This window comes from Thalia democratica, chromosome 6 (genome assembly GCF_965202585.1).
Source record: "Thalia democratica chromosome 6, ktThaDemo2.hap1.1, whole genome shotgun sequence".
NCBI classification, from domain to species: Eukaryota; Metazoa; Chordata; class Thaliacea; order Salpida; family Salpidae; genus Thalia; species Thalia democratica.
The window spans coordinates 11,639,685-11,783,863 of record NC_139170.1 but is presented as its reverse complement, the minus strand read 5'-3'; the positions used below and the strand labels follow the sequence as shown (position 1 = coordinate 11,783,863).

The 144,179-nt window shown below is 25.5% G+C and overlaps 6 protein-coding genes across 9 annotated transcripts in view; 2 read left to right on the top strand and 4 right to left on the bottom strand.

Annotated features, from left to right (window-relative positions):
- LOC145838730 (uncharacterized) overlaps positions 1-5,028 on the bottom strand; it is a 22,034-nt gene extending 17,006 nt beyond the window's left edge. Inside the window, exons 1-10 of the mRNA XM_082946353.1 lie at positions 4,845-5,028; positions 3,841-3,963; positions 3,532-3,648; positions 2,947-3,060; positions 2,158-2,299; positions 2,017-2,086; positions 1,585-1,675; positions 824-941; positions 555-630; positions 103-196 (exon numbers count right to left, since the gene is read on the bottom strand). Coding sequence (XP_082802479.1) covers positions 103-196; positions 555-630; positions 824-941; positions 1,585-1,675; positions 2,017-2,086; positions 2,158-2,299; positions 2,947-3,060; positions 3,532-3,648; positions 3,841-3,963; positions 4,845-5,028 — 1,129 coding nt within the window. The remainder of the gene's footprint in view (positions 1-102; positions 197-554; positions 631-823; positions 942-1,584; positions 1,676-2,016; positions 2,087-2,157; positions 2,300-2,946; positions 3,061-3,531; positions 3,649-3,840; positions 3,964-4,844) is intronic.
- A 9,698-nt stretch (positions 5,029-14,726) lies between these two features.
- Positions 14,727-21,898, top strand: LOC145838729 (haloacid dehalogenase-like hydrolase domain-containing protein 3). Its single transcript, XM_082946352.1, has 6 exons — positions 14,727-14,747; positions 16,174-16,288; positions 18,096-18,156; positions 20,032-20,237; positions 20,801-20,924; positions 21,294-21,898. The coding sequence occupies exons 1-6, from the start codon at positions 14,727-14,729 to the stop codon at positions 21,463-21,465; spliced, it is 699 nt and encodes a 232-aa protein (XP_082802478.1). The 3' UTR covers positions 21,466-21,898.
- A 19,736-nt stretch (positions 21,899-41,634) lies between these two features.
- LOC145837840 (diacylglycerol kinase theta-like) lies at positions 41,635-82,751 on the top strand. Of its 4 annotated transcripts, none has more exons than XM_082945293.1 (15): positions 41,635-41,805; positions 59,340-59,565; positions 72,202-72,240; positions 72,582-72,593; positions 74,649-74,774; positions 75,445-75,480; positions 76,002-76,120; positions 76,408-76,580; positions 78,453-78,675; positions 78,886-79,469; positions 79,873-80,064; positions 80,796-80,945; positions 81,156-81,267; positions 81,369-81,521; positions 82,008-82,751. In XM_082945293.1, the coding sequence occupies exons 1-15, from the start codon at positions 41,662-41,664 to the stop codon at positions 82,071-82,073; spliced, it is 2,355 nt and encodes a 784-aa protein (XP_082801419.1). In that variant the 5' UTR covers positions 41,635-41,661; the 3' UTR covers positions 82,074-82,751. The 4 variants fall into 4 exon arrangements, with proteins under 4 accessions (XP_082801419.1, XP_082801420.1, XP_082801421.1 ...); XM_082945295.1 differs by lacking the exon at positions 41,635-41,805 and adding an exon at positions 56,947-57,013; XM_082945294.1 differs by lacking the exon at positions 72,582-72,593.
- A 10,949-nt stretch (positions 82,752-93,700) lies between these two features.
- On the bottom strand, positions 93,701-95,852 carry LOC145837749 (alpha-crystallin B chain-like). Its single transcript, XM_082945187.1, has 4 exons — positions 95,705-95,852; positions 94,986-95,144; positions 94,631-94,808; positions 93,701-94,000 (listed from the first exon to the last, which is right to left on the bottom strand). The coding sequence occupies exons 1-4, from the start codon at positions 95,801-95,803 to the stop codon at positions 93,867-93,869; spliced, it is 570 nt and encodes a 189-aa protein (XP_082801313.1). The 5' UTR covers positions 95,804-95,852; the 3' UTR covers positions 93,701-93,866.
- Positions 95,853-122,532: 26,680 nt separating this feature from the next.
- LOC145837825 (ADP-ribosylation factor-related protein 1-like) lies at positions 122,533-129,479 on the bottom strand. The gene is made up of 5 exons (XM_082945276.1): positions 129,360-129,479; positions 128,567-128,654; positions 127,585-127,749; positions 124,389-124,560; positions 122,533-123,477 (listed from the first exon to the last, which is right to left on the bottom strand). Exons 1-5 carry the CDS (start codon positions 129,450-129,452, stop codon positions 123,390-123,392), a joined length of 606 nt encoding a protein of 201 aa, XP_082801402.1. The 5' UTR covers positions 129,453-129,479; the 3' UTR covers positions 122,533-123,389.
- Positions 129,480-129,877: 398 nt separating this feature from the next.
- Positions 129,878-142,435, bottom strand: LOC145838292 (nuclear transcription factor Y subunit gamma-like). The gene is made up of 5 exons (XM_082945862.1): positions 142,305-142,435; positions 140,515-140,706; positions 136,858-137,094; positions 133,627-133,770; positions 129,878-130,862 (listed from the first exon to the last, which is right to left on the bottom strand). The coding sequence occupies exons 1-5, from the start codon at positions 142,410-142,412 to the stop codon at positions 130,653-130,655; spliced, it is 891 nt and encodes a 296-aa protein (XP_082801988.1). The 5' UTR covers positions 142,413-142,435; the 3' UTR covers positions 129,878-130,652.
- Positions 142,436-144,179: the final 1,744 nt, after the last annotated feature.

Here is a 144,179-nt window from a genome sequence, read left to right as displayed (position 1 = left end):
TCTAAATTAGCCTATCAAAGTTTCTACAAATGATTTAGACTAATTTACTTAAAAAAGATAACTACAAGAGATTGATAAAATTTAAATGAAACAAACAAGCACCTTCAGTATCGCACCAATTAACAATCAAGTTGTTGAAACTATATGAATCCGAATTGGAAATAATTGATTTTTTCATTAAATTTACTGCATCTTGCTGAAAAACCAAATTTAGGAGTCAATTAATTACTTTTTTATACTCTGAATGTTTAAGAAATAAGAAGATTTTAAATTAAATTTGTGCAAAACTGTGTTCGTAAACTAAAAGTTAAAATGAGGTTTTCACAATATTTTATACATTAGTATGTATATAATATTTCTATCAAATAAGGCTGATTTCTTTTTTATTAAAGTGTGATTATTTGCTGCAAGAAAGTATGTAAATTTACTTTTTTATTTAAGGTTTCGTATAAAAATTTTAGGCTAGCGTTGTTGCGAATAGATTTAAATTTGTGTTAGATTTAAAAATCTATCAGACTTAACTTAAAAGTGTTTATAAACTTATGTAGACTTACATTTGAAACGAAATCTACTAAAGCAAAAGGTTTTTCACCCAAAGTTTTCAAAACTACTCTATCGACTTTTCCTTCTCTGAAAAGTTTTTGTATAATATAACCTTTGTGTTTTACTATAATCTAGGTTTTGTAAAAGATAAACCTGTTTAAATAGTTAAATAATAAGTAATATGTTCTTATTTTTTATAAAGTTTTTAATTAAAAAAACTGATAAAAAATCAAACTTCATAAATACTTCAAAATTTAGCAAACAATTAGTAAAAACAAACTTTTCAAAAATACTTTCAATGAAAACTTTATTAAAGTTTTCATTAGGAATTCCGGTACAAAACAAACTCTTTTGTTGATTGCGTATCGACGATTCAAAGTCCAAATATTCTTCAAAATCTGTTAATTAGTAACATAGTTAGGATTGTTCCACATGACAAATACTTTTAAAAACTTGATTGTACCAAGTTCACATAAGACCAGTTGCGACGCGTAATGTCGCAAATACTATTTCTATTTATCAATCAAAGTATGTTTTGAAGAACGTTTGTAACAAGACATTTAAGTTTACAATTTAGCTATTCTTAAGGTAAATTAAATCATATAGAATCGTTCAAAATTTCTTATATTAAACACAACAGAAATTATTCAGCTTTTGAAAGTAAATTTAATAATAAATTTACAAATTTTGTTTAGCTTATACTCAAGTCAGCTCCTTAACTTATACACATTTAAGATATTTTATAACTTTTTGAGTTGAAAATTAATGACACTGAAACTTTAACCTTTTTGGGTCATTTTGTGTTATACTATTTGCTACTTAAAAACTCGTTAATAAAGTATATTCCAAGCACAATTATTGCTGGAAGTGGGTTTATTAAAGATATACTTATTGAAATAGGTTGCTTGCAAAGTTTTTAAAAGTTGTAATAAATTAATTCAAAATAATAAATAATCAGTAATCAATAAACAAAAAAATTAAAAATATACTTTTACACAAAATAGACATAGTTTACTCAGAATTTGTATCTTTTTTACAAACCTGCGTTTATTGTGTAAGAAACAAGCAATACTCGCTTAAACCTTTCAAATTCAATGACTATATTTGTTTTTGTAGTCTTTTCAGCATCTCTCTAAACAAATATTGTTTTATTTACATCAGTTAGACTTTATTTGATGCGTTAAAAAATGTTCTTGATTTTCAAAGTTGGCAAAGTTCACTTTTAAATTTTTAAACAACAAACGGAACAAATAACTTAAGTGAATTATTGTTTGGACACATAATAAAGATAAAAATATGTTTGCAAAAACATTTACTTATTAAATTTTGAATTTCATTGCTAACAATCGTTTTTACAAGTATGTATTAAGTATGTATGCTTTTTATGTATACTTGTAAAAACTTTAATAAAAAATTATGCTTTTAATACGTACAAATTTTTTAAATAGAACTAACAGCTTAAAAATTACTTACCTCATTTACAAAAGTAACAGAAGCACTTTTTAATGTTTTAAAAACACACACATTTTGTATTGGACCAAACCTATTATAAAAATTATACATTTACTTATTAAAACAAAATGTTAATACACTTTATAAAAGCATAAAACTCACTCTGAAAATATTTCCTTAACTTTTTCTTCATACATATATTCTCTTGGAATCCTTGAGCAAAAAATACTTCTTAGTTTTTTATCAAACACTTTTACTGGTTTTGAGACTTCAACACTTTCTCTTTTATTGGTTGTGGTTTCGACTAGTTAAAATTTAAAGTACAAATTAAAAAAAAAATCAGTTATAAGCTTAACCAAAGCATTGATTTTGTGTATGCATAAAATGTTGTTTTAACTATAAATAACTAAACAATCTAGTGAAGTAATGTAGCTTGTTTTTTAGATAGGTACATCAATTTATTAAACGCAAAGCGGGTGGTTTTGCTAATCTCTACATAATCACACGCTCTACTGAACACAAAATGGAAATTTTTAGCTGGATTTTACCTTATTTGTTTCGAAACTATTAATTGTTTTTATTTAAATAAAATAACTTGTAAGCTTTTCAAGTTAATATGATTTAGAGAAATAAGCTAATAACATTGAAATGATATACATATAAATTGTTATTACATTTCAACAAAAAATGTTAGGGCTTAATAATATCTGAAACAAAAAAGCTTTTAATGTATTAAAAAAAGGTGAATATGGAAGTTAAATTTTTAAGAAAACTTTAAAATTTCTTAAAATCAAAGTTAAAAAAGCAACTCAAACAAGTTGTTCCTTCGAATTTAGTACAGAGTGTAATTATGCAGAAATGAACCAAATCACTTCTTGGAACTAAATTTCGGCCACTCAATTTTACTTTCAATTGTTCTGCAAACTTTTTGTAATAACTATTGAAACTTACTTTTAGGTTTATCTTTTTGATTGTCGTCGGTTTCTTTGGTTTTAGTTTCAGTTCTTTCTTTGTTAACAGATGTTGTTTTAATTTCAATTATTTCAGCGCAGTTTCCTTCTGAAACTTACGTAAAAAAGGTTATTAATAAAACTTTAGGTAGCCTAAAAACTTAAACTGCTTTATCTGTTAATTAATGCTTAACCAAATGGTTTTATACCTTTTCTAAATCTCACTTAAGAAAAAAATAAAATACTAGTTCTTTACCCAGCTAAGCAAAATTTTTACATATCTATTCTAACTGTCCAGTCAATGTTAATTTTATTGGTGAAGAGGGGTAGAAACAAAAGACTTTCATGTTAAAATTATACTTAAAGTTGTTTTACTACTAAAAATATTTAGAATAATTTACTTGTTTTATATAGCAATTTCTGAGTGTATGTTTATAAAAAAACGATATTTTTTATAAAACAAATAGAAGTTACAACTTTAATTTTCTTAATATTTTATAGCATTTTGAATTAAAATTAATTACAAGCATAAGCTTATTCAATCTTAAAAATTTTTTTTATATTCACAATTTTTACCAAAACGTACTTTTAGGGTTATCAGCTTTCTTACTTCCAATTTCGTTAAACTCTTCAACTTTACACTTGCTGCTTTGATTTTTGTCATTTTGTTTTTTGATTTCAAATTCTTCTTTACCGTTCTCTTCTATATTTATTTTTAACTTAGATGAGTATTAAGTTTACTAGCTTAATATGTTTGATAATTCAAAGCATCATAGTTTGAAATACTTTAGTGGTTATTTCTTTTTTAAACGTTTAAAATGAGAAATTGTTTTAGTATTAAATAAAAAAACTTATACAAAAGTGTTTATATTGTTTACATACTATATTCACTAACTACTTTCAGTACTTTGATTATTTTCTTCTGGATGCATACTTCTAGGTTTGAAAAATACCATATCAATAATTGTATCGCCAATACTGACTGATATGCCTTTTAAATTCAGTAGAAGCTCAGCGTCTAAAATTTATTCTTACTTTATTTAAAATGTATTTTAAAATTTGTTATACGCACTTTGCGTTTAAAAATCTAAATAAACAGCTTAACTTACAAACGAGAGTTCATACAATCTACGAGCTTTAAAAATTGAAGAACTTTAAACGAAAGGCAAGAATTTTAGGTTTCTATTTAGTCAAAAAGCAAAATTTTAGTAAAAATTTTGTATTTCAAGTGTTCATACTATTTTAACTAAAATATACAATTTGTTAGTTATAAATTTTCTTTAAATATACCTATCAATATTTTGTATATTTTTATCAATCGGGTGTTTGTATACATATCAGAAATCGATAAGACTAACAGAATTGTTTAAAAATATATAGTACATAAACGTTTTAACAGTTCTAAAATAAGGAACAAGATTATATGATCAGCATAACTTTTAATGCTGAAACTTGAATACGTGTTTAAAAGACAAAAATAAATTAAGATAAACTTTTATTTAATTATTAAAACCACTTTAAAAGCTTTATTAATTTGTTTGGTTACTACGATATACTAAATATTATTACTAATTTTTTAAAGTTCAAAAAGTATAAAGTAGAAAATGTACAATGACATATTAAAACATTAAATGAGTATACTTATATTATTATAAAAAAGGAAAACAAATCTATAAGTGGACTAAATAAACTTTGTAACGTTAGTACAAAATATAGAATTTTAATAAAAACCTTTATTTACAAAAAAAAAAACTTAAACTTAATGTTTCATGTATTTAATAAAATTTTAATTTAAAAAATTTAAAGCAACAACTAATGCTACTTTACGTTTTTTCATACTTGAAAAGTTATTAACTTAAATGTTTTAAACAAAATACTAATACCAAAATTGCAACAAACCTGAATTTGAACTCAGTTTTGTTTCGATTGTTTTCTGATGATCGTTTTTGTTTTCAGCTAGATTGTCACTTTTAACAAACTTAACACTTTTAACTCCTTTCACATATTTCAGTAACACACTTTTCACTTTTACTAAACTTGTTCCTTTTGGAACACCTCTAATCCAAATATTTTTTTCTGTCATGCTTGTCGTTACACAAAGCCAAGTTGGTAATTTGATTGAACTTGTTTGTCTTATTATTAATAATAAAAGTACACTGTCAATAAAAACTCAGAATTAAGTATAATTAGTACTTTATTTAAGTATACCTTTTCAAATCTTTAAGTCAAAAACTTATATATAAAATATCATTCCTGTAAAGTAACGTAGTTTGTAAAAAAATTAGTTTAATAAAAAACTATAACAAATGTATATATGAGTTCTCTACAAACTTTGTGATAAGCTGTTGACCTTTTATTTTCTAGTACGTTTGTTTTATAACAAATTAAACATTTTATATATACAAAGTTTAAAGTATATTGTATGCCAAAGATTTTTTGTTGAAAACTTAAAGAATTTTTTATGAACTCATTAATACTTACAAACGTATATTCAAAAGTAGACAAAAGTCATTTTTCTGTTTAATAAAAACCCAAAAAATGTTTAAAAACAAATCACAACTGTTGCTTGTACTCTGTAGTTATAAATGGTAATTAAATTTTACTATGCACTAAGCATAAAAAATATAAAACAAATCAGCTTTATTTATATATTCAATGCTGTACAACTTTTTTTATAATTAGCTTTTAAGTTCAGTTCTCCAAAAGTAAATTGCTGAAATGTTGCACAAATAGTTTTGTTACACGATTACCTAGCCAAGCGTTGACGTAACGAAAACGTAGTTTTTAGTGAGCTCGTGAACTAATATTTGTTCAAGTATTTATCACGGATTTTTTTTTATTTGTTCAGGATTTTTTGTTACGCAATTAAAACAATTTAAGGCATCTAAAAAAATATTTTAGTTGGATAAAAGTTTTTTAAAATAGAATACAAAACCTTATTAAGTCATGTATTTTAAAGTTAGGTGTATAAAATTCGAAAAATTGATAATGTATTTAACTTCTAACTTGTAGAGATAAGTAAAATAAAACAACTTATAAAACACATTCTTATCATACAGAAGAAATGTTTGCAATAGTTTTAAAGAATCGTTAAAGTTATTTAATGACAAAAATAAAAAATAGTAAAATCTTAAAATTTATTAAGTTTTATCATTTAAACTTAAACTAAAATATATGCTATAATTATTTCCTTGGCTGAAAATTAATAAATATAATTTTGTTAAATTTTTTTTTTTAAATAATTTATTTAAAGTTTTCTTAGCTCTCCATAAATTACACTGTAAGCGCTCGTAAAATAATTTGCTGTATATAATTTCTATAAAATTTATTTAACATTAAAACTTAGTGTTGCTTCAAGCATAATCTTTGAAGTTAGAATTTTTTTAATTACTTACTTTTTCTACGTGCGATTACTAATTACTGCCGATACCTGCATAAAACGATTAAACTTAATTGAACAAAACAACAAATTTTTAAAACCACTAAATATTACTCATTTACTTAAACTTAAATTATTCTACGTATTCTATTTTATAATTCTACGGAAAAATGTTTAAACTATAGGATAAACTAAAATTATTTTGATAAAATAGTTTTAAAAGAACAGCTTTTTATAAGCATACATTTTTAAATGTTTAAGATAATTTTGCACTGTATTGAACAAAAAATCACTTTAATTTTTTTTTATCAACTGTAATGAATGTTAATTTTTTGATTTTGTATAAAACTGGATGCAAAAAACTAATAAAACAAGTTTTACTCAAGGTTTCTTTCTTATTGATATAGATAGTATACGTTTTTAATTTGATTATTTTTAAATTTCAATTATTTAGCATGTTATTTTGTAAAAGAAAATTTTCATATGTGATTTTTTAAATTTTGTACAAAAAGTATAGTAATCATAACAAAGGTAGCTTGTGTTATTAATCATTATTAAGTTTTTTTTTTGTTGCGCGACAGTCTAATAAGTTTTTGTTCAAAAATTATATATAAATATAAAGTAATTTTTTATTGATTTTATGATAATTAACCATCTTTGTCGCTGCATGGATTATCTCAATAATTATTCTGCTAAATGTTTATATAAAAGTAATTAAAATTGTTTGCATTTGTTAAATTTAAAGTTTAAGATATTTTCTACCAACGAAACTTAAACTTCATGTAATACATCTTATTTATTGACCGTTAAGTAAGTAAACTATTTAAAAAAATGTCTTAAAAGGATTAACCAATCAACTTTGTCTGTTTGTTTTTCAAAGAAAAAAAACAGTCAATTAATTGTTTAACAATAGCTTCATAGTTTTATAAGAAAAAATATTTCATTAAAGTTTTTAAACAGTTTGTTTATAAAAAACGTAAGAAAAGCCTTGGTGTAAAAAAGGTTACACTAAATGTTACTCAAACTAACTTTTTAAGTAAATTGTTGTAGATTTTTAGGTTGTAGTAAATATTAAATTGTTTTAACTTCAGAAATATCTAGTAAAGTACGTAGAAATATTTTATTAACTGATTTTAAGTAAACAGTTTCGACTCATTGTTTTTAATTTGATGCTCGTAAACTATTTTTACTGACAATATTTGAACAGTTTACGTACTATAAGCTAATAAAGCTAATAATTTTTTTTGATACAAACCTCTTTTTTTTTGTTATATCTACTGAAAAAAAGCCATAATGTACCACTTTTTCTATGGGCTACAGCACTAATCATACTGATTAATTAAAAAAAATTATGGTTCAAAACTAAACAAAATAAATAAGAAATTGTTCGTCGTGGACAAGACACTAAAAGGTGTCATTTTTGTGCGACTCGATTATCGAAAGGTTCTTCGATACCGGTTCCTATCACAAAATATTTTGACCTTCATTTTTTTGTCGTTCAAAAAACTAGAACATAAAGCTAAAAAAAAAGGCTATTGCTATTTGAAACTAACGAGTTTGAATTAAACGGAAGTTGTAGTTCTCGTACAAAGTTAATCTATCACTAAACTATTTCAATTTTCCGTATAAATTTAGTAACTAATAAGTCGATTTTGTAAAATTTATATATTATTTTTGTGCACACTAGATAAATAAAAACAGCTTTTTATAATATTAGCGACTTTACTATTCTTTAAACTTTTATTAAGATTTATCTGTTTATTTTAAAAGTTGAATTCAGCGTTAATTACTTTTCAAACTTTAATTTTAGTAGTTTTTTATTTCTATGTGTACTAACATTGAACATGTAGTTATAATGTGAACATTTAAAGTAAAAACTAACCACAGGTGATAAAAAAATGTTAAAAACAGAACACATAAAATTTCAACCATTTAAACTTTTATCTTTATCCATTGGTTACCTCTTAATTTCTCATGTCGTCGTTAAATATTGCTGCAATCAGTTGCAGAGATCGTGCAAAGACTTAAATTTCAAACTGTTTTAAAGTTAAGTAAAAAGATAAGTTGTGGTAAAAATTTGTTGATTTTTTTGCTGTCTCACAAATCTTGTGTTTTAAACTTGTAATTAAATTATGCAATGACAGTACTATAGTTTAATTTTATCACATTTTTACTTCCTAAATATATATATTTTTTATATTTTCGTAACCGTTACATTTTAACAAACGTAATTATAAGCATTTATCTACAAAAAGCAATATGTAAAGTGAGAGCCGATATTTTTTTACTCCAAATATTTCCTACTTGATCTTTTTAAAATTTTACTTTTCTAATCTGATCATATTAAACTGGGTTATATTAAACTCGATCATACTAAACTCGGTCTTTTCTAAATAAATTATTTTATTTTATTTTTATGAATAAAAGTTTTATATACTAAAAAGTTGGCTACTACTTTTTTACTGACTATTTAAATTTTGAATGTTTAAATTAGAAGATGTAAACTAGTAACACTGTTTGTTTTTAATTTAAAGATTTTACTTAAACTTAAATGGTGAGTAAATGGCGATTATAAAAATGAGTTTGAGAAACCTGGTCTGAAACAAGAATATGCGACAGTAAACATGACCTTGTTAATAGAAAACACTTTTCTGGGAAAATTTAAAAAAATTAAACTTAAATTAAATTTAAAAAGAATAATTTTGAAAACACAAAGCAAGTATAAAAACTGGCAAATGGTATGGTAATATCACTATACGCTTTAAACTAAGTAATTTTTTATTATTATTATCGAGTTATTTAGAAGTTTTAAACTTTTTTTTATTTTCCAACAATATACTTTCACCCAGTTTAAGTTGTTATGTTTTTAATATTTCTTATTTTCTTGATATCTTAAACTTAACCGAAAACAGTAGAAACCCACGTAAAAGCCAGAATTTGTCTTAATTTAGACATAGACAGACGTGAATATCACAAGTACGGGCCAAGTTTAAAATAAACGAACCTTTTTGAGTTTCTCAATTAAAACTTTTACTATTCACTATTTAATTAGTAACTAGTTTCTATGAAAAAAACAATAATACCAGGTAATATATAAAAAAAATCTTATATTTTTGCTATAAAAAAAAAATTAAGATGATGAAAAATAAAATAAGTTAAAACAACTAACGAACGATTTATTTTACATTACGCAAGCTTTATACGCATGCCATGCACAGAGCTACGTCATACGTGATTTAATTGATGTTTTTAAGTAAAGTTGTTTAAAGAATATTGTTGGACATAGCTTTCTATGTAATTTTTTTAATTGGCCAAACTTTAAGACCAATTAATTTCAAATTCTTTAATGCTAACTTTGAACTTTGTTTTTTATTCTTAAGATCGTTCTTTTAATGGATGTTTTTAAGTAAATTTTATTAAAGAATATTTTTAAATACAAAGCATTGAGTTGTGCCGATTGTCTAAAAGCTTAGAAAAACCGTACTGGACTACATCTCCTTTTATATTTTTATAAACTTTCACAGGTTTTATAACCAACTTAGGATCTTGTTTAAACTATTTTAAACAAGTGAAAAACTGTTTTGATACAAAAATAAATAAATTTGAAGTTATTTTATTTACCCTAATTTAAGATCGCCAACAATTTTTGTAACTTCAAAAGTAAAAAGTACACAATGCAAAAGGGTTGGCTGCATTTCTAAGGTTGCTTCTGAATAGCTTATATAATACTTTTTTTAATTCTAGTTTTAAGTAATGACTTTTTTTTTGTTTAATTTCTTTATTGAGAGAAAAGATGGAAAAAAATTGAGCAAAAAAGCCGTCCGAATTCGCCCTTTGGTAAGTTGGGTTAGGGATGAGGGTATAAAAAATCTTAATATTCTGCTAATTCAATAATTTACCTCTTTTCCATAAATTTGCACAATGTTTCGGATGAAAACATTTACAAAAACTTACAACTGCAGCCGTCGCATAAAAATACACAAAAGTGTAGAATAATTAGACTATAGCTCATTTGAGTGTTTATGTCTATACTTGTTTTCATTTCAGATTTCACATTGTTAAAAAATTATTAAACTAAATTGACAAGGAGTTATTCTTCATGTAATATCTTATCAACAATCTGAGAAAGTAAAATGGTTGTAGTAAAGTGCCCAATCCGTGGATGCGAGTTCAAGACGCCAGATCTATCCAGTGATGTAGTGAGTAGCCTTCTCAACTTCCACAAAGTGGAGCACCAGCAAGATTCTGGGTTATTCAATAATGGAGTAATGCCAAATTCACCTCAATTGATTCGACTAAGGGTTGACCGCGGGATCAGCCAAGAGACATGGCTTGCTTTCAATTGGAGGTGGGAGGGATTCAAGATTGGTTCGAATATAAGCAACCAAAATGCAAGCATACAGCTTTTTCAGTGTGTGCAGGACAAGCTTAGCGAATTTATGTTAGCAAGTGATCCTCGACTGATGACCAAATCAGAAAGTTACGTTGCTAAACTGATAAAATCGATTGCAGTCATAAAAGTTGCTATTGGTGTAAAGAGAGCAGAACTTATGAACCTACATCAGGACCATGAAGAACCATTTAGGACGTTTGCCACACGTGTACGAAGCAAAGCAGAAACCTGCAATTTCACTACAGTCAGTGAGTGTGACTGTGGGAAAAGCAATGTGACGAGTTACACAGAAGAAGCAATAAAAGACGTGATGCTCGCTGGCGTTGGGGACGATGAAATAAGAAGAAAAGTTCTCAGTACTGAAGATATTTTATCCAGGTCATCATTTGATATAATTTCCTTTATTGAAAGTAAAGAAATGGGACGGAAATGAAAGGATTCAGCGTGGAATTACATGAATTTGAATTGTTTTTGATTTATTAAGTGCGTTTTATTGCAGTTTTTATTTATATATTTTTTTCCTCAAATAAATCCCTTGTTTAAGTTAATTGAGCTTTGTTAATGCATAAAATTTAGTTTCATCTTAGTAAAATACTTTTGTTACTTATTTAAATCCCCTCTTGACGAGCTATGTCATTGCCTTAAACTTGTTATCATCTTAAGTGAGCTGGAGGGGATGTAGAATAATTAGACTATAGCTCATTTGAGTGTTTATGTTTATACTTGTTTTTATTTCAGATTTTACATTGTTAATAAATTATTAAACTATATTGACAAGGAGTTATTCTTAAAAAAGTTCATTTTGGTTATTTCCTTAAACAAAAGTATGTGTAAATAGTTTTGAAAAAATACACTTTTTTTTACAATATTTTTTTTTTTAGTTGTTTATATTTATTTTAGTTTACCTTATATTTGATCTTTAACATCCCTAATACTTATCAGTATTTAGTTTGTTTTGAACACTAAGTTTATTTTATTTGCTTGGTCAAGCGTTAAAAAAAGTTTATTTTTTAAGAAGAACAAAGAAACATAAATGTGAATGCTCACAACTATGGCAAATGGATTTGTGTGTAGAAAGACCTTTTGGTCATGAGCCTTACACAATATATCTTGTAAATTATTTTGATAAGTTTTTATTAGAAATTTAATAGACTTTAACTTTGAGATCAATATAAATAAGTTTTGTTTTTTTACTTAAATAAAAAAAAAAGTTCTAAAAGAAAAAAATGGTATGTACTCTTTTTAAAACTGTTATTGCCCATATTAACTATGAAAACCAAAGTCTACCATGGGCACCACACCGTCTCCTCCCAAAGATTTTGATTTTTATGATCATGTACGTTCACATTTTTCTTGTTGCCCTCTATACAAGAGTAACCCTAAAAAATGCAATAAAAAGGTCAATAATAAAACAAAAATGGAGAATTTTATCATTTTTTGACTTTATTGTTGATATATATGTATATATTATTTTCAATACAAATAGTATTTTTTTTTTCTACTTACAGTAATTCTTTATTCTAGTTAGTTTTTTATGTTTTTAGAACTAAATACTTTTAATTAGATATTTGTTTATTTGAGTTTGCAACAGCTGATTTTGAGTTCACACTGGTGGCAGTGATCACATAATTGTATTGTTGGTGTGTTTTTTGTTGTAGTGTCACAAATACTTACTTGGGGATTTGAGCTTCATGATTTTCCCACACTTTGTGGTTTTTAGTGTTGAGATTTTAACCTTGTGAGTGTTTGCTAAATGACGTGTCACCAAAGGTTTTTTTCAATAAAGGGTTAGGATTAGTTTTTATTTCAGTTAGTTAATTTTTTTTTTATTACATAGACATTTTTAGTTTTATTTTTAGTTTAAAGGTAACTTTTTTTCTTAGTAAATTTAAAGATAGGGCAGGTGGAATAACATGTTATGAGCTCAAACTCACTTGCTTGACCTTTAGAAAACGTTTATCGTTGCAGTGGGGAGAGTGAGTATTTTCTGATGTTTTTCTACAATAAAAAAAAAATAAATAAAAAGTGGTAAAAATGCTATAACTAACGTACCTTTCCTTTTATATATGTGAAAACAAACATGAGTATAAGCATTAACTGTAGATCTTAACTTATTCTAATAAGATCTTTGTTAGAATTTAAGATTATAATTAAATAAAAAATATTTCAATAAAACTTTAAAATAGAAAGAGATCACTCTTTTAAAATCTCTGAAGAGGAATTCTGTTAAGTTTCAGGATTCCAAATGAGCTAGAAGTTACCTTTTCAATTCTGCAAAGTTATATAACACAGTTTTTACTAGTTTAGCTAGCATTAATATTGTGTTCAGGTATGTAGATTTAAATTATAATTAAATAAAAAAGTTCTATGAAATTTTAAAATAAAAAAGAGATCACTCTTCTAAAACCTCTGAAGAGGAATTCTGTTAAGTTGCAGGATTCCAAATGAACTAGAAGTTACCTTTTCAACTCTGCAAAGTAATTTAAGACAGTTTTTACTAGGCTAGCTAGCATTAATATTGCGTTCAAGTATGTAGATTTAAATTATAATTAAACAAAAAAAAATTACAATAAAATTTCAAAATAAAAAGAGATCACTCTTCTAAAACCTCTGAAGAGGAATCCTGTTAAGTTGCAGGATTCCAAATGAACTAGAAGTTACCTTTTCAATTCTGCAAAGTTTATAACATTTCTTTGTATATCCCAATATCGTAATATTAAATATAACCTAAATTTCCTATCCATGTAAAAACTTTATTAACCAAGAATTTGTTGTATGTGATATTATATAAAACAGAAATTTAAGTTTGATTTTTGTCTGATTTTTGAGTAATTCATTTTCTAATCCACATTGGAATGCTATAATATATTTTTGTTCTTTTAAACTTTTTGGAATTTTATTCCCTACATTACATCCAAGATATGATATGGATTTAGAACCATAAAGACTATTTACTCTAGGTAATAGTAATTTGTCACTGAAAATCTCATGGCATAATTGTGAATTGTGTTTATACTTGTAAGTAAGACTTGAAACTAACTGACAATATACCTTTTTTGAATTTGTACATAAAGACTCCTAATTCATACCGAAACATGTTTTCAATATCTAAATTTTTTTGATATTTTTATACTGCTTACTTATCCATTTCAACTTTTAAAATGTATGCACCTTATTGCTCAACTTATAAGTTTATTGATCTCAGTAATTTTAGTTATACTTGCCCTACCCCAACAAAGTAATCCATATCTAGCATGACTCATCAGAAGTTAATTAAAAATGTAATACAAAGAATTTTGATTTAAATAGTACCGTGACATAGTAAACCAAACTATTTAAAAATTAATTTAACAGGTAAAACTTTGAAAATGTATATGCATTAATGAATGCTACTGCACTCATTTACACTTTCTGTTAAGCAATAGTGTTTACATAAAAATTTAATTAAACCTGTATTTTTATGTTTGTTTTTCATAAGGGGGCAACACAAAAATGTGGACAATTTTTTTATTGTAGAAAAAAATCAGACTTACTCTTCCCTCTACAATAATAAACATTGTAGATTTTGATTGTAAAAAAGGCCAAAAGAGACTTGTTAGTAAAAATTTAAACTTGAAGTATTGAAAAATTTATTATGCATTGGTATCTTTACGGAGACTTTTGTTTAAGACTTAATAAGGAATATTTAAGTTTTTATAAGTTCCTGATAACGTTACAAAGGCTTCAAAATTATGTTTTGATAGAATTGTGTAGCATTAGATGTTTTTTGTTGAAAACAATTTTTTAGTTAAAAATCAACAAAATTAATTGTAAAAGCTTATAAATAGTTTTCAAGTTCTCAATGACAAAATTTATTCTAGATGATTAGTTGTAATGTTTAAACTATTAACATTTGATGTGTCCCACACACTACTGTCTCCAGTAAAATCTGCAAGTGAACAATATGCAAAAGTTCTTGCAAAACATGCTAATATAAGCAAAATATGTTTGGATACAGTGCAAAAGTCATATGAAAATTCGCATGAAGTTGGTTTGTAAATACTTTTTTTAATTTAGGTGTTTTATAAAATTTATGTATGAATAAAAATTTTATAAGTATTATACTATTTAATGTTTTTAAATAAGTGTAAAAAGATATTATGATATATAACATTCTTAGAAAAGTCAGATTATTTATTGAAGATAAATATTAGTATTTCTAGTTAGTATTTTATCAAAATTAATTTTGTTATTTTGATCGCTAATTATTTTAAGTCCAGTACAAATAGTGCTAAACAAATTATCCAACTGTTTTTTTTTGACCTAAGTCTTGTTTTCTACTAACGTTTTTAGTCAAAACAATTACAAAAAACATTGTTATTTTGAAAACAGAAATTTAACTATACTTGAGCTGTTAAGAAACGCATTTAAACTTTTAGTAATAAATTTCCTATACATAAAAACCTTTTGCTACCAAGCTAAAATATTTTGTGCCCTACAAATTTTGTTTTGAAACAAAGTCTTGTCAGAAATATTGAGGTATTAAAAAAAAATCTGGCGATTTGTGTTTACTACAAGTTTTTTAATATATTTAGTATATATTAAAACAAATTAATAATTAATACTAGTTTTTTTAGATATACGGTGTTATTGTATTAGGATTTCTGCAAAAATAATTTTAAAAGCTATTTTTCTTTGCAGCTTTTACATTTACTTAAAAGCAGGGTCGCCTTTAAGTCATGAAACAAACAAAAAAGAAAGACAAAAGTCAAAAAAAAAATGGGGGTTTTCAAAAAAAAATCATGATATTTAAATACACATGCTCTTAAAAATAAAGTTTTCATCACTAAAAACTGCATTTTGCTATGCAACTCATCTTTTTTTCAGGGTCTAGTTGAGTTATTGTAAAAAATTAAAATGTTTCAGGTCTTTAGTTATGTACTTATGAATTGGTTTTGATAAAGAATTTGATTTATAAAAGTCAGGAAATGTTTTTCAGCTTGATCTGTAGCAAGCCTGTAAAAATAAGATAAAGATCTTTTTTTTTAATTTCATGCTATTAGTTTAACTAGCTGTACTTAAAACAGTTAAAAAGTGTTTTATTTATTTTATCATAAACATAGTACTGTCAAAAATTCTAAACATACAATGTTTTAAAAAAGATGTGTTAAGAAAATTACACTAAAAAGTTATATAAAAGATTTTAAGAAACAAGTTCTCTAAATACTATCTAATGATACATTTTTATGAAATGGTGCACTTTGCCTTTTTATTTTGCCTCTTCCTTTAAAAACAATTGAATCTGCTCTAAAAATATATTTAAATCTAATGTATAAGCTTGAATCTTATTAAGGCTTTAAACTAGTTATAGTATTGGTCAATTTAAGCCATAGATAATGAGAATACTTATTAATACAACAAGGTATGTCTATATACATTTGCTGTAATGAGCTGTAATCTAAAAATTAATCATTAAGATCCATTCTTCTGAACTTCCAATGTATGGATTGAATGCAAAGCTGGAAACGAAACAATGGTGGCAATCAGTATTTCTAACTACCCTTACAAACTCAAATGTTATTAACACTGAAGGTTTGTTTAAAAAGTATTTTGTTTACTTTAAAGTGGTAATTTAAGTTGATATTACTGTTTGTTCTAACAAAATTTTTTCTTGGTTATGTAACATAATCAATAAGTATCCTATTTAAAAAATACTTGTTTTTGTTTTTTATTGCATCTGTTAAAAAGTTATATTGTACCTAGCATTAACATTTCCTACAAATATCTAAAGAAAGTAATGACCAAAAATATTTTTCTAGTATAACTAATTGTTCAAAAAAATCTATTATACATTCTTTTCTTCATAAATAAGTACATGGTTCACAACTTATTCTTTAAGAATCTTTAACTTGAAAATGGTTACTAAGCTTTTGTGGTTTTTTTTTTGTTTGGGGTGCACAGAATTGTTCTATTCTAGTTTAATGTGTACAAATTTCAGTTACCGTATTGACCACTGTTTTAAAACTTTGTTATAATTGTAAATAAATTATAATTGTATACTTGATCTTAAAGAACTTGCTAATTTTCAATTATTTTGTTTGTTACTTTCAAATCTCTTATACCGTTTATGTTAGTCTACTAAAAATGGGTAGGTGTCAAATTTGCACAAGCAGACAAAATTGCACAAGGGAACTAAATTTCACAAGAGGACTAAATTGCACAAAGATACTTTTGCACAAAGACACTTTTGCACGAGCAGACAATTTTGCACAGAGACATTTTTGCACTAGTTGAATTTTTTATTTATATTTGTTTTTAATTTTATTTTTAATTAATTAAGTTTTTTATTTTATTTTACCATCACTTGTATCCCTTACCCTTGTTCAGTAGCTTTTTTTCTTTATAAGTAAGTTATTTTTGTATATTAATTTTTCTTTTTTTTTTGTTATAATAATTTTTATATTATTTTTGTTTGAAATTTTAACAATCACTGTTACCCCTAACCTTTACCCTCAATCGGTAACTTTTTTTTAATTTTTTCTTTTTATTAATTTATCTTTAAGTTTTTATTTTTAGTTTTTTTACTGTTGTGCAAAAATGACCCTCTGTGCAAAATTGTTTTTGTGCAATTTAGTCCCCTTGTGCAAATTTGTCTTTGTGCAAAATTGACTGTTTGTGCAATTTTGTCTTTGTGCAATTTTGATCCGTTCCCACTAAAAATATATAGCTTTACTTCTTTTAAACTGCTGACTTTAACCTTTAATAAAAACTTGAAAATAAAAGCTCAATTGCTTCCTATTTCTGAAATAAATATGTAAGTTTTTTTAATTAATTATCTATTTTATATAAGTATGTAGATGTTTAGAAATGTATGAAAAAAGTGGTTAAGTCTTTTTATTCAAGAAATTTTATTTGGTTTACTAAAAACCAAACATAAAAATATAGAAAAATAAAATAATGTCTTTTAAACCCTGCTTTCACTGGCGATGGCCCTTTAAGTTTGGAAACTACTTTGGTCTATACTTATCATTAATTATTTGATAGTAAACTTTGAGAGTAAAATCATCTCTAAGTTGCATTGAAACTGTTAAAAAGGACGACAACAACCATGCTTACATGATCAAAATATTTATTTAAAATATTTAATAGCCTAAAAACTAACACTAAACGACAAATAAAAATCAACCAACACAACATGACAGTTTAAAATACTTGTACAATGCATTTGGTTTTTTTTTGTCATTATTACAATTGTAGATTAAAGTTTTACAAAATTTTCGTTTGACCAGTGAAGTGTTGTAAAAAAATATTAAAACATTTAACTTGTCTATATTTGATCAGTTTATATAAACATTTCTGATTTTTTCGTATTTATGTTATATATTTTTTTTATTTTTAGGTATAGAATTTGTTGGAGACCATTCAAACCCAGAACTAATTGCAAAAGTTCCTTTGCTCAGGTTATTTTGAAGCTTGTTTGTTGTTACTTATGTATATAACAATTATTGCTTTTTGTAACAATTAAATTAGTTAATATTTTAAAGTTACATTTTAGTCTTAAAATCAAAAAACCAAAAAAAAAATAAAATGATTTTTTTATAAAATTTATAAATGAATATTTATTAGTAAAAGAAAAAAAAAATCAAGTGATAATTAGCTCTTTATGAATCTAAAACTAATCCAATAGAAATCGTAAACGCTGCTAAAAGATCCTCAATAGCTGAACATTTAATAAATAATGAAAATAATGCAAAAGTTATCAATTATCCAGATACTTTTTGAAGTTTTACCTTGTTAACTTAGAAGCTATTTCAATAAAAGAAAAACTGCAAAAAAATGTTATTGTTTAAAAATTGTTTTTCATTGAAAAAAGAATCAGTTCGTTTTGTAGAACAATGAACTAATTTTTTCTAGTTAAAAATAATTGTGTATTATACATCTGTGTTTGATGATGTACAAAAATTTTGTAATAAATGGTATATAAACATTATTAAAAACAATCATTTATACTTTTTTATGTTGAAGTTTTAAAAGTTCGAGATTGTATATTCAGTTATTTAATAACAGTTTTTGGCTCATATAGTAAGTATTTAAAAATCTTCTTATTGTATAGATATAGAAATATTTAATTGTAGAATTTTTCATTTTGAATAAACTGTTGTTTTTTAAAACTATTTAATACAATTTTTTTTTTATTCAAATACTAGTTTAAAGAGCTTTGTAAAACTGCCTTATGTTTATAACAATAAATTTTATTACTAAGTTTTACATCTTCAGATATAAAATTTAAGTTTATTCTTAACATATTTTCTAAGATAGTGATTAAAGTTTTAATAGTAAAATAAAAACTCTGTAAAAAAGTAACTTCTTCATGCAATTAATTAGACACATACATGCGCTGTATTGCATAGTGAACTTTTATTCATATTAATTTAACCAAGTTGTTAAATTGACCTTAGTTAATAAATAAGCACTAATTTACTTGAAGTCATTTACACTTTATTTGTAAGCCATTGTAAAGGTTTCAATAGTTGAGATAGTTATGCTTAGTAATATTTTTTTAGAAATGATATACATGTAAATATAAAAGTTTTAAAAACGAATTGCAATAATTTTTAAGTGGTAATGCATCATCAATAAAAGGTGAAAATGTAGATAAATTACAAATTTTAGCATATTTAGTTTTAACTTAAGTAAAAAAATAGTACTGCAATATTTGTAATATTTAGATAGATTAAATGTTTACATTTTACTAATCTGTGATACATTTTTTTTCATAAAGTAAATTATTTTCATTATACTTAGTTTTTTTACTTGAACATTTGTATCATTGATTCCATGCATTTTTTTAGATGATTGATAATTTAACTCCTTAACTTCCAAAAACTTCTCAAGCAATATATTTTACAAATAAATTAATGCGTTATTTGCTAAATAATACATATACAAGATAATAAGCATCAAAAAAGTTTTCAATTAGTTTAGTGTCGCAAGTCTTAAATGATTTTTCACACCAAGCAATTTAAGTATTAATAGTAAAAAGATTAAACTAAAAAAAAAATTGTATTAAATGTTATAAGTAGTAGTTTCTTCAGTAGTCTTATACAAGGGTAAAAAAAAATGCAGCGTAAACAAACTAGCACATTTAAGTTAAAATTTAAAATAACAATTCATTGCTTGAAATTTAGTTTTTATTTTTCTATCAAGTGATGTTGTATACCTCTCTCAGTGCCTCTTTTTTTTTTTACTGCAGTTTTCCAACTCCAGTTGGCGGTTTATTCTTTTACTTATTTTTCACGTTTCACACAAGGCAACAGCGTTCAAATGTCGCGCAGGTTCAACCCGAAGACGGCGGACGGCGGCCTCGTGAGCGCGTTCGAAGACGTGTACGAGAACTTCGAATGGAAGCAGCTGCCCCACACATCGCACGTGCTCAAGCAGCTCAACCTGATGAAGCGGGGCAAGAACGACGAGCTCAAGTTCGTGGTGGGCGTCATCACCAACAACGACGAGCGGGTTTACAAGCTGCTCGAAAAAGAAGGTTTTTCGTACAAGCTTTTTAAGCGTGATTGCTGCCGATAACGTGTAATGTTGTACAATAAAACGTTTAGATTTGATCATATAAACACAAAGCTGGCACTAACAATTGTTGCTTAGAAATAAAGTTTTTAGGAAACCATGTAATTAACAAGTCATCACTAACAATTTTCTTTTATAAAATCTTACCATTTTTATTTTAAAGTTGCTCACTGAATTACTCTTAATAATTTACAGACACATACGAGTAATTGTTTTATTACAGTTGGAAATAACTTACACCTATTTGTTAAGGCGTAATTTAATATATATTTTTTTTTTTAGTTTAGGAATATATTCTAACTTGAATTTGTTTGAATACTAGTATTGGAATTAAAGCTTTTAAAATTAAATATACTTTTGTTACAAATATTTATTTAGATTATTCTACCCATATATATATTGCTAACAAGTTTCGATTTCATACTAGCAATTTTGTGGCATGAACTTTTTTAAGACATCAAATTTTATGCAAAAAAAAAATTAAAAATTTTTAAGCAGGACTAAATAAAAACAAACAAATCGCAGGGTTGTCAGCATACTTCGATTTCATACTAACATCCAAAGAGGCGGGTTATAAGAAGCCAGACAGAAGGTTGTTTGATCTCGCCATGAAGATTGCTTCTGAGCAGCTAGATACCCATGTCAATGGGTTGGTTATTAGTATTTTATTAGATGTATTTAACACAAGTTTAAAGCGTATCTGTATATAAAATTTATACAACCTAGCACAACATATTATGTGTGTTATTAAAATAACAGTTTAAAACAATCGTATAGCTTATTCTTAATGCATTCAATTATAGCTGGCTCTAGTTTTTACAAAAAAGACGCCTTATGGCCAATTATACCTTCAGTTTTTAATCTGTGCTGGGTCTGAGAAAAAGTTTAAGCGTATACCTATTGATTTTCACTGCAATTATAGTCATTATATGTATTATGACATTTGCAATTTAAACAACATAATTTACTATTTAAAAAAATACATGTTGAGTTACACATTAAATTTTCTCACCAACAGCAAGCACGTGCTACACGTCGGAGATTCGATGCACAAAGACTACTTGGCTGCGGTCAAGTGCGGCTGCAACGCTCTCCTGCTAGACAGTAGTTTCAAGTATCGGGATTCCCCTAATGTAAAACAAAAACACTGCATTGACAACCTGAACAAGGTCCTCAAGTTTGTGCATTAGCGAGGTTGGACCTTTTAAAAACACTTAGTTTTGTTTTAGTTTTTTTATGCAAATATTTTGTTGATTTTGATTTTTTTCAGCATAGGAAAATTAACAAAAAGTTTTTAATGAGAAAGGATGTCAATCAAGTATTTGCAAGATAGTTTTTTTATGAGTTAAAACCTCTTAAAAATTAACTTAAAATGTATTTGCTGTTTAATTTCGTTTCCGGGCACCGTTTTACTGTAAATTTTATATGTTAGATTTTCAAAATAAATATTTTTTAACTGGCCGCTGTTTACTTTCAACGTGTTGATCGTTTTAATATGCATTTTTTATACTTGTGTAGATTTTTTTGCTGAAAAAATTAAAAAAAGTATCTACACTCAAGTGATTTAAGTTTACATTGTAATTATTAATGTTGTGTATTATTTTTTGCATGATAAAGAAAAGATTATGCATAAAATATTTCAAAAATTTTTTTTTTTAATATTTTAATTATATTGCATAAAGTTTATAAAAGTTTTTAATGTTTATGTTATTATTTATTGTGATGCACTTTTATAAATATATTTAAATGAATATCTCAACTAAGTTGGTTATAATTTTAGTCGGTTATTTTTTAAAATTAATTTGCAGATATATTACTTTTTTTTATAAAGAATGTACTCAAACGAAATCTTTAAATCATAACTTAGTTATTTATTTGATAATAGTTTTGCTTTTCCTTTAATTCATTGTCTAGTTTACATTTTATTAACATTTTTCTATTTTCAAGTGTAGATAATATTCATAATTTAACTTGTAATTTAAAAAGATTATTAGATAAATTTGATTATTACCTAAAAGTTATTACTATTTATAAATTAATCTTTTTCTTTGAACAGTTTACCTATTCAGTTTTAAAGATATAAGAGCTGATGTTCCTAAATATTTTGTTTTATTATGCGGATTTATAAAAATTAGTTTTACGATTTGTGTAGCAAGGTTTAATTAAAGTTTTTAGAAATTTAATTTTACATAAGTAATAAAAGAAACGTTATCCTTTGTTTCTAAACCTGATGTACTACCTACTTCTTTATATTTTTGACACTACTTACTAGACAAATTTGTATATTTTGAATCACTTATTTTAATTTAAAAAGTGTGGCCTTAAATCTGCACTTAATGAAATAGAAAAAAAAATTTGTATTTAATTTTTTGTTTATGTAAGATATTGTAAGATATTAAAAATAATACTATAACCAGTTAATTATATCAGTTTTAACCCAGATCCTGAAAAGAAATATTTTTTACTCATTTCTAAAATACTCTTATTTTTAACTATGTTTTGAAACTTGTTATACTTCTGTTCATACTGAAGTAGGTTAGTAAAAAAATATAAGTTAGTACTTGTTTTTGATATACAAGTATATAAATTTTTATACTGTAAAGTGTTCCTTACCTTTTATATGAAAAAATAGCTATATGTGTATTAAGTTAAGCACATTTAACATTGTGAATTTATACGCTACATAAAATTATTTCCGTCGTATAAAATTCGATAATATTTATATTTTCTTAATTTATAAGCACAACCATTTTGATATATAAAAACTGTGTTTATGGTTGATGAATTTAACTGTCATCTCTTTAACTTCCATCCTTGAAATTTTCTTGAGTTTGATTTTGAAATTAAGCCTTTAGTATGCTTATACTATTTTATAATAAAACTTTTCATACCAAAATTGTTCAACTATCTCGGAAACTTAAGTTTTTAAGTTAAATTTGGTTTTTTACTTTGATAATATGAACATTTAGAATTAATAAAAAACTGTAATACCCGGTTTATTAATCTAAAACAAGTAATTACGCATTTAAAAAAAGTCTTAGTTTAAGAAAGTCAAATAACAATTAAGCTTAGTTTTTAAACATTCAGTCTTACTTATACTTATGTAAAAACAGTTAATGTTGATTAGCAGTATTTTTGACGAGACTACTAAATGTAACTTTTTAAATAGTAATTCTTTTTTATGCACCTTATGATTAAACTAAGATAAATATATTTAGAGAAGAATAAGTTTTATAGTAAGTTAAAATAAAACTTATACATAAAATACTTTTTAAACTAACTTATTAAAGTTTTACTTACTCATTTTTTTCAATTGGCATTAAAATAAAGTTTATCCTCTTTTAACGGATATACCAAAAATTTTACAACTAACTCTAAAAAATATTTTTGAAAATTATTAATATAGTATGATATAAGTAAGAAAAAAATGTTTTCTGGAACAAACGATCTAAAATAAAAATGAAAACCATGTACATACCAGCAATATGGTCATAAACTTTAATTCGTTTTTATGAATGTAACCTTTGTAAACCTACTCCTTAAAAAAAATTGTGTAACCTGTATTTTTATATTTTGTTCAGAATAGCATGTTTTTTAATTGCTTTCATTTTGTATGCAAGAGATTAAAAATCAGTTGTTTTTTCCTACCACCTGTAGCCAGACTTTCCTAATAAGGTCACACGTCTTTAATTACCTGAAGTTATGTGTATCTTAATTGCATCATTTGTCTTTTAAATGATTAAAACTAAAATAATGTAACTAATTTTTCAAGTTTAATCTTTAAGAAACTTACAGTTCTTTAAATACATATATTTACTTTTTTTTTATTATGTAGTTAGTTAGTTCACATAGAAGTTTGGTTCTACTGTTCCAAAGGAGATACACAGCTTTCTTATTCATTTATTTTATTACTAACAGCTATGTTAAGGACTTGATATCATTACAAAATTTTATTACATTGTTTTATTGTTAACAAATAAATATATTTCAAGTAGAAAAATGTTTCACTTAAAATCAATAGATTTTTTTACTGTTCTATAACGACATAAGTCAATTTTATATTGAATTCAACATTTTTTTTTAATTGGTCACTTAATAGCTCAGTTTGAACATTACAAAAGAATAATCAAGTTTTAAAGCACACCATATAGTTATATAGTATTTTTTAAAAACAGTCTTATGAAGTTTTTCTTAAATTAGTTGTGATCAAAATATATTTATTAGTTGTTACAGAGCTGTACGCTTAAGAAAGTAAAAGACATAATCTAAACGATAAACATGATTTTATCATACCACTTTGTTTTACATATATATACACAATATGAGCTAGCTTTCAAAATATAACTTAAATTCGTATTTAGAAAAATTATATACTTACAAAATAATTAAAAAAAAGCATAAATCATTGTAAAACTAAATAAGCAATTAAAATTATAGAAGTTATGAATACAAAAAGTAATTATATTTAATGAATTACTCAAATAAATAAAAGCAATTAGTACAAATTTAATTATTCAACAATATTAATAGTTACAATGATTCTTTGTCAGGACCAAGATGATTATTTGGTTGATTAACGCTTCCACAGATTATACAATGTTGTAAGATTCACACGAGTTAAGTACAGTGCTTCCTTGCTAACCCGGCTGTCATGGGCAAGCCTTTTTGTAATTTTGGCTGAATAAGAACAAAGCATTGTTTATCTTTAAAAAAATATTTACCTCTTTTATACAATGCAAAACATATAGAAAACGGACACTTAATTTTCTGTTAATGTTATTTTTTTCAACGAACTAAACAACTAAAACATACAAAACTTGTTATTAATAGAAACTGTGTCTCTACTATCGTTAAACTCAACTCAAATTCCTCTACCTCATTTAAATAAAAAAAAGTTTTGCCGCAAACAATTCTTCATAAAAAGTACTTTTCTTTCAATCATGTTTGTAATAGCTCGTATATTTTTTTCAAATTAACTGTTTATTGTTGTTTTAATATTTTTCTACTTAATTTTCTACCAAGTTTGTCGCAGACAGCAGTTTTACTTGATGATTATGTTTGTAAACGTTAATTTTCCGTGCACCGTAATATAAATATGTCCATTCTAAAATGTGTACCAAGGTAAGTTAGTTTATCTTTGTGACAAGTTAAAATTGTAATTTTCATACACCTAGCATCTTGTTGAGCTATTCACAAAGTTGTTGTTTTTATCTTTATTGTCAAAAAAACACAAATGGGAAGAAAAAATACTTGAAATTGAGAAATGACTGATCGTTTTCATAAAATTGTTTAAAATGTGTTCTATATAGTAGTAGAACAATAAAACATATTATCAGTACTAACTTTTTTGTGTTAAAGTTAAGATCTGGGTACTAATGCAAGTTGTGATACTGATATGATTTCTAACTATTAGTTTTAATTCCTAAAATGTATTCAAACTTATAAAGATTCTATATAGTTAAAGCGAGTATATTTTCGATAACTAGCAATTTGAAAGCTGTAAGTTTTTGCACTAATAAATTCATCACATCACACGAGTGTTTTAAAAATCGAACTTAAACAATATATTGTATAAATAATTGAAACTTTCTGTTTATAATAAATCGTTAAACAAGTTTTTATTTTCTCTACTTGCTGTTATCTGGTTGAGCTCAACTTTTGATATGTAATATAATTTTAATTATCCAGATTTTTTAGAGTAATATAATATATATAGTTATTTATATAGTTTAGTATATGATATTTCGTCGTTGTAAGTAAAAATTTCATAAAACCTACTTTTCTGGTTATATTGTAAAATTAGCAATGTTTAAAAAGCTTATAAATTTTCGTTTAAAATAAAAATGCTGATCTACTAATTGAAAGACTTAAGTATTATACAAATAATACTTAATCTGAGTTTATAATATTTGATTGAAACTACAGAACTCATTGATCTCAAATTGAAAAATTGCTGCTCTAGTCAGGTCCATGAAAATCTCTCAGAAATTACTCGATTGTGATGGTTTCTATAATTTCCTCCTCGAACACAAAACTAAGTTTTAAGTCTTCAAGGAAACACTCCCCTTTTGGGTCCAGCATCTGTAAGAATCGTGTCAATGAAATTTTTCCGTCATCCAACAGCTTGCTTGCTTTCTCCAGCCTCTTGTCAGCATCCTCAACTTCTCTTCTTTTCATGATCATTCTCTTTCAATCTGCATCTACACTGCTTTGTTCTTTTTCGTTGCTTTTTTCACGAAACTAGGTTACTGACGCTAAGCAGCAAGACAAGCCAACACTGCTGCTAGTACAGAAGGATTTACTTTCAGCAACAACTTCCGGCCATTCGACCTTATGCTTACTCAGAGTTTTTTTAAGACTTTCGAACTCTGATAAACGATCATTCTCAGAGTGGTAATCTGAGTCAGAACTTTCTTCAGTCATTTGACTCTTTTCCAAGGCAATAACGTCATTGTTAAGAATTTTTGTTTGTTATAATGTAAAATCAAGCATATTTTTTTATATATTGCAACAAACATTTTTCTGAAATAATTAAATAGTTCTTACAAGTAGTCTAATACAAGTATTCGCACGGTTAAGGTTTAAAAATTTGAAGTAATTATGTTTTAAACTAATCAACTTAAAAGATTTTAAAAAATGAATTCACAGAATATACTTTCTTTACAAACTTTTTTTAAGGGATATGTTAAATGAATAAGGCTTTCTACAAGATGCTTTTTTATTTTATACCTAGTTGTTCTGTAAAAACTTTATTTTTTGTAAATTTTTAGCCCTGGATCATTTACGATCTTTGTATACATTCAAAAGGTATAAATATTTAACATCTACAAAATTCTAATTTTTATATGTATTAAGTGTTAACTTTTTTGACAAAAATGTGTAAATGCAATTCACTTACTCGTACCAGCTGTAACACTTATTAAATACTTCTTCGTATGACTTCATATTGATTTATAATTTGAACTTTTGTAATCCAAAAGAAAGAAAAGTAATTGTGTATTTAATTAATTCACATAAACTAGTTTTGTATTTGTACAAAATGACATATTAACAGTTGTTATGTTTGCAAAATCAAAATATTCGAAAAATTCTATAAAACATTAACACAAAATATGCAGATAGAATCGTAACTGTCAAAAAAAATCATAAACCAGCTCTTAAATTATTATTCAATAATATATATATATGTTTGCAATAGATATTTAGTATAGATTTAAGTAATTTCTGTGCGCAATATTTTCCACGGGTATACAACTTTGAAAGCAATGCATTTAACACTAAGATCTTAAATGTTTACATGTTTATAGAGCATTTAAATTGTTTAAAAATTTACAAAGTTTCCTTTGAAAACCTGTAAAATTTCAAAATAACCTCTAAACAAACTTAGTTATAAATACAAAAAGATGATACAAGTTTGATGAAAGAAATAAAAATATAGTTTCGGAAGGAATGCAAATCAACGAACGATTAAGAACAAAAGAACTTTTAAATTGATATTGTTTTGCAACAAAGTTAAATCATAACCAAATACAATAGATAATTAACATTAAGTTGAGATTAAACGATAATAGAGACACCACACAGAGCAAACACTTTTAAACCATACCTTATGTAAACAAATTGTGTATATAATCTAGAAAAAATAAAACTAAAACAGCTGAGGGTATAAAACTAAAGATACATATGGCTTTAAAAAAAAACAAGCAATTTCTTGTAAAAGAATTCTGTACATCAGATCTAAGAAAATTTGCTTCATCTACAAATTAACATGCCCAGAAGATGATCTGGATAACTACTACGTTGGTGAGAATGAACGACAGTTATTTTTGAGAATACGAGAGCAAATCACTCTACAGCAATGGTTTTTAATTTTGTTTATCAAGTCTTTTATCCTTGCAAAGAGCTGAGTGACTAATATTTTTTACTATAAGGAATCAATTAAATCTGAGAATTGTGGATTTTTTCAACAATGTAATAAAATCTATAAATGTTTTGAAGTAATTAAACTACGTGATTCTTACAATAGTATAAATGAAATAAAAAGATATAACAAAATAATAGTTGTTAGTTGCGATGTGATGTACATATATTAAAACGTTTAAATGCCTATAATATGTGGTTTAAACAATAAGTCAAATTAAATGGATTTTAAATACAATAATGATAAGTTAAAAAGCATGAACTAGTGTATAAATTATAAACAGTATCTACTTCATGGTATAATAATGATTTTTCGGTGATTAGTTTTATGTAAAAGCTTTTGATTTTAATAAAACCATTTTGCTAGGAAAAAAAAATATTATTAAACTCTACAAGAACTTTAGATAAAGAAATATTTGTCCATTGAACTATTGTTTTTAAATTAAGAATGTGTAAATATTTAGCTATTTTTTCACAGATTGGTTAAGTTGTGAAGATTAAAATGTCAAGTTAGTGTTTAAAACATAAAAAATACATTTTTGTCTTCGTCTGCTCTTTTTTTACTTCATTTAAATCTTATATTCCGTGTTTTGCAGAAAAAAGTCAAAGTAATATAATTTTAAAGATTTTTTAATTTCATTTAATCGTTGTTTACTGTTTATTGAACGACAAAAAAAGCGCTCAAAAAGTTCAGTTTAAGGACTTTGTGTACAAAATAAGTGTTCGGTTATCGAGTCATACTCTACAGATACAGCTCAATATTTTTGATTATCTTTTATTTTAAACCCTTACTATAAAGCTAAGTAAACCGATTTATATACAAATGTTTCATTTATTAATGTTTCTTATACTTAAAATGTACGTAAAGAGAGCATATATTATTGTAGGTTACCAGGTAGCCAACCTAGTGTATGACAGAGTGTGTTTAAACAATGGTTAATGAAATATTATAAATTTTTAAAATATTTTTTTTTTCTTATTTACAATTAACTATTGGTCTTAGAACCTTCCACATTAGGTTTACAAAGACATTTAATTTTTTTTTTTTTAATTTTTTATCTTATTGCTATAATTTAATTTTTTGGGATTTAAAAATTCAAGACTTTATTTTTGCGGCAACTAAATATTAACTTACGTCTGACATTGATTGGCAATTTTTTTGGAGAAAATACTTGTTAAACTTTGTTTTATATAATTTAAATGGGTACTTGCCGTATTTGCATGGAGCGTTACTTTTGCACGAGTGATATTTTTACATTATTGTATTTGTTTTAACATTTCTGTTGAACGTTATTTTAATATTTGGTTAATTGGTGGGTAGTGATTTTTTTGAAGAAAAAAGTTGAGAATTTCATTATAAAAACATTTAACTATTACTATGTGAAAAAGTACAATAAACCTAGTTGTTATACTTTTAAAAGTGAAAAAACAACTTAAGACTTTAAAAAATTTAACGAAAAGCTTTAAGTATTGAAAATTTTTTTTACCTTTCTATAAGTTTTAGGATACTGCTTAGATTGTTTGTTGTTTGTTTTTTTTTAACTAACAATAAGTTTTATATGTTTTATCAAAACAAAAACAATAAAAAATTAAACTTTTCCATTTAGCCAAAAAAACTACCTTTTCCTATTTGTTCGTCTCATATTTTAAATATAAAGTCCTTTTTTAATTTTTGACTTTTGAATGTATTAAAGGCTAATTAATATGTATTTCAATACACTATGTTTTATTTTAAGTTGGTTTAATTTTCACAAAACAACTTTGTATAAAATATTATTTCACTTCATAACCTAAATTGTTTGTTTTATTTATTTAAATTATAATGCTTTAACTAGGACAGTTACTTGTGAAAATTGTTACCAGTTACTTTTAAAATACTTAGATGTGCTTTTTTAAGCGATCATATTTACTCTGTTTAACGACTTACTCTATATTTATATTGGTGATGATTTTGTGTCTCTTTTTGTAAAGGGTTATTTCCACATAAATAAATACTTTTTCTTATAAGAAAAGAAAACATTAAAATTAAACTTTCACAGTTCTTAAAACAAAAACATTTATAAGTCGAATAGAACCTTGTCAAAATTGTTCTACTACAAGGGATCAAGGTTTTGTCTTAGATTCTTTACGTTGGATAGTTCATACAGAATATAAAGGTTTATTTTATACACTAGGTTTTGGACTACAATTTTTGTCGTTCATCGCATTCTATTTGTTCAATAGTAGAGTATTTTCTATAGTTGCTTCTAAAAAAAGCCTAAAAAATTAAGGTAAGTACTGTATCATAGCGTTTGTTTATTACAGTATAAACAAAAAAAAAATGGTTTAAACAATGTATTTGAAAAATTAGTATAAAGTTATTATCAATATTTAATCTGATATATTTAATCATATACATTAAAAAATATTTTTATTAGCTATCAACCGGCTCTTCAAAACAGCTGTTGTAGAATATTTTTGCGTAATTTTATTTAAAATATTTGTTCTAGGAAAATTTATTAAATAAATTTTAACAAGGTTTAACTAAAAAATCCTCTGTAAAAATTGATACTATAAAAATAAACTAAATAAATTTACAGAATTTACAGAATGTACTTACAAAATCTTTACAAAAATAAACTTTAAAGGAGCAGGTTAAATCAATAAAATAAGGTTTTATCTAAAGTTCTAACGGAAAAAAAAAGTTTAGTTCTATAATCATTTAGTTTTAATAAAATTTACGAGCAATTAAACTCTAAAGCTGCTGCTTTAAAATATAAAAATAAAAACAAATTATTCAGTAATCTTCCTTTATTCTACCAACATATGTTTCTGTGTGTCGACGAATCAACACACTTCAACTGGGTTCTGTAAAAAAGATAATTATTGTAGTGAGAGAATAGAAGCATAAAATAAAGTAGGTGTATACATGTTTTCATTAAAATAAGATATTTTCTTCAGATAATAGTTATTAATAGGTGAAATACTTAATATAAAATCCGACTGTTATAAAACTATATAATATTTGTGATTATTAAGTCTAAAATAAGTAAAGTAAGCTAAATTACACAACAAAATATAATACAAACAAACAACTCACGTTAATGGGAAAGATAACTAATTCAAATTTCATTGTTGTTAACTAATGAAAAATACATTTGGTACAACTAATAATTACGTCACAATGTAAATGAGGTTATTTAAACTATTTAATTTGTATTGCAAAGAACATTAACTTAGTTTTTATGTAATCTATTTTGAACAAAAATAAAATATCAACCATTAGTTAGTGAATTAATAAAATTTGATAAAACTTAACGACGCTGAAGGCAATAAAAGTTACAGAAACTCAATGTAACACGTATATTATATATTGAATGTTTGTAATGATTGAATCAAAGTTATATAGAATTAGGAAGCAGATTTAGTTCAAATGTAAAAATCAAAAATGAAAAAATTAAACTTTAAGAAAAACCAAAACACAAAAAAAAAAATTGTTATTGGGCTTACAATGTACTGACCGATAATTAATTTACAGCGATATACATAAAATCATAATGACCTAAATTAAATATATATTGTATTTTATAATTAATAAAATAATTAATTTGTAAAGTAAGAGTCGGCTGTTTAATTTAAATATCCCATACAGATATTTTAAATATTTAATAAGTAAATTGTGTTATATATGAAAGTTAAAATGTAAAACAACAAGGTAGTCATATGCTAAGTATAAACCTGCAGTAAAAAACCTACTAGGTCTCTTTAAAATATATTTATATAAAGATAAGTTTATTGAAAATCTTTGGTGAAATAAACAATTTCTAATCTTATTTAAAAAAGTTTGTATCACAAAAATACTTCAAATAGCATAACATGATTTGAGAGTTAGTAAGCTCCTTAAGCTGTGTAACAAAGGCACTAAATTAGGGAGTTACCCATTTAAAGCTACAGTCTGCATCATGGAAACTCTAGAGGGGCTTTTCTCATTGACAATTTTTTAAGTTTTACTATTTAAGTAGATTTTGATGATTAAAATAATATTAAAAAATGTACAATACAATTTAATGTTTAATGTTTTTTTGATTTACATAATTATATCATTACACATAATTGTTACACAATTATTTTTGAAATATTTAGCTAATTTAAGATAAGTTGTATCAATCTGTAATGTTAAAAGTTTTATTGCTCTAAGTTTTATTTTGAAACCAAACAAGTTATTTTAGCATAACAAAATGTACAAGCTCTATAACATTACTATATTTAAGGAAAATTTTCAATTTGAATAAAGTCATTTTAAAGATAGATTTAGTATACTTTTAAAAATATTATTATTAATTTTTCTTTCATTTCAAATATATACTTTAGAGCAAGTTATTTTTTTGATCACATGCAACTACATATTTTTTTATTGAGCTTCAAAAAAGTGCTTTAATAATTAGTCCTAGCACATGGTGTACAACAAACTGGTTTGGTTATTAAGTTATACACCATTTAGATCCAGTTCAACATCATGTTCATGTACATAAACACATGTCAAACATAGTGTTTATGTAGGTAGTAACTATAAATGAACTTTATGGTTTAAAAACAAAGTTTGGGATAAAAACATAAACACTATACATAATTATACATGCTTTTTCCGCTTTTTTTCTAATGTGTGTTAATATTTTATTGACTCCGTAGATCTGTTCTTAAATTTATTTGAGAGCAGTGAAACGCCGTTAGTTGAAATAAAGTTTTAGCACAAGAACATCTGTGATATTTATTCCGATAAGCTTAGCTTATCAGGATCTCCAGGATTTAACGCCTTTTAACGTTACATCTTATATATATATATATATATCAGCTAAATATCTATAATCAACTTTTTTCTATAACTATGTTTGCTTTTCAAAATTCAAATTTTTACTTAGTATTAATTTTAAGTTTTTTTTTGACTTATATACTTATAGTTTTTTTCTAATATAAGGTTGTCTCAAGCTAATTTACACTAAAGCATTCTAGCTTTTTGTTTTTTAGGTTAGCTTTTTTGCTTCAAAGAGTAGCAACTTGATAATAGAGGTAGTAAAATAAAATTTAACTTTAACTTTTAACCTTGTGTGTGTAAAGTTAATATCCAGTAGATTAAAAAAAATCAATTTTCAAACCCAGTTTACTAAAAATAGAAAAGAAAATATTAGTCAAAAAAAGTTTATTCTAAAAAAAATGTTTTATTACACAATTTAAATTTTAGTATAGACTTACTGTAACAGTTTAGAGGAAATTGGTTAAAATTTGGAGGAGTAAACTAATTTTAGGATATTTTTTTAACTTTATGTTGTGGTCTTATAAGGCGTCTTTTTAACTGACCAATTTAGATTTTTTATAAATTAAAGGTTACTTTAATACTTTTATAAGGTTAAAAGTTTGTAAAAGCTAAGTTTAAACCAAGGTTTCTCAACCTTTTTTTTCTAAAGGGCCCCTTTGAATAAAAAAAAAAAGAAATGGCCCCCTCCAATAAGACTTCTCAAAAAACTACCCTAATAACATTTTCTTTTTGCTCTTCATCACAAACTCCAGAATATCTAGTGTAAGTTTCAAATATTAGTCTTATACCCTCCCATTTTACACCTTATGGCGCACTAACTTTCTAAAATGACCCACTTTGAGAAGCCCTGGTCTATTGTAAGTTCCAAGTCTACCCTTAAATATGCCTAAGACCTTTTTTTGCTCTTTATCAGGAACTCCAGAATATGTAGTGTAAACTTCAAATTATGGCCTTATGGCTCTCTTAACCCCCTTTACTAATAACACACCACCACCCTCTTTAGCCTCCTAAATTTATTTGAGAAACCCTGGTTTAAACTGTACATCAACTTGTAAAAAAAGGTTGACCCCCTTTTGTATATATTTTTTGAAACATTTTAATTTTTATATATATTTAGAAATTATGTTTGTATTGTCTGATAGAATTAAAGAAAAAATACTACATAATTTAAAGGAAATTGATGACTGCTAGTATCAAAACAAATTTAAGCATTTATGTTAAATTAATATAAATTAGTACATATATTAAACATTTTAAGAATTGTAATGTGTAATTTTTATTATATTAAAAAAGTGGTGGATTACATTATAAAATATATAAATACTCTTCGAATGAATGAAAAAAACTATTTTTTCATGAACAACTCTTTTTATTTAATCTTATTGAATCTACTTTCAAGCATTCTTTTGTGCATAAGAATTTTATTTTCTTGTTAAGGTTTTTACTATCCTTAACAAAGTTCCTCTATTTTTATTAAGATATATTTCAGATTTGAAAGTAATCAAAACTTAAAAAAAAATTAAAGGAAAACTTAGCTTTATATAGTTTGGTTCGAAATCTTTTTTCTGCTATTATTGCTGTAATTTGAACAATCAATTTTTTTTTTAAGTGAACTAACAATTTTGATATTTAATGCTCAAAATTTAAAAACTACTATTGATTTTTTTTGTATTTTCTATTGTATCAAAACTATTAATTACAGCAAATTATAATTGAGTCTTATACAAAAATTAAGTAAAAACTGAAAGTTTCTCTCTATAAAATTAATTTATAAGATATAGTCAGCATTTAAAAAAGTTTTTGATAAAAACCAATTAACCATTTTTAAATTAAATTTAACTTAAATCTTTTTAGTTTTTGCTTTTTAAGGGCATAGGTGGTCAAAACAATTTTTTAACAATTTGATCTTATTTATATAGTTTTTACTAAGCTACAAAATACTTTTTGCAGATTAAAAAAATCAAAATAATTTTTGAGATAAAGCCGGTCAAAGTTGGAGGCAACAATAGGTTCCTTATTAGAGGTGCAAACTAAAACGGCAAAAATAGACTATTTAAATAAAAATCTATCTTCCCCTACATTTTTTGAGATAACAACTTCGTCAAACTTTTAGGAAATGTTCCTTGCAACATTTAAATAATTCTGTTCCAAGGAATTTAAAAAAAACAAAAATAAAGATTTTATGTAAAATATAAACAAAAAATATTTTTTCTTGTCTTATTGTTATTAAGTTTTATCCTTTTTTTTAAATTTGTTCCCCCCCCCCTATGCCATTAAGGTATAAAGCTTTGAATTACAAGAATTATTGCTTAATTAATTTTAAAGCTTTTACAAGTTGAAGATAAAATGTTGTTAAAGAATTAAATAAACAATTTATTAATCAGGTAGTATTCAATAAATTTTTAAATTTAAACTTCTTAAGTAATTGAAGTTTATAGTAATTAATTGAAACAGTTTAAAGAAGATATATCAAAACTTATCAAAACTTGAAACTGAAGACATATTTTTAGTGAAGTAGTTTTATTTTATTGTTTTTACTTTGCACCTTTTAAAAGGAATGCTAAACTCATCAATTCAGATTTCTTTTGTCTCAAAAATTAATTTTATTTTTTAAACACTGAAATGTGTCTGATACCCATTTTCAAAATTGATTAAGGTGATACCATATGGCTAGAAAGGATACAGTGTTTATATTATTTTATAAAGTTGGGAGTTAATTTAAATATCAGAATCAATAAAAAGTATGTAAAACTTAACAGAAGTTTTAAAATATATTTAGATTATGTTTTTATAACAGTATATTAAAAGATTAAGGTTAAATTTTGCCATACTAATTTTAAGTTTAATAAAATATTAACAACCAACAGTTTATGTTTTGTTGTTTTGCTGTCTTGTTAAACTTAAGTGTATGCATATTGTTAGTTACCTAACAAGGCTTAATACAAATTTAATTTTAAAAAAGGGTAAAACTTATTTGTTTTGTAAATCATAAAGTGCTAAAAATATATTAAAATAAGGATATTCAGTATAAAAGATCATGTAAATTTTATTAGATTAATATATATTTAAGTTAAATAATATTTTGTACACCCTTTTATTATTAGTAACAGGTATGCCACACTTTCAGGCTACTCAGGATAACTCAAGTTAGTTTAAAATTTTCTGAAAAACGCTGGCTCAGGTTTGTTTGAGTTTTTGTTTTTCAAAATATCAGGCTAGTTAGATGTATTTCCTAAATTTCAGGCGTTTTTTATGATTAAAATATATTTTTTTAAAAATAGGATTTCTGTTAAGATATTTAATATTAATTTAGGTATTTTCAGATATGAAAGCTTGATTAAAACTATTTTCTACCATTTTTTTGTTCAACTTATTTCATTTAAAATTTTTATATACTCAGGCTATCTTTATGCAACTCAGGCTGGATTTTTTGACTCAAAAAGTTGCAACCTTGTTAGTAAGTAACAGTTTTTATAGCCATGACTATTTTTTTAATGTAATGTATTTTAATTTTTTTATTAAATGTTTGGAAATAAATAAAACACATATTTCACATATCTCTACTGTTTATTAAACGAGTAGATTCCAACATATATAAGGTTTAAAATTGCTTACAAAAACCAGGGTAGACTTTTGTTTGAAAGCTTAAAGTGTATAATATAAGATACTTTTTATAGAACAAAAAAATCATATATTAACTAATAAGAAATAACCAATTTTGTATAAAGTTTTTGATACAAAGCTTTTATGGGTAATTTTTCTGGAATTATAAAAACTATTAATAATCTATCCTTCTACTTTTATAAGCAATTTAAGTTACTTATCTGGACATGTTCCTTGTAATGTTTTTAACAAAATATAATAACAGTTTATATATAAAATGAAAAATTTGTAACCTTCAATAAAAAATATCTACTAAGAAAAGTAATAGTATAATTTATTTTAAAAGTTTAAAAGTATGTTCCTATAGAATTTTAAACTTTCATAAAGATAAGACTGAAAATAAAAAAGAATTTGAAAGTTTTAGGTTATGAACTAAAATGCTTTGTCAAAAATATAAACAAAAACAGCTTGATATCTAGTAGTATTTCTTTCATAACTTAAAGCTACAAAAGTTTTATTCAGAAACACATACTTTATTCATATAAATACTTGTTTTTATTTTTTTTTAAATGGAATTTTCAAGTTGTGCTTTCTAATTTTATGCGTAACTCAGTGTCTTGGGATTAGCTAATTTTGCAAACAGTTTTTAGAAAAATCAATAGTGTTCTATTTTAAAAAATGATTTTTATTTGTTCAAGAAAATACAATTTTTTTTAACTTAAATAAAGTTTTAGACAACTTTTTAATCAAGTATAGAAAATTTCAAACTTTTTAAAGTAAACGGGTTTCTCATTGTATACTTTTAGAAATCTTTGTATAATGAAAATCATTTGAAACAAGAACAATAAGGGTAATACTAGTCTAGATACAATAATAGATGTACAAAGCTCTTTATAGTCTCCGTAAATACAACAAACATAGCTATACTCAAAATTGTATGAGTTTACAACCATTTTTAAAACCTAAATACCTTGAACTTGTAAGCTAAAAATTCAAGTTGAAATATTAGTCTTTATAAAGTATTATGTAGCATCAGCTAAGTAATGTGACATTTAAAACTTCACACCTCAAATGCCACTTTTTACCAATAACTTTTTCATCCTTCTTCTACCACAAAAGTGTAACAGTTTGATTGATTTTTTTATGTTGTTTTTATTGTATATATGTTATGTTTGTATTTAAGAATTAGAAATTCATTAAAAATGTTGTTAAAATATTTTATAATTAATATTTTATTACTTGAAATTAAATATTGTTTAAGCAAATTTATTTAAATATTAATACTTAAATTAACTATATTGTTATATAGTTATATTGTTATAGTGAGTTTTCAATAATTAGAGCAATGTACAACAATTATTTTTCCAGTCGAAATTTTTGTATCCTCTGAGTTTCATAACTCGAAGTTTGAGAATAAACATTTTAATATATTTCTTAGATTCAAATTAACAATATTTTATTTATTAAACAGAGTTTTAATTAAACAATTGTACGTTTTTGGTAGTTGAAAATCAGTTTAATATTTAGTAATATTTCTTATTGCTTAAAATGAAATAACTTTGCAGAAAACTTAATATAAGTAATGAATGCACACATAAGTGGTTGTGATCAATAAATCAATATGGATAATGCAAGATGCTTGCAAAAATTTGGCACTATCTTAACAGAGCCCCATTTTTACTAAATTAAAATTTAAACGGATGCTTCTGTGACATAAAAACTGGTTATTACTGCTGCGTATGAAAATAGTGTTTAGTCTGTCTATCAAGTTTCTTAGACATATATTTGTAGTTTTCAAAATTCAAGTCTTAACTTCTAAAAGTTAGTGTTTAAAAAACTAATTCTGTATTCTAAAATAGCATAATTTAAGAAAAATTTGTTTTAAATATAAAAGTTGTTTTAAATGTAAAAAAATGTTTGTTTGTGAAGTTTTCTAATAAAAGATCTGAACAAAACAAGCTTGTTGAAGTATTATAGCCACAATTTATAAAGTATCAAGTAGAATGTATTATATATATTTATAAATAACTTTTTAATATATGTTCTTCTCTCTGAAGAATAATATTTTTAGACTCTTTTGAATTTTGTTTCAACTTAATACAGAGAAGTGTCGTTACTTTAAACTATTTGTCTGTATTTAATTTTTTCTACTAAAAAGAACAATTAAGAATATTTTTATAAATTACTCTAGTAATTAATTGTGTGAATTTCTTTAATTTTTGACCACTTTGCTAGCTTAACTTTTGAAAAAAGATCATCATAGTATATAGTTAATATTTCTACTTAATCAAACAGAAAAATTGTCTAAATTGTATACATATGAAACTACTGTCTATTTAAAACTAAGTTGGACCATTTCATAAGGATTTTTATCACATAAAAAGCAAGCATAATTATAATATACATTATATAAGTATATAATGTAATTCAGTTTGCATTTGACAGCAGTATCTTGGTAATTACACTTTTGTTTTTGCGTTTCATTCCAGCTGCACTCTTTGACGCACATTATGTGCAGTCATTTGTGCGCGGAAATTCGCCCTTTTTGTGGTGCACTTTTCAAACTTTAAATGTCTCACCGCCGCAAACTTGCTTTCTTTTTTTGCTTGCTCTAATTTCCACAGCTTCCATGCGATTAGCGCAATTCTTTGATGTTGATCAACTTGTGTTTTGTTGGCAATTTGTATTGTTTTTTTGTAGCTTGTTTGTGAGTGATAAAAAGTACATTGATTTTCTCTGAATTTAAAATATTTAGTTTTTATGCAGTGTTTTATATAGGAATAATATAGCTGTTGAAATTATTATGATGCATACTTGTACAATTGTCTTAAGTTTTTGAAATTAAGTTGTTTAATTACACTATTAAGTAGTTTTATTCGTTTGAATCTCTTACAGTTTAAATGTTCATATTTTGAAATACTGTAGTTAAATAGCTGTATAAAACATTTTGAGTCTAATTTAATAAAATATATTTTTATTTTTAATAATACATTAATTTTTAGTTAAGTGAAGATTTAACGTGATAAAAAAAGTTATAGTTAGTTTTACAAATTTTGGAATTGATTATACAGCTAACCTTCAAGCTCTCACTTTTTAATTGATAATATAATTAGTTGCTTAATGTATTTATAACCTTTGGCTGTGTTATTTGTTTGTTAAGTTGTAAACATCTTAGAGTTTTTTTCTTTTTTACATGATCTTTAGTAAAACTTATGTTCAATTTCTTGCAAAAAAATAAATTTTTATTGAGGTTCCCATTGCTTTCAAAAAGTTGTATAGTACAATATAAGTTCACATTTTTTTCTTATTTAGTCAAGGTTTCTTATTTTTAAGTTTAACAAATCTTGTGTTACTTCTACAGAAATACTTGAACTTGAATTGATGCATTTTAGTTTTAATTTGACTACTTATTTTAGTTTGATTGACATTTTAATGTTAAACAAATGTTGTTCAAAATATAGCAATATTTAGATAGTCGGTATAACTTTGAATTTTAATTTTGAACTCATCACAAATAACTTTGATAAAACGTAAATTGTACTATATTGCTGTTTTAAGTATGAGTTTACTTTCAATTTTAAATATTTTAAAAATTTCAATCAAATCTTAACTTTGAATTTTGATTTATTTCAATTCCTCAAATGAGCTCATCACAAGTAACTTTAATAGAACATGTCTTGTATTATTTTGCAGTTTTTGATATAATCTTACTTTAATTTTAAATATTTTTTAAGTTCTGCACTGATCGAAGTATTTTGTTTGTGAACATAATGAAAAAAAATTAAATATTAGTCAATTAAACTCAAAGCAACATAGTTTTCAAAAAAAATAAATTAACTTATATACCAAAGTTGATATTTTATTCTGTGAAAATATTAAGTATTTATTAGATTAGGCTAAAAAACAATTTTTTTTAGATTAGCTTCAAGTTAAATGCTTTTTAAATTATTCCAAGACTGAAAAAAGAAGGACTTTCGTATTACTCTTATTTTTCTTCTATTTAACATATATTTTTTTCAATAGTTTGTACAAAATAACATACATAAGATGCTCGAAACTCTCACAAGCAACTACTGAGCTTTGTGCCCGAGGAATTCCAAGATACGCCGCGCAGTACAAAAAGGGAAATTTAAAATAAATCCTATTGTGTATAGAATTACGTTTATTTATAGATTGCCTCACCTAAACTTAATTATTCCCCAGTCATGCTCGAGTGCTTCTACTTATTGGAGCTTCAGGCATATTTTATTGTACGCAGTTTTGAAGTTGGTATTATTTAGGCTCAAAGTTTTTTGTCAGTCCCTAAGACTGTTTGATTTTTGCTACACAGTTTTTTTTCTAGATCTAATAAAGTTAGCGGAGGTTTGAAAAAAATTGTTTGCATGGCTGTTTGTTATATTTATATGAAAGTCGTTTGTTAGCAGCAAAACTCATGTGACTTTGAAGAAAACAAGTTTTTGTTAATTTTAATTTTTTAAATAGTTCCTTTTGAAAACTTGTGTAACTTTATACAAAGTGATGTTTAAACTGTTAACTAAATTTAATTCTTATACCTAAAACAATAATTAATACTTGCAGCATAGAGTTAGCTATAAAACATTAATTGTTGTTGTAGTATGTTAAAAAAAATATTGTTAAAGTTCGTGTTTATTGCAAATTGCGTTTTGTGTAGCAATGATTTATTAGTTAACAAAAGCATACACAAAATAACTACAACTGTAAAGCAATATAATGATAATTTTTAATCAAAACTTTTTCTTTTTTTTCAAACACTGTTATTTTAGTTTGATATACTTTAAAGCAAATATTAAGCACCTTTAAAAAACCGTTGAAGATAATTTAAAAGTATATAACTCTTTCACAATTTTAAAAGTAATATTTTTGTAATGTTTTTCTACAGGTTTATATAACGTTTATTGGTAATATGTATTTAAAAGTAAATAATGATTATAAAAATAAATGTTTATCAAAAAAACTATTAGTAACAGTATTTAACAAAATTTAAAGGACTTGTTTTTTATAACTTAGATTATTTCACAGAGTTAAATAAATAGTACATTGTTGCGTCATAATGCTCGCTCAGAACGGCCACCCTCCCCTCCGCAGACTCACACAACAGAGAATTCCCCCTCATCAGAAAGGAATCGCCCCAAATGAAAAAATAATCACCACTAGCAAGGACGAGTTTGCTCAACAACCAAATGTCGAAAAAAAGGTTTGTGGGTTTTGTCTAAGACAAAAAACTTGTGTATGTAATAAAAGTAAAGTACACTTGTCTGTGGTTTAAGTACGCATGTTGAAAACCCAGGTGAAAGTGTGTAGCCGTAGACAAACATTTGCTTTAAAGTCATGTTAAACAGGCCTAGTTATCACTAAATGTGTTTAATCAACAGTTTACAACATAAAAAAAATTATTAAAAGTTGTTAACAAAGGTTATTATTTTAGCAAGTGATGGGTATAATTGTTTTGCAAACTGTTTACAAAAAGAGTAGATGGACATTAAACTAAAACTATAAAAAATCTAATTAATTTTTATGAACATTTATTGAAATTGAGTTACTACTTCTACCACAATAATTTAACAATAAAATTATTACTTAATATATATTTTCTTATATTTGTAAAAAAGCAGTTTTTTATATATTAATATCAGCATTGGTTAGTCAAGTATCAAAATAAATATTCGAAATAAAATGTGTTCAAAAATTGTGTAGTGTGATTGTAGTAACAAGTATTAAACTATTTAGTTAAACTACATTGACAGAAGGATCAATAATATAATATATACTATTTCTATATAAAAGTTAGTTTTTTAAACTTTACTTGAATTTAAGAGTGTGTAACACTTTGCATCTAAATGTAAACTTTAACCAATTAAATATTTTTCAACAATATTTGATTATTCGTACATGTAAGAACAATTGTACAGTTAATTTATGTTCATTTTAATGTTTATTATATAAGTCTTGTAAATATATGTTTCTGAACTTTAATCACTTTAGTTGTTTCATAAACTGTTAAGTTTTTTTCTTCTAGATAGTTGGTTTTGATTATAAACAGTCGGTAAACTAACTAGTATAAAAAGTATATAAAATAGTTCAAAAAGTTAATTAAATCCTTTTCACTATAAAACTAGTTTGTTACAAAATCTATCACATTAAAAAATATTCAGTAACTTTTGTTAAAATTATCTTTAAGTGTTTTGCTTCATACTATACTTTGCTCATAAAATTTTGAATTATAGTTGATTATTATTCAAAACTTGACTTTATCTATATTATGCTCTGCTTTAGCTGTTGATATTTTAAAATTATTCAAATGCTTTTGGTATGTAAAATAATTAGTTTTATAACAAAAGTTTAAACTTATAATTGACTAAAAAGCTTTCCTTTTTAATTTTTTTTTTCAAATTTAATTAATTAAGTTTCTTATTTTTTTTGTAGATTCATAAAAACATTTAAAAATCAAGTTCTTTAATTAGTTCTCAATTTTTTTACACAATCATGTTCAAGTTCATTTTAAGCTTAGGAAATGATTACTATGTAGTTAGAAATTACTAATACTACTACTACTACTACGATTTCGTGTAAATAAATTCATATTTTAACTTCCATAATAAATAGTTTTAAAGCTAAATACAAAATTATTAGTCTTTCAAGCACAGTTCACTATTGTTTTATAAACTAATGAATTTTATCATTTTAGATTATTTTAAAACCATTATTCAACTTAAAAGTTATTTAATTTAATTAAAGTATACTATACGTCAATATCTGAAATTTATACTACTTATTTTTTGTGCAAAAAGTATATAACCCTAGCAATATATTTTGTAAACTCTTACTCTAAACTAAATACTTAAATTCACAAGTTTAAGTTCCTGATATTATCAGTTAAATTTAAACATAAGTTTTTTGTATTATATCAGAAAACTGCTTTTATTATAGAAGCTAAGTTGTGTATCAAAGGATGCAGCTAAAATACATAATTGTTCTTTTGTGCAAAACACTGAACATTTGTGTTATTTACCAACAACAGGACATATTTGTGTGCTGTTATTGCGTCATAACGCCTGCTCTTTTTTTACAGTAGATAACTATACACACATTTGTATATAGTTTTACATTTTTATTTGTGTAACAGTTAATGATTATTTTGCTTTAACCTATGTAATTATGACATTTTCGCTAGTTTTTATTACGTATGTTAACCGACTTATTCTTTAAACTAGCAACGTATTAATAAACTACCCTATTAATTTTATACAGCCATATACCAGTTTTGAGTAAGTTGAAACATGGGGTTTGAAAAACATCCGTTTGAGCTTGGCATTGGTTTTTGTATACATGCTAACTAAACATCTGATCAAAAGAATATAAATTTTATAGACTTTGTGTAAACTATAGCCGTTATGTTTTTAAAAATCAGCCAACTTAAATCTTTCAGCTACAAATGTTTTTACTTCTCCAAGTAAGTATTGATTTTAGCTTATAGGCTTATAATTTTGCACTGGGTGTACACGGACTTTAAACGTGTTTTATTCCACAAAAACTTGTTTAATACTTTTATATTATGGAGCTTGTTGGAAGCCAGCCAATTTAAATAACGTTTGCTAAACATGTTGCACTTTAGCCATAATGAATTATTGATTATCGAGGAAGGCAAACACTTAATAGGCGGCTTTCACCAATAATCCCTAATGGTGCTTGGAAATTACACGTAAGTCTCAAGTGATCAATTATTGAGGTTTTTTTCTACTGCATATTGCATCTTATCTGAGCAGTTTTTGGTATTAGAAATATGATATTTTATTTTTTCACTTAAGTAAGAGACTCAATCTCTGTAATATAAGTTTCATAATTTACTATTTTCTGAGTGCTATATTAGACATTAAATAATAAACTACAGTGCAATTTTAAATTGATTACTTCTATAAATCTATATTTCCATCTGATCACCCAGAATCATAAGCTTAAGAATTTACATTTAAAAACTTTTATACATTAAAAAAGTACAATTTTATCAAATACTTATAAAATGAAGCATTGATCATACTCACATTTTGTACCTATTATTTATAAATAAATTATAGAACTGAAATTTATTTTTTTGATCATATAATACCTATCAACTGTTAAAACGTTTTTTTAAATTTCGATCATTTCTGTTTGTTCTTGCACTTTTTGTACAAACATAACACTATAAATAACTTTTACGTTTACATAAGCTGTACATTAAACAATATCTCCCTTATTGCTGTTATATTATACCTACTTTAAATTTGTATATAGCTCTCTTTATTTAGCTTTCTCTTTGAAGAGCTTTTAGTTTGATTAGTTGATGCGTATGTTTGTACAAACATTTCTTTACTTAAAATTCTGTTTGATGCCTATTGAAAATATACATAATAAAGTTTTATTTTAACATAACACTGACATTTTTATACTCTTTATACCATTTTGAAAAACAAAATTATTATCTATTTTACAAGTTTTAATATTTTTTTAATTAAAAAAAAGTTATGATTGTTTAAACTTTTATACATATTAAACATTGATTTTCATAGACGTTAAGTAAAGAAACCTTACATTTATTTATCTGTAGCTATATTTTCTCGTTTTTTCATTTCAGATTTTGAGAACAATTTTTTACATGTTCAAATAGCACTAAATTAAAAAAATATAGTAGCAAAATTTTCAGAAGTTATTTTTGAACTCTTTTAAATGCAAGCTGTTCTAGTCATCATAAAATAAAAGCGGAGCTAAGTTTGGTAGATGTGGTTGGTGTTAATGTTGGACGATTAATTAAAAATATCTCTTTTAAGATCATTGTCAAAAAGCTCTCATTTTTCTTTTAGAAAATGTTATCTTATTATTTGCAATTTTAAGTTGTTAGTATGATTATACCGTCCTTTCATTTTTAAAACTTACTTAAAAGTAAATGTTCTTTATTTTGATTTGTATATTTTTAATGATTAAAGATTTATTATTTTAGCAGTTTACTTAGTAAAGTTTTGTTAGAAAATAATAATATCAAGATTAAGATTTTGATCATTTATAAGGTGTAAATTGAATTATGTTCAAGTTTACTTTGTTTCTTAGCTTCAAAAATGCTGTTTTAATAATGACTAAAGTTTAAAATAATTTTCATGCATTTTGCAAAACTATTATATAGCAAACATGTTGAAAAACACATGGTATATATGTTTCATTAATTGCTTCTTCCAAATCAAAAGTACTTGTTTATTACTTCAAGGTTTGCAAGTATGTTTTGCTTCATAAGAAGCAAAACATACTTGCATCAATTTACGATTACATTTTTTGATATTAACTTAGTTAATTTTTTTGTGTTTGCTGATAGCCATTGAAAATGTAGTGAAATTTTTGTTATCATTAGTTAGGTTTTTTGTGAATTTAGTTGATTTTAGTAAAGTAATGAAAGTTTAAGGTTGATTAAAGCAAGAAAACTTCTACAATTTTTAACCAATGTTTATGTTATATAAAATAAAGTTTTTGTTTGGATTTAAGTTTGAACTTTGGTCACGTTTTATTATTATTGTTTTTTTACTGTTGGTTGTTTGTTTAAACGTCAGATAAACAAATTCAATCAAACAATACGTACAACACATATAAAACATCATATTAATTTAAAATAAAGAAACAATTATTTAGTCACAATGGTATAAACAAATAGTATTAACTAATAAACGAAAATATTGAGTTTTGCAATGAAGCTTACCTTGTTTGCTTCAGTTTTAGCAAGTTTTAATTGAGACAAACAAGTATTACCTAATTATTTCCAAAAAAACAACAACAACGATTTTTTTATACTTGCGTCAGAGCCTTTGTTTTTGAACTGGCTCCACAACTTTTGTTTTTTCCAAACTGTTTGTTAAAATTCCAATAAAGCCTGTTATTGAATTAAACAATGTACTTTGCTCGCTTATTGATTTTGCCATGTGTATTTCGTTTGTGGGCGGGCGGAAAAGTTTTACATACGAATTCTTTTGCTTTAACATTTAATTCCAAGCTCAGTATTAACTGTATGCTCTTTTAGTCTTGCGCAAGTTGAAGCGTCCTTCCAACCAATCAACTTCCCCTTCCAGCTTTAAAGCTGTTTTCTTGTTTTGTGCATTTTATTGATTTTCAGCTGCAACCTTGTTCCCGTGAATAGCGATTTCGTTTCAAGGTAAAAGGAAACGCTTTGAAATTCGTTTAGGTTCGATTAGCTTTTGATTTTGGCCACGGTTGCGAATTAGCTATAAAGTATTTCGATTATAGTATTTTTTTGCCTTTATTTTATAAGTTAAAAAAAATTAGAATTTCAATTGTTTATTGCTCTAGTTCTCGAACTTTATTTCAATTACCTATAATGTACTTAAATGTATAAAGTACTTTCTATAAGTGTAAATAATTTTATGAAATTTAGTTAATTAGTAAGAAGAAGGTAACTTACAGTGGGCTGGCATGCAGTAATTGACGTTTTAGACGACAAAAAAACTAACATACAGTTATACATTAATAAATAGAACTTAGTCTCTTTCACAACTGTTTTTGTTCCTTTCCGGTTTGACTCATTCAGAACTTTTGTAAGTTTAAATGCGGCCAACTTCACATTACTTTACTTTACAACAATGCGGCGTATAAATTACAACAAAACATTTTGTTTAAAACTTACCTAAAATACATATGAATTATAAGTCAAAATTAAAGCTTGCAACAACTACTCAAAAATACCTGAAATACTTATATGTATCTATTTTCTTACCTTTTTTATCCTAAGTGGTATTGTTCTTGCCATTGAAGAGCAGCGTAAGTAAATAGAAAAATATATAAATTTGATACTCTTTTAGTTTCTAAATCTTTTTTTTGAAGTCTCAGGCATGTTTTAGTGCAACTTTAAGGAATACTGAGAATCATATAATTCAAAAACCCACAAGGAAACCCCATACATTTTTTAAGTCTAGATCATATATAACAGAGAAGTTACAAAAAAAATTTCAGAAGTTTGAATGTATAAATTTTTTTAAAGGTTTTTGTAAGCAATATTTTAAAGAATATTTATGCTAAAAAAAGTAATAAAAAAAAATTTGTTTAACTTTGTTTTTTTAAACAAGTAATAATATACCAAACTTAGAAAAAAGGATAAAATGATTAGTTATAATTACCTATTTCAGGTATTTTTTTGTACTTTTTGATAGAAATTATGAAGAATTTAAGTAGTTTTTAATTTGAAAATAGCATGAACTTGTTGCGTTTGAATTTACTAACTTCTAAACTACTTAAAGTAAAAAGAAACTAAGCCAGTTTTGAAAACAAGAAGTATAGTTCTTTACAATTATTTATTTGAATTCATTTTATACTGACCAAAATTATTTTTTTGTAGTCAGTTGAAACTCGATCTTCTTTTTCAGCCCACTGTGTGACATAATTTTCAAATAAAAAATGCAGGTGTATCGTATGCTGTATTACACTTGTTTTTATTCAATTAACATTGAGTTTAGTTTTGTTTTGAATGAACGAGTTATTTCATGCTCTCAAAATTAATACTACTTCGATATACTATAGTAAAAAGTATGTCAGTTGTAAAAAGTTCAAGTTGGTGTATTTTTTTTTAAGTCTTTTCTAACCTTATCTATTTTTATCTTTTAGCAATTTATGCTGTTTCATCGAACAATTACAAAATACTTGTTTGATTTAAAATATTATTTTTAAAAAGAACAATAAAAAGTATTTGCGGAACGAGTTTGAAAAGATTATTGCTAAACTATTTATGTTCAAAATTTGAATTTGTATCGATTTCTAGCTTCTTGTCATTGTTTAAAAGTTAAGCAAAAAAAAAATAAATTGTAGAACTTTGAAATTTTTGGTTACATAAAGCAAGTTTTTTCAAGAAATTTGTATGTGTTTGTAAACTTTTAGTATCGATGCTTATAACGTAGAAAAATATATTTGCTTAACAGTATATTCTATGCTCTAAATCTTTCTATAAAATAATTTACAAAAATTTAACTAACATTTAAACTTACTGACTAATTTAAACTACTTAAATTAAAAAAAAACTTTTTAGCTAAGCTAAACAAAAGTTAGTTATTACCTTATCACTATTTTGTATACAAAAGTTTATTTACTATTTATACAATTAAAATAACTTCTAATATTTTTTACCCTTTTAAAGGCTACAATAGTTAAATAAATTAATTTTATTTGTCTGAAAATATATGTTTTGAGTTTTTTTTTACTATAAAGATGGACGTAATAATACGTATAACTAATTTTAATCAAACAAAAATCTTGAAAATGACAATTAAAACATTGTTTCTTTTTTAGTACAAATAACAACTGTATAGATTAAAACTGTTAACTTAATAAATTTAGTATTTGTACTTTCATAAAAGTGTAGTTATTTGAAAAATTACGGATTACATTATAAAAATTTAATATTTTAACTTGTTGCACTGCCTTTTTGTTCAAATTTAATAAATTTCCCCCTTAATTGCTGGTGCATATATTAAAAAATAAGATTAAACTTGGCACACTAGCGTTATTGCTGTCACGGCAAAGCCTATTATGTAAAGCTGCCGTTGGCTTATTGAAAACTTTGTTATTAATTCGCACCACAAACCTTCTATAAATAGCTGCTTTATTGGCAAGTGATGCTCCTGTGCATAGATGATGGCTTTGATTCTGTTTTTTGTTGTGTTGAAAAGAAGAACTTCTTTTTTCGCGCCAAAAAGTTTGTTTTGTTGAAAGCGCATAAGGAAATGTAAATAAATAGCCAAGGAATATTGTTTTTTTTTTGAATTTAATAAATCATTTTTAATAAACCACATTTTTAGGCATTATTGTCATTTAATTTTTTTTACCTCCAATAGTTAAAAACACTTAAAATCATATGTTTAAAACGTTTAGGGAGCCTTTAGGATCTACTTGACAAAAATTGATTAAGTTAAAACTAGTACTGAGTCTAAACATAAATGTTGACATTTTGGTACTAAGTACTCATTTTTTAATAAAAGATTGTCTTGTTAATAGGTAAATAATATATACATAAGTAGTAGTAATTAAATAATAAATACTAAACATTGCAAAAAACAATATCTCAAAAATTCTAATTAAATTGAAGAATTTCTATTTGAATAGAAATAATTGAAATGTAATTGTGTTTATATCTTTGTAACCAAGCTGAGAACTTTAATTCTTTAACTTAAATCCAAAAGCACACAATTTAAATACTATAAAAAGTTTTAAGTATCTTTTGAAAATATCACACTGTAATTCAATAAAAATGTAAAAAGATGCTTAGCTGCCTTTTAGATCAGTTATTTTAGTTTTCAAAGTATGTACAGAAATCTTCTTGAAGTTAAAATAAATATAAAATTCTAGGAGCTGTTCTATATAAACAAGAGTTCTTTGAAGTAAGTTACTTGTACCTAATTACTTAAACTTAAGTTGAGAAATCTAATTTTCACACTTAAAACCAAAAGTATCCAATTTAAATCTTTTTTAAAACTTAAAATGTGTTCAGAAAATATCACATAGTATATCAATAAAGTTGTAAACAGATGCTAAGCTATGAACTTAGTTATTTTTGCTCATATTTTAAAAATAGGTATAAAAATATACTTAAAAAAACAAGAAATATGAAATGCTCACACCATAGTTTTAATACTTCAAAGATTTTCATGCTACCAAAAAAACTACTGAAATAAAGTAATGAAAATAAATAAAATATTTAAATTCTTTATACATAAAGAATAAATTTTAATTATAATATTTTATAATAACAAAATTTAATTCTTTGTCAATTTTTTCTTTATTGTTTTTGTTCAATTAATTAAGTACTCCCACACAAAAAGAAACTTTATAGAGCTTCATATATATTAATTTTATTTAACTAATAATTCTCATAAGTATCAGACGAACAAGCTTGATTTTGTTTTTTATTTTTACTAAGTTTTTTTAAATTTTCTTACGTTTATTGTAAGTGTATCAGTTATATTAGTGACTTATTAGTGTTATGAAGCTGTTGTTTTAATTTTAAGTTTTAATGTTTTTAGTTTTATATACTTTAAATAAAGCTATAAGCTTGTTTTTCAATCTTTAATTCTTTAAGCTGCAGTTCATTTATTAGTTTTGGAATTAAAAATTGTTATTGTAAAGCTTTTATTTATTTTTTTTACCATTTAGAAACAAATCAAAAGTCTATTTTTTGTTATTTAGTGTTTTCCACAGCTTAAAAGCAATTTAATAATTATATAAATTAACACGCCCTAAAAACAAACTTCAACTCAAAAGTTTAAAATCATCTAGATAACATATAACAGTAGTTCAAGTTTTGTTTAGCATGAATTTTCTTTCTTTATCTAAACTGTATCATAATTTTATTCATATTACACTCATTTATTTAAAAGCATCACTTAGTATTTACACATAAGATTAAAGTAGAATTTATTCACTTTCCTGAGCCTTGAGCGAGCTTAAATACTAAAAAAGTGTACGAGTTTTGCGGAACACTCAAAATGCTAAATGGTATCTCTTTAAAGGTAAATCGTGTGTTTTTCTGCAACGCCTCTTAAAATACTAATGTTGGTGTTATTTGATTATTCGTAGTCAAATTTTTTCACGTTTTGCTTCTGGCAATTTATTTTATCCATAAATTTCAGTTTGTTTGGTTAATTAATAATAAGTTAATAAATAAATCTTAAATAGCATTTCCTTAAAGATTTTATTAGTTAAACAAAGATTTTATGTAGTTACTAAAAAAACATAAGAAAAAACTTTCTATTGTTTAAATTTGAAATTGATTAAAAGATTTTAACATTAAGACATGTAATTTTTTAAGCCTTATTACGCATAAAAAAGTTGAAAATTGTTTTAAAATATAGTTTTACAATGTTAAAGCAAGATATATGTCTAGTTGTGATATGTTTTTGTATAGACTTTTATTAGTCATATTGTATACTTAAAGTTCAGTTGTATAATTTGTTTTTATATTGGTCTTTTTTATCAAACTAGTTATTACTTTATTCAGTTTGATAGCCGGTAATTTAACTGTGTATAGCTTAAAACACTTAAAAAAAAACAGTTTAATTCAAATAGACATAAATGTTTATAGAAATATTAGTTTTGATTAATTAGCCAAGTTCAAAAGCGACAGTATTTGTCATACAAGTTGTCCATTAACGTAATAAAGCAAATAGCTTTGAAGTTCGATTCAACTTTTCTATTTGTAGAAAACTTAAAGCTTTATAAATAGTCTCAACTTCAACAAAAGTTAAAAAGTTTGCACTCCTTTGTATAAATAGAAAGTTTGTGTGAATATTACAAAAAAATTTGACTTGGTTCTAAAAATAAACGAGTACATAAAGTTTAAAAGCTGGTGAGAAGTTTAAAACGTCAACATTGGTAAAGTTCAATGTGTAATAGCTGTTATAGAAAGTATATGACAAATTTTATAGTTTTACTTTCTTTTGTAAATTAGAAGTTTTTATGTTGCTATACGTAGTTAATTAATTTTTTTTTTTTTAATATTTAATAAAAAAAAAGCTAGAAGATGTTCGATGTTTTAGTTAGTTCATTGTTGTATTAATGCAAAGCTTTATTTGTTTTTTTGAAAAACCATTTTAATAATTGGTGTTTAATTTTATTAATAAAAACAACTAATTTTGACTTGAAGTTATTTTTTGTTACTATCTACAATACTATCTATATACTGTTGATTTTAAAGCTTGGAAAAAGTTAATTTTTTTTTTCCATTTAACAGTAAAACTATTTATACCGTATTACCTTCTTTACAGCTTATGAATACTATAATTTAAATTTTATTTTTCCATATGCTGTGATAAAAATGCCAAGCCGAAAATTATTTTGTGGTTTTCTAAGGAACTGTGCAACTGCGTGCAGCTGCAATGTAAGATTTTTTAATTTTAATTTAGTTTAAGTTTTTAATAAGATTTGTTTCTTTTGTTTTTTCCGCTTGACTAAGTTATGCTAAACTATTTAGTTTAATGAATTTTCGTTTTTGTTTTGTTAAACTAAAAAATATTGATTTTTTCTCAGAAATTTTATTTATAGATATTAATCTTAAATAGCATACTATTAACCTTTCGGAGTTATCAAAGTTAAACTCAAATATATCTTTAACATACTCCAATCATACAACAAACGTTTTAAAATTTTTTATTAAAACAATTTTTTGTTACATTATGGTTAATTTGTGCTTTCTTAGCACGAAATAACTGAGTTTTAAGTTGTTTTTTATTGCGGCTAAATTTATTTTGTAAAACATTTTTTATTGAACTTTCACAGTATTACTCTGGTCATGTAGTCTGTTTTTCTGTTGTTTTTGATTTATTTTTTAATGTAAAACCGATACATGTTTGAAAATTAACATAACTCTTTTTTTAATATTTGCAAGTTAGTTGGTGCATGGCTAAAATATTATATGATATAAAACAATAAGTTATAGTTTTGTTTTGATTGAAATAAGAGGTTATGTTTATTATATATGAACTTTAGCAAAACGGACGAGTAAGTTGATCTATATATTTTTTTATTAATGTATATCTAATGAATGGTTTTCGTACCAAGTTATATATTCGTTTGTTGTAACTTTAAATGGCAGCAATTAAAAAAGCCAAGTTTTAACATTTTTGTTTAAAGTTCGTACAAACTACTTCTATTAAAAAATTGTGCCAACTTGTTTTTCTTTATTATTTTGTAATTCAGTTATCACCTGCATCTTTTTGTGTAGTAAATTAAAAAAAGTCTCCGCTTGAAGGCAGTATCGAACAGCTTTAAGTTTAATTAAGTAAGGATTTGTTTGTAAGTTTTGTTAAAATATGTTAGATTGTTGTTTTGTAAACAAAATACTTTTAAACAGGCAGTTTTATTTGTAGTCAATAATAAAAACTAAACTACAAAATTGAACAAAGTATTATAACGAAATATTTTTTATTATTGATCATATACTTTTAATAACTTTTTATTAACCAAAAACAACAAGTTTTATATGTACTTTACACTTATTTTTGACATATTTTTTTTCCTGAACAAACATTTCGCAATTACTGTTAATTTTGTCATAATGTAAAGCGCTCCATTCTATGTATATATGTCAAAATTGTTTTAACACGTATATAAACAAACTCAACCATTTTTGACACTGCAAATTAATTCATAAAAAAGCATAGTATTTTTCAAAACTTACGTAGATGATATTAAAATAATTTCCATTTACGTACCGAGTCTTATTTTATATAAACTCGGCTTTTTACATAAAAGCTTATTGTAAACACCTCTTTAAGTATATAAAAGTTGCACGTTTGAAATTTCGAAACCGGGAAAGAAACGCAAAGTTTATAAACTCTCATTTACGCACTGGTATCTCATTATCATTAAGTCATTAATATGCATATAAAACTGTTTATATTTTGGATAACTATAAAAAAGTCTTCCGTCGTTTCATAGCAGTATTGCATAATGTTTTACTTCGCTAAAAAACAAACAGAAACTAGCTAAAAATAAACTTCGCTTACGCACTGGTGCTAAAAGTTTCTTATATCCGACCTTTTTTTTAAAGTGCAAAAAGCGTAGTGTAGTTTTTCATTGAGAAAAAAAAAACTTATTGCGAAGTTCTAACGAATGAAAAACGCTTTGAAAGTTACGTCACTATGCAGTTTGTCACACATTTAACTGTGTTGCTGCACAGATCCAGCTATAGTTTGGCAGTTACTAATATTAACCGCAGCACTGCTTAAACCCTTATGTTTACTAGTCTGTAGCAGAGATATAGCCTTTGTTTTGGAAGACTGTTGTAGCATAGCTTGCCTTGTTTAAGAAAAAGAAAATTTATTAGGACTTAGATTTTGAGTATAGATGTTATTTAGTAAGGAAAATACTGCAATTTTTTCTTATTTATTATTATATTTTTCCTTACTCTTGCTTGTTAAATGTATAAATTTGTAAATTTGTATAACTATGTAGTTGAAATAAAATCCTTGGTTTTTGAATAAAATAGTTTCACTAGTTTGTAAATATCAGTGACTTTATTTGTTTGAACTTATCATTTTTAAAGCAAAAGTTTTTATCTTGTTGACTACTTAAAGTTTTATGATTAAAAGAATCATTCGTTGAATATAAATTTTTATAAAGTGTTAGCTCTGTAGCTCTAAATCAAGTTATTATAGTATGTAAAAATTCTGCTAAAACCAGTTATATGGTTGCTGTATTTTTTTTTTGCGGACATAACTTTGAAAATATTGTTTAAAAACACCCATCCAGTTTTTTTAATGATTGTTACTAATTTAAAAAAGGTATATGATATTTGCAACAGTAAAAGAAGTATAAACAAGTTATAGAGTACTTTGATATTGAAGTTTTTATGTTTTAAGAGTATGAAAGTTTGTTTTATGCAAAAAAAATTGTTTGGATAGTATAATTGTGCTTTTTACTTATTGCTTAAGTTCAGGATGATTATAAAAATTTCAAGACTCAACTGTAAAATACTAAGTAATTATATAGTTTCCTTGTATCCTTGTATAGCACTTTGGAGTGTTTAGTTTTCGTTTTATAATTTTTGTTACTTGATCTAAACAATTTACAGTTTTATTTTCAAAACTTTGATCACTAAAGTTGTGCTTTAATATAGTTACACTTTTTTTTGTTTCAGTAATACTTTTATATCTCTACTTTTTATTTAGTCTAGAGTTTATGTAATTTATGAATTTTTTGTTAAGAATCATACTAATTTTTACTTAACTTTTTAGAGTTGTTGAAGTTCAAATGTAAAGATAAGGTTTCTATAAAGTAAGGCTGCTTTTTTTCTTTAACCCTAGTTGTTTGAAAACTTTACTTCACTTATTTTTATTTATTACTGCTTAGTATCCATTTTCATTAAAAGCTCAGTTTAATAGTGTTTTGAAGTGATTAGCATTAAGATACAAGGTTCTAGTTTAAAGTTCTTTTAAAAGAAAAAAATGTCAAAGTCAGAAGTCTTTTTATTTTTACTTAAACCCTATTGTACGCTAAACTACCTATTACATAATCTTCTTTTTTAATTTTGAGTTTCTAAGGCTTTGTAAACACGTGTTTAAAACTTAAGCGTTTTGAAAAATTCTTTTACACTTACTATTAATTGTACTACTTGTGCAGCACTGGATTAAATTGAATGTTCTCACTTATTAATTTAGTTCAAGTGTTTACTGCGAGAGCATAATAAAGTTCTGCGTAGTTTGTTGTTGATGACATACTAGACTGCTGATGAGTCATATTTTAAAACTTATTTTTAGTTGAAACATGATAGTTCTAATAAGATGTGATGTTTCTCAACTTAGTAATGAATATTAATAAATTTAAGTTTGTTAAAGTTTAAAAAAAGTTTTCATAATAAAAATTGCGTATTCTTTGGTGTTTTTTTAAGGTCATCAAAGAAATAAAACAATTAAATCAAACAAATTATGTTTTAGACTGATCAAATCAAAACACAAAAATAGCTATTTTTAAAAGTTTAACTTAGTAAAATAAAACTCAACACTTTTTTAAAAAGTTTTAGTTTATTTTTTTTTTAACATTTTGTATTTTCGTAAAACACTTAAGATTTTACAATTGCAGCTTTAACTTTATTTAATGTTTAGCTTCTACTTGTTTATAAACAGTTTGTAAGCGGAATTCGTAATGAAAAATAACAAAAATCTTCAAGCATTTAGAATAAATTAATACAAAGTGTATTTATAGCTGCGTTTGTACTAAACGTTTCTCTCTGCGTGTTGTCGTAGATTTTTGTATAAATAAATTGAATAAAATAACTAAAGCAGAATTAATTTTTTATACAAAATGCAAAAACTAAGCTTTGTACTTTCTCTTCAGATTTGATGAGTCTAAAAATATTTTAATGGCGTATAATTCTCCGATAGATTTTGTTTGTTGTTAATAACAGCCTAGTTTGCTACTTTTTGTTTTTTTTTTGAACCATGCGAAGTTATTTAAAGAATTTTTTTTTATTCATTGGGTCAAGTTTGTGTTACTGAATTAGTTTCTCATTTTCTAGTAAACTGGAAAATATTAATATAAAAGATTAAATTTAAAGCAGCTCTTTTACCATTGACGTAAGTATGTTTTTTAACTCGTTTTTTTCTAACTAATTTCTATGTGAATTTTTTTCTTTTATCTTTTTTACTTATTTGTGTTTATAAGTACCAAGCAAATAAAATATGAAAATTAAATTACTTAAATTTAGTTGAATATTTATTTCTACTTTTAGTCTTTTTTATACTGTTCACAGTTAGTTCGAGTTATCTTGAGCAAAGCATTTTTGAAAATTTAATTTAGAAATAATATTTGTTTTAGTGTTTATGATAAGACAAAGAAAAATTATTTGTTTAATTGAAATGAAATCTTTTAGTCAGAAAAGAAAGAAAAAGGTAAGATTTGTTAATCAAAAACATAATTTAATAGATTAGTAACCAATTTTCGTTCATTTTTATAAGTTTTTTAAGGCCATAGGGATTCCAATATTTTTTTTTACAAAAGTTAATATTGACTCTTATATGAAAGCTTAAAATTTTAACTAAAGGTTAGTTTTTATAGAATATAAAAATCTTAATTTGTTTTTGAGATATAGACTTTTTTGTAAAATTTTTCCAATACAAACGTATAGACCACAACTTTTTCATTGTCAATTTTTTCAAAAATTATAAAATTCACTAAAAATCTATCTTCTCCTTCATTTTTCGAGCTAGAGATCTCAAACTTTCAGGAAATATTTCTATTATAGTATAAAAGACATTGGATTTAGGGTTTTGATAAATCTTAAGAAATAAAAATTTTAGATTAGCAAAACAAAAAAAAGTTTTTTTTTTAAAAAAGTTTGTATTTTTCAAAATTTGCAAAAAATCTTACATTGAATCGATTTAAATATTAGTAATTGACTAGCTGTAACAATTTGAAGAAGAAAAATAGGTTTTTAGTGAAATAGTTTTTTTTTTTGTGTTTTGGTTTGCGCCTTTTTAGGGAACCTTATGAGGTCACTGACTTTGATCGCCTATATCTCCAAAGTTACTTTGAGTTTTGTTAAGCGCTTAAGTATGTCTGATAGCTCAGATTAAACTCTAATAAATGAGATCATATTGTAAAAAACAAGTTGAACCCCATGTGGCCTTAAAATATGTTTAATGTTTAATTAATAGATTTTAGGAAATAGGATGACAAGTATCTAATTTAAAAAAAAAACTTTTCTTAAAAACTTTAAATGCAATATATAGAGACTAAACGTATGTGCAAAAACTAAATAAAAATTAATGCATTGTATAACTTAGATATTTTTGTATTAAAACAAACCACTTTTATAGTTGACTATCTAGATTTTTGTTTTCGTAGTTTATTATAGCGGGAAAACTTTAGATTTTTCCTTTAGTTATAGAACATATTATATAAAAAAAAAACCAATCTTGTACTCTTATAGTGGTATATATAAGATCTTCAGTTGTCAATTAAACCTGAAAAAAGGTTTACACAAATAAATGTAAAATATTGTGAATAAACTAATAAATGTTTTAACTTTTTTTTAGATTTTACTAACGAGTGGAGGTCTCATACATACCACTAAAATAGTTAAAATCTGTTAAATAAAATCTAGTTCGTCTCTTTATATGTATGTTCATAAGTTGAGAGAATTTTATTGTTCAACTTTAAAATTAAGTCGTAATAACATAGTTATATAAATTAGAATTAAAAAAACAGTTCTTACGGTTTGTAGTACAAATCATAATTGTTTTGTTTGAATTGTTGTGTTAATTTAAGTCTTTCTAGTTTAATTTTTTAAGTTATACCGTTTTTAAAGGCAATAAAAGTATAAACTAACTTTTACATCTTGTTGTTTATGTATATATATATTTTCATCATCTATATTAAGAAGCTTAATCTATATGTTTGATAGCTAAAATCATTCCTTAAAGTGTACTAAGTTTAAGTTCTACAACATTCAATAGTTTGACTAAAAATTTGTTTAGAAACTAATACTATAAAATTTTGCAAAATATGTTCCTATGATCAAGTATATTTTTTTGATTAAAAATAAGTTTGTATTCACTTTTATTTTTTTTGTAAAGATACCTTCTTTTATGTTTAATTAAAACTATAGTATTACCCACTGTAAATTGGCATTTTAGTTTGTCTAGCAAAAATATCTACTTATCTTATGAGCTTACTTGTGATAAGCTATTTTTTCTATTATTTTATGTTAGCTTTGTTTTTAATTACTTTTAAATTCTTGTTCTTCTCACATAATCTTTCTTTTTTCATTTAAAAAATAATTTACTTTACTTAAACAATTTATTTTCAGGTGTTAAGCTAGTAAAATAAGTTTTGTGCTAAGTATTCTTTATGCCGTTTTATATACGTAAAGTTTGTTCTCTTTTTTTGTTTAATTTATTCAGATCTCATACTACAAAACTACAGAAAGCTTAAAATAAAAATAAAACTGGGTGTAGTAGAAAGTACCAACGTTTTGCTATTAAGTAAAACACCGAATCAGTTAATTAAAATACTTTTATATGCATAAAAAACACTGTCAAAAAGCTTTTGTAAACAAACTACTAGTAATAATCGTTTAAGGAAAAAAAATCCTCCTTTCGTACAGTTTAAAAACCATCTATTGATTACAAAATAGTAATATATATTAAATTAATGTTTGGATTGTTTCATCAATCAAAAACTTTTTGAAACCAACCAGTTTTACAACCAAAACAGAACAGCAAGAGCAACCCTCCCGCGACGCTGCTCGAAACTCCGCTGCAAAACTCCTCCGCTCACAACTTCCCGCAACAGCCGATTGTGACGTCAGAATGCAGCAGCGCGGTGGCGTCGCAGTTTCCGCGGCTGGAGGAGCTGCGTCTGCCGGCGTCGTGCGTCTCCGTTCCCCACAAGAAGGACTCCTTCGTCGGCCTTCGACAGCAGGGACTCGTGCAGTTGTCAGGTTTGTTTATATATATATAAAATAAGGTTAATGTTTAAACGTAAACACTTTCAACTGAGCCCACTTGAAGGGCTTTTAAATAATTTATTCAAATGGCGATTTTAAAAATGCTGGAGTATTTAACTGGCTGATGATCAAAGCTTTATGAAAAATTAAAGCTTTGTGAAACATATGTTCCAGAATTTTTAAAATCGCCATTTGAATAAACTATATATATATATGTATAGAATTAAGTTATTTAACTTAATAAATTAAATTTTTCACACTGAGCCCACCTTGAAACCACGAAACTCGAGTTCTTTGAGTTTTGCATCTTCAAATAAACCTTTTTATATATATGTATATATATTGTTTATTGAACGATAACAAAAAGCGCTAAAAAAGTTTTGTCCAAGGACAAAGGAACCTTTCGGTTATCGAGTCGTACACCCTGCATGTAAATGTAAAAGATCGTATTTGAATGTTAGAACTATCAACATTTTAGTTTATGAGGATTCGTTTAACTCATACGGGTGTAAATAAGTAAAATGTATGTCTAGTATGTTACAGTTGTTGTCTGTGTGAATACTGTTTATGACTAACTCGTTTAAATTTGTTAAATATTTACCTTTGAAGTGAATAATTTTTTACGTGATTTAAAAATTATTTTCTACTTTTAGTTCATATTTTCTTCGTATGTTTTTAAGAAAATATTGCTTTGCGTTTTTAAGTTTAAATACAAGTATAAACTCATGCTAGTTAAAGATTATCTGTACCTTGTTTATGTTTTAGCTCTTAAACTAAATAATAAAAAACATATTTTAGTATGAAATTATATAGTTAATAAAAGATACAAGTTATACATTATATAGTGGTACATTAAGTTATACCTTGTTAAGTTACTATTTGATTACTTAAAAATAAAAAATAAAACGTTTTTATAGTTAGTTTAAACAAATGTTTCAATGTTATTTTTTATTAAAATTTTTTTTTACCATAACTGTTACATTGACTGTTTTATATTTTAAACACTAGGTGGTATGGTTTCTACTCTCATTTAAAAAGTTTAAAACTTAAAAATTTACATAAGAATAAGCTAACTTTTTTCTAAAATATTTTTTAAATTACTCTAAAAAGATCTACTGAGTATTACTTTTATTAGTTTTACTAGACTTGTTTTAATTTACTTTACATATCTTAAACCTAATTAGAGAACATAAAGTTAACCTTATAATTAAATAACTTTTATTGATTCGGTTTCAAATTAGTATTACATATATTATTTTTTTATAAAAAAGCGTTTTTTTTACTACTTTCCTTAACTGCCTATCGTGACAGGAAATTCTGTGCTTTAAATAAATTATAAATTAAACAAAAACAATTAAAGCTTTTCTTAAAAATAAATAAAGTATTATAAGTATATACTTTAAATTGCTTTACATACATAACATATATGTATACTTAATACAGCAAAGTAAAATTTATTTTATTTAACGTATTTATATATATTATTTTTAAACTTTTGGCTAGATATTTAATTTGAAGATTGTTAAAGTTAGCAGTTGTTAAAGTTAGCAGTTAACACAAAACAACTGTTCTAATAAAAATAACCAGGAACAAAAACTCCAAAAGTTTTTTAAGAACTTCACTTTTAAAACTGCTATAATGCTAGCTAAATAGTTTTATATCATTCACAGTAAAAATAACATTCTCCAGTTTAAAACTGAACATGCTTCTAAAAAAATTTTTCAAACAGACTTGCTTAATTTTTCTTGTTTGTGTATTTATTTTTATAGTAAAAGTTAATTTAAAAGCTCTTTTCAATTGTGTAAAATGGGAAAAGTATATTCTAAATAATTTTCTTAACTAAATAACGTTTATTTACAAATGTTTTAATTTTATAGGGAAAAAGTTACTTAAAACATTAAGTTTAAAATATATTTTGAAGCAAAATTTTCTATATAAAAAAAGATCGTCTATAAAAAGAAATTAAACAGATGTGCTTAAACTTATTTAAAACTTTTTCCATTTTTTGTTAAAAAAAATCATTTGTATACGTTGTTGCAATCAAATAATTAAAACGTTTTGTTAGTTTTGTAAAAAATGTAACTAGTTAAGGTTATTTTTCAAATCTAAACATACAGCTATCTTAAAATTTAAGGTTGTACTAAGAACAAAATGTAGTCAAAGTAAAAAAATCCCTCGTGGGCTATAAAACAATACTACCACGGATATTCAATTGAAAATATTCAATGGTTTTATGATAGAATTTTAAAAATAAATGATAAACAATATTTTTATGGTTTTTGACTTCTTAAGTGAACTGCATTTAGAATTATTTTTTAAGACCATCTACGAATGCAAAAATTTATTTACTACTTTTACAAGTTTCGAAATTTTTCGTAAGAAAAGCAAGAAAATTAATGTTAAATAGTAAATATTTGTTGAAAAAAATTCGCAATTTTTTTATAGTATAATTATTTCAAATAACTTGCTAACGTTGAATTATTTTTACGAAGTATATAAAATGAGTATCAGTTAAAAATTTTTTTCTTTAAAATACTTATACCTTTTTTATGGTTTAAAGTAGAAATAAATGCACTATTTTATACAGTGAAGGTCTAACTTTTGTAAAAGTATTAGTTTGAGTCTTAATTATTTAAAAATCTATTCGTTTAATTAGTTTTACAATTTTAATTTTTGACACAGTATATTTTTTTTAATACTTAAATGATACCTAAAAGAAGGATTAAAATAAAAAAAATATTAACTTATATAACATTAAATAGTATGTTTTGGTTCAGGTTTTTGAAAAGTATAAAGTTTATTGAAATTAAAGTGTACTAAAACGTAGGAACTGCACGTAGAATATATTTTTACGTTTGAATAAAATAAGCCAGATATATTTAGTTTATTTGTAATCCGAAAATGGATGAAAAAGAGCTCAGAAATAAGTTATATAACTTTTGATTTTGACTCAAGGTAGAGCTGACCAGTTATACAACTAAACTGATCTTTAGCAAACTATTTATTAAGCTGAAGATTAAAATTCATTATAAGTCAATTTTCTTATTTTACTAAAACTAATTTATTAACTGCGAATAATTTCTTACATTCAATTTGTTGCATAAAAAACAAGTTCATGTTAAAAAAATTTCAATGTTGTTTTAAACTGTTTAAAATTTAACAATATTATAGATTCTAAACACTTCTAAAAATTATTATATGACATTGTACAATTTTCTATAAAATTTATTTGAATATTTTTCAGTCTAAAACTGCATACATAAATAATTTGTATATAAGTATATTTGTTCTTTGAAACTTAAAATGATATATAGTTTGAAGAAAATAGTTTCAATTTATTTTCTCTTTGTTTTGAAGTTTATTAAATTTACTATATATAAAGATGAATTTTAGTATTTGCTTCTACAAAAAATATGTAAGTGAGAATTTTCCTTTTATAAAATGAAAAAATGAATGAACCATATTTAAAAAGTGGTAGTTAATATTAAGTCATTTGAAATTAAACAATACTTAAACAGAATAAATATTAAAAAAAGTATAAAATAAATCTTAAATAAAGTTGTTTTTAATATTTCGTTACAGTTTTTAAGAACAATATGCCTCATACATATTAAATTTCAGATTAGTTTTTTCTACCCAGTCAGAAGTTTTTCAAATTTGTTAGCTCATATTACTTTATTCATTTTTTCAACACTTTATCATTATGACCTTGGAGCTTTTTAGCTAGTTGAAGTTTTGTTCGTGCAAATGAGTTATGAGTGTCTAAGTTTTAATAGATATTTAGAAACTGAGTCAGTAACAGTTTGAGAACATTTTAGCACAACTTCAAGTTGTTCGCAGGTGAGTCCAGCGATCAGGTGGTACCGCAGCGTTCAGTTAGCAGAAAGAAAAAAGATCAAAAAGTGCCTCGGTGCTCGGCCGGCAAAAAGATTAATTTGTTCAGAAGAAGCTCCTTGCTCGGTAAATATTCCAAAACGACTTCGCAAGGTTCAGCGTGCAGTTCGTTGAACAAAGGTTTTTTTTATTTGTTGTGTTTGACAGTTGACTTTAGAGGACTTTATTTCGGCTTAATATAATTGTTTATAAGAAGTTATAACCAAATACATTGTAAGTGCCAGGTTTTGTTTGACCGTCAGTATATTTATTAAAATATTTTAAAATTTCATTATAATTTTAGTCCCTTTATTTTATTTTAACATTTTTGCAGCTAAAGTGTAAATTTATCCGTGGTGAAACGTGCACAGAAAATAAAGTTTCAAGGAATTTAGAACTCTAAGTCGAGTATGATTCGTATGCCTTTCTTACAACATGCCTATTTAAAACTGTTATTCTAACAAAACCTCAAAAAGTTAATAATATAGTTATTCGCTTCAAAAATTCAAGAAACAAGTAAACAAACCAATAAACTAAGGTATGTGTTGTATATGACCAACAAATAAAAAGTATTTTAGTTACGTCAAACATTTGTTAGACTTATTAGACAAACAACAGAGCCTAAATTGTCAAAAATAAGGTATAAATAGTTGCTTACTGTTTAGACTGTTTAAAAAGGTAAAACATCAGTATTAGGATACTTTAGTCAGTTAGTTTTTTTTTTTGTCAGGAAGTTATACATAAGCAAAGTCTGTTTTTGTTAAATGCAATTTGTAGTTCCTACATAAACTAAAACTGTAGTTTTTCTTTATCAGATAAAGTGTGTTTGCAAAAAAAAAACTAGTTTAGATGTACAATTACTATTTAAAGCTAAAAAAGTATTTACTTTTAAAATTTATAAGACATAAAAAAAAAAAAAAAATTTATATAAGACTTAAACAAATAGTTTTTACCTGCTGTGCGTGTGATTAAAAAAATTAAAGTTTAAAAATTTGAACAGTGAAATAGTAAGATTTTAAAAATATTCACCGTAACTACTTAATAAGCTAATCAATATCTTATTTCGTACATTATAGATGTATTTTTTGTTGATTTATAAAGGTTTCTTTTGACAAAAACTTTGTTTTGTACGATTTGGTTCAATTTATAGCTGTTACGTAAGCATTAAAGTCTACTACCAATTTTTTTTACTATGTTGTAAAATTTAATGTTTTGTAACAGAATGTTATTTGAAGAATTTAGGCCGTAAACGCTAATTTTAAAAGAATCATTACATTATAGTTTTTTAAATTATTTTTTTAGCAATTATCTATTTTGAGCATATTCAAGAAAACATGTTGATTTTGAAACTTTATTTCTAAAAATGTATAAGTTGATTAATAAGAGTTTTAAAATTCTCAATAGAAAAGCAACAAACAAAAATAAAAACAAATTATTTAGCCCTCGTGGTTTCATAGCCTTGTGTTTACAGTTTTATTTTGTTTTAAAAGACGTATTTAAAAGTAGAATACCTCTATTGTGTTGAGCATAATTTTGTTGCTTATTGTTCTTGTTAATTAAGCTTTAGGAGGGTGTAGTTTAATTGTAATAAAGTTTAAATTTATTTTAAGATTTATAAACAAGACGGAAAAAAAGTCAACCACAAGCTGATTTTAAGATTAATTTTTGGAATAAATTACAATGTAGTATAAATGTATATTTTTTAAACTTGTACACATAAACTCGCTGACCGAATATTTTTTATTAGTTTTCAGTGGCGGAGTGCGTACTTAAATCAATAGTAAGAATAACAACTACCGCTCGTGTGATCATTTAATTAATCTTGAAATTAAAGACAACTTAAAAAGAAACTTATCTTTATTTATTTTTTTCATGCTTTATAAAAATAAAAATGTCTTTATTTATAAATTGTTATGTTAACATTTGTAAGATAATACCAATCTGTTTATTTTTAAACTGTACTGAAATTTAATTAAAAGCTCTAACGAAAAAAGACTGAGCTTGTTAAATCGATTGTTTTCTAGCTGTAAGCTAATCAGTGAGACAAGCCTTTGTAAAATAGACTAAATTACAGTAATTAAAAACTTGATTTGACATTAGAAGCAGTTTTCTCCTTACAGCTTTTCCTTGCCAAACTTTTTTTTTCCTTTTTGAAATTTTCTCCAACTCGTTTGTGTTGTGTAAGTTGTTGTGTTGCAACATTTCCTTAAGAATTATATCATTAAAATTTTGTGACAATGACATTAAAGTTACGATATATTTAAGTCTTTGTCGATGTTTTGACTAGCCCTTTTGTTGTTTACTTAATTGCTTTTTTGTTTAAATAAGTTTTTCTCTACGAAGAAACCTGCTCATTGCTTTATTGCTAAGCTTTGATGAATTAAATAATCGGTCACTTATGAAAATAAACGATCGACAAACAAGCCAATGTACTATCTATAACCAATAACTTATTGGTTTTCAGCGAGGTTATTTCAAGTTTTTCTCACTGTTTTGACAAACCTTAAAAATATTGTATTTAGCTATCAGCTGCAGAAGTTTATTTCTGGAGCTTGTACAGTTTACTAAAGGTGTTCAAGTTCGTCACTTGTACTCATAAAACAGTTTTAACGAGTTTGTTTAACTTCTATAAAATGTTTTTGATTGGAAGTCTTTTTTATTGTCAAGTAAGTAACAGTTTTTATTATATTTTTTATATTTTATGTATTTTTATAAGTCTAGTAGTGTTTCGAAATGTTCCAGTGTTTTGTTTTTGTGTTTATGTTAAAAGGTTAAGTAATGTTTTTTAATTTACCTAAGGAGATTTATTCGAATAGACATTGTAATAAAACAAGTAAAATCAACTGTTGCATTAATCTTTGCTTATAATAGTTTATTTTTTAATTAATTACGAAAATTAAAGGCAGGTTTTGAAAGTTATATTTCAAATAAAAGTTTATTTGAATTAAAAAAAATATCTAATGGTTCAAAATTTTGAGGGAGATTATTTCAAAGCTCCTTATAAGTATTATAATTTCTGTATTTAGCTTATTTTTGATAAAGTATTTTATGTATTTAGCTCACATTGATATGTAAAACAAAACTCTCACAGTTTCCTTCAGTTAAGAGCGGTTTTGGCTGAGTTATTTTCGCCTTTGTTGTTAATAGTTCGAGTTATTAGCAAACTTGCTTCCTTAGTTTGCATTTTTCTCATGGGAAAAAGATTGGCTTATTTTCATTCCAAAAATTATGCGGCTTTAGTTTAACATGGTTTCACTTTAGTGCAAGTGTGTTAGGTTTAGTAGAAGTTGTTGGTTTGATTTAAACTTGTTTTTTGGTTGTTTTTAACAAATAATTTTCACTTATTAAGTCTAGTAGTTTAAATGAGTTTATATGTACTCTTTTGTTTAATTGTTATAAACTTTATTATATTTTACTGAAATTTAAGTTTAAATTAAATTTGAAAATTTGGTTTTTAAGTATTTTTGTGTATTTTATTAGCAGTTTTTTTTGAAGCATGCATTTATTTTAATAAAAACGTTTTTGTTAACAAATATGATTTCTTTTAAAGTTTCAACAGTATGATTTAAATGTCATATAATATTTACGTTTGGAATCAATGTTTGATTATATATTTATTTAAATTCTTTATGAAAAACTTAGAGCGGTTTTGAAGGTAAGATAATGAATAAAAGTAAACAGTCAGTTAGAAAAAATTAGACCCAAGTAACATTATATTTTCGAAAATACACTGGAATAATCCTCATTAAAAGATTAGCAGTGTAAAAGTTTATGTTTAGAAAGCATCTATTTATGGCAAGTCATGCGGCAGCAAGTCCATACGGATTTGATTTCAAGTCAAAAAAGAGAATAAAGTTATTTGTTTACGTACCTATTTATCTTACTATCATTCTAACATCATGTTAGTGATTTAAGTTTTCAAATTAAGAAGTTTTCAGCTCAAAACTTTTTAGTCTCTCAGATTAAGTTAAAAAAATACTGCAAGGTGTATATAATTTTTTTTTTTTTAATCAAAATAGAAAAGTTTTTAACTATGATATTTTTTGTTTTACAGTATTGACATAATCGTAATAGAAATCGATTAAAGGTTTTAAAAAGCTGTTTATTTATGTTTTTTTTTTATTTTCAACGTGCCAGACAGTTGTTCGTTTAATTAGCTAAACTATGGTTTTGAGCTAAAGTTTGATTTTGTTTAGGCTTAAAACTACTAACTTGTTTTTCTGAAGTAAGTTTTTCGTTTATAGCAACTACATCAATATTTTTAATTTTAAGGTCTTGTTTCTGATATACACTTGTTTGTTTTTCAGCTATTTTTAAAATTTCAATAAAAGTATTTTGTTCTTTCTGTTAAAAACTATTAGTATTTTTCTTATATTTTCCTGTTAAACTTTTGAAATTTGCATTAAAAACTTTAGTACTAACTATTGATTTGTCACTGAACTTTTTTAGTTTGAATTTAGAACTTCATTGATTTTAAGCATTAGAATTTTTTTCAACTTTCCTCAACAACCAGCTGTAGACTTGCTTTGTTTAAATAAAATGTTAAATGAAGTTATGTTGACGAGTTTTTCAGTAAGCAAGTGCGTGCCAAGATTTTCCATCGAAGTTTTTGTTGGTTCTTGTTTGAAAGAGTCAGAGTTTTAAAGCGATTTTATAAGGAACGATTGATTGGTTGTAAAAGCTATCATTTTGTTATACAATTGGTTGTTAACTTCATTTCTTTAATTTGTTCGCTCGATAGGTTTTCAGTTAAAGTTTTTTTATACTTAAAGACAGATTCAATTTATCTAGTTGAATAAGATATAATTTTTAAAAGGACTGACTAAACGTAAGTAAGTGTTTAGCGTAGTAGAATTAAGGGTTACAGAAAAAAAAGTGTCTGTCTCAAATTATCTAATATAATGTTTTTTCAACAACCACTTTTACACATTAGAAAAATACTGTAAAAAAATTATGTAGTAATCATAAACTGATTTTACTAAAAAAAAAGCAAAACAAACTTTAAAAGAACCAAATAAAAAAATAAAAATACTTTTATTTATCATAAATGTTTTGTATATTTTTATACATAGTCTAATTTTGAAAATATAAACCATCTACAGCACCTATTTGTTGGTTAGAATACCCTTTTTACGTAACAAGGTGAAACTAATTAACATTTAAGAAATCAAAGAACAAAACTGCTAGGACGAAGATAACCGAAATATCAAAATAGAAAGTTTAATTTCTACTCTACTAAGTGATTGAAAGTGTGCTGTGATTAATTACAACTTTCACTTTCTCCTTACAGCTTAAAACGTATGTTTTTTGCGTGACTAATGTTTAAGGCTACACTGCTGTTAAAACAAGTTTTTTAACTTAAAAGAACATGTGCTAATGATAGAGTTATTTTTCAAACTCGAAAGTTTCTTTTTGTGAACTACTTAAAAGACGGAATTTTGTTTTACAGTAATTGTAATAAAATCAACACTTGCTGTAACTTAATTATTTTGATTACTTAAAAATGTTAGTATTGGTAAAATAAAAATGGTTGATAGTTCTGTATTTAAGTTTTTGTTTTATTTAATTGTAACTAATATTTTTCAACTTAAGGAATAGACTGTACTTGTAAATGTTTATAGAAATTTTATTAAAAAAATAGTTTTTTTTTCGGTTTTTGTTAGGCAAGTCAGAATGTAAACGTACCTTATAACAAAAGCCAATAGTTTTGAGTTTTCAAATAGACTTTATTAATTATTTAGGTAATAATTTAAAGTCGTTGATGTTTTTAGACAACAGTAGATTTTTATTGTAAATATCATAAATATTTAAATATTAATATCATAACAAAAGACTTCCTTTATTAAACAAAATATTTTGTGGTCTGACAACTAATATTAAGATATTTCTCTCTGTACAGTTTTTTATGTTTTTTTTAAATGCGTTATTTATTAAACTTGTTTGAAATTTCTTAATATACTTCTTTAAATTTCTAAAAACTATTTTTCTGTTACAATTGTTAATAAACACACTTTCAAAATATTTGAAAAATACTTCTTTCTTTTTTACTAAGTTAATTAAAAGTTTTTGTGAGCTAAAGTTGTTTACTAGTAGGTGTATATATTTTATTTTACTGATAAAAATATTGCATTTTATATCACAGTTATTCTAAACAAGTACTTATTGTAATATGTCTAACTAATGTTTAAAATATCTATAAAATGATTAAACTTTAGATAGTATACATATTTTTTAAAAATAAATCAAAGTGTGTTTATAAATATAAGTGAGTTTATTAAGGTAAAAAACTATTAGTTTTTGTTTACTTCAACTACTATTGTAAATTTATATGCCCATAAATATTCTTACGTGTTCAATAAATACACAACAATGCTACTTATAATCTTAAGCTTGAAAACGGCGAATAAATTATTTAGACTTCAGAAAAATTTAAACTTCATTCGAAGCTTACCTTTTTTCTTCAAACAAGTAATTTTTTAAAACAATAATCGATCAATTTTTTAGCTTTAAGTTATTAATACCCTACTTTTCTATTTATACTATGCTTTTAGACTGCCCTTTTTTCTACTTTTTTTTCTTTTGTAAGAACTGAACATATATAATGTCTCACTTATTAAACTTTAGCTAATAGAATGATTACTTCCACTTTCTGTGTACAGTTTTGTTTTTAAGAATAGTATGGTTTACTATTTGTTTGGAAGACTTTTAAATGGCAACTATACACTAAAGAAAGTTGTATTTTTAAGAAAAATTATTTTAATAGTTTATTCTCAATTTTAGTAATCAAGTAAACTTTTTAAATAAAACTATTTTTAATAAAACTATGTATCTATAATATAATATCTAGCATATGTGTATCTGTTTTGTTAAGTCAAGTTTCCAAGTATACGGTTTTTCCAGACAAACAATAAAAAAAGCACTCAACTATAGTTCGTCAGTACTGAAGATTCTGTTTAAAGTCGAGCGATTTTTTCCCTGCTGAATGCAGAGTTACGCAACCGCTCATAAAAATCTCCTTAACAACTCGTCAGTCGGATGAGAGCCGTCAGTTGCGAGTTGATTCGAGTGTCGGTGGCACGTATCCTGTTGTGTGGGACTTTTCTGTTGGAATTAAGTTAACTACTCAAAGTAGATAGAAAATGTAGATTAACGGTGAATTTAAAGTTGAGGTTTAGATAGTTGTTGTTTTTTGTAGTTAATTATATGTTTATGTGAAAAGCCAAAGCGAGCTTTTAAATTTGGTTGTTTTTGGGCCAAGGTATGTTTAAAATAAAGTGAAGAATTTTGTTTTTATGTGTTATCCTTTTAACTTCAGAACTTTTTTTTTGAGTTTGTTAACACAAAAAGTTGAACTAAATTTAAGTGAAAATTGATTAAATTACCAATAAATATTTTTTAATCGAGAGTACTTGGTCGTGCATATACTTTGTTATTATGTATATGTATATTATTAGGTAACTTTAGCTGTAATTTGTTTCATAGTAAATTGATGAAGTATAGTTTCTGGTATATTGATCTCATATAAAATAAAACTAGTTGGTAGTTCAGTCAGTTTTCGATCAGTATCTGATTCATTATGAAAATTTAGTCACAAGTTGAAGTAAACCAACACTATAAAAAATACATTTTTTTACGACTTTTTTAGTTTTATATAAGTTTTTAAAGTCTCAATTTTAGTTTCCGATGTATATTTTCAGCGATAAGCATATATGTATTTTGTAAAATTTACTTTATACCTTTTATTGTACTTGAGTTGTTTTTTACTACCTTTTATAATTTGGTTTTGATCAAAAAGTTTGTAAATGTTTAAAGTTTAAAAAATGTATTTTTGTTATTACTTACGTAAACAATTGTTATTGTTTTTGAAGTATCTTCGTCTTGTTTGATTCGTCTAAAAATGGGCTCTACCTTAAAATAAATCGATTAACTTTAACAATATTTTTTGAAAAAACATTAGAAAACACGTTTAAAGTACGTACATTCCTATCTAAAAACCAATAAAAGCTCAGCAGATATATATTTTGTATACCAAAATATAATGTAAATTAAATTCTAGTAATCTTGTATATTAATTTTATAAACGAATTAATAAAGACAGCAGTAACAATTTTTTTCATGACGCATTTTTGTTCTAATTTACAATAAACTATTTGGTATTAAACAATTGTTTTTATAACTAAAAAATATTGATTTTTTTTTTGTAATTGCTGCAATGTTCTGCTAATGTGCATTAGTTTCCTGGGTATTTTAGTATATTATGTTTCACAGGCTTCAAATACCAAAAGAGTTAAAATTGAAGAAACATATAGTTACCAGATTGTTATTATTTCTCACTAGTTTTAAAAGCCTTTGAAAATTCTAGATTTGATTTTGTATAATATTAGCCTTTAATTTAATTAAAATATTAGATTTAAGTTGCTCGACTTTTCTAGTTATGGCTTTTAAAACAGTGGTTTATTTGTATTAAAGACTTTCATCTGTAAAACTAGTCTTTTTTAATCAATGGGTATTGTTCTACTTACAGGATATAACTTAGTGTTTTAATGTGATAATATAATAACAACTATTAAAAAGAATACAAAAAATAGTGTTTTATTGTTTTAAATACTATGGGACTTTGTGGAAACTCTTTTTTCCGTCGTAAACATAAAATGAAAGTTTCACCTCATTTATGTTCGGTAATTGGTTAGTATTTAGAATTAAACTTTCTGAAAAAATTTGTTGTTTTAACAAAAAACAATTTGGTTTTATTTTCAGATGGAGCCAACAAAGCAGAATCTGACAGCGTGAAAAGTTGTAAGTTTGTTTTTTAATTTTGTTTGATGTAAAAATTTTAAGCTACAATGTTTTAATAACAGAAGATGACTTATGCTTATATTTATTTCTATATTTTTTATTAAAGAAGCATAAAACTTGCGGCTATAATAAATGTAAAATAACAGTATTAGTTTCAGTAAAATAAGTTTAAATAGAATTTAAAAAAAGACTAAGTTGTTTATGATAAAAAAGGAACAATTTTAGTTTTTAGTCTGAAATTTTTATTTGAAACGGCTGTGTCCTCTTTTAAAATAAATTTCTATTTTGTATTATTACAAAAGTATTCAATAAACTTTATTTATATTGATAAAAAATTACAGCTACGAAAGATGGTAAGTATTTTTTAATTTTAGAGAATGAAACTAATTTTGTTTGGTATTTAAAAGCAGTAGTATTCACCTGACAAACTAATAGATATCATTCACATAAGTTTTTTAATAGTTTATCACATTATTTTTTTGTGTTTACTATATTTAAACCTTCCTAACAACTTGAGAAAAAATAACTGTCACTAACTCATTTAAGTTTTAAATTTATTGTTTAAGTTTTGCCATGATGATCTAGATCTAATTATTTTATTAGATGCATGACGACTTTTGAATAATTTCAAAAATAATACTGAATACCTCGCAATCACAAAACTCAGTTCAAAGTACAAAAACATTTCTGCATCGCACGAATGACATGTTTATTCTATTGTTCTAACCCATTATTTTAGTTTGAAAAATATTATAGCCGCAATCATTAACCAACATGCTGTAAAGCACTAAGCTCGATTTATCTGAATTGAAAATAAGAAAACCTGAAGCATTGTTACGTCATTATGATGATTAACAAGTTAAGCTGAAACATACCTCACATGCATGAAATGTGATAAAATAGTTAATAATTAACCAAAAGAAGTTGCGATTTCAAACAACTCAAATCAGTTGCTACGGCTCACTTTAGTGTTGCTTAGCAACCATGACTAGCTGTTTTAGCGCGTTACGATCTGGATACCAAGACAACGGTAATGACTTAGGCGATAGTGATGTGTTTGATGACGTAGAAAGTTCGCGTAGCGAAGGTTTGATGACCAGAAAAGGCTAGTGATACAAAGTTAAGCGAGTGTTTGATTTTTGTTTGTTTTATTCAAGAATATTTTTTTTTTGTTTTATTCCAGAAAATATTTTTGTAAATTTAAGTATTAAGATACTTTTGTTCTTACTCAGTTATCATTTATTGTAAATTAAATAGTGTATATTTAAAGCATCTTACTAAACTAACTAAAATATCTTTTACATTTGTTTTACGCAGACATTATTAAACTTCAGAGTTTCAGTTTAAAGCAAACTTTATTACATGAGAATATTGTGTGTATGTTTCTTTTAATATACGTCAAATTAATTTCGTGGTAAAACATCAAATCGCTGATGTCAAAGTTTTTTATTTTGAAACTTGAAATTATTTTTAAACTTTGAGAGCTTTAATTAACACCTAAAATAACTTTGTTCCTAGGAACTTATAAGTCTTTCATGTTCTCCTAGTAAAAATACTAGTTGCTGCATCACTTCCTTAAATAAACTATTATTTACTTCCTGTTTATTTTTTTATCTCATTATTAAATTTTAGTTTTTGATTTTTTCAAATAAACTAAATTGATTGGTTCATTAATAATTAATTTGTTAGCTCTTTAAATAGTTAAAACAAATAGAATTTGTCAACTAACCTGTGTCAATAAATGTTTTATATTTCCATACAAATGTACGCACTTTGTTTTTTTTTTACTCTATATTTAAATTTTGATTTATATCATTTATTTATTGCCGCTACATTGTTTCCAATTTTGGTTTTTAACAATTTTAACCAATTTTTTATTTGTGTTATTCCGTTTACGTAGTCTAGTACATAACTTAATTATCTTTATATTGTATATAGATAATTTATAGTCTAGTACTAGTTAGATACAACTTTTTATCCATACTTACTTAATGCAATACTTCAAAATCACAATAGTTAAAAGTATCAAACGCAAATATATTTGTCAAAATATCCATACACTCCTGCATAGACCGTTTTTTTTGTCAAGCCTGGTAATTTTTTTTATTTTAATAAAACTAAATTTGTTTTTTAGAATCTATTTGCATTGTTAGAAATAGTTATTTACTTTTTAGCTTGGTTTTGTAGTATTATTGCAATTTTTTACAACTGTAGGCTTATACACGTTTTAAAAGTTATTAGTTTTTTAACTAACAATTAAATAAGAGTTTTTTTTTTCATTATATATTACAATCTTTTTTAGTCCATCTTTGATTAAAAGTCAACATACTTATTTGTTGAGTCATGATAAATAAAATAAATGGAAGTTGATTAACTTAGCTCCCTAATAAAAAGTATTTTAACATCAGGGCATCACATGGCAATCAGAAGAAATCTTTCCCGCCAAAAAGAACTAGTGTTATATGTTGGGGGGTTACCCACAAAAATGCCAAAAAGTGTGTACAAGGATTACGCGTTGAGCTGCATTAAAAGCGGTGAGTTTTTGCAATTTTTCAAAATTCTTCGTACGTTTTTCAATAGAATTTTATTAATGTGTTAAGTTTTTTTCAATGGCAGTTTTTTTTTTACCTAAACATATTTTATAGTTTTATAAAAGTTATATTATCCTTTAAAAAATTGTTAGACCATTTTCATTTTGAAATCAGTTCAACAAAGCTCAGTTAAGTTGAAAACATTTTTAAAACTAACTCATGTACGAATTTTCGGCCGTAATAATTTTCATTAAATATTAAAATAAATCAGCAAACAAAGATCCAAAACGGAAAAACTTTATATTTATTTGCACAACTTCTCACTTTTTAATGTTTATACATCCTCATCTCTACTTATATGCAAAACTTGCTTTCTGTTTACAACATAGTTCGAATGTGAATGTCATCTAAAAAAGGAATTTTGATTGATATGTAAATTGTGTTGGCTTCATGATGTGCTGAGTCATCTTTTCCTCGAACAAACTAACAATAACAGATATTTTGTAAATTGTTAATTTTTTGCTGCTTTTAAACGTCAGTCACCCTTTCAACATGTTTCTATTTCCAGTAATTTATTTTCGAAAATAGTCATAAAAAAACAGAGCTACTTAAAAAGCGTTGTAAATATTAAGTTGAATTTTATTTCTTGCCTTTCATTTAACATTTGTTACAGAAAAAGTCGAAATCGGACCAATAATAGCAGAAGCTGGTAAGTTATTTTTGTTATATATTTTTTTTAATGAAAAAAATATTCTAGGCCTTCGATTTATGTACTCATAGTTTTTTTTTTTGCTTATATAACAGATTTTCAAACAACCTTTGTTCTGTATGTTAGTATACTGTTACGTAAGTTTGGTCATAATGAAATTTTATTAAACTATTATTCAGTTTTAATAAATCATAAATTTCAAATGCCATTAAATTATAATTCTATTTTTCGAAAGTTTGAATTAAAATAACAAAATATAATTCTTTTTATTTTTCAATGATTTTGTAACTACAGTTATGCTTCACTTATAAGAAACAGAAAATAATTATGCTTACAGTGTAAAAGTTAATTTAGTGTGTTAACATTAGTATTTTATTCTATAAGTATTTTTTGAATAGGAAAATCTCAACCTAAGTTTTGTAAAACCTTTGCATTTAGTTGTCAAAAGTATAACTTAACTAAACTTGAGTTTACTTAGTTTTATGTAACTGATATCTTAATCGGAGTTATTAAAAATCTAGGTTGCTTCTTTGTCACATTTAAAAGCGGCACATCAGCATCAAACGCTGTTAAAAAGTTTCAAAGTTCAGAACTGTGTGAAAAACAACCTCATTTAAGACTCCTTCCCTTCATACAACTGGTAATTGAATTTGTAAAGTGATTTATGTTGATAAAATACCTACTGTTTGGCAATTTGTTTTTTTACCAACTTTTCAATATGCAGGGCTAAAATTCTTAACTACACTGCCTAGATTTGTTCTTTAAATCTACATCTTCTTTTATTTTTACAAATGCTAACTTCTTTCGCAATAACAAAAAACTTTATAAAAAAAAAAAGCACCACAGCTGATTTTTTCTTTACTCGAAATTGTCTTTATAGTTTACTGTTAACCAACTCGCAAACACCCGATCAAATTGATCAAACAGCCCACCGAGCTTCATCAGGAGGAACAGCAGGGCAAGAGCAAGCTGGACCCGCTGGTGGTCTTCATCAACCCGAAGAGCGGGTCGGCGCAGGGCAGCCAGCTCTACCAGTCCATGCAGGAGGAACTCAACGACCACCAGATATTCCTGCTCGACAAGGCAGGCGCCTTGCCCGGGTTCGTTTCGCGTTGAAATGTTAGCACTTTAACATCCGTGCAGGTTTAAGTGTGAATAAAATCACTCTTGTAGAAATTTGTATCAGAAGTGCCTACGAAAACTAGTGTTGTTTATATCAAAGGTTTCCGCACTCGTTAAAAGCAGTAAACAGTGTTTAATTAAATAAAAAAGATTAGAGTATAAATTTTTTTTTCGACAAAATCTGATACTTTCATTTTTCTTGCCAGCTTGTAAAATTTTGTTAAATCCTTTCAAAAATAAAGTTTAAAAAAATGATAGTCTAGAGCAGTGGTCGGCACGCTACTTCGAATCCGTGAACCCTAAATCACAAAAATTAAATTCTATGCATCCTAAATTGCAATCTTCAGCGCCGCTAGTGTTTAAGAATATGTAAAAACTTTTAATCGTTTTTTTTAATAATAATTCGGTAACACCAAGTTAATTTTTAAACGCTAACTTTAAACTAACCACTTTACCCTATCCATTTTAATAAACTTATATCGATGATCTAATTTTTACAACAATATATTACTTGTATCACCCTGGTCTAAAATACTAACTAGATTGGTTTAATACATTGAACATTCCCAATTAACAATCAGTAGTCTTGGTACTTTTTATTGAATGGTTAATTTAAATATTTAGTTAAGTTAACTTAATTATTTCATATTAAGCTGATTAATATAGTTATTTTTAATGTAACAAAACGCTTTTAAACAATAAGAGTTATTAAAATTAAACATTATAGAATACTAACACGTTTAATTCGTTTTTAAGAATCTATGAGGTTTGCTCACTTCAGTTTTTCTTTGGGTGGCTAAGGGTGGAAGAAATTTTACATAATGTAACAAAATAAAACTAGGAGAGTACAAAAATGGTCGTTTTATTAACAACAAAATGGTCAATAAGATATCAAGGTTGAACATGTCTTAAATGTAGAAAGATTAGAAAAAAAATAATTTAGTTTCTGCACGAAAAAAAAAAATTCAAGTACCCCAAACTAAGTTTCATGCACCCCAAAAGTCTCGTGCACCCTAAAAAAATTTTTATGTACACCGTGCGGACCACTGGTCTAGAGTATGTAACTTTTTTTTAATGTCTTACCCCTATTATTACTACAATTGGATCTTATAATTTAATCTTAAAGTAAGCAATTTTATACGATAGTTTTGTTTATGTACTCTATATTCTCCAGATTTTCTTACTTGACATAATTTATGTGCGTAATCGGCTGTAAAGCTCATTTATATAAAACTTATCGTGTATAGCATTTTTGAAATCTTTTTTTATTCCAGTATAACTGTTACTTGTAAAGAGTGAATATTTTTAAGCGGTTGCTTTTCTTATGAAACTAAAATTGTTGATTAATTGTACTATATTAAAATTTATACAAATAAAAAATAAAAAAGAACAATATAAACTTTTTTAAGTTTTTGTATACGAAATGCAATGTTCAACAAACAAAAACAAACTTTTAAAATAAAATTTAAAAAAATTATTTAGTTTTCAAATTAACAAACAGATGGTTTAAGTATTAAATTTCTATATTTGTATAGATAGTACGTACTTTAGTCGTTAAAATTTGTTTTTCCATTATTAGAATTTTTTTTAAGTACCAAATAAAGTTTTACTATACAAACTGATATAAGCTTCAAAGAGTTAAAGAACTTCAAAGTTACCACTTAAGTTAAAGTTTAATTTCATAGCTTTAGTTTGTTATGCTAATAAATAGAAGTACAGTTGTTTTTTTTTTCTTTGATATAATATCTGACATGCGCAGTAAAATCTGTTTAGAGTTTCACATAAAAAAGTTTGCGCAGTGGCTTAATAACTAATTTTGTATTTTAACAAATTTATTTCGTTTCTCGCAGCTTGTACGCCTTCCGCAAGATGTCCAAGTTCCGGGTGCTGATATGCGGCGGGGACGGCACTGTGGGGTGGGTGCTTTCCCACATCGAGATGTGCCAGCCCCACCTCGCTTGCAAGCGACCGCGCGTGGGCGTCCTCCCCGTTGGCACTGGCAACGACCTCGCCAGGGTCCTGGGTTTCGGCGCGGGCTGGACGGGCGAGAGCGTCCCGCACATACTCAACCAGGTTTGAAAAGTTTGTATTTTTTCTAAAACTTTTGACCTATTATAACAATAAATACTGTATTAATTACTTGATATGAACTAAAATATTTTTCAAAACAGTTCTAAATAAACTATAAGCTTGCAATTTGAAAATAAAAACACACTGAGTTTGATTTAATCCATTAGAGGTAAAATGAAATATGTTAAACTGAAGATTGTTATATACTTTCAGATAGCTGACTCGGACTCGGTGGAGCTGGATCGGTGGAACATCATCTTCGACACCAACCCCAACCAGCAGCAACATCCCCAAGAAGGGGAATCACCGAAACAGCAGGGGCCCCTCCTCCTCTCCAATGCGGTTCAGATGGAGGACTCCCTGGTAACGACGCAGCAGCAACCCTCGCATAGCAACAGGAACGGGGGAGTCGTTCGCCACGGCAACAGCAAAAACCGTTCCGGGTCGCTGACCGCCGATTCCGCCGTGGCCCGGATGGTGGTCATGGCGCCCGTCAACATCGTCCGCAGCGTCCAGGACCCCAAAGTTTCCCCTCCGCCGAAACACCACGACGATTATGACGTCGTGAGTGAGGAGGTGGACAATTTGCGGAGGGAGGGATCCGCCAGGAGGCTCGTCCACATCCTCAGCATCAACGACGACGACTGCGACCTGGCGAGCGAGTGCGGCGACGACGTCATCGCGAGCGGCAGGAGCAGCAGCGAGGAAAGCGTTTGTGACGTCACGCCGGAAAGCAAGAAGGCGGCTTGTTGCGATGACGTCAACGAAAAGAAGGATTCCGTCACCACGATGGACAAGTTGGTTGAAGTTTTAATCAGTTTAATATAAATTTCACGTTAATTAAACTTTTTATACTAATAAATACCACTTAGTTTGATATTTTGTTAAGTGTTTAAACACAGAGATTTTTGAATAATTGAAAAAGGTTTAAACTCCAAACAGAAACTTTTCTTTATTCGAATTGTTGTATGCATGTATTTAAAAAAGATATAACCTATGGTAAGTGTAGAGTATTTATTTTAGGATTTTGTCTAAGAACTTAGTCTATGAATCCCAATTAATACTTATTCTTGGTTAAGACAAAGGTTTTCAGATCTTAATTTATGAAACTTATTTCCTTATCAAAAACTGCATAGAGTATGATTATTTAAACAAATAAAAATGAATTAATTAATCATTATTTGCAACTTTATTTCACAGCGATGAAATTTTCACATCGGTGGTGGAAAGCAAGACGGAACAACCTTCGGATTTGAAAATAGAGCGGCCACTAGCGGACAACTCACTGAAAGTTATGACGATGAACAACTATTTCGGCATCGGGATTGATGCTGAACTTTCGCTGGCGTTCCATCTGGCGAGAGAGGAGAATCCGGAAAGATGTACTAGCAGGTGAGAAGTAAATCGGAAGCTGTTTAAAATATTATTTTATTAGTTATGAAAAACAGTATTTAAAAGTTGTTTCTAATAGTTGGCATAAGAGCTTACGTGAGTAGTACATTCATGTTTTAAATCATTTGCTTTATCTTTGCTTGTTTAGTATCTAATTTTAACATTTAATTTGAGTGAGTTTGTAAAAATAATATTGTATTAGTCATACTGTCAATATTTGTTTTTTCTAAAGTAAATATAGCCTGCAATATAAAAATATTTTGATTAGAAATGTTTTTTTCTCTTAGCTGTAATTTAAAATTCTGCTAGTATTTTATTTTTCAGTAGTATTAGTTTAAACTTTAAAGTCTAAAGGAGAAGTATTTTTTAAATGTAATGACATTGTATTGTAGTTATTATTACGTTTTTTTTTTCAATTAAGAACGCTATTAAGCATCCAAGTCATCGAGTTTGTTTGTTTAATATAAAGAAATATTTAAAACGTTAAGCCGTCTACTAAGTGTTTTATTTATATGTCCAGACTTTAAAAACTTTACGTCAGAAATAAGTTATTTATATATATATATATATACATATATACAAATAAACCTTTTTATTAATAAAGCCCTTAAGGTGGGCTCAGTGTGAAAGATTTGATTTATCAAGTTAAATAACTTAATTATATCTATCTATATATATATATTTATATATATATATACATACATATTAAAGTGCTTGTTAACTTCATTTAGACTTCGAAACAAAGCGTTGTACTTCAAGGCCGGGTTGAAGAAGATGGTTTCGAAATCCATCAGTTTGAATCACGTTGTTGAGCTGGAAGTGCAGCACAAAAAAATCGAACTCACCAACATAAAAGGACTCGTCTTTCTCAACATAGCGAGGTAAACAAAAACGAAACTGTAACTTGTGAAATTTCACATTAATGTGCTAATATTTTTTAGTGTGTTAAAGCAAATTTCTAAATTACCATTTCAGCATATAAGTCTAAGATACTTATCTAAGATAGATAGTCCATTTTAATATTTTCAAGTTGGCGTAACTCCAACATGATTAGTAGCTTTCTTCCTTAAACACTATCGTCATGACAACAGTTGGGGAGCGGGCACGAAACCGTGGGGCTCGGCGACCAGCAAAAGGTTCCAACCGCCGCGGATCGGCGACGGCCTCATGGAGGTCATCGGAGTGAACGGAGTCACCCACGTGGTTCGAACGTTTTGTTATGCAAAATTATTTTTGGCGTTTAAGAGCTGAGTAGTAAGCTTTTATTTATTATTAATTATTATAATTATTGTTTTATATTCCAGGCGCAAATATACAGCGGCATGAGGTCGGCGACGCGGCTGGCGCAGGGCGAGTTCGTCAAAATCACGTTGAAAGCGGAGGTTGCCATGCAGATAGACGGGGAGCCGTGGATACAGCCCCCCGGCACCATCATAATTTCCCTGTCCCCGTATCGGGTCGGTTGCCATGACGACTTGCGTTTCTTTTAGATATGATGAGTGTTTTTTTAGAAAGCGGCATTAGTTTTACGTATTATAACGGAAAATATTATGATCAAATGTTTTTGGTTTTTCGTAAAAAGTAAACTTAATATCTTCATACCTAAGATTTAATTGTATTAAAATAAAATTTTCAAAGTAAAAGTTATGTATTCAAAACAAATATTTTCAATTCTATCGTTTGAAAGGTATATGGAATTTAACGCATGTTTAGCTTTTGCATTAATTTTTTTAATTTCCTGCGTGTGTTAAGTATGTCTTAAGATTAAAATAAGAAGATACCCGAACTTATATGTTAGTCTTAATGTTTTGACTTTAGCTCTCTCCACTAAGTCGTTGTTATCTCAGATACAAAATTTATAATTAATTTTGAGACAGAGGAAAAAAATTTATACGTTTTAGTAAATATTTTTTGTACTTTTTAATATAATTATGATTTTACAGCCCATCATGCTGAAGCCTCACGGAAAGAGGAAGAAGTTTTCATTTGCAGCAGCCAGCAACCAGTAATGAGAACAACGTGGAAGTTATCACACTGGTTAGAAGTTCGGAAGGTTTCGTTGGCGGTTGAAAAAATTTCGTTTTTTATCTGAGTTTGATGCTTTGAGAGAAAAATTTGAGAATGTTTTTAAAAGGTTAAATGATTAAACAAGCCGGTAAAGCTGTAGTTTAATTTGAAAATGTTTTTAAGTTTTACAAACTTGTTTTGTTTAGGAGTTTTTATCAAAGTATTTAAATCATTTAAGAATGAAGTAAAAATAAAAAAACGGTAAGTAAAGTTATTTGAAAATTTATTTTATTCATCTTTTAGTATTAAGTCTGCCAATAAATACTACCTTTTTACGAAACCGGTTTAAACATCATACTGATTTTTCGTAGGTTATGATTCTTTTGAATTGGTCAAAACCACAGCAGTAGTGTTAGTTTACTCTGATCTAAAACAAATTTGGCAAGGTGACTTTTTTAAACACCAAAATCTCTCACTCCGCTCAAATTTCCCGCCAAAATTACGAATATGTACTTTTTGTTTAATTTCTTGTTTTTTTATTTAAGTTTTTATTTATATGTTGTGCTGCGTTATAGCTCGTGTTAAGTTTTAGTAGCGCGTTCAAAATCATAAACGTTGACGTTCATAACTCAATAACTTTTCGTTGTTTTTCGTTATTTTTATTGATTGTAATAAAATGTTAAAACATACAGTGTCTTCTTAGCTGTAGATTACAAATATAAAAATGAATCAGTATTTTACTTACATCATTTTGAAAAGTTTAAATAAAAGGTATAACTTCTCTAATTTTAGAAATATTTTTTCATATATATTTTAAGTTTAGAATTATTTTTATCATATATGTTTTAAGTTTAAAAACAACTTTTAACTATTTTTAAACGTAATAGTAGTTTTAATTTTTATTCAACCTTAATATCTAGTTTTAAAGTAACAAAAAGCATCCAACAGTATTGTTGATTAATGTTGTTAAGTATATATCTACTACTTAATTACTTAAAAACTGAACTGTTTGTTATTAATTTTAATTTAAGAAAAATAGGCTAAGTAAAACAAATGCAAGTGTTTTTATTGATGCATGATAATAAAAAGGTAACAAAAACGAAAAACACGTCAATTTTCCAGTCCATTTCTTTAATCCATTTTTCTTTTTGTTGACCTTAATATGAAAAAAAGTTACTTTCTGTTTTTCGTTGTAAAACTTTTATTTAATTTTTCAATTTTTAACAGTTTTATTATTTCAAACTATTTATAAGATAAATAAAATGATTTACATTTTACTTGTAAAGTTCCATATCGTCCATACTGAAAAAAAGGTTTGGTTACATTAAAAAGTGCTGTAAGTTTTTTTCAGATTATATGTATCTAAACTTAAACTCTATGGAAGAAAAACAAACTGTTATCCTAAATATTTAATTAAATAAAAACAGAATTGTGTAAACACTATCATCTACTTAAAATCATAACATAAATAAGTTTTAAAAATTACTAACAACTTTTGAAATGCCTTATCAAATTCTGAATTAGCTTCTACATTTTCTTCTTCTATTTCATTATCAAGCTTTTTTTCCTAAGTAAATAGTAAAGAAGATTGAATGAAATTTGTTTTTGAAGATGAATTACGTACGTTTCTAAAATTAAGTTTTGATAATCATTTTTAGACTATCGTTTGATAATCAAACTAAATTATCTGAAAACAATTTTCTTTTACTTTTCATCTTTCTTTTTTACAATCCAGTTGAACAATAAGTAGCTTTTCATTAAATTTTAATTATTATGTTTTTTAAAGATATATTAAATAACTTTTAAGAATTAGCTCTAACTTTCACCAACAATGTTTATTAGTCAAATTTCAGTTTAGAAAAAATACTGTACCTGGCTAAATATTTGTTCTAAAAATTTTGCTAATGTTTAAAGACATGTGTATTTTAAACTATGCTTTTGTAAACTAAACATAATTTTAGTATTATAAGCCTTGTTGCTTTTGAATATAATGTCTTTAATAGTTTGTAATGACTTTGGAAAGTAAATTGTTCAATTGAAGAATTTATAAAGTAATATTTACTTAAAGCTTTGCTGGAAACTTTTTTTTTATCTAATTTTACACAAATTCCAGATGCCTTAAAACGAAATTTTATCAGCTACATTTTTATCAATGAACATTAAACTAAACAAAAATTAACAAATATGATCAACAACTGTAAAAAATGAAAATTTAAATCTAACTTTTATAACTAAAAGTTATTGCTAGTTAGTAGTTGAAAAAATGCTAAACTAAACCAATTAAAAGCTCCAAATCGAAAGTGCAGCATGTTATAATATAGTGAAGCAATAAAGCAGTAACTGTTTTGTGTAAGATTTATACCAGAATGTACAAAACATTTTAAAATGGTCCTACGATGCAAACTTAATTTCTTGTATATATGATTAAATGTGTTAAAGTTATAATTTTTAGAATAGAGATTTTATTGTTATATTTTTTTGATTATGAGGATCAAAGTTAAGAAATAAACTATTGATCAACCATTAAATTCGACATACTACTTTTTTAATTTGATAAATTTAACTAATATTAATCAAAGGCAACTCGAGCATTTAATTTGTGGAGCACAGACAATCTTTAGAAGTAAATAAGCTCCGAAATGACCTAGGTACTATTTTGCTGAAGTTTAAAAATTGAAACTTAAAGTTACAACTGATCTTAAGTCAATTAAAACTTTTTTTTCTATTCATTATAGCTTTCTACGAAACTACCTAGAGCCCCGCCATTGGTGAAAAAGTTATAATTTCAACTAATTAAAAAAAAACTTTTTTTTGAAATCTTCATTTATATTATACTACTGTTATTTTTAAATTAATTCCTAATTACTTTTTAGTTTAATTTAGTTGAGTAGTTTAAAGGAAGTTAAAAAAATATTAAAAAAGTTCTAACTTTTTTGTCGCCGAATCTTACCATTGTGAACCGTCTTCTGTTGTTTATTATAAAGTTATGTATAAAGCTGATGGAAGAATTCAAACCATGTTCAAAAAAGTTTTTTAAAGGTTTTAGGACAATTAAAAAGAAAAAATATCTATAGGATTAAGAATTAAGTATTAACGAAACAACCTAAAAAAACTTTATAAAGCTAGTATTAAAGTTATTGCAAAGTAAAATAAGCTTAAGAAAATTATTCTTTAAGTTTCACTTAGTTATTTTTTTGTTTGATAACTACATGTCTATCTTTGTTCTACTACAAGTTTTGAAAACTTATTTTGAAATTTTGTTACCTAGGATCATCGTACTTTGAGTTTTTGTCCTTAAAATGAAAACTTTCATCGTTTACTTTAAAGTTTTTATTCTGAAATTAAAAGAATATTTTAACATTTATTCATGAATTAACTTATCAATCTTATTAAATACCTTGATTAAAAAGTTTATAATGGGTAGGTAATTGATAAATAAGGATTCTTGATGTTAGTTAAAGTTTGTACTGTATTTTTTTTCAGGACATAAAGAACCTTAATAGTTAATTAAGATATTCATAAAGAAAATATTTATGAATAATAACCAAACTTTATTCAAAAACACTTTTGTAATTTATTCTGTTTGTTTACTTATTTTATTCATATCTGATTTTTTTTGTAAACAAACATTATTGTTATTTAAATACAACATTAACAGAAATTAACTTTTTATTACAATATATATTAATCTTAAATAAGGATGTAATATACTATAGTCTACAAAACATAACAATGTATTAAAAAAACTATAAAATTAGATTTTTGAATGTTTTTAAACTGGTCAGAAAGTTTGTAAGAATTAAATTTTTTTAAATTCTAACATTGTTTGTAGCTTTGTCACCGAATAAACTTCTCCAGTGTTTGTTGCTGTTTGTTATAAATAATATTTTAAGTTTGAAATTTATTTTAATTACGAATTAAGTATTTTTTAAACGTAAACCCACAAAAAAAACTTTTAAACAGACTCAAATTTTTTAATTCTGTACGAAATAGTAGATTTATTTTTCTAATGTGTATTTATAAAGAACCTAAATTTAACTAGCAAAACTTACACAAAAGATCGGGAAAAAAAATCTTCTTTTTTGTCAGACTCCTAAGATAAAAGTAAAATGTTATAGAATTTAAAATTTATATCTATACAGTATAACTTTGAGTATAAAAAAGATAACTCTCATTTAAAAAATATAAACAATATTAAAATTTTACCTTCTTATTGACATCAGCATCCAAAACGTTTTTTCTGTTTAGTTTTAATATTTATTTTCGATTTTTAAAGCTTGATACAAATTGTAAGTCATGAAATTATGTTTAAATAATGCATAAAAATATTTTTGTAAATACATTTATTTTCTTTTTCTTTAGATTTTCACTAGTTTTTAAAACATAACATAAATGTAAACTCTGAGAAATCTTTTATTATTTTTATAATTACCCTACGTTTACTTTTTTCTACTACTTAATGAACTTTAAAAAACTAAATGTTCTACTTACTTAAGACCATTGTCATTTACTGTTTCATCTTTCAAATTGGATTTATCATTCTGCAATTAAAAATAACTCAATTAATAGGAAAACATTATAAATGTATTTGTTTTTGTATAGTTCTTTATTTAAAGCAGGTATAAAGTTTTTAGTTACACTAAATAGTTTCACTGTAGTATAACTTACTTTAAACAATAAAAAAATAGTTATTTTTAAAGAGTATTTTTCATAATCATTTTTTACTAAACTACCCAATTTATAATAATTACTTTTCTAAGTTTGATCTCTATTAACACTACATAAAGCTTAAAATACTTTGGATCCGTGTCCGGCCCGATCCTAATTTTTAAAAAACTTCCGAATTCAGCCAAATGTTTTAAAAAAAATCCGGATCCGGTATATAACTAGTTTTTATTCTTAAACTAAAAGTATATTTTATTACTTATTCGTGAATTAACTTATCGAATTTGAATAGTAAAAGAGTCTACTAATTAAAAAAAAGTTAATTATTGTATAATTGATAGGTAACTAATAACATTCTTCGATGTTAGGTAAAGTTTGTAGAGTATTATTTTCTTCTCAGGACACAAAGAACTTCTATTGTTAGTCAAGTTGTACATAAAGGAAATATTAAAAGAATAAACTTATTTTGTTCAAAAGCTACTCATTCGAATTAAACTGTTTCTTTATTTATTTTCTGCATACTTGAACTTATTCACAAACAAAAATTGATATAATCTAATTACAACACTATCAAAAACTAACTTATTATTGCACAGGATATTAACTTTAGATAAGGTTGTAGCATACTTTAGTTTATGAAAATTAACAATGTACTTTTCAACCTATAAGTTTAGATACTTAAGCTTTGAAAATTATTCACAATATTTATGAGGATTAAGTTTAAAAAGTCGTCTAACACTGTTTGTAGATTTGTCTCCAAATAAACTTCTCCAGTGCTTGTTCCTGTTGGTTACGATACAATAGTTGACTTAGAAATTTACTTGTATTATAAAATAAGAATTTGCGTAAATTTAAACCCATAAAATATTAAAACAATTATTGGATTACTTTAAGTTATCAATGAACAGTTATATAATGTTGTTTAACTAATTCTTTACACCAAAGTAATGCTTTATTCCTTTGTAGTCTTAAACACCATATAAAGTTTGTTTAAAATTTTACAGTTTATAAAGTATGTCTAACTTTGATGAAATGAAAACATCTAAACTTAGAATTTTGAAGGTTTTGTTTTTAGCTTTATTCTGATGTAAAAACCTGAGTTTTATGCTTAAAAGTTCACTCATAGTTGAAAAAACTTTGTTTTAAAACAAACTCAAAAATATTTTCAACGAACTTTTTACAAAAAAGTCATATTTTTTTTTCTAATGATGTACTCTAAGTTTATAGACACATAAATTTAATTATCAAAACTTACACGAAAGATCGGGAAAAGAAATCTGCAATTTCGTCAGACTCCTAAAATAAAAATAAAAATGATATAGCATTTATAGTTTTTATTTGTATAAAATACTTAAGAACATAGAAAAACATAACTCTCACTCTAAATATTATGATTAATAATTATATTTTTTAAACTACTTAGCATTTGTTTTGTTTATTATTTGTAATGATAAAATTTATAGTTAATATTATCGATACAAAGATTGCCCTTAATTTCATAAATTAAGGTTTTTTTAAAACTTTATGTATTTAATTTAAACTGTACTAAATGTTATTCATTACACAAACTTTGTTACATAAGTGATTTAGATTTTTAAAAGCAATATATATATATACACATGTTTTTCTAACGTAATCCACCCATTAAATTTTAAAAATTTATTTCTAAGTGTGGAGTTTTTGTACCATTTAAAAGTAAAAGACTAGTATAAAAAACAACACAGTTAACAATTTATTGCAATACTAAAATTACCTTACTTTTCATACCAGCTTCGAAAATCTCTTTTCTGTAATAAATAGGTTCAGTTAATGTGTTGTACTTCTAAGTTGTTTACAAGGTATATTGTTACAGACAAATTTTGACAAATTTAATGAAAACATTGATTGTTTTAGCTTAGTATAGTTTATCAAGGTCTAAATTATAAACTGTTTTTTTTTTCAAAAGCTGGACTCGGATTTAAGGGCACCATTGACACCTTACAGTTCATAAGTTGTTTTTAGCAGAAATAAAAAGTTATATATAAATACATGATTTTATAATTAGGTAATTAATGTAAAAACGACTTACAATAACTTCAGGTCTTCTTCAGTTGGCTTCTGTTAAAAATAAAAGTATTTAAAAAGTGATTAACTATAATGGTTCAAAATGTCTTGTAAAATAATATTATAACCTCATTTGCCCATGAGATTTTTATCTTCAAAACACAAAATATCAGGATGATAAGAAACGATTTCATTTTCGAACACAACTTTACACAATACTGAACTAAACTTTATTTTATTATTTACAAAGCAACAACAATTGAAACATTAAAAAGACTTTCCTTTTTTTGTTAAACAGTAAAGTTATAAGCATAAAAAAGACTTGACGTTATAAAAACGATCTTTTCTAATGGACAATAATAAATTTTATGACTTTTTGTTTTTGTTAAAGCGTTTAAGCTTTTAACCTTTAATAATTTTTTAAAAGTAATAATGTTTAAGAAAGCAAAATTTAACTTTAAAATAATTTTCATAACTGTTACTAATGGAAAACTATATTAATAATCGTTTTTAAAATTAAGTTGCTGTCGTTAGCTTAAGTCTTAAGTTTCTATTGCATTAAAATTTTTCTATTTATAAACATGATTTTTCACCTTAAAGTTGTGTTTACATTTTCTTCTTAATTTTTCTATTGTTTTAGCACTTTTTTTATAACTGTTAATCTATTGTTAAAAGTTTTAGCCTCATTGTTTTATTTCTAGGGTTTCCTGAACAAAAAATACAATAGCTTTTAATTGTTATGCAGCGTATACGTTATTTAATAACAACAAACATTTTAGAAATACTATTAGTCTTGTTTGTTTAGACTGTTTTCATTAAAACCTAACTAAAGTAAATGATTTATACTATTTAAATCATCAAAGTGTTAAACAAAATAAGTTAAGTATTGCTTAATGTATGAAAAAAAAAATTTGTGTCTGATAATTTTTTTAACAATAAAATGTATACGTAAATATTAATTATTAAAAAGTAGTTTTGAAAATACCATGCAAGGAGTTAACTGCTTAGAACTATTATTTTCTAGTCAAGAAAATTCTTATACCTAGTTTTTAACGTAAAAATTAAAATGTTTTCACTTGTGTGAATTTAAAAAAACATACAATATATTAAACAATGACAGTTTTAATAAATTTTAAGATATAAAAAAGGGTTTAGGATAATACTAAAAGTAAGATCATTAAAAATTTTCTTGAAAATTTCTAAAAACTCCACAATATTATTAAATGTTATATTTTTTTAATACATGATATCTAAGAAAAAAATATCATTATAAATTAATCTTATCTAAAAAACTTAAACAAAGAATTAAGGTGTTTAATTATATCTGATTATATAACTTTGTTTTATTATTTTGTGCAACTGGATTTTTTTTAATTATAAGAATAAAATGGTTTGTTGTTTAAAACTTCTACATTCAAAATGTTTTTTTGTTGAATGCAACATATTTTGTGGAAAAAAAGTTTTAAATTTTTTTTTTTAATATTTTTTTTTCTTCAATTGTAATAAACGTCCTAAGACGATCAAATGCAAACTAGCTGTACTACACTTGGTAAACTAGACTCTAGAGCAGGTTCGGCAAACTGAAGTCCTAAATGTGCTTTTTAGCTTTAAAGAATCTAATGTAAAACAACAAGTTTTTTTTAAACAAGTTTAAAAATTGCTGTTTTTTATTTGTGAGTAAACTTTTGACTGTTTTATGTTTATTTCATTACGCATCTGCTCTCTACATAACATATTTTGAATTTTAAAAAAGTTCTATTGCCCTGTGAGGATTTTTTAGTAAACCTGGCCTGCTCCTTATAAAAATCTTTTAAAGCCTATTATATAGTGTTTAAAACTTGTTGTTGCTTTGAAAAAAGAAGTTGTTAAACTTAAACGTTAATTTTATGTAAAATTTAAAATCTTTTTTAATTTCTAGTTCCGTATAACCTTAAAATCTAGACTCTGATTTAATTAACTAATTTTACTTTAAGCACTGTTCTTTAGTTTCTGTTACATTACTAAATTCAGCATGTTAATTATTTTGTTACCTTTATTTTTTAACAAGTTATCGACAACTAATTGCATAAACAAAAGAATAATTAAAAAACATGCTGTATTTACTTTATATAAATAAGTATTACAAAGATTGTAAAAGATAATTTAATTCATAAAAGTTTGAAAATCAGTTCATTTCGTTTAAAGTTTCTTATTATAGTTTTTTTATTTAAAAAGAAAATTTTAATGTGTATTTTTTTTTTTACATTTTGAAAAGTGATTACAACTTTAGTTATAAAAATCAAAAAAAAAACTAAATTAACAAGATATGCATTTATTTTTATCAAATGTTTAAGTTTCATAAAATTTAAATAAAACCAAACCTTATTAATATTATCATTATATGTTATTCATTTCATACAAAAAAAAAGGGTCTACTAATTTTTTTAATTAGTTTTTTAGAGTTAAAACTGATGACTTTTATATTTTTTAGAAAAAATTTAGTATCTAATTTATTTGTATCATATTTAAAGTACTTTTATACGACTTTATGTAACCTGTCTAATTAAAGTTGAGAATTTATAAATAGGTATTATTTTAAAGCTTTAATTAAGTATTAAGTAACACTATCAAGTTAAAGAAACACTAAATAAAGTTGAATGCTATTAAAACAATTATTGTCAAGTTTCAAAATCTTTGCAAACTTCTACAAATTAAATATAGTTAATAATATTTGTTAAACACTGTCAAACGAATATAATTCTTCATTATGTCCTACAAATATGAAAATTTATTCCAGATTGTTCCATTCGTTAAAAAGATATTGAAATAGTTTAAATATGAACTTAAAAGAATACACATAAACAAATAACCATTACTAAAATATAGTAGTAACTTAACTTTTAAATGCCAAAAGTAGCATAAAAGTTTAAAATATAATTAAGCTTAGTATACAACAAAAACAAGGACAAAAGTGAAGTTGTTGAAATTCTGAAGTGTGGAACTAACTAGGGCAATATTTTCTAAACTGGGCCATTACAGAAATTTAGGGGCCATTAGCAGCAAAGGGGCCAAGGAGGCCATGAGGTTATAAATTGAAACTTACATTAGTAGTTGTGGAGTTGACGATGAAGAGAAAAAGGGAAGCAAAAGTCTTTGGCGTTTTTAGTGATAGTTTAGGATAAAAATTTAGGATATTTAGGGGGCCATAAGCCCTACAAGGCTATTGTTTAAAACTTACAATAGATATTCTGGGTTTGAAAAGCAAAAAAAAAATGTTTCAAGCAATTTTAATGGTAAATTGTTTGAGAATTTTTTTTTTTGCTTTTCAAACCCAGAGTATCTATTGATATTTAGGGGGCCATAAGCTCTACAAGGCTATTATTTAAAACTTACAATAGATATTCTGGGTTTGAAAAGCAAAAAAAAATGTTTCAAGCAATTTTAATGGTAAATTGTTTGAGAATTTTTTTCAAAGGGGCCATAGCTTTTGTGACATCTTAAAATGAGCCTTTTGTACCAAAAAAGTGTGGGAAACACTGAACTAGAGGTTTAGGTTACAGAAAACAAACGTTTAAACTAGACCTTATACTAAAAAATATCTGTATAAAGTGAAAAAGAATAGCTTATATTTTCTTCCGTTATATAACATAAATAATGAAAAAAAAGTTTTACAATAATAAATTTAAAAAACATTTTTTGTACGAAAACTAAAAATTTGTTAAAAAGCTGCTAAAACTAAGGTTAATATTGTATATTAGAAGCTACACCTATTTTCCATTAAGAGCATTAAACTTTTCTAATTAAGAAATGCAAACAACATACTATGTATACGACATGCTTTTGAAAAACTAAAATGTTTGAGTTTCATATAACATAACACATATGAAATACATGTACTGATTTACATAAAGTCATTTTAAATCATTAGTCAGTAATAATCAATAAGTTTTTTTTTTTAATTACGAAGATATGTTTTTACTATAATCTGTAAACAAGTGTAATAACAAATTTCGAGATTTTAGGTATCGCTGTTTACAATATTATTAGCAACAAAGGTAATTTCGAAATAAAAACCTGATTTTTATATAAAAGTTTTATAGTTGTACATTTAGTTCTATTTTAATATCTATTTGAAAATTTCACTTAAAGTTTTTGTACTTAGGTTATTTAGTCTTTTAAAACTTTTAGTAATATAAACTCTTGTTACAAAAAAAAACTTTCCAAGTAATGCTACTATTAGTAAAACCCTTGTTGGAAAAATTGTTTGATAATTTTTATGTTATTAAAAGGCAAATTTGTTGTTTCGTAGATTTATAAACATGTTAAAAGCTGTTTCAAACTCTAAATTTAAATCAAAAACGATTATCAAAAAAGAAAAAAAAAGTTGTATTTAAAGGCTTACATTGGCTAATGTTGTAAAGTAACAACTTAATCTAAGGTAAATGTACTGTTATAACATTAGTGTTTTGAGTTATTTAAAATTCTACGAACCTAAACATTTTTTTACTCATTTATATTGTAATTTTACCCTTATAAACTGGTTAAAGACAAATTTTATCATTTTCAAACTAAAACATTTGCATTCCAATGAGAAAGTTTTTTATCAAGATAACAACAATTTTGTACAAAATTGGTGAAGTTAAAAACCTAATGACAAAAAACACGGAGATAACAATAGTTAAGTAGAACTTATTTTGATTAAGAATTTTGACTTAGTTACAACTAAAAACTTATTAACAAGTTTTAAATCAAAACAATAACTTTTTTAAATGGTATTCATTGATTTTTTTTTAACAAGAAAATTTTCATATATCTTTATGTATACAAGTTGTTAAATTTTTTATAAAACTAAACAAGAATAGTCTTTTTTTTTTAATTTCAGATTTTTACTTTTAGTTTAGTACAAAAAACTTTAAATAATGAAAAATAACAATTTAAACTATATAATCTCACATAGTTTATTATTTTAAATGCGTGTATAAGAAACATTAAAGAAAATTTTAAATATTAAGTTTTACTAATTATAAATGATTACGTAGTAGAATATGTGTAAACATTTGAACATTTTAAACAAGGTTTTAGTTTTCCGATTGCATTCTGTTTGTATTCTACTTAAGGGCTGGTTTTTCGTGTTTCACTTCGAGAACTCTCGGTCCGTCGAGTTGGGGTGTTTTTATTGGAGCTTGGACCGTCAAGATACCATCTTGTGACAGAGCTGAAGTTATTGAAAGTGGGTCTACATCTGAAAAAAAAGCTCATTAAAAGTGAATATTAGTTGTGTTTATTACGTAAAATGTGTAGTAGATGTGTTTACAGTGTTTTTTTGGAAACAGTATTTCATTGGGCCGTTGTTTTTTTTTTCGGAAACCGCCGTACTAAAGAACATATATATAGAAAAAAAGAAGATCACAGTTAAACAATTACTAATACTAATGCTGACTCGTAGTTAAATTAACAGTGTATTTGTTACCTTATACTGTAAATATTAAGTTGTGTTTTTTTTCACAATTCGTTTTAAACTAAAAGATATATCTCCAAATATTTTGTCCCCTATTTTAGTTGCAGATAAAATTTAAACTCAATATTTTTTTTAATGTGGATATTCAAAAAATGGTAATTGGATAACGTTTTGTAGCAAATATTCATTGTATACGATTTTTTTATAAAGATTAGTAAAAAAAAAGAAAAATGTCAGATTTCGAATTATTAAAGCAAATTATTTTATTTCTTTACTTTACTAATAAATCTAAATTATTTTACTTAAAAAAAAAACTCTGTACTACTAATAGTTTACAACTGTTAAAACTTTTAACCATGACTAAATAATCCTTTTTTATCTTGTACTCAACAAGCATTATGACGTCACACTAACTGGTGGGGATGTTGTACTTCCTGGTGAAGTCCCGCTTCACCATGCCCTGGTCGTCCTTCTTCTCCTCGTGCCTGCCCTGCACCTCGACCTGGTCCCCGACCGTCTTCACCTTGATGTCCTCCGGGTCGAAGCTCTTCACGTCCAGCGTTATCTTGAACATGCCGTCCGCCGTCGACACCTGTTGTGACGTCATAAAAGTTTAGTTCAAATTGTTTTAAGAATTAAAAATTTAAAAAAAGCTAAGACTTTGCTTTATAACTTTTGTTTATGGTTTTTGTACCTAATATTAAATAAAAAGATCAAAAAAATTACTGCAATATTGGCTGTAAATATTAAAGTAAATTTGCAAACAAACATCGCTTCTGCCTTCGCTGAGTTGTCTGCTGAAAGTTGGTCTCGTCATCATGCTGTCCATGTCCATTCTCCTTGACACGCTGCTCAGTGGGTCCCTCTGGCGGAAGAATCTTCTTCGCGCCAACTCGAAATCGTAGTCTGTCATCGGCATACCAAAGTCCTGAATTAAGTACATTATATCATGAAAAATATACAAATTTTATTTTAAATTTGTAAAAAAAAAGCTGTATTTATTTTTCCACTAATAAAACGAAAAGAGTTGAAGTAAGTGTATTTTAAGTTAGAACTATAACTATAAAACTTAGCATTAGTAATAAAAACTGTACTTATTTGATTAAACTATTTTTAAAGATTAGTACTCTTAGGCTTCTAACAGTAACAGTTTAAACTTAAGGTGAAAATTATTGTTTATATGTTTTTGATTTCTTTGTGCAACTAAGATTTTTTAAGTGAATTTTCTGTTTCCAGTGCTTGTAAATTTTATTAAACTTATTTTATCTAAAAAGTATTCATCTACTTTGAATTGACTGTGTAGAAAAAATACTTGAATACATTTTAACCAAGATGATATTATAACAGTACTACTTTTAAATTTATTTTATTACCTATGCAATTAGATTTTAGAGCAATATTTAAAGATTTAAAACAAATACAGCATTTTAAGTTTTGTACTTGCTATAACTTAACAAATATTTAAGAAATACTTAAAATGCAACTCACCCTGCTCGAGCTCCAGTCCCTGAATGGGTCCCAATCAGCATAAGTTCCCATATAAGGGGAAATATTTATACGGCGTTCCGATCTTTCTCTATTCGACATACTTTTTATATATGTATGCTGAAATAAATGAACAAAGTTACACTTTGTGGTTTCAAAACTGAAGTTTTTGTAATTAATAAAGTATCACTTGAATTATTCTGAAATATTTGCTTATGCTAATTTTTATATAGATAATTAAGTTAAACTACTTTTATGTGTAATAATATTGGTATAAGAAAACTTAATGTTTATTTAGGTAGTATTTTAATTTAGTAATAAACTTTTAGTATAAAGTTTTTCAAGTTAAGTGATACTTAAAATCTTTAATAATTTCAAAAATACCCATGATCAACAGATGTTCACAATGTTAAAGTTTTCATGTATTTATACCATATTTGTAATTATAGAGAAACATTTGATTTAAACAACTTGTATTGCATGTTTGTGTAGATAATGAATTAAAATTAATCAATACAATTAGTTGTGAATTTTTAGTTTATTTTAAGAGTAATAACTAAAGCTCTGAAGTTGAATTCAAGAAAAAAATTACAAATTTATTAACTCATTAGTCTATCTATAAAAATATGTCTAACAAAGTTAATCAACGAAACTGAAAGCATATTTACCTACTTTAAAATTTTTATTAAAATAAAGTTCTATCTAGTTTTAGAAAAATGAATTTCATTTTTAAAAGTTTACTACCAAAAAAGATTTATTCGAAATAAAAATTTTAATGTATTTAGCAAAAAGTCAAGCTTTCCTGTAACATTTAAAACATTTTGATAAAATTGAATTTCTAATGAACTATGTAAAACAAATAATAAATTCTTAAAAACTGCTTGCTTTAATTGAAGATCTACACATTATAAAAACTACAAATGCTAGAAAAACCACCAAAACAATTTGGTTAAAGTTTTCACATGTGTTACTAAAACTAAATAACTTAAATATATCAAAGATTATATAAAAAAGAGTCATTCAAATAATTTTAGATTTAAAAAGTAAAAAACGCACTAACACTTATTGAAAATAAAGCTATTTAAGCTGTTATGTTCAAAAACTTGAAAACCTATTACTTCAACTCTAAAAAGTGCAAACAGAATTCGATAAATCGAAGTTAAAATCAAACTTGAGTTGTGATACACCTGCGTAAAAACCATAAAACCTTAACCTACTCAGCATTGGTAATGAATTAGTATATACTGTTTACTGTTATATAACCTAGTCCCTCAAATCGTCTTTGTATGTTATTGGTGTTTTTAAAAGTCACTATTTTTTGTCTTGATCTTGTTCTCACAAATATAAAGAATCTATAAAAGTTTTTGCTTAGCTTATGTTTTTGTTTGAATTACTTACGTTTTTGTTCTTTAGTCGACAAAAATTATCTACTTTTTTTTGCTGAAAAACAAAAGTAGTTCTAACAATAGTAAAAGCTTTTGTAGATTTATTTTGACAAACTCACTAAACTATAATATGACTAACATCAACTAAACTTAGAAATGTAAGACCTAAACTTAAATATCTAAAAAAAAAATTGAGACTTTTCTAAAAATTTTAGTTTCATAAAACGTTTTACATGCCCATCTGTCTGTAACATGTTATTATTTTAATTTAAAATCTAAAAAAAAAACAAATTTTCATGTTTATTTTTGAGTGGGGAAAATTATAGAAAAAACTTTTGCGATTTGTATAAACATTAAAAATACGAAAAAACATTTCTAAAGCAAGCAAAACTTCAACATGAAATATGGGCGACACTAATAGACATTGTTTTATGTAAATACTTAAGCATGTTAAGGGAAATTTGTTTCTACTTCAATTAAATGATTTAAATCGGGAGTTTACGTTTTACGTGAGCAATTTATGTCTATCCTTAAAAAGTTAAAAAACATTCATAATGTTTCCAAAAGTAAAAAAAAAACTTAAGTGAAGTATTACTTAGTTGAATTTTAAAATTTATATTTTACTTAAATAAATACCTAACATTTTCCTAGTAACTTTTTCGACATTTTAAACAGTTTTTATTTAGTTTTTGGTATGATATACGTTTTATTCTAGCAAAAAAAAAATACTGTAACAACTTAGTTTGATTATTTTATTAAAAAACATTTAGTTAGGTGATATATGTTGTTTAAGAAATGACAAGCTAAAACATAATAGCATTCAGACAATTTATAAGATATTTATATATGTCATTAGTTTAAACTTTATTTTTGACTGTTTTTATTAAAAAAATTTAACTGTAGTGCTAAACTTTTGAACTTTAATTGGAATAAATTTAGAACGATTTAGAAATTTCATTTAATCACGTTTAACATTACAAAATGAATAAGCAAAACACAAACAAACAGTTGTAACGGCTTTAATTTTGTATAATTGAAAGCAGTCTGGTACATTATAAGTTTTGAATTTAGTATATAATAGTTAACGAACTTAATAATATTTTTTCTATTACTGAAAACTTAGGTTAAAAATATCTATTTAAGCTCTAAAATATAATACTAGAAATTAAAACTCAAAAAGTTTCAAATTAAATACTTAAAATAAACTTAAAAATGATACACAATAAACAAAAAAAGAAAAACTTAACTTGCTATATTTAATTTATTTTTTCAGTATTCAAACAATAAGCTATAATAACAAAATAATAAACATTACTGCACACTCTTAATACAATTTAGAAGCTAGTTGAGGATAAGAAACATGCAAAAGTGTTTCTATTTATACACATTATGACGTCACAAATCTCTGGAGATCGTCAAACTTGGATTTTCTCCGCAGACGTACAGCTGCTGCTTAGTGACACAACTTCTTCTAGAACGCACAAGTCTCATCTTTATTATGACGTCATATTGTCATACAGGTTTTACGTGATAAAATCTTTCATAATTAATTGACACTTTTGTGTAATCGTTTAATTGGGCATACTATTTTGAGTGGCATGAATATAGCCGATGTTTGGAAGCTTTAAATAGTATATTTTCTAAACTAGGTTTTTATTTAAAATGAATAAACTTTGATTTACTTCACAAAAAATTTCAAAGGTGCAATACAAAACGTTTATAAAATAAAAGTTAAAATAGTTTTTTAAAGTATTTGTTAAAAAAAGAGTTTTTAAAGTTTAACTTTACAGAAACAGCTTAACTTAGATGAAATCTCATGGTTTTTTTGGTAATTAGTTTAGTTTTTCTATATATTGAACTTTTCAGATGATAACATGCTTATTAATATTAAAGCATGAAATTGGTTAATAATATGAGTCCTTATCAACAAGAAATTATTAATGTTTAAGCTGTTTAATTACAAATAAAAATTTGTAAAGTTTTACAATTTAAGTAAACTGCATTGTACTTCTTGGAAAATGTGCATTTTAATAAAAAAAAATCTAAAACGAAAGAGCAATAAACTTTGAAACTATCTAATTTTTTTTTAGTTTCAGTTCAATAAATCTAAGATTGAAGTATAAAACATTTTTTTTAGCAAAAATAAGTTCTTTAAAGTAATTATTTTTTAGTTATGGTAGTTTTAAATTCCTCCAATACAATCTAGTTAGAATTAATAACAAATATAAAGTTTGAATTTGGTAACCCTTAAAAAATATTTTTTAATAATTTAAAATAAAAAGTTAGAAAAAATTAATGTATTTTTCTAACTTGTTTGGCCTAAATATTAAAATCGTATGAGAAGTTTCAACAAAAATCTTTTAAAAGGTATTTAAAGTGATACTTGTCACAATTAATAACTTGAATTAAAAACTAGCTACAATATACTTTTTATAACGTAAGATTTTTAGCATAATTACGTTTATTTTTACTTATGTATTGACACTAAAAAACTTTTAGTACTGTTACTGATATAGTTTTAATAAGTTTTGTTTTTTAATGAAACTATAGGAGTTAAAATTTTGGGTTGATAATGAAAGTTTAATAAAAACGTACTCGAATAGAACATAACTTACTTCTAAAGTTTTTAAGCGAGTATTTAAAATAAGATTTTAGTCGGTTTTGAAAAGGTAAAAATTTAAAAACTCATAGAAATCACAGCTTTTTATTAAAAGTAATAAACACAAAGTTTCATCTTAGTTTATTGACAAAATTAGAATAAAAACATAGTTTTTTTTTTTTCATTTTTAATTTTCATAACATTTAAACTTTAAAAGTTTAATCTTGATAACATTTAAATAGCATCGTACTTTAAATAACAAAAAAGTCTTTTTTAGCTATCAACTTTTAAAATTTTCAAGAAAAGTTTAGCATTTTAAATTTTAACCTAATTTTGATAACCCTAAGTAATGTGCTAGTAAATTTTCAGGTTTCTTTCATTAGTTCATAGATAAAAATAGTTTCCAATACAAATCAACAAAAATAATCATAAATACTTTATTTAAAGCAATCTTTTCAAGTACTTTGGAAGCAATGTACTAACAACTTAAAACCTATCTGTTTGAATAAATCATATTTTTTTGTAAAGTAGATTCAAACTTAATGTTTAGTTTAATATTTTAAGTACTTTTTGTACAGGTTTTAAGTTTTTTTTAAAGCTTTATTTTATTTTTACAATTTGTAAACGTTGGAAAAAAAAGAACTAAAACTCTCAGTTTTCAAAAATTTTTTGAAAACGAAAAAAATGAGAAACCATCAAAATCAAATTCATGCAAATGACTTGTTTATATTCTTTAAAATACAATTTTCAATTTTAAAAACTTTCGTAGTTAACGCTATACACCTTTAGATAGTTAGTTTATTGAACAAAAACAAAAAAAAAAATTGCTCAAAATTTTTTTGGTTCAATGACCTGGATAGCAAAAAGACCTCTCGACAATCGAGTGGCATACCTAAACTTATTAATAACTATGCATAAACAAATATTAAAATTATAATGAGCTAAAAACGAAAACGAAGATAGTAAAACATAAAGCATTTAAAGTAAAAAAATTTTTATAAAAAATATTTTAAAAGAACTGCTTGTGTTATTTATACTAGTTTTCAGGTGTAAATCTTCAAAGTATGTTAAATTTAGTTAAAGTATAAAAAATGTTAAAAGAGTAATTTTACAAAAAACTTTTAATATTTAGAGTTTGAAAGGTTTAACAGACAAAAAATAAATTACAAAATGTATACTGAATGTTTAAATTGAAAACTTTAATGTTTTTAAAACTATCAAAACTATGTTTGGTTTACATACTACATTACTATGTAAAAAAGATAAAACTTTATAAGCAGTTTACCATTGTTTGTTACTTTAACATACAAACTGATTTAAAAAGAAGTTCAAAGATACTTTCAAGTTAATGGAGTTTTAAAAAGTTTTCAACTAAAATTCTATCAAAATATCTTTGGTTGAAAATAAAATAAAATATTTTTTTGTTCTTTAAAAAACAGTTCTAATGTCACAGCCGGCGTCAATGCTTTTGATACTGACAGCAGCAGAACACTTCAACAGTTTTAAATAATCAGGTTGAGTTGTTCAAACAACAGAATATGCAGGTACAAATTTAATTAACCGTACAAACCGATACCATTTCAATTAACCGAACACGTTCCATTTCAGCGGTTATGCTAAGCAGAAAAAAATTTGAAACATACTTACGTTATTAAGGAATAACAATCAAGACCTAACAGTAAAGTTAAAAAAAAATTGTTCCTGAAACCTCTCTATGTATACTGTATACATGTTTTAAAATATTAAAAAAAAAATAGTGAGTTTTTACCATTATAATTAACAATGTTTTGTTGAAATAATAATTTTATAAACAAGCCGGGTAAACATCCAAAAGAGTTATATTTACCATCGTTAACTTGAAAATTTGAAATTTGGTTTCAGTTTGAATGCTTAATACCAACGGAAACGATTCACAAATGCGCGGAGCGTCTTTTTTCACGAGCTCAGTTAACACTATTATTTATTAAATTTTTTCTTTAAAACGTTTTTGAATAAGTTAGAATTAAGTTAATAATTCATTTAAAAACTGAACTTTTTCGACTAAGCTAAAGTGTAAAAATTTCGGCTCGTGCAAAAGTGTCGCTTCGTGCAAAAGTGTCGCTCCGTGCGAAAGTTATAGTCGTGCATTTCTGACACCTTTCCTTTCATAACATTTTTGCAAATACTTTTTTATTAGTTCATACGAAGATATCTCTACTCTTGAGTATAAAAATGGGTTAATAAAACTATTTATTGGCAAAAGCACAATAGAAGACAGAGGGTGTACAATATCAGGAATTTTGAACCCAAAATAACTAGTGTACGTAAATGCGATTATTGGTAGCCAACAAACTATATCTGTAAGCACAACCAAAAACACTCTTATCATAAATTTCCTTTAGTTTTTTGGTTTTTTCCTAGAACGGTTTTTTACTTTTGATGATCTTATTTCAAAAAATATTAAAATATATCCCACTGATATAAGAACTATTAAAAGCAAGTTAAAACTCATTAAAATTAAAGAAAATCTTTTAGCTAATAAAGATTTTGAATAAAAATCAGGTAGGCAAACTGATGACGAACTGTAAAAACCAAAAGTGTTTTTTACAAAAACACTAGTGTTTGGGTGTTGTCTCTTCATTTCATCTACATTCATCAACCAGTTTTTAAAAGTTGTTGGTACATGCTTGTACTCTGATAGTAGAAGTACAAAAACTTCACTACTATATTCATTTTCACTTAAATCGGCAAAATTCACAATTGAGTCGATGGTTTTATTTTTAAGAAACATGTTGCTTGAAATGAGCATACTTTGCATGAACTGTTTTTGTAAAACTATAGGTGTAACCGATAACAGTATTGGTATAAACCAGCAAATGATAAGCAAATAAATAACTTTGTTTTTAAAGGTGTATAAACTATTAAATGGTTTATAAACAGTATATAGTCGAAGCCAAGTCATTAATGCTAGTAAATTTAAGGATGTTTGTGATGAAACTATGGTGAGAACTCCTATAACATTGCAAGGTAAGCTGGAACGCCACTCAAGGTCATTTAAACAATATTTACCTGAAAATTTCATTGAAAAACATGTTAAAGTAGCCAAAACAAAGCCAAAAATTATATCGGAAATTGACAGGTTGATAACGAGTATAAGGTTGTAAAAACTAACCAAACGCGTTTTGTCAAGGTTTTTCATTTCTATATAGCACTTTACTAGTGCAATCATATTTAGAACAAATACTGCTAAAGTAGAACACCATATATACTTTCTTAAAGTTGGGTTTTTAATTATTTCTTCTGCTGAGCTTATTGAGTTATTCATACATTCATCTGACCTATCAGAACAGTCTAATTGGTTGTCATTAACTTTTGTTCTACTAATTGAAACTGGAAAACCTGTGACGCAATTAAAATGTGTTTTACTTGAACAATACTTTTCGTCAGACTGATCTGTGCAATCAAAGTTGAAATCAGAGACCTTTTCAATTTCAATGATTTCATCTTGGTTGTAGTCGCACATAAAATACCAAGAGCACTTTAGCAAGTTACTGTCGCATACTGTATAAAACTTATTGATAAAACCAGAAGTTTTTATATACCTTTCATCTATGTGTTGAAAAGCCGGATTGTTATAAGAACTTAAAGTACGTAAATAGTAAATAAGACCAGCTTCAACATTAGAAACGTCTATTAAAGTCATTTTATCAAATATCAAAAAGTTAAAGAATTGGATAAATCTACAAAACTGGTCAACTCCACTTGTTGTTAAATTAAACTATCATCTTCTGTAGCAGGACATTCAAAGTATTCATTACAACGCGTAGCTGAGTAATTTTTGAGGCCGTATGGTGTTTTTATTGCTTTTTGCAAAATATTTCCTCTGAATTTGTTTTCTGCGTCAACAATAACAAAATAAACCTTACTTGAAGTATACTGTCGAAGTTGAGCAGTTGGTCGTTTGAAGTTCATAGGTGTTGTTTCTTTAAAACAGTTGATATAATTTAATGGCTGTGTATTAAGATGCTCGTAACTACTAAATAGTGTTAGTTCACAATCCAATCGACGTGTTGGCAAAGTTGTAAAACTTATATACCATTGAACTCCAATACCAGACTGTTTTGTAAAGTCATTATAAAGTGGGTCTCCACGTGGGTTTACTTTGAACACAAACATCGTCTGAAAGCAGCATTAATGGAGTTTTGTATGTTTCTAAATATTTTTTTTCGTGTTTACATAGTTTGCTAAACTTTAACCATTTAAAATACAATACAGCTTCCAAAAAGACAGTACTAACGAAAGTGCTCATGGCTTAGTTGTAATAAACTGTCGTTTTCTGTTTAATGTTTTGTTTAATAAAGCTGACTAATTTTCGATAAAAAGTTGTGTTTTTGAAATTATTTTCAAATATTTTTTGAGACTTATGATTAACACAAAGAAAGAATTTAGTATTAATATAAAGAATAAGTATAATGTAAACAATAATAAATAATCTTTTTTATGACTTACTGATTTTCTTTTCTGATTTTCTGATTCAACTGGTAAAGGCAAATAGTACATTGCACTGTAACTATCAAAAAAAGCACTTAACTCAATTTCAATACCTTTTATATCTTTTTCTTCTGTTTTTTATTTTTTGAAAACAGTTTTAAACTATTTAAAATTGTATTAGTATTTTACAAAAAACAGGCAACGTAAAAATATTGATTTAAATGTTATAAATTATGAAACTGTCTACGTAATGACAGCATATTATGCACTGTTTATAGCTAAACGTTAAAAAACTTGCCCTATTTTAAGTACAACTTGTTGGAAGCTGCATTGAAAACATCAATTATCTAAAAATCGTAAAAACTAGAAGTGGTGATTTTGTTTGTTTATACGTCAAGAAAGTAAGTAAAATAACCAACAATATACGAAAGTAGAATGTAATCAACAAATGTTTCCTCTTCAACAGTTTTTATTATTTCTGCAGTACAATGTGAGTTAGTAAGGTTGTATTCTGTAATTTAAAATAAACTTGTAAACTAATAAGAACACTAATATAAAACTTCATTCGAGGTTTTCTTAAACGAATTAATAAATTTTGTTTGTTATAAATTGTGTAAATTACTAACCATCAAAAAATTCTGTTTTATCACTTTTTTGTATTAAACAGCCCGTATAGTTAGTATAATTTCTTTTTGTGTTTTCTGTAAACTTTTCATTACAAAATATGACACTTTTTTTAAGGAGCTGACAATTTGTAAAGTTTTTCGCCAGAGCAACTAATATATATGTTATTAATAGCTTCATCTGTTTATTAAAACAAAATTTGATTTTAAAAGTCAACAAAAACATATTTTTACATTAGTACATAACTTTACATTTATATAATAATACAAAGTGTACTGATAACATCTGTTTCAAAAATATAATAGTTTAAGAAAACAGACTTTTTTTTTGTTTCCATAACTCATGAATACACTCAATGCAAAGTTTAAATAAATCCAAAACTCTACTATAAAGTCTTTTTTGTATTTGTAGTTTTTAAAATTTGGTTAGTACTGAATTACGTGTAACACTAAACAGAATAATTTTGTTTCAAAATTCAGATAATCAGGTATATTTTAAAGTTCAGTATCTTTAAAAAATAATGTATTGACTTTTTTAAATGTTTTAAATACTTATTTTTATTAACATTTGTTAATAATGCATAGTAGTATAACCAAAGTCTGTAAGAAAGGTATACTTAATAACAAACTTTTAAAAAAAAGTTAGTAAAACTCAAGACAAGCCTTTTTTTGTAAATTAAAACTTAAAGTTTTCTTCGAATTTGTTGAAAATACAAAACAATTTTTAGTTAAGATTTACAAAAAACTAGAAAAAATGAAAAGATTTCAAGGTAAAACACGCAGTTAAACAAAAACTATGATTAAAACATTTTTAATTACATTTTTCTGTAATTTTTTCTATTGAATGAGAATTAAAAAAAGTCCAACTGTTATATTTGTTATAAAATTAATACTTTTTTAAATAATCAAACAGCTAAAACATACTACATTTGAAAATACTACTTTAACTAGAGTAAAAGATTGTTTATTTTATATTTTTTTTCTATTCGCATCTAATTTTTTACAAATAGCTAGTAGTTAACTTCATTTTATGATAAAAATGATATACAATTTTTTTTTTAATCAGCTAATAGCCTTAAATTTTGAAATACTATAAAAGGGTACTTCTTGTAAAAAATATTAAATTTGTTGAAATTGTTACAAATTAGTTTTTTAGTTTAAAAAAATAATCAACAAATTAAGTGCTATGGTCTATCAATTCCAGAATTTTAAAATTGCGTATAAAAGTCATTTGTAAATTTTATAGTTTCTAAAGCTACCAAATCATCAACACCATAATGTGTCTAATCATGAAGAATTATGCATTAAAAAAGTAGAAGCTTAAAAATAGACAGCATTTCATTTATAACGGCGTTACTTTGTATAAAAACTTAAAAAACACAATGACGAAATAAAAAAAACTGAGCTACTAAAAAAACTAAGTTTGATTAACACACTAAACTGTTTGTTATAAATAAAATTCAAATACAACTATTTTTTCATTTGTTTTAAACTTGTTTACATTTTTTTACTTTATTTTTGTTTTTTTAAGCTATGTTCAAATGCAATTTAAGTGTTGAGATTTTAAAAGTGTGATTGTACTTTTTATTAATATTGACCCATATTTTACGGCATAGTTAGTATTAATCATTTTTTGTTATTTTTTTCTTTAAAGTTAGTAAGAATTAACATCCTTTCTTTTTATTAGTTACTCTTTAAATGAAGCCTGAAATTAATGTTTATTTAAATTTATACATCGCACTTATGCCTTTAACTTATAAAACCTTGGACAATAAAAACCTACAGTTCTAAAACATTTACAACTAAAATCGACTTATACTTTGACGAACTAAAAAAATTGCAAGTAAAAAATATAACTAGCTACAGTTGTTCTGTAGTTTTTTTACAGTAGTTTGTGAACTTCAAACAAATATTATACTATTTGATTAAAACTTTACCTTTATATTTAAACATTAATAACAGAATGACATTTAAGTTTTTGATTTTTTTTAACATTTCGCTTGACATTGTGTATGTATATTTTTAAACATAAAACTACTTATAATAAAGAGTATAAACTTAACTTTGAAATGTTTTCAAACTATTTTTAACACTTTAAAAGTTCACTGGAATTGTAAAAAAAAATGTTTTTAAACAAATCATAAAGATGTAAATTTTGAATAAATGTATTTTATAGAATAATGCAGAATTTTGAAAAAAAAAAACATTTTAATTATGAATGCTAATTTTAAAAACAAAAACTTTTTAGCTAAAAAAATGGATACATTTTTTTTGCTTCCATTAATTTTTTATAAAGCTATATTTTTTTCTTTAATTAACCTTTTTATCTTTTTTTATCCTTTCTTACGCTTAAGCATCCTGTTGGATTGCTACAATGAAATTAAATTTACCGTAGGCTTTGTTGTTATCTAAAAGACGTATACAAATTTACACGATAGACAAGGGAGCAGTTTCAAATAAAAAACTTGATTGTGGTATTTCGTATTTTGGTGATGACGTAATACTCTCAGTATGGATCGTTTCTAGTTTTCTACTACAGTCCTTGCAGTCATTTAAAACAAGTATACTCGCTTAACTATCAAGCGAGTGGTTCTCAAATAAAACCTTCATTGTTATAATTCGTTTTTTTTTGGTTTTTTTTTAATTCGTTATATTTAATTAATGGATCGACTCGAGTTTTATTACCATAGGCCTCTTAGTCGTCTTAAAGACGTATACGAACTTTAGTGACTACTAAGAAATTATTTTCGTAATAAATTTATTTGAATTTATGCGAAGTGCAGCTCCAACTGTTTTTCTTTTAAATGGCTCTTTTTTATCAGCTCTATCACAGCTACAGCTATATTAACTTCAGCTCCAGCATTACAAAACTTTTAAATATCAAATCTGTTTTAAATGTTAACTCTACAGAAACTTACTGCAGGTGCAGACATTTGAAATAACATTAAAAAAACTGTTGTTTTATTTTAAAGTTTCTGAAGAGTTGCAGTGAAAATATCGAATATTTATTGAAAAACATTGGATTTTTATCTATATAGGTAAAAAAAAACTATAGTAGGCTTACTTTTGTTCATGATATTAAATGTTAACGACGGTAATAATACTATGAAACTATACTTTTGCTAAATGTTTGTCCAAATACATCAAGACATAACTTTATAATCCTATAAGCTAATAAAACGCACTTCATACCAGTTTAAAGCTCTATTCCTTAGATTTAAAATAAAAGTGTTTTGATTTAGTTTAACGCGGTACAGCTGAAGTAGGGCCCCATTTTAAGCAGCGTCTTCAAAAGCTTAAACTATAAAACTGAAAATTTTTGTACAATTAACTTATTCTTTTACAAGTCGAGCAACAGCTCTAGTGTTCCACCCCGCGCGTCGCCCTCGGTACGTATACAAGCTTTAATAACTACATGTGCATTTTGTTTTCCAAAAATGAAGCTCTTAGCTGAAAGTTTTGTTTTTGACGTTTTAGTTGTTGTATATATTGTGTTATGGTTTGGTTTTAATACGGCCGTCTACAGCACATATACAAGTTTTAATTAGATATATGTGTGTAAGTTCTATAAAAATGTGGTTCTTATAGAAATAAGCACTTTAACTGTTATCAAAAAGAAGTATATGAATTACAATCATGTTTCATGCTTAAAATTGCTTCAAATTAAATGCATTAAAGCTTAAAAATTAATAAAGCTTGAAATGCTTTTTATTTATTGAAGTGCATACTTTTATGATTTTAAACATTGACAAAATTTTTTTTTTTCTTAATAAAAATATAACTTTTTGTCTTTCAAAGCAGCTACATTTCAACGCAATTTATTACAAGTTTTTACAAAGCAAATAGTATTAGTAATCTTGTCATAGTTATTGTTTCTTTACGTCATATTATAACAGTTCGTAGAAACATACTCTAAGTTGTCTTACTATAAGGCTACTTGAATGTTGCAGTCTAGATATTTCCGCATTTTTAATGTAATTTTTCATCGGCAATTACCTTTTTCCAACAATGCGCTGAGCTTAGCAGTAAATGTGCCCAATTTTTTAACAAAGTGTACTTAATCTGAATTCAACTTTTAATCAAGGATCCAGCTCAAGTTTGTTTTAATTATTTCAGACAGGATTTTTAAAGTTAATTTAGTCAGTTATACAACCTTGAATTTGTTCTAGAAGGAACTTTTCTATTTAACTTTGTCTTTAGTTTTTAAATATATAGATTTTAAGTTTGTTTTTTCAAGACTTTATTTTACGAACTAAGTTTCGTTCAAAGACCTCTGACGCACTGACGAGGTGTTTGACCGAAACTTAGTTCGTAAAATAAAGTCTTGAAAGAATGAATTCATTATTTCTCCCCTAATAGTTAAGATCTTTTTATGTGTTTTCTAAAAATCAAAATATAATTTTTTTTTAATTAATTTATATAGTTCCCATTTGAGAATATATTTAACTGTAATACTTAAAATTTTTCTGTACAATAGACTTTTTATTTACTTATTAATTGTGCCAGTTTTTTTTGTAAGTTAGAGAAACACTTCCTTAATCTACAGTTCATCTTTATCTTTCATTACTTTTAATACCAGTCAATTAGTTTATATTATTGTACTTTCTTTATTATAAAACTTACATTACAGAACAAAGTTGGCTTTTAAAAAGTTTTTGTGAAAATTTTATATAGTTTATAGTACTTAAGTGTCACAACGAAAAGCAATATAAACATTTTTAAACCAATTACAGAAGTAGTATTTTAGTGAACCAATATATGTATATATTGTTTATTAAACAGTAGAAAAAGAGCGCTCAAAAAGTTTGGTCTAAGGACCTGGTGTACGAAAAAACCTTTCGGTTATCGAGTCAAACATAATTATTTTTTTATTACAATATAAAATATGATAAAATTTATTGGTTTTTTTGATAAGTGACTAATTGTTATTTTTAATCTTTCAAAAGAGTTTATTTTATCAATTAATGACTACTGGAAACTGTTAAGAGACTGATTATTAATATTTAAACTTTGAAGTTATATTCAATTTGAAACTTTTATAACTGATGAACCCTTATACTAATACTAAATACTTTTTTAAACTCTAAAAAAGCAAATCTTGAAACTTATCTCATTAATTAAATCAAGTTTTTAACTCTAATTCTCTTCTTTTAAACTCAGAAACTTAATACGTTTCATTACAAAATAGATAAATTTTGTCATAAACAGTTGTATATGTAACTAAAAATTGGTAAGCTACTAGACGAAAAATGTACAATCCAAGCAATGCAATGTTTTTATTAGTTTTTGACTTAATAATTTTGTGCACGTTAAATATTTTATTCACAAAAGTTTTATTTTATTTATGAACAAAATATTTAATTTGTACTAATATCATTATTTAAACAAGCTTTTACATTACAATAAATTGAGCAATATTTTCTTAGTTAAGACGAACAACTATATTTTAACTAAGAAATTCTTGTATCTTTTCGTAAAATTAATTTGTTCAAAAAAATCCAGGATAGTGGGAGCCCTGTTTATACGAAGTTTTATAACATAAAATGTTGCAAAAATAACTTAGTTTACTTATATAACACATCAGTAATTTTACGCTTTGAATATTGAGAATATAATATATAATGAAAATTTATATTATAGATAGTGATTTTATGGAAGATATTATAAATTTAGTAAAACAAAAATTTTGTCTAACTAGTTTGATATTTTAGAAATAAAAGGTAAAAAGTAAAATTTTATAGACAATTTATTGTATACAGGTGAAGCTAATCCTAAATTTTGTTATACCAACAAATTGTTAAATGATACAAAATTTCTAAAAACTAAATAAATAAATGTTTTATGGTAAATGTTTAATATATTTTAATACAATAGATATCACTGGCTAGAACTTTATAACAAAACTATTTAAAACGATGCTTATTTTAACCTAACTCATCTAAAACTTTAACTTTTGCACTTACATCGTCATTGTAGACATTGAAAGTCGAGTGTAAAAAAACCGTAGCTTCTAAAACCGCTTGCTAAACAAAAACTCAAACTGTGGTAACTATATCGCTTTACTATAAATTTACATAAACATTTATAATTATATTTTAGAAAATATTGTATTCTGTAAAACAATTCTTCAATAAAAAAAAAATTTTTACATCATCCATGAAGTAAGCCAAAAGTAGTCAACAATGTAGTACAAATGTAGTACATGTCTCGATAGACTACTTTTAGTTAACACTGAACTCCTTGCTGTCATTTGTTTCATAAAAATTGCATAGGAAGTTCAATGCAGAACAAACTAAGATTTCCGAACTGCACAACAGAACTGGAGAGAGATTCTGTGAAGAAAGTGCACTTGATGAACGAGCACCAGTGTATTTCAAACTGAAACAAATCTTTTCTTGATGAAATAGTTTACCACAAAAAGGAAACAAGAATAGTACTGCTTAAAATTTTTAAAAAGTTCGACAAGGAAAATATAAAACTAAAGCAAACAAAGAAAATACAGTAACCTCTCGCTTATTTACGCACATTGTGTCCACAGAAAAAGTGCGTAAAGATATGAAAGTCGTAAAGAAACGAGAGGTACCAAATATACTCACCATAATGGCTTTTTTTTTTTCAAATTGCTTCTAGTTAAAAGCAGACTGGGCAATTTCCCACTTTTAACTATTTGTTTACTTTATTTTTAAATGTGAAAACAACAGACAAAACTATACATATATTAAAAAAGAGGATTTAAATTTCTATAAAATAATAATACGAGTAGAAATGATTTTACTATTTTAATAATAAGTATAAACTATCTTTATTTATATGTGACATTTATATTCTATTCTACTTAGCAAATTCAATTTATAATTAAGCATTTCTTTACAATTACAAAATGGTGTTTGTTAATATATAGGGCAAGACTGCTGTATTATTTCTTTGTGTTTTAAACTCTCATTATTTCATTATACTTCCATTATTAAACACAGTCATATTTATTTCAGAATTTTGATTTAATCTCTTATTGTTAACAAAATTTCTGATATACTGAGGTATAACTAAATTAGTCAAAGAACATAAATATACAAAGTCTAAAGATATAGAGAGGTGTGTTAGCATTCAAAAACATATTTTAATTTAAAAATATACATTAAACCTAATTTGTACAATATTAAAAAATAAAAATTTTTTTTTTTGAATTTTTTAGAATTCTGAAATGCGTAACTAAACGAGAGTGCGTAACGTCACGAGTACGTAAAGATACGAGCAGGGTTGCCACTCGGTCAGGAAAAGTCAGGAAATCAGGAAAAGTCAGGAGAAATTAAAAAAAAAGAAAAAAAATCATGAAAAATCAGGAAAAAATGGGGGGTTTTGAAAAAAGTCAGGAAAAGTCAGGAAATTTGATAAAATTAAAAAAAAGTCAGATTATGTCATTTTAATTTTACAAAATTCCTTGTTTTCAAAGCCTTCAAACGGTAAAAATTAATTAAAAGTTCTTTGAAGTCAGAAAAAAATTCAAAAATTTTCCTAGCAATTTACAAAAATATTTAATTTTATTTCCAATGCCTTCACCTGGTATAAGTTAAGATAAAAAACTCCTCACAGTGGAAATTGTAAAAATAAAATTGGAACACGATTTCAGCAAAGTAACTCGATTATTGTTGATGAAAATTTGTATGCGTCCTTGGAACGACGTCAGTATCAGTAGAAATGAAAATCAGCTCCATCCTACCACTATAGTTACATCACGATAGAAATTTGCTAATAGAATCCAATAATTTTACTTTCGAAATAAAATATCCTTTATAAAACTGCAAAAAATTTCTATTAACATATTGAACAAGTACCCTACTTTAACAAGCAGATTTTGTAAGCTTTTTAGTATTGATAATCTGTAGCAAGGACACTTCCATAGTGAAACTGATATATACACAAAAGTTTATCTAGCATAATTTTAGAATCTAAGTGTTTTTTGTTTAAGTAAATAGTTAAGTTCTTTATAGTTAAGCAGTTAGTTTAGTATTTTATGGATCAAGTTGATGTGTATACTTTATCTCTTTATAATTTTTTAAAGTTGTTTAAGTTTATGAAATAAGTTTTAAGAGAGGTATATGCCAAGATTAAGTTTACACATTATTTGTATTTTTTGTAGAGTAACTTAAGTTTTAAAAGTAAATAAGAGTATATTTATTTGTTACAAATTTTATACTAAATGATTAGAGGAAATATTTTATACAACAGATATATAGTTTACTTTTTTATGTCTTTTTTTTTAAATTACTTCACTTAAGTACTGGAAGTTTGATGATAGAATTCAGCAAAAAACTGTTGTTTTTAACCTGTATAAAAAATAGATTGAAAGCTTTATATAATTTCAAGTGTTAGATTATGTATTTTAGAATAAGTTTAATTTAAGAGTTTGGTTTGTAAAAGTCAAGAAAATTTTAGTAAAAAGTCAGGAAAAAGTCAGGAAAAGTCAGGAATTTTTTCTCAACTTGACCAGTGGCAACCATGTCCGAGAGGTTACTGTAAACGAGAAAACAATAACATTTATAAATTGCAGGGTTGCCACTCGTTGAGCCAAAAAATCTTCCCTGAGTGACCAAAAATTTCCCTAAGTAACCTTAAATTTCCCTGAGTTTCCCTGAGTATTTTTCAAATCTTAAAAAAAAAATTCTCTTCTAACACAAATTATTAATACCTCATTCTCATTTTTCTTCTTTAATAATAAAAGGAAATAAGCAATGGAGATGTTTTAAAACTTTTTTTCTTTTCCAAGGTGTAGCTTCAACACCGGACTTGAGTGCACCATGAATAATGTGCAAGCTGCAGGATCCTGTGTTAATAAGTTGAGGTAGACCTGAAGCCTCTCTATCAAAGTCAACTTTTTTTGCAAGAGCAACGTTCACATTTAGTCCATCCATTGAAATTTGGATCAAATTTTTTAGGTTTAACTCTTGAATTTCGGTCAATAGGGCTTTTTTTTAATTATCTGCAGTACAGTGACCTAAAAATGCTGAAGTAAAATATTGACAGTGTACTTTTTTTTTTCTTCATGCATCTCACCACCAAATCTAGTTGAGTTTTTTGCAAGACTTTATTGAAACACTCATCAAATGAAATGGAATAAAAAGACTAGCACAAAACTGTTTTTTTTAAGACATCTTTAAAAAAAGGGGCTATACCAAAGTTTGTTACATATGAATATTTGGTTCTATTCATGCAGAACTTTTTTACAATTTCACTATCAGGAAAGATGGTAGTGAATAAAATGTTATTATTATCGCAAGAGTTTCCTGACCAGTTTTCTTTGGTACACTTGAGAGCCCAATAAATTTCAGCAGCTGTTGAAGAAGTTGCAGCTGATATACTAGTAGAACTATTAGGGCCACCAAAATAAGAAGTAATTGCATTATTTTTACTCTTAGAGGCTTTCAATTTAAGATGTTTTTTCGACATACTGTGCGATTTCAATGCCCTTATACCCATGTTGGATAAGGCCATTGGTGTATCATCACCACACCACTTACATTTAAACTTCTCTTTGTCTACATCCTCAAGTAACCAATCTTTGAAGTCTTCATGGTTAAGCCAACTTTTTTTAAACAAGGTTTTAAACTGTACTTTACTCATAATACTTAAAAAAGTTTTTAAATTAAATCTGCAAAAAAGTTGTAAAGTATATTAAAACATTCTCACTAAAAAATTAATTACCATTACTGCTACTACTTTTGAAATTATTATTTATAAACAAAAATTTAACCTCTATTTTTTTAACAAAAGTAATACAACACTAATCTGTATTCATTTTAATTTTTTTACTGAAAACAAGTAGTTGTAAACAAATAACAAATAACTTTATTATTTAAAAAATAAGAACTAATAGTACAACATAGTGCTTTTTAAACTACATAAGTAACTAAAAATAAAAAGTTTATTAGAACTTTTCAATGAATAGTTAACAACAACTTTCATTTCTCTAAACTGTTTGATTTTACTAAAGTAAATATAAATTTAAAACTTAAAAAAAACTACAATGTTAATACTAAGAATATTGAAGAACTAGCCGCAAGGCTAAAAAAAATCTAAATAACCACTTAAATAATAAAAATTACTACTTTTGAACAAAATATTGAAACTGGATTAACTAAACCTCATTCTAGATCTAGAAAAAAAAATCCCTGAGATTTTCAAAAACTTCCCTGAAATTTAGAGAAAAAATCAAAACTCCCCTGAGTTTCCCTGAGTTAAAAGAAAAATGCCGAAATTCCCTGAGTTTCCCTGAGATTCCCTGAGTTTCCCTGAGATTTTCTACAGTTTGAAAATTCCCTGAGATTCCCTGAGTTCCCTGAGTGTGTGGCAACCCTGAAATTGTTTTTATAAAGTTTCAAGAATATTTATAAAGAGTTATAAGAAACGTACCAAGAATTAGTATAAAAAAGTCACTTTTTACGATAAAATTAGAAAATTAACAAGCAATAAAAAAATAAGGTAACTAAAAGGTAATGATTAGTGGAACAAGCTAATATGGTTGCTGCCAGTCATATTTATAGTTGACAAATAATTATGTGAATAAAGGTTTGTAGAATTTTTTTGTTAGGGTACTTAATTTTTTAGAGCTAATATTTTATAAAATACTAAGTAATTTTAAGAAAAAAGCATTTAACTTAAACAGAAAAAAACTTAACAGCTTTTTTTTACGAGTACTTTTGATGTATACGATTATAGATGCCAACAGTGTAAAAAGAGAAGAAAAAATTGTAATTACAAATGAAACATTTCAAAAAACTTTAGATGAGAAGTAAAAAATTAGTTCAAATAAAAGTGTTTTTTACAAAAACATTACGACTGAGTTATTTTATTCTGAAGAAGTTAATGAACAAAATCGAAGTATAAATGGTTTACTGCTTGAATATTATGAAGTTGAAAGATAAAAGGAATATTTTGATAGAGGAAAACATAAGTTTTTCAAACGAAATTTCTTTAAAAAACGCTCAAATTGAAGTAAACAGTTTAAAAGAAAGTCACAAAAGATTGCAGTTGGAAAACAAAAAAATGTCGGACAACCTTAATAAAAAATACATATAAAGATAGTAGTTTTTTTTTCTGAAAAAATGATAAAATAAAAAAGAAAAAAAAACGGTAACAAAAGACGTTTTTCAAATGAAGGTTTGTAGTAGATACAATACAAAAAAAAATAAGTGTTAAACAAAAAATAATTAATTATTTTATCTTTAAAACTTATTTATAAATAAATATTTCAACTGTACTAAATTACTGAAACAATACTCTTCACAATATACAGAAACTGAGCCTGATGGCAAAAATGAATGGATGCTGATCAGCGGCGGAGCTGCCACGATGTCGTGAGAAGCACACACGCGTCGTTTGCAAGCTGAAACCCAAGTCATCCGAACAGAAACTTGATTGAGATCGAAACTGAAAGGTTCGGCCACCAAAGCGCTGTTTTCAAAGACGAAATGTACCTGGTGGGTGGTGAAAATAGTCAAGTAGAAACGGTTTAAGAAAGTACTGAAGTGGCGTAGATTGATGAGGCGCTTTGTGATATCATTAATGACAGCGACAGCAGCTATATAATAAGTTCTACAACCGCCACAATGCTACGCGGAAGAAATTCTCGTTTGCAGGGTGTATTTTCGCGGCAGGGGGACTTGACTGTTCTGGTTCCATGAAAAAGTGTGAGTTTTACATCATTGAGTCTTGTGAGTGGAATGAAGCTGCAAGTGTGCACACTAAAAAACGCGATTTTGCTCTCATATATTACCGAGAAAAAATCTGGGCGATTGGTGGTGATTCAAACGAAACAATCACGGACGCTATAGAGACGTACGATTTATCTGAAAACAAATTGACAACCTTTGACACTTCTGTTGAAACGAAAAGGCCACAGTGCTCTTGCCACGACAAAAAGTTATTTGTTGTTGGAGGCTGTGACCAAACGGAAATCCTTTCGTCAGTTGAAGTTTACTCGGCCGATACAAATGAATTTACTTTTGCAAAGTCCATGAACCAGTTGCTGCTTTTTCAATGCGAGCTTGTATCGGAGGAGTTTTAGAGCTGGAAGGTCACAAACTTATGGATGGCGTTGAAAGTTATGATACTGAGAATAATGGGAGAAGGGTCCGAAATTACCTATGAAATTGACCGGTATGGGCTGTAGTACTACAGAATGCAGATATACATTACATACCAGCTAAAACAGTAAGCAACAACAAAAACTAGAAGACAGACAATTATTTTGTTGTTTTAAAACTTTTTTGCAATTGGTCTCATTTATCGCAATAATATTTACAACTCTTTTTACAAGTTTATTGGTTCGTGAGTTTGTTTATGAAACAATGTTTTACTAAATTAATAAAAATGAGATACTCAGCTATCATAAATATCTTGTTTGAATAGAACTTTAATTACAAGTTGCCTAACTTATAATAAAAAGTGTATGTGAAGGTGCTTGACAAAAATAGTAAAGTATATCCTGGTGTATAACTCGATAACCAAAAATTTTTTTTGTACACCAGGTCCTTGGACCAAAATTTTTTAGCGCTTTTTTCGTAGTTCAATAAGCAGCAGAAGTTACTAGGATAAATATTTTTTATACACGTATTTAAAAAAATAGGCATAACAAAATAAAACTTGTTTATTTGCTGTAGTTAATTTTAAAGAATTAAACCTTTCCATAAGATAGTTAAAACTGTTTTATTTAACAGCCATAGTCATTTATCTTCGTGAACTATAACAAATAAAGTATTTAATTAAACTATCATATTAACAACAGTAAATTATTTAATAAAAATCAAAACGTATAATATTAACAACAATTTCAAAAGTTTAGTTTGTTTCATGTATATGTAGTACTTTCTTTCTTGTTATATCTGTCGCGGGTTTATTTACTTTTTAGGAATTGTAGTTCACATTATTGTCAGCTTTGCTTTGGCAACAAATTGACTTCTTTTTTCACACATTTAGTTTGTTTTTTGTTATGAAATAAAAAAATTCTGCAATGCTTTTAAGTATAATATTTAGCCATGACAGCAAAATATGTAAAAGTATTGAAGACATTGCAGTTTTTAGTTGTTAAACTAATCTCGTGTTTGATAATATGTATTAATAAAAACTTACTAAACTATAGAGCATAAAAATATTTTTAGTCATGAGTAAATTAGTAATTGTTTGAAAAGGCTGCAAAATTAATCCGAATAAGCAAAAAATCCAATTGAAACTAATTAAGAGATAATAGTTTTGAGATTTGTTTTTTCTTATTGTCTATTCAAGTTTTCAGCTTTTGTAAACAATTAATAACTTGTATTAAAATAGTAGCAATCTGAAAAAATAGAAAATTAAATTTAAACTAGTTTAATGATACCACTTGAAAATATATATCTTTTTTCTAAGTTAAACTTTTATTTTTTCAGAATAAATAACTTTTAACAGCTAAACATAACAATAAAAAAGCTTAAGCAAACTGAAAATTCTATTTTAAGCAACATAAGTTTTTATAAATTTTAGCTTTCATTAGATTAATGAAAAGAATTGTTTTGAAAACACATAGCCTTAAAATACAGAAAAAATTAGAATAAATGACTTATATCTTTTAATACTTCTTAATTTTTTTAAACTAAACTACTATTTTTTTATTGAATTAACAATATCAATTTGAAAGCTCAACATATCTAAAGTATTCTGCAAAGGGTAAGAGCATACTATAAGACCAAAGAAAAACTTTAAGTTTCATTGTGATTTTGAGGTTATTAAAGCTTTAAAAGAAATATATAAAGACTTTAGTTATTTAACTTATGTATACAGTAAGACTCATAATTATAAAGGTTTTATAAATTGTCCACATTTTTAAAAAAGCTATTAATTATAGCTAGCAAACTTTCAAATAGAACAAAAAGTATTGTATAAAGGAATAGTCTTTAAATTAGAAATTAAAGCTTACATTTGTTTTAATTTATATATTAATACTAAATAAAGTAGGATATTAGTAGATTAGATAAAAACTAGACATTAAACGCTTGTACCTAATTAAAAAACAAAACTACAACTCAATTACAATAAGAAAGATCAATGTTTTTTCTTTTAAGGAGAAGTGTTTAACATGATAACTATTTGTATTAAAGTTTTTGTAATTATTTTCTCAGTATAAACAAATTCTACTTAAATCAAAATAATATGTAAAAAAACTAAAATATCTAAAAACAACAACAAACTTTTGTTTTCTTACCAAGATTATCCTAGCGATTCTCCCGTATCAAAGGCTGATTTAATTGCTAACAAACTTGCAAAAAATTAAGAATCAACTATCAGATCTTTAAAGGTCTGCTGTAGAAACTTCAGGAATTTTACATGAAGCTTTGTCCACAAAGTTTTCATTAACGTTTGCCAGCATTATAAAAAAATCAACTCAAAAATAAAGAAGTATTTTTCTAGAAAGACCACTATTTAGAAAGGATTACTAAAGGCAACTCGATCTGAGGTTACAGAGTATCAAAAATTGTTTGAGGAAATAAATGCAGATCTCGTACACAAAAACTTCTACAACAATTTCAGTAATCCATCTGATTGAATTAAAAATTGTTATTTTGTTGATGAGCAGTAAAACTGAAGAATATCTGAATTTGTTCGATTTTTTAAAATAGATTACTGGATATATTTGTTGTGTGTATACTTATGTACGAGTAAGACAGCTTATATAATATTACAATTAATATTAACATGAATGTTTTGTATGGTAGAACATGATTGTTTGTAGTTTATGATTTATGACTAGATCAGGGGTCGGAACCTCTGATAAGTTGTTGGTCAATTTTTCGTACAAAATTGATCGCAAGCCGAGCTTAATAGAAAAATCTTCCGTAAACCATGGTTTTATAAAAAAATTGTAGCAATCGAAATAAAAATACTGTGTTTAAATCAAATGGTGATAAAATAAGTGAGAATGAGGAACTAAAACTTTTTTTTTGTTTAATCGAGAGCTTAAATGTAAGTTTTTAAGACAAATACTTTTTTTTTTTTTATTCCAAAATAGTTTTTTTTTGGCTAAAAGTACCTCGCGGGCCACACCTACCGACTCTTGGACTAGATACTAGTCAGTTATATTAAACGCTTTTTTTTTACAATCAGTTTTAAACTCTTTCTAAATTAAATTCCTACTTTTTTAAATTCAAGCACCCTATAAATAAATAATATTTTACTGAGTGTTAACTGTACATATGAATGTTGTAATTCACTTAAGACCTGTCAAATTTTTAGGTAATATTGAGTTCTCACTACGCTTTTATCAAGTTTTTTTCAAACTGTAGGTTTGCTATATTGCATTAAAGCTACATAGTAAGTCGATTAGTCCGTTAACTCTTCCAAAATGAGCCTACAGCATGGTTGCCACTGATCAAGCTGAGAAAAATTTCCTGACTTTTTACCAAAATTTTCCTGACTTTTCTAAATCAAACTCTTAAATTAAACTTATTCTAAGATACATAATTTAACACTTGAATTTATAAAGCTTTCAATCTAATTTTTATACAGGTTAAAAACAACAGTTTTTTGCTGAATTCTATCATCAAACTTCCAGTACATCACTTAAACCATCTGTGTATGATTCATGTTTGAAATAAACAGCTCTAACAGCAAAATACTTGTATTATTACCTTATAAACACAGCTTGTCTAAAAAAAGAAACAGTTATTTAGCATTTCCTAGCATAAATGAATCTAGATAAACAAACAACATATAAGGAACCTTTACAATTAAAACCTTCAATTAATAACGAAGTTTCACGACTAAAATCTTAAAACAATAACAAATTTTTACATTTGAAACCTTAAAACAATAAAGAACACAGTTTTTTACAATTTCCTAGCATAAATGTATCTAAATAAACGAAACAACATATAAGGAACTTTTAAAATTAAAACCTTAAATCAATAAGGAACTTTCACAACTCAAAACTTAAAATAATAACGAACTTTTACAGTTAAAACATTTAAACAAAAAAGAACTTAATCAAATACTGCTTTTTTAAATGTATGTACTAAAATTTTATTTCTCCGTATTTTTATTAGCAATTCAACCTCTTCATCTAATGAAGATATGGTTTCCTTCATCTGAACTGCATTCCGCTTCATTTTCTTGACAATTAAAACCATTTGGTTCATTTTATTTAAATCGCTCTCATCTGCTGCCCCTACACTTGTTGAAGAGAGTCTTTTCTCTAAATCAAGCCACAACTTGTGGCCTTCATTTCTTTTCTTTTAGCACTCATTTATTTTTACTTTCATTTATAAAATATTTCCTCTTATCATTTAATACAAAATTTGTAACAAATAAATAAGCTCTTATTTACTTTAAAAATTTAAGTTACTCTACAAAATATACAAATAATAAGTAAACTTAATCTTGGCATATACCTCTCTTATAACTTATTTTATAAATTTAAACAACTTTGAAAAAAATATAAAGAGGTAAAGTATACACATTAACTTGTTACATAAAATACTAAACTAACTGCTTAGTTATAAAGAACTCAATTATTTACCTAAACAAAAAACACTTTGATTCTAAAATTATGCTAGATAAACTTTTGTGTATATATCACAGTTTCACTATGGAAGTTTCTTCGCTACAGATCATCAATATCAAAAAGCTTACAAAATCTGCTTGTTCTAGTAGGGTACTTGTTCAATATGTTAAAAGAAAACTTTTTAGAAATTTTGCAGTTTTGTAAAGGATATTTTGCTAATTTATACCAGATGAAGGCATTGGAACTAAAATTAAATAGTTTTGTAAATTTCTAGGAAAATTTTGGAATTTTTTTTCTGACTATATAGGACTTTTAATTAATGTTTACTGTTTGACGGCTTTGGAAAACAAGGAATTTTGTAAATTTAAACTGACAAAATCTGACTTTTTTTTTTAATTTTATCAAATTTCCTGACTTTTCCTGATTTTTTTTCAAAACCTCCCATTTTTTCCTGACTTTACCTGACCGAGTGGCAACCCTGCTACAGTTTATGATTAATATATTAAAGTAGTTTATTAAAATCAGTCGGCTATTGCAAACACGTGTGTTGGACTATCCTTGCACAGTTTGACCGAAAAACACCAACAAAACTACGTATTTACCAACAACATTATTTTTGAGGTTGACACATTTCTGTACATTGAAAATTTCATGTTTTCTGTAAACGTAGCCCAAAAATATCAGTTTTTATTAAAAATTTAGTAACATGCAATTTTTGGTATTGAGTAATTACCTTTAGTCTGCTAATTCAAAACAATATAAACGTATTTTCCAATTGAGGATTATCTGCTCCATTTTTTACTAGTAGCAATATTTTGAATCATGACTAAATTACAGTAAATATAAAATTTTAAAGTTTTAACTCGATAAATTAAATATTACTACTACAATTTATTTCAACAATTATAAGTAAACTAATGTACTTATTCAATCTATGGTTGAATGATTATCTTTACTCAAGGCTTACAGTTTAAATATTAGTATATTTTTTGATACTTGTTATACTATGCTTATAATTTTCGACTATATGTTTTAAACCAATAAATACAAATTTTTCTTTGAATACAAACTTTAAACAATGAAATCATTATAAAGTATAAAAGTTTTAAAAAACTAATTCTACACATATTAAACATTGGGATATAAATATTATGTTCATTTATTTCAATGAGAACATATTTAAATACAAAACTAGAAAACAAAAAAATATATTGGCACTTTATTCCGTTTATAAAACAAAACTTTAAAAAAAAAAAGTAAAATATTGCCATCAAGTTTTTTTCAGATTTATACTGATATTGTGTAAAAGTATTAATTATGTTATGAATCTTAGACACACATCATAAAAATACCTTAGAATAGTGACAAAGCAAATATTTAGTATTAATTGCAGAAATGTATTGGGTAGTTAGTTTACTATAAAAATGTTAGTGTATAATTAAGACTGTTATAGTACTTACTATGAAAAGTCAATCTAAAAGTATTTTATCATAGAAAAAATAAGTTTACAAAATAAAAATATAATAGTTTACGATATACTCTACCGTTTAAATTAATGTTAGCATTCTAAAATAAAGTATAGGTATAAATTTTTTACATAAGACAGTGAAATATACTTAAATATAATATTACAAAAAAGTTTTGGTCATTCATTATCCACTATATATGCACCGCAAAAACAAAAACTTTGTGTAAATAGTTAATTTACAATTCTATTCTTAGTTATTCTTTTGCCAATGAATGCACTTCTTTAAGAATGATTTTGCATTTAAAAAAAAACAGAGTAAGTAAGTAAGCTTTAAAGCATTGAGAAAATAAAAATTAATTGCTTGAAGTGTTTGATGTATTTTATATTTATTATTTTTTTAACTTAAAAAATATACAACATCTCTTATAGCTCCAGCAAAGGTATTTACAAATTATTAAAGCATTTAAATAACATATGCTCACCTTTAAAATTTAAAAATACTTAAGCATAACTAAATAATAAGCGGATACATTGGCAAAAGGCAACATAAGATAAAAAATTGAAATGACTAAATAACGAGAGAGATCACTGTGAGCGAGAGAGAGCAAAACGAGAGAATCACGTGACCGCGTTTTGTCTGGCGGGTCGGTACGGATTTTGTTCGACTGATTTCACCATCCACTCAATTCCTTCGTTCACACCTTGACTGTGCGTATTAAATAGTAGTGCATAAATTGAACAATAGAGTTTTATTCTTAATTGTTTAGTAAATGCACAGTAAAGGTTTTTATAAAATAAAAACATATAAACGTTTAACAAAAAATTTAAACATATTTCAATTGAACTATAGTTTTAGATTTGATAAATATACCCGTTGAAAAAGTTTGAATTTTTAATTTTTTGGAACATCAAGTGCAAAACATAAACTTGAGCACTGTAAACTGTTGTTTGAATTTACATTATTAATCTAGAAACTTTTTGTTTATTAAAAAAAAAAACCGTAAAATAAGTGATAAAATTCGGTTATTGACCAAACTGAACCATGTTAAAAAGATAAACGAAAATTATAAAGAAAAATTTAAGTGACGACATAAACAAAATTTTTTGTTTTAAAGCCTTAATCATTTTACATGGGCAATTTCACTCCTTTTTATCAAAAGACCAGGGTGACCATTTACATGACAACTAAAAGTACTACGGACAACTTAAAACAAAAGACATTACTTTTGATAAAGCATAAATCAAACAAACAAATATCTATGAGCATAACAGGCTGCGGAAGTTCCAGTTTACCAAGCCAGGACTTTGCTGGGTTCGCGTTTTTGAAATGTGTTTAAAAATTTAATTCAACAATATTGTATGGTGTACTACCAAAATCCACCCGCGTTCAAAATCCACCCGATTTTTTTTCTTTACCTTTTATCTTATTTTACATATATTTCGCTTTTTTTTTTCACTTAAACCTTTACCCCTTACCCTCGATCGTTAAGCGGTTCTCGAATTCGACCGGGTGGATTTTGATCGCGGTGGATATTGAACGTGTCCCCTATACACGCAAACAACAACAATATAACTCAACCTTCAGATTACTGTGTAATCAACATGCAAACAACAAACCCGGTGAGAGCGGACACGGGCCTGATCATGCAGTCCCTGCTGCCGATGGTGAGGGAGTTGTCGTGGAAGACCTGCTTCACCTCCAGCACCGTCATGCACCCCTCCACGTCCTGCTTGTTAGCCAGGATCAGCAGCGGCACCCGGTTCAGGTGCTCGCTCTCCAGCATCTTGTCTGTTGTTTGTTAAAATCACAATTTTTTTTATAAAATGAAAACACAGAAATTTACAAGGAAGGATTTAAACGTATTTCAATTGGACAACTTGATAAATATACCCGTTGAAAAATTTGGATTTTTTTGAACATCGAGTGCAAAACATAAAAAAATTCTGGTGTTTAATTTTGTTATTTAAGATTTGTAGTTTTTGTCAATAAAAGGAGTTTATTTGTAAGAGAACGTTTTTAAAATGCTTATCAGTTGTCATGAAAAAAAATTATATTAAAATTTAGGAAGCATCTTGTGTTATAATAATATATAGTATTTTTTAACATACAAAATTCACATAAAACTAGTTTCTGCAGTCTATAAACGAAACTAATTATAATATACTAACTTAAGGACTGGTTTGTTTAGATTTGCACAGCGTTTTAAACATCAACTACAAAATTTTTTTAGAACAACGAAATAAAAATTGTTAAACACTTCTAATTTAGAGCATGAAAAATTGTAGCCAAATTAATTTTACGATTTTCAGTTATATATTGACTATTGGTTATTATTTTAGGTTTAAGACTGGTGATAAAAATTTCATATATTTAAAGACAAAGTACTACTTTAGATTTACTAGTTATTTTAAACATTTATAACTTTAACAATTTTAAGTGGCAAACGGGATTTATTTCTAAATATTTTACAGAGATGTCATATTCAATAAATTAACCTTAAAATATTTGCATCAATTTTATATTTGTTTTCTTCAGTCTCAAATTAGTAGATTAAATCAAACAAAAAATATTAAATGGTAATTTTATAAGTTTGCATATGAATTAGCATTTTACTTTTATTAACATTAAAATACAAATGGAATTTTTTTAAATAGTATGTAAGTTGTTTTAATTGGTAGTTATAAAAATAAAAAGTCTAAACATTCTACAAAAACATTACAGTTATAGAATTAAAAATAAACTCTCAACTTTAACTTACTCCATTGAAAAAAAATAATAACTAGAACAACAATATTTATAAATAAAATACGTTTATAAAGCTTTGTTATGCTAAATTCTGTTGTAATAAAGTATGACGAAAAGTTTTGGTTATACTTCGATTATTGTTTAGAAACTACAAATTAAGTTTTTTTTTTCACTTTAAGAAAATTGAAGTAAATTTCTTGTTAGCAAACAGGATATGCTATAATTTTTAAGTAATTTAAAAGCCATACTAAATATATGTGTTGGTAGTTTTAAATTTTACAAAAAATACAAAACTTTTATTTAAAACTACTATACTTATCAATTAAAAAACTAATCAAACTGTAATTTTTTTTTTGTTTTTTTTTTAGTTTAAAGTAGTTGTAATCTTTGTGCTATCTAAAGCCTTCTTAAATTCATACTTAGGAAAAAGAAAATATACAAAAATATTAAAAAACGTAATCTTAAGAAAAAAAATTATTAGTTTCCAAATGTTTTTTTTGATAAAAGAAAACATTTATTCAATCTATCACGAGTTTAGACAGGCAATCATTCAATAGATGTAGTAAATACTCATATTATATGTTATTATTAGACTGCTTATAAAAATACATATAACAGAAGTAAAAGACTTAAAAAATCAATATTTGAAGAAATAAAGCAACTAGTAACAGTAAAGATCATTCATTTTCGACTTTATAAATTTTTCTGTTGTTGTGTAGAAACAAACTTCTTTACTCACTAATTTATAAAGCATGTATACCAGACATACATTTTACTTTCTGGCTTTGCTTTTTATTCCATCGACTATTTTATTCACATTAAAAGTTTTTATGAAAATTTACTTGTGTCAACACACTTAATCATAGTTTCATTGTAATAAAAATGAAATTCTTTTATAATGTAGGAGTAGTTAAAGGTATATAAAGTTCCAATTAAGTAGCTTAAGTTTTTTTATTCATCATTTAATATGTTTTCAAAACTTTTTAATCTAGAAAAATCTTTAAACTACTCATCTTTTAGAACTAGTCATAACAGTCATAAAACTTTAGAATTAAAAATACAAAAATTAAATCTTTAAGTGAGTTCGATTTATCTAAACTAACAAAAACATTATAACCTTTTTAAAAACTAAATCATAATTTTTCTTAATATTATTTACTTTATGACCTAAAATTACTAAATATAATGTGTTTCTAACTTTGTCTAAAATTTATCATATGTAGAAAAAATAAATTATTTTATATGATGAAGAATATAATTATAGAGAGTTCTTATTTACAAGCTTGTATAACTGTAAAAGTGTGAGTGTCAAAGCCGCTCAATGTGCAAAAAATGTAAACAAATAACAAACATGTATGTGGTTTATCTTACTCTCCTCAGCAATTAAATATATATAAATTTTTATAATTGCCTGGAAACCGCAGAAAATTCCTATAGGATTACCACAAACATCATTATATATAATTCAATTAAACTTTTTTTTCTACAATCAACTCTAATCAAACTATTTTCAATATTCATTAATAAATTATATATCACAATAAAGTCAAATAATTTTCGCTTAGATAATTTAAATGATGGAACATAAAACTTATACTGTAACTATTAATACCATCAGATTTAATGGAATCTACAAATTTATTTTCTTCTTAAGCAAGTTTCAACTAATAGCAGAAAAAAAACTTACCACATTATTATATATTTATTTGTACAAAAATATTAAGCAAAACTGAATACAAACTGCTTAAAGTGTACAAATATAATTTCTAGCCATTTTAATCAATACACCTTCTACACCTTAGTGAGAGATGTAGAATACTAGTTTAAAAGTATAACATAATTATAATTGTATCATAAACTTTTATAACTATACACCAACAGGAACATTTTTAAATTATTGAATAATCAATAAGCAAATACTTTACATTTCAAACACTACTAAGTATCTTAACATTAGTAAAAGCTAAATGGTAAAACTTACATAAACAAACTAAAAAAAATTTAAGTGCAACAAAACTTTTTTACATGAATTCATAAACACAAGTATGTAAACAGCAATTTACGAACCGTACGCGGCTTTAGACTCGTTCAGCCTCTCCTTATCAGCGGAATCGATGATGTATATGATGCCGTGCGATTCAGCGTAGTACTTGTCCCACAAGCTCTGCAGGTCTTCCTGCCCGCCCAAGTCCCAAAACATCAACCTCGAACTCCCGATGTCTATCTTGCCGACTATAATTGTTAACAAGATGCTTTTGTACTTTAAGCACTTATGTTTTTTTTAGGTCTGTTAATATCGACACAGCTACTTATTTTGATTATTTTTTTTAATTCAAAAACAGAAAAATATATTAAGATAAGTTTGGGAAAAACAATAGATAGCTGTTTTAGTTCCGATACAGATACCTTTTTATAATGCACTATACAAGGGTGAAATTATTTTAAACTAATTCAAGTATTTTTAGAAGTTTTATTTTTTTTTTTTTTGAAATATTTAATTAGTCTTAAGAATATTTTTAAAATCTACATATTAGGTTTATAATTGAAGTGGAATTAACATTCGAAATTTTTGGTTTTCAAAACTGTTTTTGTTAAAGATCCCAACATTAAAAACATTTAAGTATATTTACAACTATAAAATTATAATCTGAAATTCGTCATTATTATCTAACTTATTTGGAAAAATTTCATTAACTATTTTGATAAAAAAACTTAGCAGATAACTAACAAACAAGTAAAATAATATGATAACATTTACAGAATTTCACTTACACACAAGTAGAAAATGCTTTTATTAGAAAAAAAACAAACTGTTTGAACGCTAATTTTTTAAATAAAAAGTTGTACTAAGTTTAAAAACTAAACATTAAACAACTAATAAAACCTAATAAAAATAAAAATATATCTGAAGTAAAACAGCTGAACAATAAAGTTTATCTTATGTTCTTTTAATTCTAAGCTAATAACTATTTAAAGTTTGTTTTTACAAGTACTAAGTCATAAAGTTAAAGTATTTCGAAAAATAAACTAATAGATAAACAAAACTAACTATTTAATCCCACAGTGGCCGTAATTTTATTCAAATTTTTTGCTTTATGATCTTTAATAAACCTGGTTTTAGTTTGTTCCAAGAACGTCTGTGAAGAAATTTATTTAATATATATATAATTAAAATGATAACCTCGAGTACTAAAAAAATACTTGTTAGTAAAAAGGTAGTTGACTTTGTAATGTATTTGTTTAAAAACTTAAATATACATTTCAAATATATTTTGCTGTATAGAATAAATTGGTAGTATACTAGTTATGGTATTTTATCGCTGTGTTAGCTTATTATACCATGTTTGTCACAAATTAAACTAAATTAAGTGCAGTAAGATACAAACAATTTACAAACTAGAAAAATAATTGATTGTTATAAATTACTTTTTGTTAACTTAAAAAAATTAACTTGTGTTAAATAAAATTAGACTAATTGTATTTATTTAAGTTTTTTTTTTAATATTTTTTAAAAGTTAATATTTTGGCCTTTTCTGTAGCTTACTATAACTTATAAGCTGACAATTGAAAATAAACTTTAGCTGAGTTTGAAACCAATAATTTTTTTAAGGCGCAAAATATTACTGTTTCGTAAGTAAACTTTTGGAAATTTATTTTAAGCAGGAATTTGTTGGAAGTTCAGTTTTCATTACCTAATTGAAAACTTTAATTCATTAAAGTAGAAAGTTAAACTTTTAACCACTTAAATCTAACTTTGAAACCATACAACTAGATTTTTTGGTTTAAACTAAGTGAACTTTAATCAAAAAAAAAAATTATTTTTAGGAAACTAATAAACTAACAGTTTTTCCTGCATTGTCAAGTCCTAGTATGAGAATGAAAAATTCATCCTTTTGAAACGCGTACTTCCACAGTCCGGATAAAAGTGTGTACATTTGCTTTGAACTTTACAAAAAAAAACTACAAAACAAACAAATATAATATTCAAACAAACCAGAATTTTGTACTAAACGAGAAACAAACCTAATGGTGCAAATTAATTTTAAATTTATCATTACCAATAATATTAACTTTAATGTTTGCATAAACTTGTTTCTACTTAAAAAGTATAACATAAGAAATCATCACGATGCAAATTAATACTAGTATCCTTTGTTTTACTGTAGAAAGTGTATGACTACAAAATTGAAGATATAATTTAACTAAACAAACAAATTCAAGAAAGAAAAGAAAAAATTCTACTAAAAATACTAGAATAACTATATGACATAAGTTATTTTAATTATTTAATTAAAAAACAACATAATCAAGTTTAAATTTAATTTGGTAAACTATATAATAGAATAGTTAATGTGCTTGAATAGAATAGTTAAAAACTACTTTTGTAGTTTAAAAATTAAATAAAAATTTAGAAATTTTTTTATAAGAACGATTGAGTTGATAACTATAGTTCAAACTTGGCACCAAATAAACAACACAATGAATTTCTATTTATTTTAATTTGTAAAATTTTAAAATGTTAAGAAATAGCAAGTTAACAATTTACTCAAGCGAAAAATAAAGTATAATAAAAGGTGTAGAGCGCAACATTTTCGGGTTAGTTTTGAGGAAATCTCTTACGTAACTAGGGTTAACTTAATAGAAAAACATGTAAAATGCATTTTTTATACACAATTGCAAAAATAAACTGTTAGATAGCCTTTACCTAAAATGAGATACTTATCTCAAATTTTTTTTAACTGTAAGTTGTAAATTTAATAAAAAGTTCAAATTATTTTAAAAGTTACTTTTAATAAGGATATCTCATTTATTTATAGTTTCATAACTTAGCTTTTTATGTATGTGAGTTTGGAATTATTAAAATTTGTAACAAAAAACTACTTACGCTAAAAGAATGATGCACCAATAATGAACACAAAAACTTTTACTTTTTATTCACTACATATTGTATCTAAAACTAAAAATGATAAATGAAAAACTTTTCAAAAATATTTAAAAATATTTTTATTGTAGCTGTAGTAAACTAAACTCCTATATTACAAACATCAAAACAACACATTTCATTCGTCAAAAAAGTCCGAATGCCGAACGCATTATGCATAAAACAATTCTTCAAAACATCTCACACGCAACTTTCAGTTCAAATCAAACTGCAGGTCGCTTCTCTGAGCCGAGGAGCTCTGCTGCTGGTTCTTGACGATTTGCAGCTGGCCGTCGGCGGTGATCTGTATCTGCGATATCTCGTTGGCGCTGATGCCCCTGCTGCTGATGAACTGCTGCAGCTGGTCGATCGATATCGCTTGCTGCTTCTCCTGCTGAGGTTGCACCACCTGCACCGTCTGCATCTGTGGTGAACGAACGTTGGTGACTTGAGAAGGTTAAGCGGCCGGTTTAAAGAGGTGATTGCCTCTTAATGTCGCATAAATGAACAAAAGCTTGGTTTTTTCATACGTGTAAAATTTAAATGAAAGTAATTTTAATTGTTTTTCTAAAGGTTGCCGTTCTTTGAGGCAAAAAATTCACTCCGAGTGACCAAGAACTAGCCAGAGTAAGCGTGAGTTTATGAGATTCCCCAATTTTTTTAATCAGTGTGAATATTATGTTATTACATCATTTCGATTTTAATTCTCTCTACTTTAATTAATGTGAATTTAATGTACACAGAAAAATACTTGTAGTAAAAAAGTACCCAAAGTAGGCATAATTAGTCTAGTTATGATTTTCATTGTAATTAACAAATTATAACATGTCATGCAATTACAAATACATCTTTAATGAGTATTATCTACATTATATACTTTGCATTATTTTTTGTCAGTCTGGGCAGAGATTTTTAAAGAAGTTTCACAAAAAACCAAACTATACTAAATTGCTGAAGAGTTATTAATAATTTTAAACTATTAAGAGTTAGCTTGAGTACGAACTAGCCTGAGTGTGTGGCAACCTTGAGTTTGAAATGAAATACCTAACAACTAAAAAACAAAGGCTATATCCTATTTCACTTTCAAATTTAAAGAAAATGGTTAACCTAAAATATAAATAAGTTGCATGGGTGGGTAATTGGTATATAATGTCAACAAGTTTTATTATATTTCATTTGCATACTTATAATATTTGAGGCTATGTTGATTATAGTTATAATATTATTGATATTATTGTTTATGTTGATTTGCTACAAATGTTTTTAGTCTAGACATACTTGTAGTAGTATTTATGGTTATTCTTAACTTTTTGAGTGCCATGTTTAAGACAAATATAACTATTTTAACTAGAAAAAAACTTACCTAATAAATATAATCAACACTGTTAAAAAAAAAAGTTACAAAAATGATATAGTACAACATAACTTAACTGTAAAATAGCAAAGTACTTCAAATATAATCAATTTTAAATCAAAAAACGAACAAAAAGTAGTCTGAGTGTTATAAAGCATTATTAAAACTAGCTCAAGTAGCCTTAATTCTTGAAATGTCTGAAATAAAAAACAAACTAGCTTAAGATTTTTGAGAATTTAATAACCCCTAGTTAGTCTGAGTGTGTGGCAACCTTATTTTAAGTACTTGGAAGTTTTTTCAATGTATTAAAATACTATAATACTACCTAAGCGGTACATTTATCTTATGTCAAAATGGCTTAGAAAGTTTACTTAATTACTTAACTAAAAACATTTTTAACCTAAAAATAGTTTAGCGGTTTATAAGACAACTTCCAAAAGTTTGTAAAGATTGAAATAATAGTACTAGTACAAGTAAAGAACTTTTAAACAATTAACATTTAAAACAAAAACTTAAAAATAAACTAACTTATTCAAATAAAGTATCTTTGGAAAAATTATTGTGAACTGTAAATGATATCACTTCAATAAAATATCTATATCTATTTTTGTCATAGATTATTCTAATTAGTACCAACTAACTTTTTAAACAATAAAACAACTGAATCAGATTTAAAATATTTTTTTATTATTCTTCATCAAGTTCTGTTTTGAGTCCTAGAGGTAAAGACCTCATATTTAACAAACATAAAAATTGCGTAGTTTACACGTTTGAATGTTGTTGGTCAAACATATAGGCACCTTGAAACCAAAATTAAAGAGCACATTTCAAGTTTGTAAGAGAACATATTGAAATCAGCCAAATACAATTAGTATAGCAACTTCAAATGCAATGATAGATCTTTAGTATCAGAACCTTTAGTTGAAAGTATAATTTGTGGAGAAAGTTATAAATAAAAAAAAATTTAAAATATCAAAGTTGTAACAATAATTTTTAACCTTGTCAAAATTGAAGCCATATACATTTATTTAAATAAACCAAAGTTATGTAAGCAGAAAGATTTTGATTATTCATTATCCTTCTTTAGCTAGTTAGTGCTCTCATATTATACATAATTATGTTTATTTAGAATTTTAATTACTTTTCTGTTTTTTTTTGCTTAATTAAGTTACTTCTGATGCAATTATAAGGCTATATAAGTTTAAAATTTCTAAATTTTGTTAAAATTGTATAACACTGATGAAAATTCGTTGAAATATATTAGTGTTAAATAAAAGACTTTTTTGTTTCTAATCAAGTACAAGAGCAGACTAATGCTAAATTTTTTTTTGTTTAGAAAAAAAGTGGTATTTTTAGTATATTTGAATGAATTGTGAAATGAACACATTGAAAAACTGTTACTTAAATTGCGAGAACTTCGGCTCTGGCAGAAATTTTGAAATCTATTTTGAAGCAGTTTGATCAATCAGAGTTTTTTTTAGCTGATTCTTAAACGTGTTTACCTTGCTATGATGATTTTTTATTTACTCTTTTAGTATAAATTTTAATTATTTAATGTTTTTATAATAAAGCAAGGAAAATATTGGTATAAAAAGAAAACAATGAAAATCATTAGTTGTAGAATACTCACATAAATATTAAAAACTTCTAACTTAATAGGGCTAAATTATCTTTATTTTTAAATAAACTTACAAACTTAAAAAACATTTAAACTGATTTGTATTACATGTTGTAGATTTTTCAGACAACTCAACTGTTTTATAGACTTAAACTAAACAAGTTACGACAATGTGTCATTTTAAAATGAATTTTAAAAACTCCATATAAAAATTACTTGTGAGTTGCCACTGGAAGTTGTAGTCGAAGTGTTTTGGGGTGTCAAAACGACCGCGTTCTGCGGAATTTGGATCAACTTGTTCCCGCCACCACCTGTACTGCTGTTAGACGTCGAAGTAGAAACTCTTTGTGGGGTTGGTACCTGAAAATTATTATGTGTTAATTCAGTATTTAAAATTTGAAACAACTTGAAATTTTAGGGTGAAAAACTGTGAATAACAATAAGAAAATTTATATAAAAATTAAAACTATCGATGTTAATAAAATATTTTAGCAAGAAATATTCATTAAAATAAAAAAACATAAAATTAAAAAGTACGCTGCTATGAAATACTTTTATGACATATTTTAAATGTTGCTGTAATTTTTAAATTAAAGTCAGGCTTTAAATGCTGGTCATTTTTTGGATCGGATTAAGTATTATTAGTTAAGGCTTCTTTTTAAACCTAAAATAAAATAGTGACAGTTTTTTTTTTCAGTTCTACAACTTTAAGATCTTTTTTCATACATAATAAATAAAGTATATAAAATTTTCAATTTAGTTTTTTTACACAAGTCTTTTCTTCGCTACTCATGTGTGACAAGTTTTCTAGTGTTTGGTATAAAAGTTGGCTTACATTTAGAATTTTCAATACTTTATTATACTTTGTTCTAATTTATAACAGCATTATCTGATGTATATTTAGCTAAAAGCACACACCACGAGTATTTATCATTAGTAGTTCTCTAAATACCCACATGTTTGTTTATGTGACCTAAGATTTATAACTTGAGCTAAGTGCAAAATATTTGCGGACTTCTAACTGATGATAATGAATTTTTGACAACAAAAAAAATATTAATCTTTTTGAAAACTTCATTATATTTAGAATGGAGTCTAAGTTTTACATATATTTAGTGATAATGTTTACAAAAAATAAAATAATTATAAAAACTTCACGAAGCATTGAAAGTTAAAATTAATTGCAATACATTATATTTCAATACAAACGAGGGGCACTGAAGTACTTTTTATTTTTATAAAATTAAGCTTAAGTTTAAAAAACAAAGAACTATTTTTATAAGTTATAGAAACATCTTGTTTTATGGTTATAGACAATTTTTTAATACATTTTTTTAGCAGACTTTTTAAATTTTAAAACGACTTGAAATTTTTTTTCAAGAATAATCTTACATGACTTTTCTTTATCTTATACATTAAAAAGCATTTAAAAAATAAAATGTTATATAAAAACCAACTTATAAGCTGCTTTAAAAGTTATTCATATCAAGTTACAAAAATTGAGTAATAACTTTTTTGTATTATTAAATCACCATAAGTTGAATTGAAAATTAAATGTTTTTACGCATATATTTTTTTCTTCAAAATTTAAAAGTAATACTTTTAATTTTATAAAATAACTGAGTTTTATGTTTTAAAATTAAAAATTTAACAAAGTTGACAAACAAAATTTGTAAATCAGACTGTAATATATAGTTTGGTGTAGTATTTTATAATGTATAATCTACTTCAAAATAATTAACCATTTGTAGTTTAATGAGCTTTTGGAAATATAAAACACTTTTTAACATGTTTTCAAAAAAGACTAAATTATACTGTTTGACCAGATACAAACAGCTTTACGAGATTTTGATACAAACTAACATACAATATGAAAATTGTAGTAGAATGTATAAAAAAATAACAATTTTTGGTGTTTTGTTTCATAAAATTTAAAAAGAGAAGCTAATACTATACTAAATACCTTAGTATATATATACACTCATAGAGAAAATTCAATATTTAATTTCATTTAATTAAACACTTTAATGAACAAACTGTGTTTTATAAACTTGTTAAAAACTATTCTCCTATAAAATGTAAGCAAGTTTTATTTGACTATTCATATTTGAGCTGTATAAACACTTTAAAATAAAACTCGGATACAGTAATTTTTTAATTTTACTGATGTAACTTTATTTTGTTACATACATTATTTTTTATTTTTGTGATTATTAACAAACTATAAAACTTTTTTGTTATAATGAAGCTTTTATAGCAATTTTAAGTTTTTTTAAACTTTTGTTGATCGTTTTAGTACAATATAACACTTCTTTTATTTGTAAAATGATTATAAAAGTAAAACCTTATATCAACTTATAATATAATGCATTTTAATTATTTTATATCTGTATTGAAAACCTTTGCAACTTAATATAATTATGTTTATAATATTTTAAATACCTTAAGTTTTTCAGATTACTTAATCCCTTATCAACAGTAAAATAAAAACTGTTGTTTAGAAGAGTTATCAAAATTAATTTTTCAATTGATTGTGACGTAATTATACAAGCTTATTAGAAATAAGCTATTTAAGCTAAAGTTAAAAACAAATATAAGTTCTCAAAATAAGTTATTGGTTTGACTTAAAAATATAAATTGACTGAATTTAAAAAACATTATAACTTTAATAAAATATTTAAATAAGTATAAACTTTAGTTAGCTGTTTTAGCAAAAGTGTATTGAGTATCATTTTTTGATAACCTTTAATTATTTTTTACATATATAGATTTCTATTATAAAAGTTTTAGTATACAGAGCACTCTTGAAACTTATTTTAAACAACTAAATTGTTTTTTTATTTTCTAATTAAACTAACTGGTACACTTCCAGCAATAACTCAGTCTTTAGAACTGCGCAAAACATGTTTGGTCTCCAAATTTTTTTAAAGGCTTTATTTAAACATAAAACTTTTTTTAGTTTATCGCTAAGATTTATAAACATACTACAAACAATCTATCCATTTAAGCAAAGAGTTTAGACTTTTCATCAGTAGTTGACTGAACTAAACCGATACAGACAAAATGAAATATATAAAAAAAAAAAATTATGCGACCAAACCCTAACCATTAAACACTTGTCTCCTTCTAACCATACAAACAACTAACAACAGCCGAACAAACGAGTACTGAAAGCAAACCGTTATAAAATTCAAAATTTTAACAAATTGAATAGTTTTTTTAATCTGAGAAAATTAGTCAAACAACTTTGCTCGTCTTTTTTAACAATATTTATATTATATAGAAATCAAAGCAACTTGTCATCTGATAAAAACACTGGAACCAATATTTTTTTTTTCAGGCTGGAGCTTAGACTCCTTCTTAGAATTATTACTTTTTAATACTTCAGAAAAATATGAAAACCAAGCATCTCTGCTTGTCTTTTTCTTACAAAACACCAAAACCGACCTGGTAGAAGTACTGCAGCTGGTTGCCGTCCTTCTTCCCACCTTGCGGCTGCTGGTGGCCCACCTCGTCGCGGGGCACGATGTCGATGAGGAAGTCGAACTGGTCGAACTTGCTGATGGCGGTGGCGATGTCCTGCCGCTGCAGCGTCCTCCGCTTGTTCTCCTCCGTGTGGATCCACGAGCGCAGCGTCAGCTCGTTGATGAACAGCTGCGCCGCCTTGGCGAACAGCATCGGCGCCTGCGGAGGAGTTGCAGTTGTGTGAGATGGAAATAAATTGATATCAATAGCTAGAGAGGTAAAATACGTGTTTGTGTTTGAAAGTTTTATCTTGTTTTTTTTTTTTGAGCAGCAGGATTAAAAAAAAATATTACTGTTTTCAAAAATTTTGTTTTTATTTACTTTAATGTTTAAAAACTAAGGTGTTGGTAGTTGAGCTGCATTTGCAAAAAAAAAACCCTTCCTTTATATATATATATATATCTATTAGTTAAATATATTTATAACAAAGGCAAATGTAAAAAATTTCTTTGCATGTTTTTTATTTTTCATTTACTTAATGCTACTTTAAGTTATTAAAAGATTTGGTGTATACATACTAACAAAGACAAATCTTATAATGATATATCAAACTAAATACTTTAAATACTTAGAAAAACCTCATACCAAGTAAACAACATTGGGCAGATTTATGCAGATTTTAATCCAATGGTTTAATAAACTATGACAAAACAAATGAACAAAATCCTGTCAACAATACCTCTAGGCTAATTATAGTTGTTTAATGTAAAGCCGTGTGCATATTTAGTATATCATATTAGATAAAAAAAAAATTAAGTAAAGAGTCGTCAATGTGATAAATATTGTGCTGGAAAATAACATTGGCTCCTGTTTCAAATAGCTTTTTAGTTTATGAATTGTCAAAGTTTGTACTGTTTTAGATTTGTACATACATTAAATAAACTATAGTAAACGCGAAAGATCACAAAAAATCAAAAACAGTTATTTGGATAAAAAAACTCTATGTACAAAAACAGGGTGTAAAATTAAAATGAATATAGCTACTAAACACACACAATTTGTAGAAGGTTGGGTTTAAAAGCATGTATTTAAAAACTTATACTGCTGTTATAAAGATGAAACTTACAAAAGCTTAATTATCAAAAATATTTTTTATTAGAGCTTATAATGGAAGTACATAACAGCATTCAATTAAAGATTTAGTTGTTTTTAAAATATATTAACATTACATAATTTTAACGTTCATTAAACAATAACTGTTTGTGTTATTCATTAAGTTTAAGTTAACAACTTTATTTTAAAGATTAAATTTAATTAAAGTTAAGCTTACTTAAAAGCCTCAATCACTTTTTAATTAGGGGCATAATTTCAGTAACTTTATTTTTTAATATTCACTGTTTGATATTAAATATTTATAAGTACTTTTTTATAAGTTAAATTGACAATAACAATATAAGAAAATAAGGAAGTTTTTTAAAGAATAACTTATATTCTATTATACACAAAATTCAAACTCATTCAGTATAGTAAAGGTCAACAATTTTTGAAAAGCTTCAACTTTATTCTAGTCACCATAACAAAATTAACCATCAATTAGGGCAAAAAACAGCAAATGTTTTTGAAATTTAAAACTTTTTGAAAAGTCTCCTTTGAATTTGTCATAGATTATATTTTTTTAAATGAGTTATGTGTTTTTTTTTTCAATTATATACGATATTTTTTCTATGTATTTTGATATTGATGTATTATGATGAGTAATTACAGTCAAACAAAAGCTCAGTATCATTTGATTTTCTCAATTTTTATTACTCAGATACAAACGTAATTTAAATAATTTTACATGTATGGTACTTAAAAATACTTTTTGAAGTTTTTTTACACATTAGCTTCACAACTCACGATATTTTTTTTAATTTTATAAATTTATGTGACAAAATACAACTACTTTATATTTTTTTTACATTTTATGGTATATAGTTGTTACTATACGATAAAAATATACATAAATTTATTACTATTTTTTAATCTCAAAACATCTTTTTTCCTTAACAAAAACATATGAACTTATATACATTGATACCTTATAAATTACTTCTTTAAAATAGTTAAGTTCTTTTTTTATTAAAAATATTAAAGAAAAATATATTATGATTTTTAAACTTTTAAATTATTTTGAATTAAACTAACTGAACATTAATACTAGGATTAAAACTAATGCAACAAATTTTCATTTTACCTTACTTTACTTCAACCCCTAGCATGCATCTTTACTATCTATATAACTTAAAGTTACAAAAAGGTAAACAAAAACATAAATATATAATTAAACTATATTCTTTAAAGCACAGTAAAACAGAACAAATGTTAGCATTAAAAATAGTAAATATGTTATTTATCTAAAACCTTTATTATTGGTTGTATTACCAACTATATTGCTACTTACATGATATTTATACCAACTAAGAAACAGACTTCAAATCACAACTTCATCTAAGATTCTCATTAAATAAATACCAACATCAAAGCAAGCCAGAATAAATTTTAAAATTTAAAGAGGAGATGTTCTGAAATACTAGCTAGATTCAGTTCTTTATTACAGGGTAACCACTCTTAAAAGCAAAAATACAACTAGACTGAGTCAGCCGGGGAGTAAATTATTTGAGCTTATAATTATTATTATGTTATTACATTGTTTATTGTGCAATGTTGGAATCAGGCATCAAAACCTGAGCCACTTAAACAGGACACACAATATAATAAATATAATAAATAATAATAAATTACATTTAGATTCAACAAAAATAAACATAAACAAAGTACCACACAAAGTTAAAATTATTAAAAAAACTCATTAATAAGTTTAAACTTATTTGCTTGGTATAAATGGCGATAACTTGGTACATATAAACACATTAGTACAAAATTATTAAAAGTAAATTGTCTGTTAGTGGGGAGGCGTAGGGAAACTACCTAATTAACATTACAAATAGAAAGTGTAGAAATCAGTAGTTAATTTAGATGAGATAAAGATTATAAAAAAATTATTTACTTTTCTCTATTGTTTTTGTGGAAAATTACTGAACTTTACTGATATTTAGACTATCTAAATTAAATAATTTTAGTTTTAAGCAAAAATGTTCCGACCTCTCACACAATACCACATCCTCTATCCTTTACACATAATAGGTATAAAAACATTTTTTTTGAATTGTGGTGGAAGCTTTAGCTTAGGTACTGATGTACTACAAAATGATTTAAAAATAGTATATAGAAAAAAAAAAATTAAATGTGAATTATAATTTGAGTCCAAACTTTTTTTAAATGAAATATGAACGAAGTTTTACAAAAAAATTAACTGGAATTAAAATAATAAAAAAATTTTTGAATTGTGGTGGAAGCTTTAGCTTAGTTACTGATGTACTACAAAATGATTTAAAATAATATATAGAAATAAAAATAATTAAACATGAATCCTAATTGGAGTGCCAACTTTTTTTTTAATAAAAAGTTTTACAAAAAAAATTAACTGGAACTAAAATAAAAACTAGCATGAATGAAAAGGACCGGATCAACAAATATAATAAGAAAACAAATATAATAAGAAAACAAATATAATAAGAAAACAAATAAACAAACAACCTCGGCGGATATCATGACGACCTCTTCCTCCATCTTCATGATCTTCTTGATCCTGGCGAGGGGCAGCTCCTGCACCTTGAACGACGCCTGGCTCTGGTTCTTGATGTCGCGCATCTGCTTCTGCCACAGCTCCCTCAGCATCAGCTGCGCCTCGGTGGGCGGTGGGGGCTGCTGCTGCGTCGGTTGGAACACCTGGTTGATGAGGCGTTGAAAATTTAAACGGATACTTTTAAACTTTCAATTGGATTTCTTACACGAACCAAGACAGCTTGTTTTATTTCATGAGAAACCTTTTTGAATTAACACTTTAGCTTCTTAAACAGCTCGATTAGATTAAAAGCTTATTTGAAACTGTGTTTACAAGGAGATTTTAAAATAATTGGATTTCTTTTGTGCCGATAATTAATTTAGATAAGTAGTTAAAAAGCCTTATTGTGAACTGATTTAAATGCATGCTTTTATCTTATAAACTTGTCGAAACATTTTTGTTTATCTAAAAATGGTCTTTCAATAGTCTCTTACAACTTGTGTTTTATAGTACCAACTATTTGTAAAAATTTTATAGGATTTGTTAAGTTGCACAAAATAATAGTCTTAAGTTTAAATTTGTATCAAATTTAGGTTAAGTTTAGTTAATAATCAAATTATTATCTGATTTTTATTATTGTAGTATTCAGGGTTGCCACTGGCTTTTTAAAAAAAATTTCCAGGTTTTCCAAATTTCTTCCAGGTTTTTAAAAGTAAACATTTTTGGGTCTATTTTTAGTTTTAAGCTAATTTCTATAAAAGAAGATGTGTTAATAGTACAAAAACATTAAAAAGATGCTATAAAGTTACTTTAGATGTGATTTTTAATAAAAAAATTTTTGATGATGACAAAAAAATCTTATTTATATGATAGATTTTTTGTGTCAAGTTGAAGTTTTAGTACTGAAAATGTTAAAAATATTAAAAATTCCAGGTTTTCCCAGGTTTTTTGATCAAGATTCCAGGTTTTTCCAGTTTTTTTTCAAAATTTCTCAAATTCCAGGTTTTTCCAGGTTATTTTTGCCTAAATTGTCGAATTCCAGGTTTCCAGGTAAAGTGGCAACCCTGAGTATTTTTTTTAAGACTAAACAACTAATATATAAAAGTAAGCTCAGTAAATTATATTTAGCGTTTTCAAAACTAATCAACCCAGGGTTGCCACTTGTTTGTTCAAAAAATTTTTCAGGTTTTCCAAATTTCTTCCAGGTTTCTAAAAGTACATATTTTTGGGACTATTTCTAGTTTAAAGGTTAGTTAAGGTAAGAAACTGTGTGAAATAGTATAAAAACATTGAAAAGATACTGTAAAGCTACTTTAAATATGTTTTTTAATAAAAAAAAATTTGATGATTACAAAGATTTTTTATTTATAAATACAAGATAGACTTTTTGAGTCAAATCGAAATTTTACTACTGAACATGTGAAAATTGTTAAAATTCCAGGTTTTTCCAATGATTTTTGTTCAAAATTCCAGGTTTCAAGGTAAAGTGGCAACCCTGTCAACTTTGAAAATTAAATTATTAAAAAACACAGCTTAGATATACATATAACATTTAATTGAAACAAAAAAAAAGCAATGATTTTGTTGTTTATACTCTATTACTGCATATTTAGACTACTAATTATTTAAAACTTACAGCTGAACACCTACTTGAAGACCTTGTAAATTTTAGTCTTCATAATATTTATGCAACTATTATCAATATTTGCAAATAGCCTGATCATTAGTAAACACGTAAGTATTTGAAAACAACTCCACTCACCGAATTCAAAGTGGTGGTCAAAGATATTCCGGTTTGTTTGGCAGCGCCAACCTGAGAAGGTTGCGCGGTGAGAAACACTGGGACGTCGTTGTTGTTGTTTGCTGACATTTCAATTAGTTTTTCAAGTAAACTTTGGCTGTTTGTTCATTTGGAAAAGCGTAAAATTTTAAAATTTTAAGCATCAGAATATTATATCAAGTGATTTCGGAATGCTCGTTGATTTCAATCAAACAAGAGTTGTGTAGTAAGATTCGTATGAAAGTATTAAGCTTTACACATTGGTAAAAGTCAGTAGAAAATTCAACAAAATGTCTTATTACATGTAAAACAAAAAAGAAAAATAAGTTATAAAAGATAGTTAAAGCTATTTTTTTGAAATAAGTTGTTCAAATTCGTTCATATTTTGTTAATTTTAAACAGGTTTTATTGTTATAAAAAATCATTGACAAATTAAAACAAGTTTTATAAAAAATTAAGCAATATAGCATTAATTTTAAATGTATAATTTTTTAATAACGTACAAAAAATTCACAGTAAACTTTTCAGCAAACTCATTGTTATATATCCTTAGAAAAATTTAAGATCATAAAAAAAATTTTAAATTGATAAAACAAATAAAATACAATTTACTTATGAAAGTATTTGAAACACAAAGTTTAAAATTTTTGTGTCTCACATGATTACAATAAAATACACTAGTCTTGAAAATGTTGCCATAATTTGTTAGAAAAACAAGTCAATAAATTTTAAAATGACTCTTTATTTTTAATTCCAGCAGTAATAAAAAGGTAGTATATTTCTTACTTATAGTAGCACAAAGTAAAAATATAGCATTAGATTATTGATAGCAAAAACTTAAGTACGTACTTTTGCTTTGCAAGAATCATTCTTAAACTTTTTACCTTGGGGTCATGTAAAACAAGCTTACCTAGTTAGGTTTAGTTGATCAGAAATAGCAAGGTACTTAATAAACTAGTTTATATTAAAACTTATTGTAAAACAAGTTGCATTAATGAAGACAGTCCAAAACTACTAGTTTCAAGTATTAGAGCATAATATTGGTGTGAAACATCAAATTACTTTCAGTGTAAACACTGAAGTATACTAGCTTTTAATAAACTATTTGAGACTATCAATAGTTCTGATAGATACATAAACCTGATTTAGTCACCATTATAATGGCAGTATTAGTAAAAAATCAAAAAAGTACCAATTAATAACTATAACTAACTTAAATATATTTCATCTACTTAAACACCTTTATTAGTAATAAAAATGTTTAGATTAGATTTTTATATGTTTTTAATCAGTAAATATTTGCAGTATGGAACTTTTATATCAGTCAATATATTCAACCTTTCAAAATATTTTATAAAAACACCATATTAAAGTATTAATATTTTAGTTCAATAATTAGAAAATAAGTTTTTAGCTCTGTTACTAAAATTGATACTCATATTCTATATTTGATTTGACGCTTAAACTCAGGACCAATTACTGTATGTAAAATGTATATGAGAAAAAGTTCGTTTTACTAACTAACTCAACAAAAAAAAAACTATTTGTATTAGTCGTTCGATTCATCAGAATCAATTGAGTTCATGTCACAATTATCCACATAGTTCTTTATTTTGTTCAAAGTGCAAGTTTTCAGCTTTTCAAAATCAACTTCAATCTCGTCGGGGTCATCGTGACCCGTGTTCTCGCTAGTTTTGATTATGTAGACAACGTTGGCCAACTGCCTGCCGTTTAAATTGTTCACCTGAATCATCAAGTCCAGCTTTTCATCCCTGGTCCAAGGCTCGCAATCAACGTTGTCCACGTAATCTTGCAACTCGTTCAGAGTGGAAGTTTTCAGCTTTTCCAGGTCGATTT

What these genes read in the sequence shown, in the direction of transcription:
- LOC145838292 (XM_082945862.1), bottom strand. Translation starts at nt 142,412, where the DNA reads ATGTCAGCAAACAACAACAACGACGTCCCAGTGTTTCTCACCGCGCAA. An exon ending in TCGTCATGATATCCGCCGAG is followed by an intron (nt 137,095 to 140,514) that starts GTTGTTTGTTTA and finishes ACTCCTCCGCAG; the next exon opens with GCGCCGATGCTGTTCGCCAA. An exon ending in AGCTGCAGTACTTCTACCAG is followed by an intron (nt 133,771 to 136,857) that starts GTCGGTTTTGGT and finishes AATAATTTTCAG; the next exon opens with GTACCAACCCCACAAAGAGT.
- LOC145838729 (XM_082946352.1), top strand. Translation starts at nt 14,727, where the DNA reads ATGAAAATTCGCATGAAGTTG. An exon ending in GCAAAAGTTCCTTTGCTCAG is followed by an intron (nt 18,157 to 20,031) that starts GTTATTTTGAAG and finishes AATGTCGCGCAG; the next exon opens with GTTCAACCCGAAGACGGCGG. An exon ending in CAAGCTGCTCGAAAAAGAAG is followed by an intron (nt 20,238 to 20,800) that starts GTTTTTCGTACA and finishes AACAAATCGCAG; the next exon opens with GGTTGTCAGCATACTTCGAT.
- LOC145837825 (XM_082945276.1), bottom strand. Translation starts at nt 129,452, where the DNA reads ATGTACACACTTTTATCCGGACTGTGGAAGTACGCGTTTCAAAAGGAT. An exon ending in TTGACAATGCAGGAAAAACT is followed by an intron (nt 128,655 to 129,359) that starts GTTAGTTTATTA and finishes ATTTCTTCACAG; the next exon opens with ACGTTCTTGGAACAAACTAA. An exon ending in CGAGTCTAAAGCCGCGTACG is followed by an intron (nt 124,561 to 127,584) that starts GTTCGTAAATTG and finishes AACAAACAACAG; the next exon opens with ACAAGATGCTGGAGAGCGAG.
- LOC145837840 (XM_082945293.1), top strand. Translation starts at nt 41,662, where the DNA reads ATGCTCGCTCAGAACGGCCACCCTCCCCTCCGCAGACTCACACAACAG. An exon ending in GTCTTTCTCAACATAGCGAG is followed by an intron (nt 80,946 to 81,155) that starts GTAAACAAAAAC and finishes TCATGACAACAG; the next exon opens with TTGGGGAGCGGGCACGAAAC. An exon ending in TTTCCCTGTCCCCGTATCGG is followed by an intron (nt 81,522 to 82,007) that starts GTCGGTTGCCAT and finishes ATGATTTTACAG; the next exon opens with CCCATCATGCTGAAGCCTCA.
- LOC145837749 (XM_082945187.1), bottom strand. Translation starts at nt 95,803, where the DNA reads ATGTCGAATAGAGAAAGATCGGAACGCCGTATAAATATTTCCCCTTAT. An exon ending in GGGACTGGAGCTCGAGCAGG is followed by an intron (nt 95,145 to 95,704) that starts GTGAGTTGCATT and finishes TACTTAATTCAG; the next exon opens with GACTTTGGTATGCCGATGAC. An exon ending in TCAGCGAAGGCAGAAGCGAT is followed by an intron (nt 94,809 to 94,985) that starts GTTTGTTTGCAA and finishes ACGTCACAACAG; the next exon opens with GTGTCGACGGCGGACGGCAT.